This window comes from Copadichromis virginalis, linkage group LG6 (assembly GCF_057382275.1).
Source record: "Copadichromis virginalis isolate Kocher_CV1m ecotype Utaka linkage group LG6, C_Virginalis_male_GT1.1, whole genome shotgun sequence".
Lineage (NCBI taxonomy): Eukaryota > Metazoa > Chordata > Actinopteri > Cichliformes > Cichlidae > Copadichromis > Copadichromis virginalis.
In genome coordinates, this window is record NC_140623.1 from 22,935,996 (window position 1) to 23,080,174 (window position 144,179).

Here is a 144,179-nt window from a genome sequence, read left to right on the forward strand (position 1 = left end):
GGATTTACTGCATGGTTGATGTATCGGTCTGGGTTACACTGTAAAGGCCACCCCAATATTTGCATCAACATATTAACAGCTGTAATGATAAGCCATAGCACATCATCACATCCAATATTATACAGTGATGAAACCATATGATAGAGTGCTTTCAATTCACTTTCTGAGCAACACAAATAAAAACACTGACAGGATTAGAAATTAACATATTGACACTAAAGGTTTACTACAAATGTTCCTTTGTCATAAGTCATATTGTCATTTTCTAGCTCTCACAAAATGTGCTAACCAGAGGTTACTGAACACATCCAGTAAATAACAGAAGATCAAAGTATTTGGGACTTAGTTCCTTAAAAGCATTTGTATCACATAGGAAAACATGTCATTAATGATAATAATTAGGAGGTGTGGCCCAGTAGGGTTTTTTTTCACATAGTGTATTTAATTACCTTAAATCTGTTTCTCTTCCTGTCCCATCTTAAACTGAGATTTCACTGCATCTGTATCAGTGATGGAGGTAAGTAAACAAGGCAAGTAAAAGTATTTATTTTAATCATAAAAAAGTCATTTTTTATGAAGCAATATTTCTGACTAAATGTCTTGAAGTGTCACTTGAAGCTGTATCAGCAGGTAAGGTTTAATATTGTAGCTGTCCTACAGGGACCACACAGTGAGAAAAAGTCAAGCACAACATCTAATAAACATCAAATTTATAAAATCATGTAATGTGTATTTATATCAAAACTCTCAGGGTGTAAGTGTAAGTAGCTATTGTAAATGTTGTGCTGCAGAATTATACAAACTGCAAATACCAGCAAAAGTGGAACAAAAGACACATCCAAATTTGTGCTGTGCTCTTTGTTTTTCATATTATTTTTGCTTCCGCTTACATTCAAACTGGTGTGAATTCCTGCTTCTCTGCCAGTCAGTTCAGTCAGTTCTTGCTACCCAGTCTTATCTTGAGTTTATTATAATGTCAGTGAATTTTATCACTATAGTTTCAAATTCTTGAGCAAAGAAGAGCAAATTTATAAACATCAAAAAGCTTTACCTTTACCTGAGATTTAAATCTGCATGTTGCTGAAGTGAAGTTTCATCTGTTCCTTTCAACTTGCTTCTCCAAGTCTTGCTTCACAAATCTTCCAAACTTTCCCCCATTTAGATCTTGGGAATTGTTTACTCTTACATAAAACCTCTAATTTAGGTATCTTTTGGTTCTCTTTCTTATTAGATGAAAAACAGTACTACCACAAATTTAAAAGCTTTGGCCTATTGTTTAGACCTTTAAAAATTACTTTAAGAATAAATATGGGAATGGTCAGCACCTAGGATGTAGTTTGTTTTAGTTCAACACAAACCCTGGAGAGGCAGCTTTTGACACTTTAACCTTTCACATTGCCTACTCATTGGGAATTGTACCATCATCATTACTGCATTTACACATTCCTTACACTCAACAGAGGATCTTCTAAGGACAGAGCAATTCACATAAGTTAGCCAAAACGTCTAACTGCTTATTTCCCACAGTTCCCACTCTTACTTAACTTTATGATCTGCTCATTTTTCCTCTTGTAAATCCTTTTGAAACAAATGTAATAATAATAACAAGAAAAATGAATAATGTAATTTTTTATGAAAATGAACCCATAGGCTGGGAACAAATTCTTACATAATGGTTGAAGGCATAGTTTTAAACCCACCCTCATTAGTGGACAGGTCACAGTTAATGATATTCTTTCAGTTTTAAGCATATTTTGCCTTGCTGTTAACAGAAACTGTGGCTGAAGTAGTCCGAGAGTAATGTTGTTGATTTAAAAAAAAGTAGCCCTCACTGTTTGTTGAAATATCTACACCTACATTTATAGATACTATTTTAGGATTGCTCTGCACATTCATTTGCCTCTTTTCGAGTATGTGATAATTCCATCCCTGGGGATGATCCGGGCAGGCATACCCTGCAGCCCATAAACATGAGGAACGCCCTCCGAAAGGAGCGATTGAACAAACCATACAGGAAAGGGTTTAGGGATGAGTTGATATACCCTAACCACAGAAAGAGATCCCAGAGGACCACCTCTGTGCTGTATTCAATGAACGGGTCCACGATGTTGACAGTAAAGAAGGGCATCCAGAAGATGAGAAAAACTCCCATGATGATACCTAAAGTTTTTGCTGCCTTTCTCTCCCTCTTCATGGCATTCCTGTGTCTTTTTTTCTTGCTTGAGTCTTTACCCACTCCAGCAGCCATCTGGCTTTCCATGGCACTGATCTGCCTGGCCTGCCGCTTGGCAGCTTTGAAGATCTTCCAGTAGGCTACTAGCATGATTGCCATGGGCAGGTAAAAGGCTACTAAAGAAGCCATGACAGCATAAATGCGACTGACCAAGAACACACATAAATCTTTAGGAATCACCATGTCTACACCAGCAACATGAAGGTCTAGCATAATGGGGCCAAAGGAAATGAGTATGGGGACAAGCCAACATACAGCAATGAGGAGAGCTACCCGCCTGTGGCTCATCTTTAACGAGTAAACTAGAGGGTTACAGACAGCATAGTAACGGTCGAAGGCGATGCAGCTGAGATGAAATATGGAGGCAGTGCAGAGCATAACATCTAGGCTAGAGTGTATCCGACAAAAAAGAGAACCAAAGTACCAGCACCCCTCCACAGTTCGAATCATACTATAAGGCATCACTACAAGGCCAACTAGGCAGTCAGCCACTGCCAGGGACATGACGAAGCAGTTTGTGGGGGACTGCAGCTGCTTGAAGTAAGCAATGGACAAGACCACCAGGAAGTTGCCCACAACTGTGCAGATGATGCCAACCGACAGGAAAGCATACAGGAAAATGCGAGAGACCCGATGCCTCAATAAAGTACACGATTGAAGTTCAAGTTGAAGAGATGTGTTATCATCTCCGAGCCATCCCAAGGTGCTGTTATCCATGGCCTAATCAAACCTGTCAAAACATACAGAGAGAATTGGAAATAATTACTTCGAGGCATTTCATAGCACCACTCTATGGCACATTAACAATGAAAAAGTGGACAAACCACCCAGAATCCTGTTTGTTTCAGGCTGAAATGCAGCTCCGGGGCTACTTTTTATCAGTAAATCTTTGAACAGTGAACTTTGGTTTGCCATATAAATCACAAGAGACCATGGGCCTGAAAAGCTTGTTCTCAGAGCAGGGGGCGTATCTAACACACAATCTCTTTGCTTGCTGTGGCTAACAATACCGGGTGGTCTTCTAATCAACACAGATGTTGTTATAATGATTGAAAGGTTATATTACATTTTATTTACAAAATCACGACTGGACATTAAAAAAAAAAGGCTTAATGCATCAGACAATAGTTTGAATACCTTCAGAGGGAAGTGAATTCTCCAAATTCTCCAAAAGTAGGTGGATTTAGAGTCACTTTTATGAAAACAAAAAAGCAAAATTACAGTATTACAGTGCAACCATGTCTTGTAATCCATGTCGAGGTAGGAGGTATTAAGACATTGTTTGGACTGATATTTATTTCCAATGCTCCCCTCTATCTGGTTCTTGACCAACCCATTTTAAAAATTAAACAAAACACCTTTTTTGAAACCATTTTACACCCATCAACACTGTAAATACTGCAACTTGAATTACTTGTTATATAGAACAAGGCCACTGTGCATTATAAAATTACAAATCATCAGCACTTAAGGAAAAAAAAAAGTTAGTGTCCCGTTTCAGTTGAAATGATGATAACTTTGAACATTAGTCTCTAATTAGTCACAAATTGAGAAAATCTGAACCTGAGTTGCTGAAAAAGTTACTTACTGTGTATTTTAGCATTTGTGATAAAGAATATGATAACTAAAAAAAGAATATAATCACAACTAGAAAATATATTATTTAAATTATTATTAAATTATGACAGAACCAAAAAAGTTAAGAGGTGCAAAACAAAATTAGAAAGCGCTGTTCTTCAGACAGTTGGGACGCAGTTCTTGAATAAGTGCTGAGGTCACAGAGCTTATCTTAATGAGGAGTTCCTGGTCTTTATGCACATTACTGTACAGATTAACACAACAAGTGATACCACACATAACTCAGCTGCTTTAACTTTCAGTAGTAAGTTACTACTACTTAGACCATTTTGATAATGATTTTTTTTAAAGTCTTCTTTTGCTTGCTGCAATTAGTGGGTTAAAAAAAACACTTCTCAACTTTTTATAGTACAATTTTATATACCTTTATGTCCATACTGGTTTTTGCTGTATCAGAAAGTCTGTTTATTTGCACTGTTGACCATTTATTCTGGAAAAGCAGTTTTACTGTAGCACCTACCTCATCAAAGAAATAGAAGGCAGTTCAGCATTCAGCTAAAATGTGTAGGAAGAGTCATGTTCACGGCCCTGCACGCATCATTTGATCTTTTCATTCTCTCATTTTTCTATTTATTGTACTTCCAGCCTATAATCATTTGTGCAACAGCTATATATTTGCATCTGGGTCTGATAATAGTCCTATCTAGCAAAAAATGATCTGTCAGTTGATTTATATTATTCCTGGTGAAGGATTATGTATTTTTATTTTTTATCTTCACATCTTTCTGTCATAATGATCAAACAAAGCACTTGCATTATTTTGCACAATCTTAATTACAAATTATATAGGGGTGAAGCCCCATTTTTCATCTCGAATATAAATGCTTCAACTCACAACATCACAGGGATTCTATCAGAACAAAGAACAACTTGGTTACAGTTTAACTAAGCTTATTTAAAGCTGTAAACATTTCAGTCAGGGTTAGCGCTCACTAAATAAACCGTTTTGTTTATTATAACAATTTCCCTTCACTGGCGCTCATAGAAAAACAGGTTAAAAAAATGACACTCACCTGTGATGAAGAAAAATGATCGTCTGCTCTTGTGTGTGTCATACTGCAGCTCTGTCAGCCTTAGATTTACACCGACGAGAGAGATAGTAGAGGAAGCGGGCTGTAATGAATACATGCAACAATAACCACACTAATTAAATGCCTTGCCTTGCCAACTCCCCTGCTAACACAATTCAAATGAATGTAAAAAAGGAAACCATTTTTTTTTGTTTTAGATTTTTTTTAAAAGATTTTCTGATGTGTGCACAGCGGCACAAAAGACATTATGTGGTTTAGAACAATTAAAAAAAAAAATAGAACATATCTGACACCCAAGTAATACAGTAAAACATAAAAAAACCTCTTTTTTTAAAGTAAGCAATTCCATATGGATAGGTCAAAGCATATTTTAAAGATCTAGAAGTCATTGGCTCCTAGTACAGGAGGTAAATATGTGAATGATATTTTTGTAAAATACCCAAACTATTAAATGGACTTATTTATTTTCGCTTCAGGAAAGACTGCTGTAACTTTATCAGGGGTGACTAGTCTGCAACTGAAAAAACCGAGGTCAGCAAGTTTTCAAAGCAAGTTAGGATCATTCAAAACAATATAAAAGTAATTTTAAGAATCAAATTTGCTATTAGAAACAGTGAAATAATAATTAAAAAACAAAACAAATTCAATTTGATGAAATAATTAGCAAATGATTTATTCAATTATCTGATTTCATACTTTAAATCAGTTTCATATTTGTGAAACTCCATTTGCTACAAACCCTTCAAACATCTCTCATCATCCCTTTCATGCGTTTAAGCGCGCAGTCGACCACAGCCAATCCTGCCGAGCTTGAATACCTTGGGCCTCAGCCAGTGACAGGCGTATTTCATGTGTGGCGGACGTGTTCTAATTAAACATGGGGGAATTTTTAATGAAGGGTGCAATAAAAGGCAGATTGCCTCAATAATTAGTGTTTTGTTTTTTTTTACCAGTCATTCATATGTGTAATGCAAGTGTTCTTTGTAGGCGGGGTAGACTACCACACATCTGTTCTTTTGTTTGTGAGAGTAAAGTGAGGAGACAGTGATTCCAGTGCTTTGTTTCTTGTACTCGACTGCAAATAAAATGACCCTTCTTATTTGGTTACGCATTTCATTATCAATACTGTAATATTTAATAATGAGACAACATTTTTATTATTTGATCATTTAAATTTGTCCTAATTTATATAATCACCATTTCAAATTGTACAAATTTAAATTCGAAGAATTGAAAAGTGTGTCTGTGAAGGTTCTCAGTCATCCAGGTCATCGTAGTCAAAGGAGCTTGCAAAGAAAAGCGTCTGGACTTCTTTAAGTTACTTGAAGACGTTTCACGTCTCATCCGAGAAGCTTCTTCAGTTCTAAGGTCAAATGGTGGAGAGTCCCAGATATAAACCTAGTGGGAGTAACCCCCCACAGAGGGACAAAAGGACCCCCTGATGATCCTCTAATCGCCTGAGCCAAGGTGTGAAACTGGGTGTGGGTCCCAATCAGCCAGAGATTCGGGTGAGCTCATTGTGAAACCTGGCCCCACCTTATCATGCGAATTCCTGAGATCAGATGGCCCAGGATGTGAGTGGGCGTTAAGGCGTCTGGGAAGGGATCTCAAAACTGGATTATAGATGGCAGAGAGTTGGTGTCGTAAACCCCCGCCTCTGTTCAAAGATGGTCGCTCACAGTGGACATAGATGGCTTCTTTCACTCCTCTTTCAAACCATCTGTCCTCTCTGTCCAAAATGTGAACATTGGCATCCTCGAAGGAGTGTCCTTTATCCTTAAGATGCAGATGGACTGCTGAGTCTTGTCCTGTGGAGGTTGCTCTTCTGTGTTGTGCCATGCGCTTGTGAAGTGGCTGTTTGGTCTCTCCAACGTAGAGGTCTGGGCATTCTTCACTACACTGTACAGCATACACCACATTGTTAAGTCTGTGTTTTGGAGTTTTGTCTTTCGGGTGAACCAGTTTTTGTCTGAGCGTGTTGCTGGGTCTGAAATGCACCGGGATGTCATGCTTGGAGAAAACCCTCCTGAGTTTTTCTGATACACCGGCTACATAGGGGATGACAATGTTGTTGCGTCTGTCCTTCTTATCCTCCCTCGCTGGTGTCTGGTCTTCTTGATTCTGCAGAGAGCACAAAATCACCTTTTAAGTGAAAGGATAAGACAGGTCCATTTCACCATAGATGCCCTCCAGATCAAGATCAGCCAGACCCTGCAGGAACTGGAAATCCTTCTACCCTCTCCAATCTTAGAAGAGGTTTACAAGTTTGTGGACAAGGCTCAGCGGGCCCAACACTATAAAGGAAAAGAAAGACAATGCAGGAAATTTCACACATTGCTTTCAAAAACACACACTCCTCATCCTGAACCTACACAACCCAGAGAAGAAAACACACCTGAAGACAGTCAGGAGAAATGGGTTAAGAACTTTTCAGACAGAATTCTCACTGAACCTGAAAAGAGAGTATTAGCCAAAGGACTCAGATTTGCCATTTCTCCACAACAGTTGCCCATAGTGGACCTCATCACAGCCACAGAATCTGCCATACGGATTAATAAATTATCACAGACAGAAGCAGAGCAAATCAGGATGAAAGTCTCAGCCACGCTCTCCAGTGCCAAAGTCCCTCCATCCAACCTCACAATACAGGAAAAGAAGGCCGTCGCTTCCCTGAGCAAAGACCACAACATCACTGTTTTACCAGCTGATAAGGGAAGATGCACCGTGGTCCTAAACACTACAGATTACCATACAAAGATCACTACTCTCCTCAGTGACAACAATACCTACGAAGCCTTAAAGCAAGACCCCACAAGCAGCTACAAAAAGAAAGTTATAGCTTGCCTTCAAGACTTTGAAAAGGACAAAATTATTGACCGCCTTACATATCACCGCCTTTACCCAGGGGATGCCATACCCTGCATTTACGGACTTCCTAAAATCCACAAGGAAGCTGTCCCACTCAGACCCATAGTCAGTAGCATAAACTCAGCCACTTATAACATTGCTAAACACCTTGCTACCATCCTTGCTCCTCACGTGGGGAACACCCCACACCACATCAAGAACTCCACCGACTTCACCGACAAGGTCCAGAAACTTACCGTGGATCCAGATGAAACCATGGTGTCCTTTGATGTAGTCTCTCTCTTCACTTGCATACCCACCACGGAGGCCGTGGAGACTGTCAGAAAACGATTACAAGAAGACAGCTCCTTGGAGGACAGGACCAACTTCACACCCGATCAGATTTGCACACTGTTAGACCTCTGCCTCACCACTACATATTTCAAATACAACGAAGGCTTTTACAGACAAAAACATGGCTGTGCCATGGGCTCCCCCGTGTCACCTATTGTAGCCAACCTTTACATGGAGGAAGTGGAAAGGAAGGCTCTTGGCTCTTTCAAAGGAAGAGTACCCAGCCACTGGTACAGATATGTAGACGACACCTGGGTCAAAATCAAGACACAAGAAGTGGAATCCTTCACTGCGCACATTAACGCTGTGGATAAAAACATCAAGTTCACCAGGGAAGACACAAAGGACAACTGTTTGCCTTTCCTGGACTGCGCTGTGCACATTGAGGAGAACGGCAACCTCAACATCGAGGTTTACCGGAAGCCCACACACACGGACCAGTACCTCCGCTTTGACTCCCATCACCCTCTGGAACACAAACTTGGAGTAATTAGGACCCTAGAGCACCGGGCAGAACATGTTCCCTCTAAGCCTGAAGGAAAAAAGAAGGAACACACACATGTAAAGGAAGCACTCAAAACGTGCGGCTATCCTAAATGGGCGTTCTTAAAGTCAGCAAAGAGGCACAGAAAAGAAGACCAGACACCAGCGAGGGAGGATAAGAAGGACAGACGCAACAACATTGTCATCCCCTATGTAGCCGGTGTATCAGAAAAACTCAGGAGTTTTCTCCAAGCATGACATCCCGGTGTATTTCAGACCCAGCAACATGCTCAGACAAAAACTGGTTCACCCGAAAGACAAAACTCCAAAACACAGACTTAACAATGTGGTGTATGCTGTACAGTGCAGCGAGGAATGCCCAGACCTCTACATTGGAGAGACCAAACAGCCACTTCACAAGCGCATGGCACAACATAGAAGAGCCACCTCCACAGGACAAGACTCAGCAGTCCATCTGCATCTTAAGGATAAAGGACACTCCTTCAAGGATGCCAATGTTCACATTTTGGACAGAGAGGACAGATGGTTTGAAAGAAGAGTGAAAGAAGCCATCTATGTCCACTGTGAGCGACCATCTTTGAACAGAGGCGGGGGTTTACGACACCAACTCTCTGCCATCTATAATCCAGTTTTGAGATCCCTTCCCAGACGCCTTAACGCCCACTCACATCCTGGGCCATCTGATCTCAGGAATTCGCATGATAAGGTGGGGCCAGGTTTCACAATGAGCTCACCCAAAACTCTGGCTGATTGGGACCCACACCCAGTTTCACACCTTGGCCCAGGCGATTAGAGGATCATCAGGGGGTCCTTTTGTCCCTCTGTGGGGGGATACTCCCACTAGGTTTATATCTGGGACTCTCCACCATTTGACCTTAGAACTGAAGAAGCTTCTCGGATGAGAGGTGAAACGTCTTCAAGTAATTGAAAAGTGTGTTTATCTTCTTCCATAGTGAATATATTTAAAGAGATTTTTTTTCTTGAGTCAGCTCTCTTTTCTTTTTTGTGAATGATACAGCTACTTTATCAGAAACCTTTATCACAAATGGTCTTCATCAGATTGGTTGTCAAGGAAACATTGTTAAGGAAGGAAAACAGGGAGAAGGGGTCGAACTATGCCAAATTATGCAACAACTGGACTGATAATCAGATGCAACAGATCCTAGGGAGACATGAAGTCAAATCTGAAATTTCTCATTCAAATCATCATCAGTATGAAACACAGGGGATCAGGAAAGCGGGACACTCAGTGTCTATAGCCATCTGTAAAACATAGTGGAGGTTCTGTCATGCATTAGGGTTACATTACATTGGAGATGTTCTTGTTAGAATTAAGATTCACCATGCAAAACCTTCAGAAAAGCATCTGATTGGCAATTTTCTGATTTTCATTTTCATCTGCTTTTCAGCATGACAATGCTGACAATGATGACAGCTGGTGATTTAAGAGCATACATTGTAGGATTATTGCTAGTGGACTGCCCAAAAGATGACGGAGATTAGTAAGCAGGTTTGGTGTTCATAGTTTTGGTATTTTTCTTTCTGAGCAATTTTGTGGTAAATGGAAAACTTTTAAAATCTAAAAGAATAGCTGACTAAGTTTTGCTGCAGCTGCATCCATGTGTGCGGCGGTATTGGTGGTCGAGGTAGTGTGTCTATTAAGGGAATAGTTCTTGAGAGTGTCTTGGTGTGACTGTCTCTCCCTCTCCTTTTTTCCTGTTGGCAAAGTGCTATGAGAGAATCCACTGTTTTCGCCCCACTGCTTGGTACATTTAAGGTGAATATGCTCACCTTGCATATTGTCCTAATCCATCCTTCCATTTCATCTAAAGAATGTGGAGGAGGATTAACAGAAATGTTTGCTTTTCTTCACCCTTACCATATTTCACCGTCCCAGGCTATGCCATGAAGAGAACTGCACAGAGGCAAGAACTTCTTCATCAGTGGCTGGGTTCAAAACTAAAACAATCTCAAAATGTATTTTTGAATGCGAAGAGAAAAGATGTCAGCATATTTACATTTGGCAGGGAAAGTCAAGTTAACATTTCCTTAAACCCCCTGTTGTCATCCTGTATTTCACCAGCCTCAGTGCTCCACAGCTGACAATGCAACACGTTCTCATCCGACAATGGGTTCCAGCATCACTGTTAGTCCTTTTGTGTGTTCTTATCGTGAGAAACATGACAGCGGAAGAGTGTGGGTGAAATACTGGCCAGAATTTGACTTGAGTTGGTTGATATCGTTTAAATGTGGATGTGGAATGGACTTGCACTTACATAGCACCTTCCCAAGGTGCTTTCAACTTAAGGCATTCACACACACATTCATACAGTGCTTTTATCTATACCTTGGAACTTTGAGTAACATTCATACACACACGATGGATGGTTTGGGGACAACTGGAGGGTCAGTATTTTGCTCACAAATACTTTGACTCATGGGCAGGAAGAGCCAACGATTAGATTGGTAGATGACATGCTCCACCATCTTCCCCAAATGAAAAGTTATTTACCAAATAGTTATGGGTCACACAGACCACTGCTGTTTTTGAAAAAGTGGTACTCTTAAGTAATTAAATTACATTTCAGAATTGTGAGAAATGCTGCACTCCTCTGTATACATAATTTGATTTTTGTTTTCTATAAAATCTTTTCAACTTGTGGTCACTGCCTGTTGATATAAGGGCAGTTTAACCTTGTCTTACAGAGCCCCAAAACTCTTGAATTTCAGGGACTAATTCTTGGGTTAATGCAGCCCTCTTCTGGCATGCCATTCTCATTACATATAGACAATGAGAACATAAATCAAATGCAACAATCATTAAATTATACATTATTATTGTTATACGCATTATGTATGCACAAACAACAAAGTCATTACTGTTTAAATAAACTATATATTTTTCCCAAACAGTAAATTGGTGAGTGGATTCCTCCCACGGTCTGCAATCAACAGTTGCTGAGGAACATACAACACATTTATGCATGTAGCTTATTTGTCTGGTTTTTTTTAAAGCAGTTCCTTCAGATAAATGTAAGCATATTTATTTTCATTAGTGATAAAAGGATTTACAATCCTAAATTATTAATCGTTATTATTATTAGTAGTAGTAGTATTACTAGTTTCTCTCAATCCTAATCAAACTTTAAATGGCAACATTATAAAAGTTTCTTGTTTTAAAATGTCCTTAGAAACAGTTTAATGTTTTCATCAACTGTTCTCTCAAATCTCCTCTAAGATTAAGGCCATTTTCTGTGGAGAAATAGCCTAATTTCTTATATTGCACAAATGGTAAGGCAAGACAAATTCACATGTAACAATTTGCTAATTGCACTACTAAAAACATGTGTATCCCAGAAGCTTACCTGTTAAATCTAAGAAAAGACTGCTAGTGTTAGAAGCCTGCTTGTTTTGATGCTTTATAACATTTTTTCATATTGATACTCAATGACTAAAAAGTGAGCATTCAATAAGGAGAGAGTTCATTAGAAGGAACTGAACATGATTTATAAATATACAAAATTCAATTATGCTATTTGGCAATTAGACTCTGATGGCCCATCACAGAAGAATGAAATCCCAGGGGTGACCCCCCAGAGTTTAGATGGTGGTGGTGGTGGTAAAGACAAGATGGAGGCTTGGGTGGAGTGTCTTGTGTGAGACAGTGATGGGAAGGAAGTGGTTTGCATGAAGGAGACTGCAAGAGCGAATGAAAGATGAGCAGGGCGATTAAAGTACGCAGAGTGGAGGCTGACTGAATTGAAGAAAGCAGGCAGCAAGATGATTGGACTACAGTGATGATGTTGGCATTTGTTTTACAGTGGGGGAAAGTGATGTGAAAGAAAAGACTAGCAGCCAAAAAATCTGGGAAAATGGGCTGATCAGTGAATACAGATGTTCTTTACTGAACTTATTATTGAAAAGGGTGGGCAGTGACATGGACAGCCAAGCTTGTCAATTTCATTTGTTAAATTCATACCATAGGTGCATCTACTAAAAATCTTGGATAAGTAAGAATTTTGTTGACCTTAACAACAAGGTCAAAGGTCAAGTTTTCTGATAATCTTTTGAATGCAACATCTCACGAAGTAAATGATATAGGATTTTGAAACTGATTCCAAAGGTGTATCTACTAAAAATCCCAAACTCAAGATCAGAAATGTACTTTTCTGAAAATCACCTATGGTTTTCAGATTTACACCATGGGTAGGGATGGGAATCGAGAACTGATTTTTATAGAGAACCAATCCTTTGGAATATTTAGTCTGATCACTGCTTATGCTTTCCATTTGCACTTGAGCTTTGATCTGCTGATTTCAGTTGCTGTGGCAGAGGAGGAAAGTAGTGGTGTAGAGCGTGAATATGAATATTACTTTTATTTTTTGGCAAAAAAGGAGGAGAGCACAATGATGAAAGGCAAACTGCATGCAGGAGAGAAACAGTTACATTATGCTACCAACACAAGTTTGGCACAGACAGCATGCTAACACTAAGCTAAGCCCCTGCCCAGCAGCCAGACCCTGAATTTCAACAAGTAACAAGCTAATGATCAGCAACCATTTCTATTTCTGTTTATGTTTCTACAGTAGGATCAATGTGATGATTGCTTTGAAGTCTCTTTCTGCTGGTCTTCATCTTTGCTTGGTGCTGTCAGCTTTGTGGTCATACCTAAATACTAAAAGAAAGATAATAAGCTTTTGACATTTGAAATATTTTTAAGCATTTTTGGCAAAATCTTCAAATTTTCAGCATTCAAAATGCATTTTTGCTCGTTAGCAGTAGCGGTTTTAGATACACAGGTGGTTGCCCGGGGCGGCATCGTGGTGGGGGGCAGCATCATGGGCATCGGCAAAAAAAAAAATAATTCTCTGGCTGGCTGGAGCAGCATCTAATAATAATCAACTCGCAAAATAAAACAAAATAAAAACAAACCAACAAACACGAAAACACCAGACATTATGATACAGACTTATAATTTGCACCGATGTTTTTTTGTAATTCTGTACACGAAAAATGAGCGCGAGAGCCTTCGGTGCGCCTGCTTGCTGCTGAAGTCAAAGTAAACTTTATTGTCATCTCCACTACATACAGTCCAGCATATAGAGAGACGAGACAACGAGGCTCCAGTTACAGCAGCGCAAGTAAACAAACAATATATATAAGAAGAGTAAGAAAATAAATATACACTTTAGGACTGGGGGTAAAGGGATCAATAACAATTTAAAATTTATAATTTTCAGTTTGATGATTTAAAGTCTCACACACAACCCGTCGAAAGGGGAGGGAGACCCGCTGCTTCCAAATAGAGCACATTTCATTTATAATGTTGTAAATCCAAGCCCATTATGTATTCATGATTTGAATCCTGGGTTGTGTGAAATCCCAGAAATAAACCCTAGACAAAGTGAATCTGTGAACTAAGGTGTAGGTCTAAATCAAATCAAATCAAATCAAATCACTTTTTATTGTCACATCACATGTGCAGGCACACTGGCACAGCACATGCGAGTGAAATTCTTGTGTGCGAGCCCCACAAGCAACAGAGATGTGCAAACACAACAACACAAACGAGCAAAATACAAGAATGGCCAACCTGAAACTAATAAATATATGTACAATATATAATAGTGTATGCATTTCTGGATGTGTATACTAAATATTTTCCTACGTGTGTGTGTGTGTGTGTGTGTGTGTGTGTGTATACACATTTTTACAAATTAAATAGTAAAAAAATAAAATAAAATAATAATAATAATAATAATAAAATATATAAAATATACAGAGTTGAATATGTGCAAAACAAGTGGCATTTATATACAGTGTGGAGTGCATAATGTTGAAGTTCCAGTAGTGAAGCTGAGGTGTCTATGACGTGTTCAGCAGTCTGATGGCCTGGTGGAAGAAGCTGTCTCTCAGTCTGCTGGTACGGGACCGGATGCTGCAGAACCTCCTTCCTGATGGAAGCAGTCTGAACAGTTTATGGCTGGGGTGACTGGAGTCCTTGATGATCCTCCCCGCTTTCCTCAGGCAGCGCTTCCTGTAGATGTCTTGGAGGGAGGGAAGCTCACCTCCAATTATCCGTTCAGAGCACCGCACTACTCGCTGGAGAGCTTTGCAGTTGTAGGCGGTGCTGTTGCCATACCAGGTGGTGATGCATCCAGTGAGGATGCTCTCAATGGCACAGTGATAGAAGGTCCTGAGGATGCGGGGGCTCATGCCGAATCTTTTCAGTCTCCTGAGAAAGAAGAGGCGCTGCTGGGCCTTCTTCACTGTTTTGTTTGTGTGTACTGACCACGTAAGATCCTCAGCCAGATGTACTCCAAGGAACCGGAAGCTGCTCACTCTCTCCACAGCAGCGCCGTTGATGGTGATGGGGGTGTGTACTTCTCTGCACCTCCGGAAGTCCACTATCAACTCCTTTGTCTTTGCGACGTTGAGGGTGAGATGGTTGTCTTGACACCAGTGGGTCAGGGCGCTGACCTCCTCCCTGTAAGCCGTCTCATCACCGTTGGTGATAAGACCCACCACTGTAGTGTCGTCCGCAAACTTCACAATGATGTTGGAGCTGTTAGTGGCTGTGCAGTCGTAGGTGTAGAGTGAGTACAGGAGAGGGCTCAGTACACACCCCTGTGGAGCACCAGTGTTCAGTGTGATGGGGGATGAGGTGATGCTGCCCAGTCTGACCACCTGGCGTCTGTCAGACAGGAAGCTAAGGATCCAGCTGCAGAGGGAGCTGCTCAGTCCTAGATCCTGCAGTTTCCTGTCCAGCTTCGAGGGAACGATGGTATTGAATGCTGAGCTGTAATCTACAAACAGCATTCTCACATACGTGTCTCTCTTCTCCAGGTGTGACAGGGCAGTGTGTAGTGTCAGGGCTATGGCATCATCAGTGGACCTGTTGTGGCGGTATGCAAACTGTAGAGGGTCCAGTGAGTCGGGTAGTGCAGAGCAGATGAAGTCCCTGACCAGCTTCTCGAAGCATTTGCTTACGATGGGGGTCAGGGCTACAGGTCGCCAGTCGTTCAATGAGGAGATGGTGGAGGATTTGGGTACAGGGACGATGGTGGCCATTTTGAAGCAGGCTGGGACTACAGACAGAGAGAGGGAAAGGTTGAAGATGTGCGTGAACACTCCAGCCAGCTGAGCCGCGCATGACCTGAGGTCTATTAGGTCATGTTGTGGTGATCCTTGAGTTGATGGATGGGTGGTCATACTGGAGTGCAAAATTAAAACCAATGGAAGATGGACAAGAAAAGTTCAAAGCCATCAGGTGCTCAGTTTAGAAAAAAGAAAAAAGAAGAGGAGGAGAAACGAGCAACAGATACAGGTAAGCAGATGTGTCATTGGATAATGGCAGGTCATCCTGAAACAATCAGAATCAGAATACTTTATTAATCCCTAAGGAAATTATGTGCATTACAGTTGCTCCAAGAAGACATGGTAAAAATAGCAACAGTAACAGACTGTTGATTTGTCCTGTTCTCATTGTATGACGAATTATGATGGCTGTTTGGTAGCCGTTTGCATACTATGCATACTCTCTCTCTCTTCACGTGTGTGTGTGTACAACAGTTTCATGTTAATGTACAATCCTTAATATGTTTTGTGTGTGTGTGTGTGTGTTTCAGCTGTTTTACAGAGCAATACGAAAGTAATGTAACAAGTACTATAATAAATAACTTTCTCTTTGAAGTAGTTAAAAAGTAACGTATTGCATTACTTTTATGAGAAGTGTTTTGTACAAAAATAATAATAATATTTTCTTTTGTTCTTTGAGGAACACCGATCTCCAACATGCACAAACATTTCACAAAACAGCATGCAATTAATTTGCACAAATTTAATGTCTTTTGACTTTTGTAATGTCAGAATTGCTAAAATCCTATCAATTCTCCATCTCTAACCAAGTGCATCTACTAGAAGGCTAAGGGGAAGCACTTGCAGTCACCAGTATTTTATATGACATACATAAAGTAAAAGCTCAGGATAATGTCCTGTAAAAATACTTTTTTACAACATCTTTTTAGTTTTGTGTTGACTGTTGGAGTTTAAGAAAAGGAGTGTATGGATATGACCCATTTTCCAGAACAGATAAGACTGTAAGTTGTGGAGCTTGGTGTGTAGTGTGACTTGTAAATAAAAACAATTTTGTACACAACCTATTGAACCCAGTTCTTTTTATTCTTCTACTGGACAGAGAAGACGCAGACTCAAAGTATTTATAATCATTTTATGATTCTTTACTTCTTTACCTCTGCCCTTACTTGATGTGTGTGTGTGTGTGTGTGTGTGTGTGTGTGTGTGTGTGTGTGTGTGTGTGTGTGTGTGTGTGTGTGTGTGTGTGTGTGTGTGTGTGTGTGTGTTGCTTAGTTCCGCTTTTCTGTCTGTACATGTGTTTTCTGTTCTTAATATACTGCATCTGCAGCTCTGCACAAGACTTCCTGTTCTGCACAGTTCCAGTCTGGCTGAGCAATTGGTTTGTGAGTCAAAGCTGGCCTTCCTTTATACAGGCCTTTATTATAAAATACATAAAACAAAATACACAGAAAATAAGCACTAGAAAAGATATATATTCCCTAATAAACCAGAGATTTCACAGCTTTTCATGTACTTCTACCTCTCTCACCATCAGACCTATAAGAGTTCAAGTTTGCTTTGGAAATCATGGATACAGCTAATGAGTGACCATTAGTGTGATCAACATGAAGTCTCCATCCTAAACACAAGCAGAGTCTGAGAGTTACACTTCCACAAGAAGAGCCCATTTACAACTATTGAATTTATTTGGACATTTAGAACAATAAAATAAATGCTACATTACAGTAGAGTGAGAGCAGGTATATCCATTGAGGTTGAGCTGCAGGTGTGATACACAGAGAATTAAAAAACAATATTGTGTAAATGGATTGTTGTCTGCTACTTTGCTCCTTCATTTGAAAGTACATCAAAGCCTGTGGTCCTCTACCTGTAGTAGAGTAGTTTGTAAACAGTAGTTTGCAAGGGAAACACATTTGTACTTGTTTCTTGGTAGCTCCTGTTGTTTTTTCCTGGATTCTGGTAGTAGCTAGGGATACATTCATGACTATGGCTAACAGCCAGTCTTAACAATCCCAGTTTGATCTATAATCTACTATCCTTGGATATCGGCTCTGAAAATAATAGGTCTAGTAATAAGATGACACATCTTTGATAAAGAAGTTCAATACAGCAATCCTTTGTTTGTGTTAGTTGGCTTGACAAAACCTAAGCCCCAGTTAAAGATTTCATACCTGTTCATTGAGGTGTCAAAAGTAGAGACAGTTTGTACTTTAGTAGAAGTACAGATACCAGTGTTAAAGAATGCTGCAATAAAAGTTGAAGTACTGATTCAACTCCTTTACTCAAGTAAAAGTAAAAAAGTACAGGTTGTGAAATATACTTCACACTACTTCCACTACAGTGACAACATTACTACATAAAAGTAGCTTCTTGAAGACAATTTCGACCACCTATTTTTATGCAGAGCCAACTGAACCTTGTGCTATATCAATGTTCACGTGTTTAAAGTTCACATGGTGATTTAGGCTCTTGCTTGACACAGAACACTCTGACTTTAATCTCAAAATAGCTCCTTAACGCATTAATTGTTTTGTAGTACACAAACCTGGTAATTGTCATAATCTTTATTTTGATAAATATAAAGTTCACAAATCTACAAATCACATTCACCACACCACTAATAATTATTATTTGCAGTAGTTTTTCCTTCTTCTGATATTAAAAGGAAAAAATGCAGAGTAAAAGAGATGGCATTTACAAATCACAAGAAGCATATTAAGCCTAAGATTCTAGTACTTGGTTGAATAAATAATGGTTTTATTAATTTCATTATAGAGGCATACAGATCTTTTAATCAATGCACTAATTAATCAATGAAAAGAAGAAAAACAACTTATTTTTATTAAGACAGTAGTATGTAAATATTTTGCTAGACTAGTATGCTGTTTCTCATTTAAAGTCCACCTTCCAAACTATTCACCTGATACTGTATGATTATGACAGAATCAATCACTTGTCTGCTGCATCAAGATCATTTCAGTTCAACTCACATCATTAAATATGCACATCTTCTCTTTCACCATTTAACTCAATAATATGTTTGGATATTAATTCGCATCTTGCAATGCATATTGTAAATTAATATGTATGTTTTTTATAGTTTTTTTTAATGCCACAATAGCAACGAAAACAAGTGCACTAACAAGCTAATGTGTTACTCACAAGTAACTGCCAATACGTTGCCAAAAAGTATTAGATATTTTGCACCATAAATTTGTGTCTGGAAAATACTATAAGATATATATATTAATCTTTTACACTCAGCACACATCTGAGCACCAAATTACTTCATCTTGGTAAATTTCATAATGCTAGCTTCTTATATCTTTTGTTTTTCCTTTGGTCGGCACACCCGGTTTTATAGCACAGTAAAAACTTTTGGTGAAGTCACTGGAGTGAACTTGAGTGGTGCCTACATGTTGATCATGATTTGTGCCACAGTCAACAGTGTTAGCGCCCATATGCCAATTGTAGACTGAAGACTGGTTGATGATGACACTCCTGGAATATTGAAAAAAAAAAAAAAGGTACCTCCATAAAATTCTCTGGACTTATAAACTTGAGTTCTCATCTTGCTTTTATGTGTAACACTGACAGCACAATTATACAACATTATATAGGGTAGTTTACATTAATAAATTCAAACTGCAGAATATGTGGCCAGAAACTTACTTATACTGCCTTCTATGATGCCCAGTGTGGTATTTTGGAGTGCTTGTGTCAGCGCTGTAGTTGCATTAGTTAGTGATGGAACCGAGCTTTGATTTTGGAACACAAGAGTCATGTTGACAACTACTGATCCATTCCTAGAATGACAAAGACAGAAGCAATACTTCTTAAAAGCAGTTGAAGGACAGATATCTAAGAAAAACATAAGTCATGGACAGAAATTTAGCCTTACTTAAAGCTGTTAACCCTGGAGCGTAGGAATGATCCAAAGACATTTTTAACCAGTCTGTTTATCTGAAAGAGAACATTATTGTGAAGTGTTTACAAGTGTTTAATGAAGGTTAAAGGAAGAAATGAAAGTCTCTTAAATCATATATAGTTCCAAGAATATATACATTTTACATTATTATGCTAGCCGACATTTAGGTTTGTTTGTTAGCACATAGTATTGGTGTCTTACCTCATTGGTCACTTTTTGAGCTAAAGCCTGAAAAGCTGATGAACTTGAGTTTGCGAGGTCTGCTGTAAAAGTTTGGCTGAGACTGAATATCAGACCAAGGGCTCCTTGACTTGCAGTAGGAGGATCTGTTGATGCAGTGCTGGTAGTTGTTGTGGGTAATGTTGTCACTGTAGTGGAAGTGGTTGTTGTATTTGGAGACACAGTTGTAGCTGCAGTTGTATTGGAAACCACTGCTGTAGCTGCAGTTGTATTGGAAACCACTGCTGTAGCTGCAGTTGTATTGGAAACCACTGCTGTAGCTGCAGTTGTATTGGAAACCACTGCTGTAGCTGCAGTTGTTGCAGCTGTAGTAATGTTAGAAGCAGTGGTTGGGGTTGTTGTAATATTGAGCTCAGCTGCGGAAGCAAAGAAAGTGGAAACTGTAACTGTACCAGTGATTTATCAATAAAGAATTACTAATTTATTTTAGATAAAGAATTAAATAAGTTTGGTTAAATACTTACTTGCATTAAGACTGCCTGGTATAATGTTCAGGGAAGAAGAGTTAATATTTGCAGCGAGTTCTGTGGTTAAATTGTTTACTGTAGGAACTGAGGCTTTGTCTTGGAATACAAGAGTCATATCGGTAACCACTGATCCTGACCTTTATTGGTAAAGAGAGAAAGAAATACTTTTATGGCAGGAAGTGACTAGTAAATATCTGGAAAAACTACATTATCAAATTTTGGCCTTACCGGAATGATTTAACAAAGGAACGAAGGAAGGATGATCTATAGACACGTTTACATGCAGCATTTACCTGAAAGATAAAATGTAGTTTTATACTTTTACAGCAGATGCACATGCCATTGCCTGTATGAATCTGAGGCTTTCATAAATATCATCTTGCAAATCAAATGGATTTACAAAACTAAACAGGACTTAGAAGATTTAATAACCAAACTAAATATGAATAAATGAATGTAAAGAAGAAGAAGAAGAAGACCAGGGAAAGAGGCATTTCAGTATTTTAACCATTGCCAATTTTCAGTGAGTTTTATGTAGGCCAACAGAATATCAGCACTGTTGCCGTCTTACCTCATTGGTCACTTTTTGAGCTAAAGCCTGAAAAGCTGATGAACTTGAGTTTGCGAGGTCTGCTGTAAAAGTTTGGCTGAGACTGAATATCAGACCAAGGGCTCCTTGACTTGCAGTAGGAGGATCTGTTGATGCAGTGCTGGTAGTTGTTGTGGGTAATGTTGTCACTGTAGTGGAAGTGGTTGTTGTATTTGGAGACACAGTTGTAGCTGCAGTTGTATTGGAAACCACTGCTGTAGCTGCAGTTGTATTGGAAACCACTGCTGTAGCTGCAGTTGTATTGGAAACCACTGCTGTAGCTGCAGTTGTATTGGAAACCACTGCTGTAGCTGCAGTTGTTGCAGCTGTAGTAATGTTAGAAGCAGTGGTTGGAGTTGTTGTAATATTGAGCTCAGCTGCGGAAGCAAAGAAAGTGGAAACTGTAACTGTACCGGTGATTTATCAATAAAGAATTACTAATTTATTTTAGATAAAGAATTAAATAAGTTTGGTTAAATACTTACTTGCATTAAGACTGCCTGGTATAATGTTCAGGGAAGAAGAGTTAATATTTGCAGCGAGTTCTGTGGTTAAATTGTTTACTGTAGGAACTGAGGCTTTGTCTTGGAATACAAGAGTCATATCGGTAACCACTGATCCTGACCTTTATTGGTAAAGAGAGAAAGAAATACTTTTATGGCAGGAAGTGACTAGTAAATATCTGGAAAAACTACATTATCAAATTTTGGCCTTACCGGAATGATTTAACAAAGGAACGAAGGAAGGATGATCCATAGACACGTTTACATGCAGCATTTACCTGAAAGATAAAATGTAGTTTTATACTTTTACAGCAGATGCACATGCCATTGCCTGTATGAATCTGAGGCTTTCATAAATATCATCTTGCAAATCAAATGGATTTACAAAACTAAACAGGACTTAGAAGATTTAATAACCAAACTAAATATGAATAAATGAATGTAAAGAAGAAGAAGAAGAAGACCAGGGAAAGAGGCATTTCAGTATTTTAACCATTGCCAATTTACAGTGAGTTTTATGTAGGCCAACAGAATATCAGCACTGTTGCCGTCTTACCTCATTGGTCACTTTTTGAGCTAAAGCCTGAAAAGCTGATGAACTTGAGTTTGCGAGGTCTGCTGTAAAAGTTTGGCTGAGACTGAATATCAGACCAAGGGCTCCTTGACTTGCAGTAGGAGGATCTGTTGATGCAGTGCTGGTAGTTGTTGTGGGTAATGTTGTCACTGTAGTGGAAGTGGTTGTTGTATTTGGAGACACAGTTGTAGCTGCAGTTGTATTGGAACCCACTGTTGTGGCTGCAGTTGTATTAGAGCCCAAAGTTGTCGCTGCATTTGAGGAAGCATTTGTGCCATTGGCAGTAGCTGAGGCAATAGATATAGTTGGAACAAATGTCAGTTACAATATATTATTTTTACAAATGGAGAATTAAAGAATTTCATGAACATGCCACAGATAGGACTGAATGTATAAACTGGTACATACTGTATTTTATTAAAGAAAACACGTTTCCTCATAGTCATGGATTGATTTAACAGACACTGATTTTCCTGGTGATAGAGGTTAAAGGTGAGGCTCCTCTTCACTTGTGTGGTTAGACTGAGTGTTGATGAGTTTATGCTGACTGCAAATGAGTTTGGGATAAGTGGTGTTGAAGTCATGTTTACCTGTAGTGAAGTTGTGCTGAGTGGGGTGAGAGCATGCTGACTGGTGCTGTTGGTGAGCATTATAGTGAGGTGATTTGGTGTGGTCAGGTTAAGTGGTGTTAAAGGTGTGTTGACTTGTGGTGAGGTTGTAGAGGCTACTGGTAAGGTCATGCTGAATGGTGCCATTGGTGCTAATGGTACTATGGTCACCTTAATTGGTGTAACTGGGTTAACTGCTGTTCAAGTCATGTTGACTTGTAGTGAGGTTGTACTGAGTGCCAATGGGCTTGTGCTGACTGGTGCTATTGATTTGGATGGTGCTGAGGGCATGTTATCTGGTGTGGCTGAGGTTGAGTTTAGGGATGGACCGATCCGATATTACGGTATCGGTCCGATACTGACCTAAATTACTGGATCGGATATCGGAGAGAAATAAAAAATGTAATCCGATCCATTAAATATCACAAAAGCACTTCACAAAACTTGCAACATGGCGTAACTCAGCTCATAACCTTAGCGTGTCGGAGCAGTATGCGTCACGTGATAGAGCGGCTGTGGCGTGCGAGACTTGCTGGCGGTCAGGATTTGGATTCTCGCTACCAAACCGGCATTTCATCTCCGAGAAAGTGATCCCAGAGAGAAGTAAAGCAAGTGTGTAAGTTCATCTCTGGATGTTTGTAAAGCATTCCCACGTTAAGCTTAACAACCGATATATGGAGCGACTGCCTCTTCTCTCTCCCTCCCTCTCCTGTTACTACTTCAATCATGAAACTGATCAATGATCAGCTGATCGGCTTTTCTGTTGCGAGTCCCGTTTCTCTTGTTTATTTATCGCCAACTTTGCACCAGAAAGAGGAAACCAGCGGCTGAACAACAGCAGCACATTTAAGCTTGATAAGCTGTTCTTAGAATTTATTTAAGATTACTTTCTACACCAGGATCCTTTTCTACGTAGTTGACGGCTGGTAACTGTGCAGGGGCGGATCTAGCAAAGTTTAGCCAAGGGGGCCGATAGGGCATTAACAGGGAAAAGGGGGGCCCAAAGAATATGTTTCTTTTTTATTCTCATTTAAAATGTCTAGCTTTTAATAAACAATTATCTGAATCTTACAACCAAAGTTTTAATCAGAGGTAAAATGTATAGAAGTCATTACTGTATATAGTAACTATTAAGTCTAATACATACCCTAGTAAGCTATAGTACCTTTTCCATCTGTGCAGTCTGCAATTCTGTTGAAAAAAGATGCTGAATCTATTTAATTATTGTAGAAAAATAATTGATTTCTGTGCATTTTTTTTTTACATGTGCATTAAATTAAGGTTGATTACGTCGATTATGCATCACGAGCCAGAGGATGGGGGGTAGTTTCCTATTTTTATTTTTTTTTTACTGGGAGTTTGCAACCCTATTAGTTAGGTTGTTTAATATTTCTGCTAAGTACTCTTTAAAATACCAGAATAGGGAGGATGGTGTAGGTTTAAGTTTATTAGCTCAGTATTGCTGAACTATGAAATATTTTGTGTGCAGTGTGTTTTTTACATACAGGTATAACAGAATAGCTTTAGTGTTTTGTTTTTAAAACATGAGTATGAACCTATACAAAATGCAGCAAGATATTAAAAAAACTGTTTTATTGATTAAAAAATAAACTATATTGGATTCCTATCGGTATCAGCAGGTATCCAAATTTATGATATCGGTATAGGTATTGGACATAAAAAAGTGGTATCGTGCCATCTCTAGTTGAGTTCAGTGGAATCAATATCACATTAAATGTTGTTAGCACAGAGGTGATGTTGAGTGGTGGTGAGGCTGGATAAAATGGTTATAAGAGTGAGGCTGTATGATGGTGTTACATGCTTGTGATAATCACATGTAAAAATTCATAGTTATTTCATGGTAATACCTGGTGTGGTACTTGGATTCATTGTTGAAGATGATGTTGTGATTTGTTCTGTTGGTGCTATTGTCACAGCTGGAAATCACAATATTAAATAAGTTATTGCACAGTCTTGTGACTATTTCCTAGTTATCATATATTTGATATCGACATCCAAAATCACAATTTATGACAATAAATGATCAGGAAGGATGAAACAACAAATTACATGAGGACCGACCTTTTGCTGAAATAGATGACGTGTTAACTGAGAGGTTAAAAGTTGGGCTTGCAACAGCTTCTGTCAAAGTTGCAACTGCAGAGCTGATATTTGGTAATGTGCTGACATTATTGAATATCAGCTCAGCATCAACCACAATGGATCCTTGACTGTAAAGGAAAAATGTAGTGATTTTCTATGCTTTCATTTTATTTGTCAATTCTTTATCACTGATTAGCCTTACATCAAGAAGGCAAGAATGAACTTATTAAATCTATTGTTAAAAATAAAAAGTAAATGGTTAGTTGTCTGGATGCATGCTCAATCATCCAGTATAGTAAAAAAGTTGAATCTTTTCATCTGGACATAAGTTTTCATTGGGAGAAATGTTTTGTCACTGTTCCAAGTGAATTCTTCAGTCTCAGTTGATTGCAGGTTTCTGCAGCCATATAAACAGTACCTTTGCACAACAACTGAAACTAGTCAACTTACCTCACAATGGTCTGTGAGGTCAGTTCCTTGATCATTAAATGGTTAGTAGCTAATAAATGTTTAGTTTTAGAAAGTAATCTTAAGCTGTGTTTCTTACCTGAAACTATTGATGACAGTTCGATTAAAGCTAGATCCAAATTTTTTACTATAGACGCCGTTGAGCTAGGAATAAATTGTTTTGAAAGATATATAAATACATATCATAAAAAATGAAATTTCAAATATTTTAAAATCAAGTTCATATAAGTCATATCACAAAGATTTCATACATTTTATGTTTCATGTATACGTTCCCTTGCTCATCATAAAATTCTTAGTTATTTGGAGTAACCAGCTAGAATTGTATTTATTCATATTTTTATATATCTATTGTTTAAGTACATTCAGATCAAAAGAACAAAGACGTTTAGATAAGTAGACTTTTTGGGAAGGTTAAAAAAAATTCCAAGAACTCACCTGTTCAGTCACTTTTGATTCTAACTGTTTAAAGGCTGGTGAGCTTTTGTTTGCAAGTTCTGGTGAAAAGTTTTGCTGCAGCTTAAATCCTAAATTGATTTTAGGTGCTTGTGCTGGCGCGGCAGTTGTAGTTGTGGTTGGAGCTGCAGCTTTAGTTGTAGTGCTAAAAAAGGTGACATTTGAAAGTATGGATGTTCCTTGCGAAGTTAGGTCTGGAGATAATGGCTTGACTGTTGGTGAGGTCATGCTGGGTGTACTGAGTGACGCTGCGGTCATGTTGACTGGTTCTGTGGATGGGTAAAGTAATGTTAAGGTCATATCAACTTGTTCTATGGTTTAATGTTGTTGACAACATGTTCACAGGCAAGGTTGTGTTTATTGTTATTGAGGTAGTGCTAAGTCGCATAGAGGTCATCTTGACGAGACTGGGTTAAGTGGTATTGAGGACAGTTGATCTGTTGTTAAATTGTGTTGAGTGGTGATAAAGTAATGCTGACTGGTGTTGTTGGTGAGAGTGGTGCTGAGGTGATGTTACCTGGTAGGGTTGCATTTAGATGCACTGAGGTCATGCTGACTAGTTTTGTGGGTGGTGCTGATGTCACTATACCCGGTGAAGTATGTGGAATTGTGGTCATGTTGACTTGAGGTGAGGTTGCATTGAGAGACGGTGGTAAGGGTGGTGCTGATGTCACGTTTTTTGGTGAAGTTGCATTGAGTGGCGGAGAGGTCATGATGCCTGGTGTTGTCTGTGAGGGTGTTGCTGACGTCACGTTACCCGATGAAGTTGGGTTAACTGGTAATGAGGCCATGTTCGTGTTGACTGTTGCTGTTGGTGAGGGTGGTGCTGATGTGATGTTTTCTGTTGAGGGACAGCAACTTTTATTACTCCGGTGTTTACAATATCTGCTCATCATGATCTTTGCTTAAAATAAAATAATGACACTGAATACAGAGGCATAATTTAGACACGAATAAAAGCATTTTAGACAAAGGAATATATACTGCAGTTCATTTTCATTTTGATTTTGTTCTAAAGTCCACTACTTAAAATCTTTTTAGTGGATTATGGAACATAATAAATTAACTGTCATTCATATATTGAATGCGCACGATTTGTATTAGATTACCTGAAGATGATGTTGTGGTGGGTTGTAATGAGGTTATGTTTGAGTTTATTGGTGCTGAGGTTCCAAAAACTGTTGGTGGAGTTGTACCTTCTGGTGGTGAGGTTGCACTGCTTGGTACTGATGTAATGTTTACCAGAGATGCGACTGTGTTAAATAAAAGGTAATTATTGTAAAAAGAAAAGGCATTGGTGAGGTTGCATTTCCCATTGACACTGGGTTGATTGGTGGTGAGGTTAAATGAAAAAGAAGTTATAAGGCAGTAAAAGCATGATTAACTGTAGATGAGCTTGTGGTGTTTGATGATTGTAAAGATGAGTTTAGTGGTGGTAGGATTTCGTTTGAGGTTGCATTGCTTGGTACTGATGTTATGTTGATGTCTGATGGGCTTGTGCTAACTGAAAATAGAAGTGTTAGTGGGTTTGGGTTAATAGAATGGGAGTCCCCCATGCCCACATGTTCCTCCACCTCAGCTGTTCAGTATTTTACTCATTGAATACAGTAAAATGCTGACATAGTTGTGCATTAAAAAGAACACTGTCTAGCATGTACATTAGTTTCATTACACTAAAGTTTCTTTAGTTACGTCAAATTGTGGTGGGGGGTGGAGGGATGTCGAACAGAGGAATGGGAGTGAGGGGTGGGGAAATCTTTTAGCCCATTCAGCTCTAGGCTCCTTCAGCTTCTGTTTTTGTTACCTGTTGTTGAATTGTCAGTAGATGCTGCTCCCACTAGTCCTGTAGAATATTAATTGGATTATTATTCTTATCTGAATTTAGGCAAAAAGCAAAATTATACAAATTCAGTCTATACTTTCATATATTTTAAATATAAATTGCTATTAGCATCATCGCTCTATTTGCACTGTCTCAAAATCTCTCACACACACACATACGTGCAAACACATGAAACCACAAATATCAAGAGAGTGAAATGACAGAAAGATACAACCCAAGAAATACCTGCTAATAGGAGGAGGAATGTAAGAGGTTCCATCCTCCCTCTGCCTGGTTCCTGTAAAACACAACCCTCCATAAATATATTTGTAGCTTTTTGTTTGTTTGTTTGTTTGTTTGTTTTGTGTTGTTTAAATTTTCCCAAAGAAGTAAAATTTGCACTTACAAAAATGTATGAACAAAACAAAATGACTTTTTACTTGTTGACTCTGGTTCAGTTTTCTATTCTATGTCTCCGTTTGGCAGTAGTTTTCATTCACTCATAACAGGTGTGGAAAAGAGTTACAAAACTGCTACAATATGAATAAACTAAAATTACAGAGGACATGTTTGAGAAATACTTTTTCTTTTCATCTGAAATATTTATACTTATATATTACTAAGAAATAATCAAATTAAGAACTGTGGTCTCAGGCATATGGTGTGACAGCATGTATAATGAAATTGAATAAATAATAACAAAATATGAATCTTCTCTCGTGTGTTCTGTGATCAAAATTCTTACTATTTGTCATTTTCTGACATTAAAACTATATATATCATGAATTTATAATCATGTAATTCCATCTTTCTAGTCTATCAGACTGTTTGCAATTAGAAGCCATTTAAGTATTTAATAAATATCAGTATGTATTTGTTAAGTTGAGCTTTTTTCTTTACTTGGAATTCTTTGAAATTCCAAAGAGCAAAGGTACAAGAACTTTTTTTTCATATTCACTGTACATTCAGCTGTCAGTGCAGAGTGGCCACACCTTGACAAGCTAAGCAGGGCAATCTATTATTCAAAATACAAAGAACCACTCAATTACACATTCAGCATACAACTTTTTTGGCTTTAAAAGTGAACCAATTCATTGTTGGCCGGCATTTTCTTGTTATTTAACAGTCTAATGTGAAATGAACAATGGCATTCAAAAATGCATTTGATTAATTTGAGAAAAATACCTGAATGTGAACAGGAAAAACTAACATTGTGAGAAACTTTCAGAAAACAGTAATCCAAATTTAGAAATGTGATGATGAAAACTCCCAATTTAATTAAGAATGTATGAATCTACAGCTTATTAATAGACTTCTCAAAGCTTATAAAATCAATTAGAACATACAAAACTTTGACCTTTTTGGTGTAAACTAATTATGCATTCATTGTATTTTTAACATGTATTTGTGAATCAGAATTGACTGTGCAGCAGCATTTTAGTTAGTGATAAAAAAAATTTTATTCTTTCTGAATCTAATTCAAATGACTGTCATATGAAAAATATATTTATAACCAGTAAGAAGTCTGGTCTCAGCCCTATGTTACAGCTTTTACACTCAACACAGTGTTAGTGACATCATGAATAATAAACATACATATATAATAAAAGCCTTCTCTCACGTACTTTATTGTCTGTGAAGGTTTTCAGTCATCCAGGTCATCGTAGTCAAAGGAGCTTGCAAAGAAAAGCGTCTGGACTTCTTTAAGTTGCTTGAAGACGTTTCACCTCTCATCCGAGAAGCTTCTTCAGTTCTAAGGTCAAATGGTGGAGAGTCCCAGATATAAACCTAGTGGGAGTATCCCCCCACAGAGGGACAAAAGGACCCCCTGATGATCCTCTAATCGCCTGGGCCAAGGTGTGAAACTGGGTGTGGGTCCCAATCAGCCAGAGATTCGGGTGAGCTCATTGTGAAACCTGGCCCCACCTTATCATGCGAATTCCTGAGATCAGATGGCCCAGGATGTGAGTGGGCGTTAAGGCGTCTGGGAAGGGATCTCAAAACTGGATTATAGATGGCAGAGAGTTGGTGTCGTAAACCCCCGCCTCTGTTCAAAGATGGTCGCTCACAGTGGACATAGATGGCTTCTTTCACTCCTCTTTCAAACCATCTGTCCTCTCTGTCCAAAATGTGAACATTGGCATCCTTCTGGGACTCTCCACCATTTGACCTTAGAACTGAAGAAGCTTCTCGGATGAGAGGTGAAACGTCTTCAAGCAACTTAAAGAAGTCCAGACGCTTTTCTTTGCAAGCTCCTTTGACCACGTACTTTATTATTAAGACGCTGTCTGCTACTCTAGAACATAAAAAATGACTTAATCTGATTTATTAATAATAATATCATGCAATGTCTAAATGTTTTGTATATTATTGGTTTGATCATATTATGATCATTTAAGTCTTTAATAAATATAAATGTGTGTTTGTTAAATATGTTTTTGTTTAAACAAGGATTAAACACACGCAAAAGTACAAAAACATTTTCTCGTATTTGTTATACAGAGCTGTCAGTGCAGAATGATGACACCTTGACAAGAAATTAGATGTTGGTGGTGTAAATTAATTCCTTATTAATTATAATTTTAAATATTTACTTGTGTTAATATCGGAATTTAAAAAATAAAAAAAAATAAAAATTTCTCTTACCTCTTGGGAGTCTAACTGTGCAGCAGTATTCTTTTAGTCAGTATTAACCGCACCCTGAATGGTAGGCTAACTAGGCAACAGACTCCTTACCAGCTGGAGTCCAAATAAGTAACTGAAGACTTGTGCCTTTGGTTATTTGTAAGTGAAGCAAGAAATTCTTGCTTTTTCAAAGTGTGACATAACTAGCTGGACTTGTTTTGTTCATCATTTTCTAAGCAAAGAGAATGTTGAAAGTCTTAAGGTGCAATCACAATGCCGAGCCCATTCTTTCAGTTTCACACTTTCATACATTTCAAAATCTTGTCATGAGTAGTGCTGCAAGGACTACTGATTAAATTGTATCATTAGTACTTGCAATAAACACTGCTCTGGGTTTGAGTTGTCTTTAAACAAACTATGGTTAAACAACCTGTCAAATTTTTTTTTAAAAGTTCAATCTGTGTCATTTACATAAAATATCAGCAAAACCTAAAGTCACTTTCAGAAAAAGTCTGATCAGTGAAACTAGTGCTTTTAGTATTCTCTCTGAGCAATGACACTTAGTAGCTTTTATCTTTTATTTTTCTATCTTACTTATAAAATTTGTGTTAAAATAAAAAAAAAACCTGTCAAAAAGACTACTTTCTTTCATTCTTTGAGCTTACAAACAATATGCAATTTCCGATATCTACAATAAACCAAATTATTATTCACTGTATAAACCAATGATTGTAGAAAAGAACTTTTCTGCAACCATTGGTACAAACACAAGTATTTGCAAATATAACTGGTTGCTTAACAGTGTGAATTTCTTTTTTTCATCTGTTTATTGTTTTTGTTACAGCTTAGGAATAATGCACTGCCGTTATATTTTGTGGTGTCTGAATTCAGAGATGTGTAACAGTGAACATTTTAAGTCTATATTTTGAGATATTTTGATTACATTTACAATGAAGCTTAATACACACTTGGACCTTGTTTTATCAGTCATACACAAAAAGTTGAAATGCAGAAAGTGTGATCACACGGATTCATCTGAAATCTTAAAACTAAATAAATTATGAATCCATCATAAGCCTCGCACCTAGGTCTGTGTATTTCAGGTGTGTGAAATAAATTAAAATAAAAGTGTAAAGCCTCCATATGTAAACATTTGGATCTTGTCTACCATTCTGCCCTCTGCCCTTTATTATTGGCCATTATTTTAGTACTCATCACTGCCTTTTATTTGAGTAAGTCTCTCATAAGGTTCTCATTTGGAACCTTCCTATTTGCATACATTTTATGCTGGTCTGGTGCGGAGTCATATCAGTTGTTCTGATGCCTGGCTTTCACTGCACATTTGTACTTAGCTGGCTGAACTGCTTTTAGTTCTCTATACACTAACAATTAATTATCTGGTAACTTTTGTCTATATCTTAGTGTTTGTCTCTTTCATGTGTATTATGTATACTCAGTTAACCCTATTTTGTATTCTTTAGTTAATTGAGTGTCTTTCCTTGAGATGTACAATACAGTATGTGGTTTTTAAAGGCATAAGAACTGCTGGATAAGATTTTTACTGCAGTCCTAGTTTTGATTGCCAAGTTTACACCTTAGAAGCAGGATGTTGACAGTATTTCTACTGGAATATTTAGTCTTGGTATTTTTCTAGAATGTGTTGTCGGTACTTTGGGTGTGTGTGTTAACACTAAGAGCAAGTTTGACTACATTACACTGTAATCCCAGTTACTGGCAAAGGCAAAAAGAAAAACAAAAGAACATTTCTGACTGTTCCGGCAGAGTAATTATAAAAACTGCACAGACTAGGCAGAGAAAACAAAATGCAATGCAGAAAAGGATAATAACTAGGGCGACCAACCGTCTTCTTTTCCCCAGACATGTCCTCTTTTCACGGTCTGTCTGGGGCGTCTGGGGGGATTTTCGAGATTGATAAAAATGTCCAGGTTTTCCTATAGGGCTTTGGAGTTGACGTCACGCCGCAATGTGTTGTGGGAGCGTGGCGCCATTTTCCGGGTCCACAAATCAAAACAAACACACTGTGTTGGAACGACGACAACAAGAAACATGCTTAAAAGCAGCTGAAAAGAAAACGGACGGTATAGAGACCGATTGCGTCCAGAGGCGAAGCGGCGGCACTTGCAGAAAATTGCGTGCATTGGAAATGTGGACCTGTATGAAATACGGCCGTGGAGTAGAAACCCTGAAGACCAACCGCTATTGACGTAGCCTGATATACAGGGTGGGCCATTTATATGGATACACCATAAGAATAAAGTTATGTTGAAACCAAGCACACCATTGTTTTTCTTGTGACATTACCAATAAGTTTGATGTGTCACATGGCCCTCTTCCTATTGAAAAAACAAAAGTTGTATCCAAGATGGCCGACTTCTAAATGGCCACCACGGTCACCACCCATCTTGAGGAGTTTGCCCCCTCACATATACTAATGTGCCACAAACAGGACTTTAATATCACCAACCATTCCCATGTTATTACAGTGTATCCATATAAATGGCCCACCCTGTATTTTCGTACCTTGTCTGTGGAGTCAGCGCGTACAAGTCGTCAATCAAACAAAGGTAAGTCAGCTCAAGTACTGCGAGTAAAATGCGTTTGATTTCCCTCCGAACATTCAAATTAGTGCAGCATAAATTCATTCATGAGGGGGAAATTACAGTGAGAACATGTGGAGGCTCTGTAAGAGGGATAACATAGTGAGTTCAGTGCATTGATGTGACATTGTCCTGAAGGATTTAGTCATTCTCTATGGTTAAAGAAATTTATTCATATTTATTATAAATAATTCTAATTATACATCTTGCTTCCACGTTTGTATCCTGTGTCACTAAAAATACATTTTATTTTAATTTTATACATTGCAGAATCTCCTTATCATATTAAGTGATTCATAATTGTCCCTTTATGCTTGTCTGTGTGTGTTTCAGGTACTGCACTCTCAAAGACTGAATGAACCAGCCCAGCATTGCAGCCATGGGTCACTGTGAGCATCACAGGAAAGGTTGAAGCCGCCCACTGCACCTGTAAGGCCGGAGTCGCAGAGACCTGCAGCCATGTCACTGCTCTTCTGTTTAATGTAGAAGCAACAGTGTTGATCGTGGCACAAGGACTGTTACAGATGAACCTGCATACTGGGTTTTGCCTGGCAATATGACCAAGATACAGCCAGAGGTTGGCCATAAGATAGACTTCTCCTCTTCAGCTGCCCCCCAAAAAAGGCTCTCAATCAAAACATAAACAGACCATCCGTACTGAAAGGTAAAAGGAGCCGTCCTCAAAAAAGAAAAATCCCACCTACTACTGTGGAGGAGTTGGCACCACTATTGGATACTTTGCTGGAACACAGTAAAGCTGTGGGTTGTGGGAATGACCCATAATGTTTTATCTAGATTTATGCCTGAAGTGCACTGCCATGTAAATAATTTGCATTTACTGTACTAAAAATGTCTGGAGCACACCAAAAGATATTTGGAGATGGAAGAGAACTGGATATCAGCTCGTCTCACAGCTGCTATCCAGGCTAGACGCCTTCGTTTGGTAACATCCGATACATGAGCTCCCTCATGTTGCTTCCAGGTGGGGAAAGAATGAAAAGACAAACCCTTTTTAAGCTTATTCTCTTGCCGGTCGTGCGATCGAACATTGCAGCGGACCGCACAGCAAGAACGAACCATGGCTGTTGTGTGTGCTTTCGCTCCTTTTTCGCTTGCACTTTGGTTGGACCCAGAAAATGGCGCATCAGGCCAAAATCCTTTCCACGCCCACCCCCGTGACATCACGCTCCAAAGACCTATATTCTGACAGAGGACCCATGTGTGTGACGTCATCCCCAAACTGCTGCTTTGTGAGCGCTTGTTGTACTTTATTGTCTGTGAAGGTTCTCAGTCATCCAGGTCATCGTAGTCAAAGGAGCTTGCAAAGAAAAGCGTCTGGACTTCTTTAAGTTGCTTGAAGACGTTTCACCTCTCATCCGAGAAGCTTCTTCAGTTCTAAGGTCAAATGGTGGAGAGTCCCAGATATAAACCTAGTGGGAGTAACCCCCCACAGAGGGACAAAAGGACCCCCTGATGATCCTCTAATCGCCTGAGCCAAGGTGTGAAGCTGGGTGTGGGTCCCAATCAGCCAGAGTTTTGGGTGAGCTCATTGTGAAACCTGGCCCCACCTTATCATGCGAATTCCTGAGGTCAGATGGCCCAGGATGTGAGTGGGCATTAAGGCGTCTGGGAAGGGATCTCAAAACTGGATTATAGATGGCAGAGAGTTGGTGTCGTAAACCCCCGCCTCTGTTCAAAGATGGTCGCTCACAGTGGACATAGATGGCTTCTTTCACTCCTCTTTCAAACCATCTGTCCTCTCTGTCCAAAATGTGAACATTGGCATCCTTCTGGGACTCTCCACCATTTGACCTTAGAACTGAAGAAACTTCTCGGATGAGAGGTGAAACGTCTTCAAGCAACTTAAAGAAGTCCAGACGCTTTTCTTTGCAAGCTCCTTTGACCACGTACTTTATTATTAAGACGCTTTCTGCTACTCTAGAACATAAAAAATGACTTAATCTGATTTATTAATAATAATATCATGCAATGTCTAAATGTTTTGTATATTATTGGTTTGATCATATTATGATCATTTAAGTCTTTAATAAATATAAATGTGTGTTTGTTAAATATGTTTTTGTTTAAACAAGGATTAAACACACGCAAAAGTACAAAAACATTTTCTCGTATTTGTTATACAGAGCTGTCAGTGCAGAATGATGACACCTTGACAAGAAATTAGATGTTGGTGGTGTAAATTAATTCCTTATTAATTATAATTTTAAATATTTACTTGTGTTAATATCGGAATTTAAAAAATAAAAAAAAATAAAAATTTCTCTTACCTCTTGGGAGTCTAACTGTGCAGCAGTATTCTTTTAGTCAGTATTAACCGCACCCTGAATGGTAGGCTAACTAGGCAACAGACTCCTTACCAGCTGGAGTCCAAATAAGTAACTGAAGACTTGTGCCTTTGGTTATTTGTAAGTGAAGCAAGAAATTCTTGCTTTTTCAAAGTGTGACATAACTAGCTGGACTTGTTTTGTTCATCATTTTCTAAGCAAAGAGAATGTTGAAAGTCTTAAGGTGCAATCACAATGCCGAGCCCATTCTTTCAGTTTCACACTTTCATACATTTCAAAATCTTGTCATGAGTAGTGCTGCAAGGACTACTGATTAAATTGTATCATTAGTACTTGCAATAAACACTGCTCTGGGTTTGAGTTGTCTTTAAACAAACTATGGTTAAACAACCTGTCAAATTTTTTTTTTAAAGTTCAATCTGTCTCATTTACATAAAATATCAGCAAAACCTAAAGTCACTTTCAGAAAAAGTCTGATCAGTGAAACTAGTGCTTTTAGTATTCTCTCTGAGCAATGACACTTAGTAGCTTTTATCTTTTATTTTTCTATCTTACTTATAAAATTTGTGTTAAAATAAAAAAAAACCTGTCAAAAAGACTACTTTCTTTCATTCTTTGAGCTTACAAACAATATGCAATTTCCGATATCTACAATAAACCAAATTATTATTCACTGTATAAACCAATGATTGTAGAAAAGAACTTTTCTGCAATCATTGGTACAAACACAAGTATTTGCAAATATAACTGGTTGCTTAACAGTGTGAATTTCTTTTTTTCATCTGTTTATTGTTTTTGTTACAGCTTAGGAATAATGCACTGCCGTTATATTTTGTGGTGTCTGAATTCAGAGATGTGTAACAGTGAACATTTTAAGTCTATATTTTGAGATATTTTGATTACATTTACAATGAAGCTTAATACACACTTGGACCTTGTTTTATCAGTCATACACAAAAAGTTGAAATGCAGAAAGTGTGATCACACGGATTCATCTGAAATCTTAAAACTAAATAAATTATGAATCCATCATAAGCCTCGCACCTAGGTCTGTGTATTTCAGGTGTGTGAAATAAATTAAAATAAAAGTGTAAAGCCTCCATATGTAAACATTTGGATCTTGTCTACCATTCTGCCCTCTGCCCTTTATTATTGGCCATTATTTTAGTACTCATCACTGCCTTTTATTTGAGTAAGTCTCTCATAAGGTTCTCATTTGGAACCTTCCTATTTGCATACATTTTATGCTGGTCTGGTGCGGAGTCATATCAGTTGTTCTGATGCCTGGCTTTCACTGCACATTTGTACTTAGCTGGCTGAACTGCTTTTAGTTCTCTATACACTAACAATTAATTATCTGGTAACTTTTGTCTATATCTTAGTGTTTGTCTCTTTCATGTGTATTATGTATACTCAGTTAACCCTATTTTGTATTCTTTAGTTAATTGAGTGTCTTTCCTTGAGATGTACAATACAGTATGTGGTTTTTAAAGGCATAAGAACTGCTGGATAAGATTTTTACTGCAGTCCTAGTTTTGATTGCCAAGTTTACACCTTAGAAGCAGGATGTTGACAGTATTTCTACTGGAATATTTAGTCTTGGTATTTTTCTAGAATGTGTTGTCGGTACTTTGGGTGTGTGTGTTAACACTAAGAGCAAGTTTGACTACATTACACTGTAATCCCAGTTACTGGCAAAGGCAAAAAGAAAAACAAAAGAACATTTCTGACTGTTCCGGCAGAGTAATTATAAAAACTGCACAGACTAGGCAGAGAAAACAAAATGCAATGCAGAAAAGGATAATAACTAGGGCGACCAACCGTCTTCTTTTCCCCAGACATGTCCTCTTTTCACGGTCTGTCTGGGGCGTCTGGGGGGATTTTCGAGATTGATAAAAATGTCCAGGTTTTCCTATAGGGCTTTGGAGTTGACGTCACGCCGCAATGTGTTGTGGGAGCGCGGCGCCATTTTCCGGGTCCACAAATCAAAACAAACACACTGTGTTGGAACGACGACAACAAGAAACATGCTTAAAAGCAGCTGAAAAGAAAACGGACGGTATAGAGACCGATTGCGTCCAGAGGCGAAGCGGCGGCACTTGCAGAAAATTGCGTGCATTGGAAATGTGGACCTGTATGAAATACGGCCGTGGAGTAGAAACCCTGAAGACCAACCGCTATTGACGTAGCCTGATATACAGGGTGGGCCATTTATATGGATACACCGTAAGAATAAAGTTATGTTGAAACCAAGCACACCATTGTTTTTCTTGTGACATTACCAATAAGTTTGATGTGTCACATGGCCCTCTTCCTATTGAAAAAACAAAAGTTGTATCCAAGATGGCCGACTTCTAAATGGCCACCACGGTCACCACCCATCTTGAGGAGTTTGCCCCCTCACATATACTAATGTGCCACAAACAGGACTTTAATATCACCAACCATTCCCATGTTATTACAGTGTATCCATATAAATGGCCCACCCTGTATTTTCGTACCTTGTCTGTGGAGTCAGCGCGTACAAGTCGTCAATCAAACAAAGGTAAGTCAGCTCAAGTACTGCGAGTAAAATGCGTTTGATTTCCCTCCGAACATTCAAATTAGTGCAGCATAAATTCATTCATGAGGGGGAAATTACAGTGAGAACATGTGGAGGCTCTGTAAGAGGGATAACATAGTGAGTTCAGTGCATTGATGTGACATTGTCCTGAAGGATTTAGTCATTCTCTATGGTTAAAGAAATTTATTCATATTTATTATAAATAATTCTAATTATACATCTTGCTTCCACGTTTGTATCCTGTGTCACTAAAAATACATTTTATTTTAATTTTATACATTGCAGAATCTCCTTATCATATTAAGTGATTCATAATTGTCCCTTTATGCTTGTCTGTGTGTGTTTCAGGTACTGCACTCTCAAAGACTGAATGAACCAGCCCAGCATTGCAGCCATGGGTCACTGTGAGCATCACAGGAAAGGTTGAAGCCGCCCACTGCACCTGTAAGGCCGGAGTCGCAGAGACCTGCAGCCATGTCACTGCTCTTCTGTTTAATGTAGAAGCAACAGTGTTGATCGTGGCACAAGGACTGTTACAGATGAACCTGCATACTGGGTTTTGCCTGGCAATATGACCAAGATACAGCCAGAGGTTGGCCATAAGATAGACTTCTCCTCTTCAGCTGCCCCCCAAAAAAGGCTCTCAATCAAAACATAAACAGACCATCCGTACTGAAAGGTAAAAGGAGCCGTCCTCAAAAAAGAAAAATCCCACCTACTACTGTGGAGGAGTTGGCACCACTATTGGATACTTTGCTGGAACACAGTAAAGCTGTGGGTTGTGGGAATGACCCATAATGTTTTATCTAGATTTATGCCTGAAGTGCACTGCCATGTAAATAATTTGCATTTACTGTACTAAAAATGTCTGGAGCACACCAAAAGATATTTGGAGATGGAAGAGAACTGGATATCAGCTCGTCTCACAGCTGCTATCCAGGCTAGACGCCTTCGTTTGGTAACATCCGATACATGAGCTCCCTCATGTTGCTTCCAGGTGGGGAAAGAATGAAAAGACAAACCCTTTTTAAGCTTATTCTCTTGCCGGTCGTGCGATCGAACATTGCAGTGGACCGCACAGCAAGAACGAACCATGGCTGTTGTGTGTGCTTTCGCTCCTTTTTCGCTTGCACTTTGGTTGGACCCAGAAAATGGCGCATCAGGCCAAAATCCTTTCCACGCCCACCCCCGTGACATCACGCTCCAAAGACCTATATTCTGACAGAGGACCCATGTGTGTGACGTCATCCCCAAACTGCTGCTTTGTGAGCGCTTGTTGTACTTTATTGTCTGTGAAGGTTCTCAGTCATCCAGGTCATCGTAGTCAAAGGCGCTTGCAAAGAAAAGCGTCTGGACTTCTTTAAGTTGCTTGAAGACGTTTCACCTCTCATCCGAGAAGCTTCTTCAGTTCTAAGGTCAAATGGTGGAGAGTCCCAGATATAAACCTAGTGGGAGTAACCCCCCACAGAGGGACAAAAGGACCGCCTGATGATCCTCTAATCGCCTGAGCCAAGGTGTGAAGCTGGGTGTGGGTCCCAATCAGCCAGAGTTTTGGGTGAGCTCATTGTGAAACCTGGCCCCACCTTATCATGCGAATTCCTGAGGTCAGATGGCCCAGGATGTGAGTGGGCATTAAGGCGTCTGGGAAGGGATCTCAAAACTGGATTATAGATGGCAGAGAGTTGGTGTCGTAAACCCCCGCCTCTGTTCAAAGATGGTCGCTCACAGTGGACATAGATGGCTTCTTTCACTCCTCTTTCAAACCATCTGTCCTCTCTGTCCAAAATGTGAACATTGGCATCCTTCTGGGACTCTCCACCATTTGACCTTAGAACTGAAGAAACTTCTCGGATGAGAGGTGAAACGTCTTCAAGCAACTTAAAGAAGTCCAGACGCTTTTCTTTGCAAGCTCCTTTGACCACGTACTTTATTATTAAGACGCTTTCTGCTACTCTAGAACATAAAAAATGACTTAATCTGATTTATTAATAATAATATCATGCAATGTCTAAATGTTTTGTATATTATTGGTTTGATCATATTATGATCATTTAAGTCTTTAATAAATATAAATGTGTGTTTGTTAAATATGTTTTTGTTTAAACAAGGATTAAACACACGCAAAAGTACAAAAACATTTTCTCGTATTTGTTATACAGAGCTGTCAGTGCAGAATGATGACACCTTGACAAGAAATTAGATGTTGGTGGTGTAAATTAATTCCTTATTAATTATAATTTTAAATATTTACTTGTGTTAATATCGGAATTTAAAAAATAAAAAAAAATAAAAATTTCTCTTACCTCTTGGGAGTCTAACTGTGCAGCAGTATTCTTTTAGTCAGTATTAACCGCACCCTGAATGGTAGGCTAACTAGGCAACAGACTCCTTACCAGCTGGAGTCCAAATAAGTAACTGAAGACTTGTGCCTTTGGTTATTTGTAAGTGAAGCAAGAAATTCTTGCTTTTTCAAAGTGTGACATAACTAGCTGGACTTGTTTTGTTCATCATTTTCTAAGCAAAGAGAATGTTGAAAGTCTTAAGGTGCAATCACAATGCCGAGCCCATTCTTTCAGTTTCACACTTTCATACATTTCAAAATCTTGTCATGAGTAGTGCTGCAAGGACTACTGATTAAATTGTATCATTAGTACTTGCAATAAACACTGCTCTGGGTTTGAGTTGTCTTTAAACAAACTATGGTTAAACAACCTGTCAATTTTTTTTTTAAAAGTTCAATCTGTGTCATTTACATAAAATATCAGCAAAACCTAAAGTCACTTTCAGAAAAAGTCTGATCAGTGAAACTAGTGCTTTTAGTATTCTCTCTGAGCAATGACACTTAGTAGCTTTTATCTTTTATTTTTCTATCTTACTTATAAAATTTGTGTTAAAATTAAAAAAAACCTGTCAAAAAGACTACTTTCTTTCATTCTTTGAGCTTACAAACAATATGCAATTTCCGATATCTACAATAAACCAAATTATTATTCACTGTATAAACCAATGATTGTAGAAAAGAACTTTTCTGCAATCATTGGTACAAACACAAGTATTTGCAAATATAACTGGTTGCTTAACAGTGTGAATTTCTTTTTTTCATCTGTTTATTGTTTTTGTTACAGCTTAGGAATAATGCACTGCCGTTATATTTTGTGGTGTCTGAATTCAGAGATGTGTAACAGTGAACATTTTAAGTCTATATTTTGAGATATTTTGATTACATTTACAATGAAGCTTAATACACACTTGGACCTTGTTTTATCAGTCATACACAAAAAGTTGAAATGCAGAAAGTGTGATCACACGGATTCATCTGAAATCTTAAAACTAAATAAATTATGAATCCATCATAAGCCTCGCACCTAGGTCTGTGTATTTCAGGTGTGTGAAATAAATTAAAATAAAAGTGTAAAGCCTCCATATGTAAACATTTGGATCTTGTCTACCATTCTGCCCTCTGCCCTTTATTATTGGCCATTATTTTAGTACTCATCACTGCCTTTTATTTGAGTAAGTCTCTCATAAGGTTCTCATTTGGAACCTTCCTATTTGCATACATTTTATGCTGGTCTGGTGCGGAGTCATATCAGTTGTTCTGATGCCTGGCTTTCACTGCACATTTGTACTTAGCTGGCTGAACTGCTTTTAGTTCTCTATACACTAACAATTAATTATCTGGTAACTTTTGTCTATATCTTAGTGTTTGTCTCTTTCATGTGTATTATGTATACTCAGTTAACCCTATTTTGTATTCTTTAGTTAATTGAGTGTCTTTCCTTGAGATGTACAATACAGTATGTGGTTTTTAAAGGCATAAGAACTGCTGGATAAGATTTTTACTGCAGTCCTAGTTTTGATTGCCAAGTTTACACCTTAGAAACAGGATGTTGACAGTATTTCTACTGGAATATTTAGTCTTGGTATTTTTCTAGAATGTGTTGTCGGTACTTTGGGTGTGTGTGTTAACACTAAGAGCAAGTTTGACTACATTACACTGTAATCCCAGTTACTGGCAAAGGCAAAAAGAAAAACAAAAGAACATTTCTGACTGTTCCGGCAGAGTAATTATAAAAACTGCACAGACTAGGCAGAGAAAACAAAATGCAATGCAGAAAAGGATAATAACTAGGGCGACCAACCGTCTTCTTTTCCCCAGACATGTCCTCTTTTCACGGTCTGTCTGGGGCGTCTGGGGGGATTTTCGAGATTGATAAAAATGTCCAGGTTTTCCTATAGGGCTTTGGAGTTGACGTCACGCCGCAATGTGTTGTGGGAGCGCGGCGCCAATATTCCGGGTCCACAAATCAAAACAAACACACTGTGTTGGAACGACGACAACAAGAAACATGCTTAAAAGCAGCTGAAAAGAAAACGGACGGTATAGAGACCGATTGCGTCCAGAGGCGAAGCGGCGGCACTTGCAGAAAATTGCGTGCATTGGAAATGTGGACCTGTATGAAATACGGCCGTGGAGTAGAAACCCTGAAGACCAACCGCTATTGACGTAGCCTGATATACAGGGTGGGCCATTTATATGGATACACCGTAAGAATAAAGTTATGTTGAAACCAAGCACACCATTGTTTTTCTTGTGACATTACCAATAAGTTTGATGTGTCACATGGCCCTCTTCCTATTGAAAAAACAAAAGTTGTATCCAAGATGGCCGACTTCTAAATGGCCACCACGGTCACCACCCATCTTGAGGAGTTTGCCCCCTCACATATACTAATGTGCCACAAACAGGACTTTAATATCACCAACCATTCCCATGTTATTACAGTGTATCCATATAAATGGCCCACCCTGTATTTTCGTACCTTGTCTGTGGAGTCAGCGCGTACAAGTCGTCAATCAAACAAAGGTAAGTCAGCTCAAGTACTGCGAGTAAAATGCGTTTGATTTCCCTCCGAACATTCAAATTAGTGCAACATAAATTCATTCATGAGGGGGAAATTACAGTGAGAACATGTGGAGGCTCTGTAAGAGGGATAACATAGTGAGTTCAGTGCATTGATGTGACATTGTCCTGAAGGATTTAGTCATTCTCTATGGTTAAAGAAATTTATTCATATTTATTATAAATAATTCTAATTATACATCTTGCTTCCACGTTTGTATCCTGTGTCACTAAAAATACATTTTATTTTAATTTTATACATTGCAGAATCTCCTTATCATATTAAGTGATTCATAATTGTCCCTTTATGCTTGTCTGTGTGTGTTTCAGGTACTGCACTCTCAAAGACTGAATGAACCAGCCCAGCATTGCAGCCATGGGTCACTGTGAGCATCACAGGAAAGGTTGAAGCCGCCCACTGCACCTGTAAGGCCGGAGTCGCAGAGACCTGCAGCCATGTCACTGCTCTTCTGTTTAATGTAGAAGCAACAGTGTTGATCGTGGCACAAGGACTGTTACAGATGAACCTGCATACTGGGTTTTGCCTGGCAATATGACCAAGATACAGCCAGAGGTTGGCCATAAGATAGACTTCTCCTCTTCAGCTGCCCCCCAAAAAAGGCTCTCAATCAAAACATAAACAGACCATCCGTACTGAAAGGTAAAAGGAGCCGTCCTCAAAAAAGAAAAATCCCACCTACTACTGTGGAGGAGTTGGCACCACTATTGGATACTTTGCTGGAACACAGTAAAGCTGTGGGTTGTGGGAATGACCCATAATGTTTTATCTAGATTTATGCCTGAAGTGCACTGCCATGTAAATAATTTGCATTTACTGTACTAAAAATGTCTGGAGCACACCAAAAGATATTTGGAGATGGAAGAGAACTGGATATCAGCTCGTCTCACAGCTGCTATCCAGGCTAGACGCCTTCGTTTGGTAACATCCGATACATGAGCTCCCTCATGTTGCTTCCAGGTGGGGAAAGAATGAAAAGACAAACCCTTTTTAAGCTTATTCTCTTGCCGGTCGTGCGATCGAACATTGCAGCGGACCGCACAGCAAGAACGAACCATGGCTGTTGTGTGTGCCTTCGCTCCTTTTTCGCTTGCACTTTGGTTGGACCCAGAAAATGGCGCATCAGGCCAAAATCCTTTCCACGCCCACCCCCGTGACATCACGCTCCAAAGACCTATATTCTGACAGAGGACCCATGTGTGTGACGTCATCCCCAAACTGCTGCTTTGTGAGCACTTGTTCTGCACTCACAGACAGGACAGGCAGCGCACCTTCATAATTATTTCTATATAGTAAACCTTTTTTTGATTGATTTAAAGATATACTCTGACAAACTGGATTTCTGGCTTTCATCAGTTATACGCCATAACCATCAAAATAATAATTTCAAAAAGAGCCTTAGCATGTTTACTTTTATATATAATGAATTTAAAATAAAAAAAAGGCTATGAAGCAATAATTAGACTCTGACACAAAGGACAAGATCATGACTCAGTTCTACTGGCAAGCTCAAGTGAAGGTCACAACACACACCCAATAGATAACCATTTAGGAAAGAATATAACACACTTGCTTGTCTGATAAGAAAAAAGGGAAACCAGCAGATGCCTTGCTAAACAACAGCAGCACGTTTAAGCTTGGTCAGCTGTTGTTAGAACTTATTTAATATTACTTTCTAGTATCAGCTGATGTTTTCTGGAGCCACAGCTGTAAAAGCTGCTGGTCATGATATTGATTTGGATATGTGATGAGAGGGAAACATGAAGATGAAACCAGGAGATGTCCTTACTGAATGATCAGAGCTGAACAGGTGATGGAAAAACAGGTTTACCTGAAGAACTAGCCCAACACACCGACATTAATATCAAATAGTTTGTTGTCTATGATGTTTATGAGCTTGATTGACCAACCAACCAGTCCTTGGCTGAGCCCCACAGGAAATCTTTGAGCTGCTGTCAAGAGGAAGAGGAGAAATGTCGGACCCAACAATACAGGTAAATTCAAGGCTGCTATAAAAGCAACCAAGGCTTTGGTAACATTTGAGCAGTGCCACAAGCTGATCACATCCATGCTACTTTCTACTGATGCAGTAAATTGTGACAACCAATCACTGAGAATATAACTGACCACACCTTCATAATTATTTCTATATAGTAAACCTTTTTTTGATTGATTTAAAGATATACTCTGACAAACTGGATTTCTGGCTTTCATCAGTTATACGCCATAACCATCAAAATAATAATTTCAAAAAGAGCCTTAGCATGTTTACTTTTATATATAATGAATTTAAAATAAAAAAAAAGGCTATGAAGCAATAATTAGACTCTGACACAAAGGACAAGATCATGACTCAGTTCTACTGGCAAGCTCAAGTGAAGGTCACAACACACACCCAATAGATAACCATTTAGGAAAGAATATAACACACTTGCTTGTCTGATAAGAAAAAAGGGAAACCAGCAGATGCCTTGCTAAACAACAGCAGCACGTTTAAGCTTGGTCAGCTGTTGTTAGAACTTATTTAATATTACTTTCTAGTATCAGCTGATGTTTTCTGGAGCCACAGCTGTAAAAGCTGCTGGTCATGATATTGATTTGGATATGTGATGAGAGGGAAACATGAAGATGAAACCACGAGATGTCCTTACTGAATGATCAGAGCTGAACAGGTGATGGAAAAACAGGTTTACCTTTGAGGTGACATGAATGAGTTGAAGGGAAGTTATGAACTGTTTCTGAGAGACAAATAACACCAGGATCCTTTTCTATTTAGCTGAAAGCTGGTAACTATGCAGGGGCGGCTCTAGCAAAGCTTTGCCAGGGGACCAGGTAGGGCATTAACAGGGAAAGGGGGCACAAAGAAATACTTTTCTTTCTTATTCTCATTTAAAAAGTCTCCACGTACGGTCAATAGACAGCAAAGCTATTGTTTTGAATGACATTACTTTTCATAATATTGACCTTTTATGATTGAGTCTTTGCTTTCTCCTGCAAAAGAGTGAAGACGAAGGGGTAACAAGACATCAGATGTTGTGCAGAGGAATGTCCTTTTTGAAAGTGAGATAGATCAAGCAAGAAAATGTTTGGGAGATTTAGGAAGGAGTTAATGTTAAGTAAATATTAAACTCATTCAAATAAAGACTAAACAAGGATTTTTGTAACATTTCTGTCTGCATCATTTCAGGGAAACAACACAGCTTCCTGTTTCTATGCATACCGTACAATATTATACTGTATACTACGACTTACGGGTAATCCCACTAAATCAGGTTTTCCAACATTCTAGCAAGACAAGTTTAAATCCTCAGGGACTTTCCAACATTACACCTGCAGGTTTCGATGTTTGTTAACTGCTAAAAACTGTAAAAAATTATACACACAAAATGTAAAACTTCCGAACACCTGGGAAGCAGACAGATGTGTGTACAGATCACCCTTATTGAACTTATGCATAAGCTTCCTTATAAATTGTTTTTTCTAAGTTCCTATATATTAGGGAGTTATTTTCACATGAAAGCTAATGTTCTGCATTTATATTGTTTACATCAGCAAAACTCATTAGATGCCCATTAGACATCTTTTGCAGGGTTTATCATAACCTCTGGCCAAATGGCCTTGGGCAAGTTAAAAATACTAGCAAGTCAACAGGACAACAGCTATGTTTCCATCAAATACACTCATCAAGTTCATCTGTGACTTGGCTGAAGCAAAACTTGTTTCCTGAAAATGTGGTTTTTTTTTTTCTTTTCATTAATCTATTTGTAGCTTCAGCATTCCACATAAAATGAAATGTAGCAGGCCCCAAATATTAAGATAGTGGTATTGAAAACAAAACAGCAAGGTGACAGTGCTGGTATTAGGGCCAAATAGTGCACTTGCATTTGCAACCACAAACAGAAAGAGTCAACATGCTAAAAATGATCTTCACTATGAGTCTCTGACAATTTGCTTAAACAAAACACTTTGTTGACAATAATAGTATTAAATATCCTCACCCACATTGTTACCCAGTTTATGAATTTGACTACCATATAACTCAGTTATAACCACTGTTGATACAAGATGATTGCTTGGCTCTTACTTTGGTAATTAATTGGTAATAAATTGCTATTACCATTTAAGAAGACACTTGCCTGTCAGGATATAATAAAACTTATTGGGATGGCAATTCCCTTTTCCAGCAGGAATTAGAACTAGCCCAACACACCGACATTAATATCAAATAGTTTGTTGTCTATGATGTTTATGAGCTTGATTGACCAACCAACCAGTCCTTGGCTGAGCCCCACAGGAAATCTTTGAGCTGCTGTCAAGAGGAAGAGGAGAAATGTCGGACCCAACAATACAGGTAAATTCAAGGCTGCTATAAAAGCAACCAAGGCTTTGGTAACATTTGAGCAGTGCCACAAGCTGATCACATCCATGCTACTTTCTACTGATGCAGTAAATTGTGACAACCAATCACTGAGAATATAACTGACCACACCTTCATAATTATTTCTATATAGTAAACCTTTTTTTGATTGATTTAAAGATATACTCTGACAAACTGGATTTCTGGCTTTCATCAGTTATACGCCATAACCATCAAAATAATAATTTCAAAAAGAGCCTTAGCATGTTTACTTTTATATATAATGAATTTAAAATAAAAAAAAGGCTATGAAGCAATAATTAGACTCTGACACAAAGGACAAGATCATGACTCAGTTCTACTGGCAAGCTCAAGTGAAGGTCACAACACACACCCAATAGATAACCATTTAGGAAAGAATATAACACACTTGCTTGTCTGATAAGAAAAAAGTCTGTCTCTGGTGAGTGGTTTAACCCTTACGTAGTCTGCATGTGAACACAAAAACAAAAAAACACTGGTGACCGCCACTGCAATCCCTCAGCCTCCTAGTAATTTGAAAATCCTCGATGACTTCCTTCTTGAGTTATCACATTCACAAAATTTCCAGAAAACATGACATCTGACCTTGAGGTTTTCAAAAGTATTTCAAATTATTCATAAATATTTATTTGCTTTTCCAGTTGCACAAAGTAACTTAAGCATTTCACATTGGTGTGTGAGGCTATTGCTAATGTCTCTGTTTGCAAGAAGGAAGCAAAACTGGTAAAGACCAAGATCGGTGGCTAAAATAAACTGCAGAGTTTGGTAGATCACTCTCATAATGGAGTGAAATTAGCCCTTGGCTATAATCTGGTATGTTTACATTCATGTAATTTTTTTTACATTTATGTTCATTAACATGCACTGTCCTAAATAAATAAATAAATAAATAAATCATGTGGTTCATTCTTAACAACTTGGAACACAATACTTCTTACAGGAAAATATAATGAAAACACAAGAAATCTTGCCCCTTTCACAGCCATAAAGATTGGACACTTCAGCAGCTGGCTCTGTCTGATTACCCAATCACAGTCATGCTTGAAAGTTGATGTTAAATAAATCCTGCTAATGTGCACACAAACAGACCAGTGTTTGGCTCATGGCAACTCCAGGCCTCGAGGGCCAGTGTCCTGCGGGTTTTAGATGTGTCCTTGATCCAACAAAGCTGATTCAAATTGCTAAATTACCTCCTCAACATGTTTTGTAGTTCTCCAGAGGTCTGGTAATGAACTAGTCATTTGATTCAGGCGTGTTGACCCAGGGTGACATCTAAAACCTGCAGGACACCGGACCTCGAGGCCTGGAGTTGCCCACCCCTGGTTTAGCAGATACTCTGTGATGGTTTTTGTTTCGTTTTCCGTCTTACTTTAGCTTTATGTGCGTACATTAGCTAATTCATTCATTCTGAAAAGGATTTGAATGTAACATAATTTATTGTCATTTCACAAATGGTGGATTGAGCTACGACAATTTTAGGGCTTGGGGCAGGGGGACACCTGTCTGATGTGGTCATTAGTAAAGTATTACATCACTTTAAACTATTTGTTGATCAACTCCAGAGTAAAGTTGCTAAAGTTAAGTAAAGAAAAACTGGAAACAAAAATGCAAAAAAATAAAAGTCTATAATTTTAGTCTTTGTCAGTTTGGTTACATTTGTGAACACAGCCTGCTTGGTGAGTTGTCTACATGACTGTGAGTACGCCGCCTAAATACAGTGTTGTGATTGTTCTGTAATGCAGTCTTTGCTTCATAAATCTTGACCCTGGTAAATAACCCACATATAATAACAATTAAAAAGATTGTAACTGACACTGAAACTAATGAAAACTAAACTGAAATGGACAAACTCATGGTTGAAACTAGCTGTAGTTAAAGTGCACTAAAATATCTCAGATTAAAAACTAATTACAAAACACATTTACCCTATAAATGTTGTTTCTAATGTCTCTGTAAAGCACTTTGAATCACCTTGTTGTTGAATTGTGCTATACAAATAAACTTGCCTTGCCTTGCCTTGCCTATAACGGTGCTCACAAACCGGATTGGTCAACTGAGTGTGAAGTTTCACAATGTGTATTATGTTCCTCATGTTGCAACAAATTCCTTAGAACTCCTTTGCTGACATTCTTTCCACATACTCGACAGCAGTAGAAGTGTGAATGCAACAGATAAGCAAATCAGTTAAAGTGCTCAGGACATGCATGCTGTGCTAAACCAAAAATAAAGTACTTGTGAAGCCTGATAGAGACACGGATCTAATTTTCACTGTATGAAAGAGCCGTTTGGTAGCAGCCATTATTTAAAATTAGCATACAAAATGTATGCTGTAGTGCTGCAGTGAGGCAGCAGCTTTTTTTTTTAGTATACTGCTGAAAGAATTGAGGGAAAACTCGACCGTCTCAATATAACAGGGTCATTTAAACTGATATCAGCTGAATCAGTCCAGTTACAAAGCATAAGCTGCTGTTATTCACTCTCACCTGCTTTGATGAAAATGGAAGTGACAGATAGATATCTGTGAAGTTTGACTTTGAAGTTCATATACTGTGACCGAGTCTTACATTTTTTTGAGACGTGTACAATTGGATTATCGTGGCCCATATAATAATAATAATGATGATAATAATAATAATAATAAGGAAGTTTACTGTTATCCTATCTTTCATCAACAATAACTACTGTTTGTTTTAATTCCCACTTACTTTCAATAACCTGTCTAAATATGAAACCCTGATCATCTGTATGAGTACATATACATTCATCTCCAAATACAAAAATCAATATGCAAACAGAATTGGTGAAAATCTATTTTATTCAGGAAACTCCTATTCAATCTAACGTATATCCATGAAAAATATAAAGAAATCAAAATGATTAAAAAAGTAACCACACTGGCAAACTTCTCAACTTTTTCCATCTAAATCATTTACATACAAAAATGAATTACGGATAAATCTTGAGACAAAACAAATGGAAGTTCCCACTATAGTGTGGATGGCATTAGTTCTTTACTCTACCGAGGTGGAAAGCCTCTATGTGGCCCTCCCCTACCCCTGAACCCTCCCCTGTCTCCACGGAAATTTGGTCGGTTTCTTTCTCGACCTCTGTCTCCCCCTCTTCCAGCATTTGGCCCACCACGCCCCCCTCTGGGTGGTCCGCCACCACGGTCCGACTTAAGTTTAACAGGGGGAGACTTGGGCCGGAGCCTCTCTATTTCTTCAGTGCAGCCAGACAGATGGCAGTTAGGTAAACCAAAATGTGCAGCGTAGGTTTCTGGGTTAAAGTTGGTGTTTGTCAAAGTAGGACCCACTGTCAGCCAGCCTAGAATGAGAGTGGAAAAAACGAAACAATATGTGTAATGACAAACAAGAACGAAAGACAGAGAAATTGAATTGAAAATAAGTAAATAAAATGTTGTTGTCAACTAATTTTAAGTCAACATATTTTCCAAAGAAAAGCACATATCCATCGTACCTGGTCTGATGGTAGAGTCTCTTCCAAACAGGTGCAACCTTCTGCGGCCCAAACAGAAGTGCTCAATGATGTGGAAGATCTCCACAGGCTTCTCTACATTTCCCATCTCAGGCTCTTCAGTGATGATCAAGTCAATGTCTACATTGGCATGGATGAAGTCTCCATCAGAACTCCTACGCACTGTTCCTTTGATTCCCATTAGGCAATGTTCCTGGAAGGATTGTGTTGTTTGTCATCATGCATCATACTATACAATTAATCCCACAATTTACATCAATAATATACCAAATGTGTGTGTGTGTGTGTGTGTGTGTGTGTGTGTGTGTGTGTGTGTGTGTGTGTACAAAATACCTTGGTCCTTTGGAATACTGCTTTTGGATCCAGTGCCTTGGTTTTTCCTGGGTTATTCTTGTTGGTCTTAATCCAGCAGATATCCTCACACCTCCTAAAGCCCCACTTCCTCAAACACTGAAAAAAAAGAAATAAACGGTAGGTATTATGACATCCCAATGTATTGTACAGACTGAACAAGCATTGCATTTAAAGCTGTTTAACTGAAAATAAATAAATAACCTTTACTGTAGGCTAGGTCAATGGGTAACTCGTATATAATGTAACTTCAACTGCAAATCGTTATCTATATAAGAAAGCATATTTCTGGACTTCCTAAAGTTAGGCTCAGTTAATAATAATGGATTGCATTTATATAGCGCTTTTCAAGACCCTCAAAGCACTTTACAATTCCACTATTCATTCACAGACTGGTGGAGGCAAACCACAGTTGTAGCCACAGCTGCCCTGGGGCAGATTGACAGAAGCGAGGCTGCCATATCGCGCCATCGGCCCCTCTGGCCAACACCAGTAGGCGGTAGGTGAAGTGTCTTGCCCAAGGACACAACGACCAAGGCTGTCCGAGCCGGAGCTCGAACCACCAACCTTGCGATTACAAGACAAACTGCCAACTCTTGAGCCATGATCGCCCCTACCAAAGTTACCACAAACTAGCAGTCACACGAAAAAGACAAAAAAAGGAAATTGAAAGAAAAGAGAGCATGTGATCACTATTTAACCAGTGAGGATGAAACTTCGGCTACGTTCACACTGCAGGTCTTAATGCTCAATTCCGATTTTTTGATCGAATCTGATTTTTTTGACTGCTTGTTCACACTACAAATAAAATGTGACAGCAAACGCGCTCTAGTGTCAGGGCTCGCAAAATTTCAAAATCCCTGGTAGCCCTTCAGTCAGGGACTCTTCAGTTTTTTGTAGCCCAAAATAAATTTAAGTAGTCCGAATAAAAAAGAGAGCAATTTTTTTGATTGATGTTTTGTTTCCTGTTTTGTGTCCTTTACAATATTATACATTAAAGTATAATATTGTAAAGGAAACAAAACATTAATCAAAAAATTGTTGAAACACAAATTACAACATTGTATAAAAATTACAATCATCAACTCAAATACTTGGTTCTAATTGAACAGAAATTTCTATGAACTTGTAAGAACTGTGTAGGACATGAATCAGTCTGTGTCAGATCCTGAATTTGAAATTTCCACTGAAGTCACGAGTAAGAGACAAGTGGAACCAAGATCGAGGCCATTTGCTTTTTGAAGTTTGCAAAGACTGCTAAATTGTGCCAGTGGTAGTTCACTAGTTCACTCTTTGCAACATAGTACGCTGTTCTAAACAGATTTTTCAGGTTTATTTTTAGTATGTTATTTGCAATTGGTGTTTGTTCTGGGAAAGATATTGCAGACTGAGCAATAATGCATTTCTTGCATTTCTCATGGGTTCTAATGGGGGCCTTTCTTAAAATGACTGGTCCCAGTAACAAAGGCGCTTGTCGACTCAGAAATCGAGAAAAAACCAACAACACACCCGGCAGAACATTATGTTATTTACACGGGTGCACATAAGTGGTCCGCATGTGCGCATTCGCTGTCAAAATAAAAGACGCGCACCAGATAAGAAGTTGCAACGCGCGTTTGCGTCCATATAAAAAGCACTGTTTTTGTCCGCTAGAGTGGGATTTTCACGGCACATTCTGCACCACATCTCTGTGCGTTCATCATTTGTTTGAAGCCAGCTCACCTCCTGCAACCACTTTTCCGAGAATACGCGCTTCTTTTGCGGTTCGGACTCCTTCTGACATTTCTTTGGAGGTGGAGGAAAACCAAAGTAATTGCTTAAAGGAGCTTCTTCAACATCTTTAAGAGTTCTAAACAAATGTCTGTCCACCTCCAGAAAATCTTATGTACGCAAACGCGCGTTGCAACTTCTTATCTTGTGCGTGTTTTTTATTTTGACAGCGAATGCGCACCTGCGGACCACTTATGTGCAGCCCCGGTTATATAGCTCGTCATATTGCAGCCACAGAAATTCTTTTGTCCATGAAACCATAAAGCTGCACTTTCTTTTTGCCTTATAGTCTGATTTGTCATAACTTTTCCGTTTTGTGGTAAGCTTTTCTTTGGCTGTCACTTCTTCACCCTGACCTGTCTTATTTGGCTCAGCAGAACTAAAATATATATCCTGCTGCTTTTACACACGCACTCACATAAGCTCAGCGATTCTCTGCGTGATCAACCTCTCACATGTTTAAGCTGCGGGAGATTTCACTTGTCATGTTTGCATAGTAAGCTAACGATTGATAAGACGATGTCAGAGAAATTGGTGCGCAAATGATCGTCACTCACCAATCAGTGCTGTCGCTCTCTATACACAGTTCGCGCGATTGCAAAGTGAAAGCAAAAAACAAGCGCAAATTCAAACGCGATTTCAATATGTCACATATTGACAGTGGCTCACCGATGCCAATGACATAATTACCCAGCTACATTTCTGAAAGAATGCAAAAGCATTGACATATATTTTTCCTTCCTACGATAGCCCGACGGGCAGGGCAGAGATAGATTTTGCTAGCCCGACTGGAAAAATCACTAGCCCGACGTCCCGGGGCTAGTGATTTTGCGAGCCCTGAGTGTGAACGCTCAAAGTGTCCCGCATGCACAAAAGAAGATGTCACACACAACGAGCTCTGTTTAGACCCAGATCAAACAGTATTGTTTGACTGATGGCCGTTAATATGAAGACTTGTTTCGGACTTTACGTTTCCCAATTTTGCTTTAAGTTATTTTGTTATTTACACATAATAATTGTCCTTATTGCTGTTTTAGAGGAGCGCTGCTTCAGAGGATAGTTGCAGATTTCTGTCAGAATCTGCAGATTATACAGTACAAATAAAATGTTCATGTTTCTCCAACGTTGTCTTCCAAACAGTTTCACTGGATGGCCAGCAAGCGTTTGCGATGTCTTCTTGGGAGCTGATAATTGGCGTCTGTCTTGTGTCAGTGACGTAAAAGACGGATTTAATGCGACATGACCATTCAAACAGCAGTCGCTTTCTAAAACATCAGATATGTATCGGACTCAGTACCACATACGAAAGTGACCCAGATCGGATTTGTGCCGTTCACACTGTCATACCATGATCGGATATGGGTCGCATAGGGTCAAAAAAGTCGGATTTGATGCGCTTTCGCCTGCAGTGTGAACGTAGCCTAAGAGGAATTTCCTCTTAACTTTGATACTATTCTGTGGCAATTTTATTTTTTTAGAAAGTGCAAATGTTGAGGTTCAAACATTCATTCCAAATCATTTTATGCTTATGTCAACGTGTGAACATATTTTTCTAAGGTCAGGACAGATCAGACTGTAAGTAATCTGTATTTAAAAACTGTAAAGCACATTTATGTCACAAGATTTATGTTGGTATGTGTTATATAATTTATTCTGAGTTTATTGGCAATCTACGATGTCCAGCGATAACTTTCTCGGTCTTTACACTGATGACAGGGAACTGTTCCTTAGATAGAGAACAGCTGGATTGCAATTTAACTGTTCGCCAAGATGGACATTTCTACAGATTAAAGAATTCTAGGAAGCGTTCTGTTATCAACTCAATGAATGAGGAAACGAAACTGAGTCATACAGATTAATAAAACCACAGGATAAGCTTGTTTTCTTTTTTCCAAATACAACATACCATTATAAAGCACCTTGAGGCAACTGTTGTTATGATTTGGTGCTGTACATATACAATTGAATTGAATTGAATTAAATTAAATTCCTTCTCTCTTTCTTCCTGTACCTATCCTTCTAGATGGGAAAACCAACAGACCTCCCCTCATCTCTTGATTAACTCAGATTTTCCCTAAACCTGCTTTCTAGAACAGGGTCATGATATCAATAAATTTTCATTTCTCCAACTGTCCAAGAAAAATAACATCGACATAAACATTTTTAAGTTCAAAGCAAAAGTAGATATATTCTCCCCTAAAACTCATAAGTCAGACTTAGATTAATGTATCTCTATAAAATTATTACATAACCTAATTAATTAAAATTCACTTTCCTGATGTCTAACTCGGGGATAAGAAGCATGCTGAATTAGGTTCTGAGCAACTGAAAATATGTCAATCCTTAATATGGCAAACTGGGAACCAGTAAATCAAATTATTATCTACTAAATTCTGGACAATTGTGGATTTTTTTGGTAGTAGGGTGTGTATTTTTTTTTTGTTGTTTAGCCATAACATTAAAACCACTAACAGGTAAAGTGTCTAAAATTGATCAACCTGTTACAATGAGAAATTTTGGCTCACTCCAGGACTGAATGCTTTTTTTAATGAATAAAAAATTGCGTTACCATCCTGCCCAGGTCCAGTCCTTCACCAGAGCCACACCAGAGAAAGACAAAGGAACGTAGAGCAGATATCTCTTCTATCTCCAGTCTCATGAGCTATAATAGGAGAGTGAAGGGAATGGAAAGAGGAATAAGCGTAAATGAGAAGAACACTCCATGCTGAGTAAGTAACTACTACTTACTTAACTCTTCTTTTCTAGCTCATAGGCTACCTTTGCATTAAAAAAAACCTGCAGGAGATAAAGCCATTCCTTTTTTTCAGTCCTGTCTGGCAGCTTTTGCAATCAGAATTATGACACATTTTAACAGACTTTCACATCAGCAGATAAACAGTGCCATTTGGGATGCTGGCTGTTTTACAGGTCCAAACTGTTTGCTGTCCTTGGAGTCATGTTTCAAACCAACCCCTACCTCACCTTCACACATAAGATAATAACTTCTGTAGCTTATTTATTTTAGTTTTGTAGTGTTTTTTAAAAACAGTAAGAGTTTTCAGTATTTAATTACATGCTAGTCTAAACCAGTAAATGCAAACCAGTCAGAAATAGTATACATACATCATCCCAGGTCCAGAAGCGTTCAGTGTGGCTTATGCCTGATTCTCTGTAGTATTCCTCTAGAGGAGGTTCAAGCAAAATCACATCGAATTTGCACTTCAAATCCTTCAGGTCAAAGTGCTCTGGGTCTGCCTGGAGGTACCTAAACACACAGACAAACGTACCGAACTTGAAATGGCCAGTGACTACTTTACAGTGCATCTGGAACGTATTCACGGTGCTTCGCTTGTTCCATATCTTATTACACACTTTTTACAGCTTTTTCCAAAATTGATTACATTTATTTTTACCTCAAATTCAACAAACAATAAGCCAGTGTCAAAGTAAAGAAAAAAAAGTTTATTTGAAACTCTTGCAAAGTTAATAAAAATGTAAAACAAACAAACAAAAATATAACATGCATATAAGTATATACAGCCTTCACTTAATACTTTGTTAAAACCCGCTTGGCAGCATTTACAGCCTCCAAGTAGGTTTTATTTTATGTATGAAGCTACAAGCTTGGTACATCTCTTTTTGGGCAATTTCTCCCATTTGCTTTCATAGAACTTCTCTCAGGTTGACGTGCGACCAACCTATGAAACGTCCTAGTGGTTCCAAACTTCGATGGAGGCCATTGTGCTCATCGTGATCTTCAACCCTGCAGAAATGTTTATGTACCCTTCACCAGATCCTGTCTCAGATGTCTACAGACAATTTCTTGGACTTCATGGCTTGGTTTGTGCTCTGACATGACCTATCAACTATAGGACCTTATATAGACAGGTGTGCCTTTCCAAAGCATGTTCCATCAACTGAATTTAGAAAAAGTGGACTCCAACCTTGTTGTAGAAACATTTGTAAGATAATCAGTGAAAAGAAGATGCACCGGAGCTCAAATTTGAATGTGTTAGCAAAGGCTGTAAATACTTCTGTAGATGTTATATTTTTGTTGTATTTTATTTTACTATATACATAAGAAAAACTTTTAAAAAATCAAATCAAATTAAGGGATTTTGGGGTGAAAAATTAATTTTATCCCTTTTAAAATAAGGCTGTAACATGACAAAAGGCGGAATAAGTAAAGTACTGTGAACACATTCCAGATGGACTGTAATTCAAGCATAAATTAATTGCACTCATAATCAGATAAACATTAGTATTCATTTAGCATACATGGGAGGGGTGTTGGTAGTGGCGATGAGTTCGTCCTTCAGTCTGATCAACTCTCGAAGTTTAGGGTATTCTTCAAATCGGTCGGCCAAGCCTTTACAACAGGCGACACAGAGGTCAGACTCACATACATGAATATGAAACAATCAAATAGCAAGCACACACTTACCAACATCTCTGATGAAGTTCTGTGGCCTATGCCCAGTGTCCACAAAATGCTGGCAGTAGTCATTGTGAGGATTCAATGACTGGGTACCCTGAGAATGAAAGAAAATTGCCATATAAAGACAAACCACATGTGAACCTGTGTTTTATCATACCTTTAATATGTGCCATTTTAAAATATTTAATATTTTTTTTATAGCACATATTTTTCTTCATCCTGATTGGATGTAGATCATTGACAATCTTGTGCGTTTTGCACTGTCAAAGGCCCCTGAGGTAGCAATCAAAAGGCAGAGGATGATGCTAACCATTGCACAAAAAGTTGGACTTCTGGACATGCTGAAGGAAGGCAGAAATTACCGTATTTTTCGGACCACAAGGCACACCGGATTATAAGATACATTAAGCAAAACAAAACAGTCAGATAAGTCAAACTTTACTCAACTCATTCTTCTTGCTTCCTCTACTTCCGTACCATTGATTCATTAATGTTGACTTCTCTCGCAGCTGCTCTATTCCCATGTTCTGGACCCTGAACATGAACCCCTGAAAACAGGGTTTGATCTTTGGTTTCATTCTATAATACTGGACTTATTTTTCTATGAAGGTTTGAACTTTGAGAGTGTTTAAACAAGAGAGAAAAGTGTGAAAAGTTCACGCCTGTCTGAGAAAAGTGTATAAAGCCTTAAAACATCTATAATAATTGTAAATAATAATTGTAAATAATAAAGCTGACTACTTTGCGGATTTCACTTATTGTGGGTTATTTTTAGAATGTAACTCCCGTGATAAACGAGGGACCACTGTATTACAAAAATATAAAATTTATGGAATGTGATAAAATGTGGAATCATATGTAAATATCAACACTTCACCGAGTTCTTTTGATTCCTCAGAGTCATCCAATGGAAGACAAAACACTGCTCAGTAGACCATTTAACACTTTATTACTTCTAGAAGGGAGATGCGTCCTGCATGACACGCTGCCGCGGATCTCAAAATGGCGGTGTGCTCCTAACAGTTTTATTACAGAAGCTCTCTCATTCTAGTCTAAACAACAGTGTCTCAGTAACTTTCCACTAGAGATGGTGCTCTCTTATCTGCATTTTCCCAGGCAAGCATGAGCGGGAGTCTGCAGCTTTCCACTCCCCAAGGACACATGGTCTAATGCCTTTATTTTTCAGGGCTGTGTCCACTTAATACTACACTATATAACTTTATAACACTTATTAATAAAAAAAGCATAGCAGTATTGAGGCACTGCAAATTATTTAATTCCAACACATATTAGGAACAAACTGTGAAAACATGAATAATCCTGTTCATATATCCCTTGCTTGCCAGAGCTGATTTTTGTTTGTAACAGTGAGACTACTCACTGATTTTATTACACTCTTAAATCCTACTACTTATTCCTGCGTCTTTTGTGATAGTCGACGTAATCATGACTAGTCGACTAATTGTGGCAGCCCTAATTTAAATATAAGAGTACTTAAACAGCATAAATGTTTACAGTGCAAGTAGTATAGTGTTACAATAGAAACTGGCACTGAATGAATAATTTAATTAGTTAGAAAACATTCCACAGACTATCCTCAGTCCAAGTCATATGCTCATGCTGGCAAACAAAACTGACACTTCTGGTTTGGCAACACCTGCCAGAATAAAACTTGTTTATCTTACATATGCTTGGCTGCTGATTACTTAAGAAGCAACTAAAAATGATAGCGTTATAATTCTTCCTTCACTACTTGTTTTTTTCCCTTCTCTTTCAAGTTAACCCGTTGTCACATTGGTTGCACTAAATCTTCTGGGTAAAATCTAGGTTAGCATCACCAAAGCAATTTGAAATGAAAAAAAAATCAGTGCCTTTAATGTATTATACTTTAATGTATAATATTGTAAAGGACACAAAACAGGAAACAAAACATCAATCAAAAAAATTGCTCTCTTTTTTATTCGGACTGCTTAAATTTATTTTGGGGTACCAAAAACTGAAGAGTCCCTGACTGAAGGGCTACCAGGGATTTTTAAATTTTGCAAGCCCTGTTACAGCACAGTGAAGTTTCCTGTTAGAAGCATGGCAGTGGCAGCTTGACAGTCATTTCAATTAGTTTTCTAGATTATTACATTTATTGTTTTTATGTTCAGTCTCAACTGTTACGAAGATGATGTGCAGTTAATAAGTGACACTTCTGGTTTGGCAACACCTGCCAGAATAAAACTTGTTTATCTTACATATGCTTGGCTGCTGATTACTTAAGAAGCAACTAAAAATGATAGCGTTATAATTCTTCCTTCACTACTTGTTTTTTTCCCTTCTCTTTCAAGTTAACCCGTTGTCACATTGGTTGCACTAAATCTTCTGGGTAAAATCTAGGTTAGCATCACCAAAGCAATTTGAAATGAAAAAAAAATCAGTGCCTTTAATGTATTATACTTTAATGTATAATATTGTAAAGGACACAAAACAGGAAACAAAACATCAATCAAAAAAATTGCTCTCTTTTTTATTCGGACTGCTTAAATTTATTTTGGGGTACCAAAAACTGAAGAGTCCCTGACTGAAGGGCTACCAGGGATTTTTAAATTTTGCAAGCCCTGTTACAGCACAGTGAAGTTTCCTGTTAGAAGCATGGCAGTGGCAGCTTGACAGTCATTTCAATTAGTTTTCTAGATTATTACATTTATTGTTTTTATGTTCAGTCTCAACTGTTACGAAGATGATGTGCAGTTAATAAGTGACACTTCTGGTTTGGCAACACCTGCCAGAATAAAACTTGTTTATCTTACATATGCTTGGCTGCTGATTACTTAAGAAGCAACTAAAAATGATAGCGTTATAATTCTTCCTTCACTACTTGTTTTTTTCCCTTCTCTTTCAAGTTAACCCGTTGTCACATTGGTTGCACTAAATCTTCTGGGTAAAATCTAGGTTAGCATCACCAAAGCAATTTGAAATGAAAAAAAAATCAGTGCCTTTAAATTTAAAAATCTTTTACATATCATGTTACACAGGGCTCACAAAATGGCTAGCCCGACATCCCGGGACTAGCGATTTTTCCAGTCGGGCTAGCAAAAATCTATCTCTGCCCCGCCCGTTGGGCTATCGTAGGAAGGAAAAATATATGTCAATGCTTTTGCATTCTTTCGGAAATGTAGCTGGGTAAATTTTAGTTGGGTATATATTTTATAGTTCTGTATATTTTAGTTCTGCTGAGCCAAATAAGACAGGTCAGGGTGAAGAAGTGACAGCCAAAGAAAAGCTTACCACAAAACGGAAAAGTTATGACAAATCAGACTACGAGGCAAAAAGAAATTGCAGCTTTATAGTTTCATGGACAAAAGAATTTCTGTGGCTGCAATATGACGAGCTATATAACCGGGGCTGCACATAAGTGGTCTGCAGGTGCGCATTCGCTGTCAAAATAAAAAACGCGCACAAGATAAGAAGTTGCAACGCGCGTTTGCATACATAAGATTTTCTGGAGGAGGACAGACATTTGTTTAGAACTCTTAAAGATGTCGAAGAAGCTCCTTTAAGCAATTGCTTTGGTGTTCCTCCACCTCCAAAGAAATGTCAGAAGGAGTCCGAACCACAAAAGAAGCGCGTATTCTCGGAAAAGTGGTTGCAGGAGGTGAGCTGGCTTCAAACAAATGATGAACGCACAGAGATGTGGTGCAGAATGTGCCGTGAAAATCTCACTCTAGCGGACAAAAACAGTGCTTTTTATATGGACGCAAACACGCGTTGCAACTTCTTATCTGGTGCGCGTCTTTTATTTTGACAGCGAATGCGCACATGCGGACCACTTATGTGCACCCGTGTAAATAACATAATGTTGTGCCGGGTGTGTTGTTGGTTTTCTCTCGATTTCTGAGTCGACAAGCGCCTTTGTTACTGGGACCAGTCATTTTAAGAAAGGCCCCCATTAGAACCCATGAGAAATGCAAGAAATGCATTATTGCTCAGTCTGCAATATCTTTCCCAGAACAAACACCAATTGCAAATAATATACTAAAAATAAACCTGAAAAACCTGTTTAGAACAGCGTACTATGTTGCAAAGAGTGAACTACCACTGGCACAATTTAGCAGTCTTTGCAAACTTCAAAAAGCAAATGTCCTAGATCTTGGTTCCACTTGTCTCTTACTCGTGACTTCAGTGGAAATTTCAAATTCATGATCTGACACAGACTGATTCATGTCCTACAGTTCTTACAAGTTCATAGAAATTTCTGTTCAATTAGAACCAAGTATTTGGGTTGATGATTGTAATTTTTATACAATGTTGTAATTTGTGTTTCAACAATTTTTTGATTAATGTTTTGTTTCCTTTACAATATTATACTTTAATGTATAATATTGTAAAGGACACAAAACAGGAAACAAAACATCAATCAAAAAAATTGCTCTCTTTTTTATTCGGACTGCTTAAATTTATTTTGGGGTACCAAAAACTGAAGAGTCCCTGACTGAAGGGCTACCAGGGATTTTTAAATTTTGCAAGCCCTGTTACAGCACAGTGAAGTTTCCTGTTAGAAGCATGGCAGTGGCAGCTTGACAGTCATTTCAATTAGTTTTCTAGATTATTACATTTATTGTTTTTATGTTCAGTCTCAACTGTTACGAAGATGATGTGCAGTTAATAAGTGCAATAAATATTTATATTGGAAAAGAAAATCGTGAGAGAATCGTGATCTCAATTCTAAGCAAAAAAAATTGTGATTCTCATTTTATACAAAATCGTGCAGCCCTAGTAAAAACTATAACTTTAATCTCAGCTAAACCGATTTACTCAGGAATAAATAAAACACTGAAAAAAACGAACAATAAAATTTTTAAGTTATCTAAGTGACTTATATATGATGTTTAACCTGAGTAGCAAAAGACAGCGGGGGGTTGAAAACGATTTGCCGGGAGTTTGCTGTTCTCGTCGGCTCTAGTGAGCTTTGAACCCCAGCTAGCTATCGAGCTGGTGGATAACAGACGTCTCCAAAAACGTCAGAGCGCTTTTGCAAATATGTGATGTCTTGATAAACCAAGCAGATATTTGAAGTTTGCACAGCTACATTCTTGCCTGAAAATAAGTTAAAAGTTTATTTTGTGACACAGAAAGAGTAATAATAGTAATATTAAAACTAATTAGCTGCTGCCATTGATGGAATTGGCTGGGCTGCGCTATGAATCCTGGGATAGGCTGGGCCACGAAGGATACACCCAACCCATCCTTCAAATCTGGGGAAATGAAGGACACATTTATCGGCCGCAGTTGCAGAAGTCATCGAATTTGGACAGCCTTCGTCGCATTGCTGTAACGTAACTGGCCTACAAATGCGGCCTCCAAAGGATGCAGCCTCTGAATTTGGACACAGCTATGATACCAGACACTGCTTCTTCTTCTTCTTCTTCGGGGTTTAACGGCAGCTGGCATCCTTGTACATGCAGTGCTGCCATCTTCTGTTTCAGTCCGTTATTACACTCTTAAATCCTATTACTTATTCCTGTGTCTTTTGGGATCTTACAAAGCTTCAAATGATGTGTCGACTATTAAATTAGTCGTCGACGATTTTGCTAGCCGTCATAATCGTGACTTGTCGACTAATCGTGGCAGCCCTATTGTGCAATAAGGTCAGATGCACTCCCTGGAAAAAGGTACACCCTTTTTTCTTGTGAAAATGCGACAAAATGTCATTGCTTGGAAGGAAGAAAAAAAAAACAGACATACGGGCAAGTTTGGCATTTGATGTCAAGGAAAATAATACACTTTGTAAACCATGTGGAACAACTCTCACTGGTAAAAACACAACAAACTTTAACACTTTATATTTTAGTCAACTGAATCAACTTTCAATTCAGTCTACTAGAATTTTGTGATATTTGGTCAACTACAACTAGACCAAAACCAAATCCAAAATTTGCTGTCAAAATTAATAAGATGCCACACTGATACATTTAATCACCTCTGTGATGGCTCTGCTCAGGATATGTGTGTGTGTGTGTGTGTGTGTGTGTGTGTGTGTGTGTGTGTGTGTGTGTGTGTGTGTGTGTGTAAAATGCCCCAAAAAAGACAAATGTAGACAGAGAGCAGTGACTGAGACATCCTGCTGTGTTTTCACATCTGCTGAGTAATCTGTATCTCTAGGAAAGTCAAATTATAGTCCATTCAAAAATTTTCTTTTGCTTAAAGTTGCTGGATACTTTGTGTGGAAACAGGTTCTTAAAGTTGCTGGATACTTTGTGTGGAAACAGGTTTTGCAAGTCCATACAAAAGTGACTGTGAATGCGAAGAAAGAATTTCCCAACCTTAAGAAAAGTACTTGAGTCCTTGTACACCTCTTCATATGGGTTGGTTTCATCTGGTTGCTGCACTTCCAGCTCATCCTAAAACACAAACAGGCCCACATATGCATGTGTGTACAAATGACCAATCAGGTTTACAATTATGACTATGACTAAGACATAGATTATGACTATGTTTAGCAGACGAATGCAGCTGAATGTAATTGCAAAATAAAGCAAGAGAACGGTTAACTATATCGTCAACTATAACAAATACCACCACTGTTTAATATGAAGAAAAAAACTAAGACACAAACGTACAAAAAACATTAAATCAGTTAGATGTTAATCAAAGAGTGAGATGGGACATTGTCAGCCTGCTAAATCTGTCCACACTTTCATATATTTGTTCTAATACATCTGAATCGATGCATTTCGCACTATAATAAAATACAACCCTAATTCCAAAAAAGTTGGGGCACTTTGGGAAATGTAAATAAAAGCAGAATGCAATGATTTGCAAATCTTATAACCCATGTTTTATTTACTGCAGAAACTGAGAAAATGAAATGTACCATTTTAAGAAAAAAAAAATTGCTCATTATGAATTTGATGGCAATAACACTTCCCAAAACCGCTGGAACAAGGCCATGTTTACAGACTTTGGGGCTGGAGCCTATCCCAGCTATCATATTTCGACGGCTCATTGCTGGGCCGACCATTTTGTTTAAATAAAATAGCAAAATGTCTCAATTTAAATATTTTACATGTTTTCTGTATTCTATTCGGTTCTATTGATTTGATTAATTAACACGCACAACATGCAAACTTCTCTGAAATTGTGATTGTAAATCTATACTTCACCTTACAATTCATTAACTTCAGTTATAATCTGTTAAAACCTTTAATGGGTTGTAGTTTTAATAATACTTGAAAGTATTAAATGGAAAAATGAACTAATACTTCCACCTTTTTCATAAGTCATTTGTATTTACGTCATTATAGTCACGCAAAAGAGCAAAGTCAAACTCTGGCTCAAAGACAACATTTACCAGACAAGATTTTAGTAGATTAGTTTTGTCCTCCAATCCAGACCTTTACAAGCCTTTGTGTCCAAGTCACACCACATTTCAAGGCACTCATGTATAGACGCTTGTAGAATAAGAGCCTTTATGTCAACACTAATGATGTCAGTGATAACTTTAACTATATTGTAAGATAGACACTTTTGAACATAGCTTTGCTGTAGGCTACACCACTTTATCACACATCCAACAATCGCCTTTCGCCACCGCAAAGGATTCTGGGAAGTAGCTAGCCGGTCGTCACGGCAAAGCTACGAGAGCGTCTCTCAGCATGGGCCCGAAAAAAGTTCTGTCAGCCGAGGAAGGAGACGATATTAAGAAGTCACTGGAGTTTATGACAGAGGAGATTTCTACTGTCAAACTGCAGCAGAAAGCCATCCTGGACCTGGTCGAGGAAGTTAAGGCTCTCCGCATCCAGAACGCCGAGAAGGATCGGCGGCTGGCGTACCTGGAGAACAGAGTGGCGGATTTGGAGCAGTACACCCGGATGAACGATGTTATCATCACGGGGCTTCGCATCAAACCCCGGTCATACGCCCGGGCGGTCGCCACTGACAATGTAGGAGGGCCAGGAGAGGAAGATGTCAACTCCACGGAGCATCAAGTGGTTACCTTTCTACGGTCCAAAGGTGTGGAAGTGGATTATAACAACAGTGAGGCTTGCCACCCTCTACCCCGAAAAAATGACAGTAACAAACCAGCCATCATTGTGAGATTTGCAAACAGAAAACAGCACTGTTAAAACAAGGAAGGAAACTGAAAGGATCCGATGTCTTCATGAACGAACATCTGATAAAAAGAAATGCGGACATTGCCAGGAAAGCACGTTACTTGAAGAAACAGGGAAAAATTCAAAATACATGGACCACCAACTGCAAAGTATTCATTAAACTCAATGGAACACCGGAACAAGCCAAAGTGTTGGTCATCAGAAATATGGAAGAGCTGGACAAATACTGAGGTCAACTTACTCTGGAGGTATGAATACACATGTGACGTGACACACAACACAACACATGGCACAGTCCAAAAGAACTTCATCTGCATCCGGCAACAATATCAACATGACTCATTGGAATTCTCTTTATGATAATCTGGAACTGAGAACATTTCGATACACAGACCATAATGTTCTAGACTTAGAAAAGGATATAGACCCGGAAAATAATTTCTTCTACAACATTAGCAGTAACTGCTGCTACTTCACTGATGAACAGTTTAAGCACACCATCAACACGGAAAATAAATTATCAATAATCCATTTTAATAGCAGAAGTCTGTATGCCAACTTCAACAATATAAAGGAATATCTAAATGAGTTGACAAATCCATTTGGAATTATTGCCATTTCTGAAACATGGATCAATGCGGAGAAAGGAATGGACTTTGGACTGGAGGGATATGAAGTGAATTTTGTAAATAGAAGGAACAAGAGTGGAGGGGGAGTAGCTGTGTATGTGGATAAAAACCTAAACTACAAGGTGGTAGAAAGTATGACAACTGTAATTGATAATTTACTAGAATGTATAACAATTGAAATTTATAAGGAAAAAGAAAAAAATGTAATAATTAGCTGTATATATAGAACACCTGGCTCTAGTATTCAAGTATTTAATGACTTCATAGAGGAAATATTCTCTAAAACAAATCAAAAAGTTATGTTTATCTGTGGTGATTTTAATATTGACCTGTTGAATCCAAAAAAGCATAAAATGACCGACGAATTCCTAAACACTATGTACAGTTTGAGTTTACATCCTAAAATAACCAGGCCTAGCAGAATTACACCACATTGTGCCACCTTACTTGACAATATTTTCACTAACAATATGGAAAACAACATTGTGAGCGGAATATTAATTAATGACATCAGTGATCACCTACCAGTTTTTGCAGTTTATGACACTAATTATAAGAAAAATCAGCATGAAGAACAACTGAGATACAGACGTGTAAGGACAGAAGAAACTATGACTGCATTTAAGAACGATCTATTAAATCAGGACTGGGACAAGGTGTACAAAGAAGCTGATATTGATATTGCATATGGCATATTTTTAAGAATATTCATGGAGTTGTACGATAAAAACTGTCCAACAATAAAATACAACAGAAAGCACAAATATTCAGATAGACCATGGCTCACTAAGGGTTTACAAAATGCATGTAAAAAGAAAAATACACTCTATAGGGAATACCTAAAACAAAGAACAAAAGAAGCTGAAAATAAATATAAAAAATACAAAAATAAGTTGACCAATATTATACGTGTATGTAGAAAGGAGTATTATAGTAAAATATTGAACAACAATAAACATAATATGAAAGGAATATGGGATGTTTTAAACGGTATCATTAAAAATAATTCTGGACAACAAAGTTATCCACAATACTTTATCGATAATGGCAATATTATGGAAAACACTGCTGATAAGGTCAACATCTTTAATCATTATTTTGTAAATATTGGACCAAAACTGGCAGAACAAATTCCTGAGTCACTGCCATCAGTAGAATGTAGTGAAAACCTGATTGATAGGAACCCTAACTCAATGTTCCTCACATCAGTGGAGGAAAAAGAAATAATTGACATTGTACACATGTGTAAATATAAAACATCCACTGATTGTAATGATATTGACATGAAAATCGTCAAGAAGGTCATTGAAGGAATTGTAGGACCTCTAACATATATTTGCAACTTATCATTTCAGACGGGAAAAGTGCCAAACAAAATGAAAATAGCTAAAGTTGTGCCGCTGTATAAAACCGGGGATAGACGCCACTTCACAAATTACAGGCCTGTTTCTTTACTACCACAATTCTCCAAAATCCTAGAAAACCTGTTTAATAAACGATTAGACAAATTCTTAGATAAATATAAATTACTCTCTGACAGTCAATATGGATTCAGATCAAAAAGATCAACATCTCTGGCATTAATCGAATCAATTGAGGAGATTACGAATGCTATAGATCAGAAACAGTATGCAGCTGGAGTATTTCTGGATCTCAAGAAAGCATTCGACACAATCAATCATGACATATTAATTAATAAACTGGAACGGTATGGGATTAGGGGGGTTGTACTGCAATGGGTGAAAAATTATTTAAGTGACCGGAAACAATTTGTGAAGCTGGGTGTCCATTCCTCATCATGCTTGGACATTGCTTGTGGTGTTCCACAAGGCTCTGTACTGGGTCCAAAATTATTTATTATTTATATAAATGATATTTGTAAGGCATCTGATATATTAAAATTAGTATTATTTGCAGATGACACAAATATTTTTTGTTCTGGGGGGAATCTAAAGGAGCTGCTGGATACAATTATTTCAGAAATGTGCAAAATTAAAAAATGGTTTAACAGGAACAAACTATCGCTAAATCTAAGTAAAACTAAAATTATCTTATTTGGGAATTCCCTTAGAAATGCACAAGTGCAGATTCATGTAGATGGTGTGGAAATTGAAAGAGTACTTGAACATAAGTTTCTTGGTGTGATTATAGATGATAAATTAAACTGGAAGTCTCATATAAATCATATACATAACAAAATTTCAAGAAGTGTCTCAATCTTGAGTAAAGTAAAACACATTCTGGACCACAAATCACTCCACATTCTCTATTGTTCCCTGATTGCACCGTATTTGAATTACTGTGCAGAGGTTTGGGGCAATACTTACAAATGTTCGCTATCATCAATCTTTATATTACAAAAAAGGGCCATAAGGATAATCCATAAAACTGGTTACAGAGATCATACAAATCCACTATTCTTAAAATCAAAAATTCTAAAATTCACAGATCTGGTTCATTTTCTCACAGCACAAATTATATATAAAGCAATAAATAACCTGCTTCCTGACAATATTCTAAAAATGTTTTCTAAAAGGGAACGGGGATACAATTTGAGGGGGGAATTAAATTTAAAACATCCTCGTATCCGTACAACATTAAAAAGTTTTTGCATCTCTGTGTGTGGAGTGAAGCTGTGGAACAGACTAAGTAAAGATATGAAGCAATGTCCAAGCATGGCGCAGTTTAAAAAGCGGTTTAAGGATATGGTTTTTACAGGGTACAGGGAAAAGGTAGAGATTTGATAGGGTGTTCTTGTCTAATATTTTCATGTGTGTGCGCATGCACGGGTTTGTTGGTATGGGTATATATGTATGTGTATATGTATGTATGTATGTATATATATATATATATATATATATATATATATATATATATGTGTGTGTATGTATGTGTGTACATATATATATATATATATATATATATATATATATATATGTGTGTATGTGTGTGTATGTATGTGTGTACATATATATATATATATATATATATATATATATATATAAAATTGTAGGTTGTGTATCCTTCAGGTGTTAATGGGGTTATTGAAAATGTGTATATGTGCGTATGTGTGTATATACGTAGGTATGGATAGATAGAAACATATATGTGTATATATTAAAAAAAAAAAAAAAAAAAAAAATTACACATAACATATAATGTAATTACAAGGAGGTATTTCTGTAGTCTATTGATACTAGATAGTGGAAAAGGGGTGGGATTAAATAAGCTTATGCTTCTTCCTGCTCCTTTTTGAACATGGACGTTATTTGGAGTTGTGGTTGCTCGTTTTCCTTTTGTTTGCTTTGTTCATTTGTCTCTTTTAATTCTATTTTTTTTTTATACTTTTTCAACATGTTCAAAATAAAGATTCAATCAATCAATCAATCATTACTTACTACTGCCTATGGCACAATGTTACAATACTTAACTCCTCCTAACACATTCAGGCTTTTTAATTATGTTTTATTTATATAATACCAAATCTCATAAACTCAACATTTATGTGGTTACACTCACCTTTTGCTCTTCCACATCCTCTTCTGTGTCCTCTCCTTCAGTCTGTGCTTTCCTTTTAGAAGAAGGGGCTGTGCTGTCATATGAAGCCCTGCAACAACAAATACACCTCAATATTTCAACATTTCCTAAGTCCCAAAGGAAGCATTTGGTACTGAACAAATGACAACACAGAGCACACAAGATGGAAAAAAAAAAAAGAATGTGCATGCAGTAAACCCAAAGAGAAAAATGCTTCTGAGCATTTCTGCAGTTTAGTAAACGGACTGGGACTCGTAATGGTTCAGGGCAACTTGGGGGTTCAGTATGTTGCTTAATGATGCTTCAACATGTGGCGTTGAGGAATGATCCGCCGACCTTCTGATGGGTGGATGCTCCTCTCTACCGCCTGAGCCACAGCCACCATCAACAGTACCAACACTACAGCTTACCTGCATGTTTCTCTAGTCTCCTCGATCTCTTTTAGTTCGTCTTTACTGTGTAGGACTGCTCCGATGCTGTCTGCGCTTTCAGCTCCCAGCTGTGGTAACGACAGAACAAGTAAATGTAAAGGCCCTCCTGCTTGTGTTGTGCCAACCATACAGTGCCGACTATGAGGAAACATTTTCTTAATAAAACACCCCTTGGTGTTTTGTACTGCTGGTACATGACTCCATATCGTTATGGATAATTGTAATGGGTCCTCAATGCGCTCAAATCTTTTATTTACACGTACATTGAGTCTGCTCCTCTCGAGGGCGACCACTGTGAATGTTTGAAAGGGATAGGCAAGTTATCGGCACCCATGCATCGATGTGTTGGACGGAAACTATATGAAAACCCACTTTGCATATAACACGCTTAGCTCCACGTTATTAATACAAATCCGTTAGGTTTGTAGATACATTGAGAGGCAGCTTGGGGGCTCGTTGTGTACTTGCCTGTTGAGCTAACAGCTGCCGCCTAAGTTTTTGTCTCTCGCGTATCTCTTGAAGACGACTGTTCATTGCGTCTCATATACTGTGTTCTGACAAACTATTAAGTCCCCTTGGCCGCTGGTGTAAATAAAATATTTTCATATAACACTTATAGCTATCTGTAACAACAGCTAGCAACCGGCTAATGCAGGTTAACCGCTAAAAAAACAAAAGGAAAAGTCGATAGATGCAATTGATTTCTACACCCGCACGCTCAGGCTCAATTTATTGCCCTTCCGCCGGTGGAGTTTGTTCAAAATGAGAGTCAAAGGCACATGTGTATTTGAATTTTGTTATAGCTCGTATACAGTTATGCCTAACTGTATTGGTTAAATCATCAAAGTATGAACAATATTTGGGTCTTAAGAATAGAGCGATTTACCACCTGTCTCGGCCATTGCCGGTGTACGCCGGTATTAAATAAAGAGTGAATGCCTTTGTGATTGAACGGACGCAGCGTGATGATGTCACAATCGCTGACGTCTCATGAGTCGTCTTCCAATCAGAGACGGTTAGTTCTTCTCGCTCTTCAAGCAGCAGCGTACAGATCCCACGAGTGTTCCCGACTAATAATTTAAACACCAATCACAACAGAGAGCGCTCACGTTACCCCAAGACGTACCAACCACTGACATGTAATGTTTTAGCAATTCCAGCTCACCTCACTAGTGATGGGATTTCCGGCTCTTTTTAGAGAGCCGGCTCTTTCGGTTCGGCTCACTAAAAAGAGCCGGCTCTTTCGGCTCCGAACCGGCTCTTCAGGTTGTTTTGTTGCTTTAATTAATTTATTATTAACAATAATATAAAATTATGCACAAAAGGAATTACTAAGGTAAAAACAAGTGGTTTTATTTATATATGTTTATATATAAATATATGCGGTGGCACCTAGAGACAAAACACGTACAAACTCCAAAACACATTTCTAGCATGAACTGAACTTCCAAAGCAGAGATACTAGATCACTTAAATTACACAATTGAAAGCATGTGTGTATTGTTTGTGTATTTATACACAGGCACTCATATATATATTCAAATAATTTAAAAAAAAGTTCATTTACCTGTTATTACCACACACCAAATCCGGTCGTTGGTACTTGCTGGCTTGTGTAGCCACAAGATAACAAAGGCTCAACACTGCGCCCAGCATCCTGGAGCACTTCTGTTGTCTTTTGTACGTGTTTTGAGTTTTTATGTGCTTCTGAGTTTTTATATGCTTCTGAGTTTTTACGTGCTTCGGAGTTTGTACGTGTTTTTACATGTTTTGGAGTTTTTACGTGTTTTGGAGTTTGTACATGTTTTTACGTGTTTTGGAGTTTGTACATGCTTCAGAGTTCGTACGTGATTTGAAGTTTGTATGTGCTTTGTCTCTAGGGGCCACCGTAAATATACTTTTATTTATTCACTCCACATAAAATGTAATAAATAAATCATATAATACAAAAATCAACTATTCACATTTCAAGTTTTAACTATTTAAATTTTCAGCTTTTTCCTTTCACAAATTTAAAGTGAAAAGAACACAAAACACTGCAAACCACAACACAATTAAATATAAATTATAATATGAAAACTAAAAGAACATGCATATTCTCTGTCATATGGACCTGCATGAATAAACTTTCTCAATCCTTTATCATCTGCAACCGAAAATAGTTGTGGATGATTACTATACCTTTCTAATGTTGTTGTCCCTGCCTCTCTTTCTCTCTCTCTGGCTCTGTTCCTGTGCTACTGAGTGTAACTACCGCCCCTCCCCCCTCTGCCCAGCGTAAAGCACAAGGCCCGCGTGCAGAGTGAAGCGGGAAAAAAGTGCGAGAGAGAGGCTGAGAGAAAGAAAAAACAAACAAAAAACCCACGTGACGACTCGCGATAAAAAGTCGGCTCGCGTCGTTCACGTCAAAGAGCCGGCTCTAAGAGCCATTTCGTTCGCGAACGACCCATCACTACACCTCACTGCGATGATTTCGTCGCTGACTTTATTGGTGATACGTTTTCATGCACTGGTTCACTGATAAGTAATTCTTAGCATTTGTTATATTTCACAATCTTTTAACTCGTGTTTTTAAACTCTTGCAGTTACAAAGGATTCAAGTTGCGATAGACAATGGAGCGTATTCATTTTTAAAGGAGAAGATTGTGCAAAATGATAAAAGCAAGTGCTTCAGATAGCTCAACTGCAAGAACGCACCTCAAATTAAGTCCTTACAAATCGGCTCCAAATGACTGAATACTTATAATTCGAGCAATAAAAAATAACAACACCACGGTCTATACCATGCATTTTCATGTTTTATGTTATTGGAGCAAATGCCCTCATGTTTGAGAGCATTTGAATGCTGTGCGTCAGGAGGAGTTGTAGATTGTATTTTATAGAATATTTCTAAACTACTTGGTCGAGTGGGTAATGAGTAGTAAAGGGTACTGAAACATATAACACAATGCCAAAATAAAAGATCTAAAAAAACATTCCTATTTGAAAATATAGGTACACTACAGTTGGTCAAATCAGTCATCTGAGGAAAATTACTTCCATCATGTAGCCCATGTTATTGAATTTTCGTTGGAGGACTGCCTTGCCTATACAAAAAAGAAAAAGGGGTTTCATCGATCCGCAGCGTTCTCACTCTCGTCCCACGGCTGGGCGAGAGGCTGACTGGACGCGTGGAAACCCTTAGCTGATGATAGGATCCGTCATAGCCCTAACATGAATGTGCCATTTTTTGTTTTAAAAGCCGCTCTTTTGGCTGCGATCAGCACTCGCTGTTATGCCAGCAGCGTCCCTTCATTCATCCTGCCGTTCACCGACTGTGCCGGGAGTCGTGGGAAAGACGGCTTCTACCGGGGAGCGATAGACGTCACTGAGTCCGGCACCCGGTGTATGAACTGGACCGAAGTCTCCGGCTTCGACGAACGGTACCCGGGCAAAGGCATAGGCGAGCACAACCACTGTCGCAACCCGGACGGCCGAATCCGACCCTGGTGCTTTTTTAGGAACCACAGAGGCAGAGTAGACTGGGGGTACTGCGACTGTAAACAAGGTAAACACGCAGGCCTAGTAGCAGCAGCTTTATTGTGTTTTATAGGCATTAACAGCCTCGAAATTGTACAACGTGGCTACAAATATTACACCTAGAAGAAGGTGAAATCCCCAGATGAGCAGGATTCAAGACATGCTACAGCAGATAAAAGGCCAACATGAATGGAATGAACATTTTTATAGGGGCTGAGAAGCTGTTGATACATGTGTTTTTACAGTACTGTGCAGCTGAGTCATAGAGCATCCACCCATGGAATCATTAAAGCCTACCATACCTTTGGTTTACCAGGGTGTGAATGTAATTGTTCATATGAAAATATTTGTGTTTTCAGCTCTTCCTTTTTTAAAAATCCATATGCAGCTGTATTACATTACAGTTTTGGTGTCAGTTATTGAACGTTTTAACAATTACATGCCGGTAAGTCAGGTGTTCAGATTCAGTGTGTTTACAATTGCACATGGAAGACAGCCACAGGGTGCTCAGGCACCTATGAATATTTAGGGGCATGAATTTGTGTGAGTGTGCGTTGGCATGGATGTGCACCCAGGCATTCGCTGTAAGCTTCTTACTTTACAATGTAAAGCAATCAGGTTACCCTGATGCATGCTCACACACTGAACGACTATACCTGCAAATAACAAATCTGAAAAACACATTTTGTAATCATCTTATATTTATCTTATTCTTCTTATATCATATTGATCTTATGGGTTATAAATATTTAGGTCATGAATTGCATTGTGGGGCAGCACAGGAAGAACACGTCTCTCCACTTTTGAAGGAACTGGCTGTGCAGATAGATAATATCAAAAGGTGTGACATTTAAAATAAACAATCAGACATATCGTTTGCATTCTTTAATATTTCACTTTTTGACATTACTGTCTTATTTTTTTGTGTGATGTGTGAAACACACATGAAAACATGAAAACATGGCCGGTGATCTATGTGTGTTTTAGAGCTCGCATAGTGTCTCTTTTTCTCTCCTGACTTTGTGCCAGTTTTAGCCCCCCCCCCCCCCCCCCCCCCCCCCCCACTTTAAACTCAGGTGTTCCCCAAAAAGATTCTTTTGCACATTACATACAGTTTTACATCTACTTTTCTCCAACCGTCTTTCCATCTCAGGCTCTGTCCGTCTGCAAGGTGGCCGCTCCAAGCTAGATGGCAGGGTGGAAGTGTACCTTGGGGGAACGTGGGGGTCCATTTGTAGCAACGACTGGGGAGACGAAGATGCTACAGTGGTCTGCAGACAGCTGGGCAAGGGGTGAGAGAGAGCACAAACACGTACACATATGCTTAAATGTGCGGTATTTATTTTATCCCTCCCTCTCACATACGTCTTTAGACAGAGGTGCAGGTTCTGTCACCATCTGCCGTTAAATTCATAACTGCTAACAGAGCTTCATTCAGGCACGCTCCTCTTTTCTGCTCGACGCTTCTTGTTTGACTCTTACATTCCAGCCCTCTATTCCCCAGAGGCACTTAAATACCTCGAGTGTCGTGCCGTTTACGTTGTTTCTCGCATACTCGTCCGTTCTCTGTTTCTGTTTTTCACATGTGCCTCTTACTGTGTCTCGTGGACTTGATTATGAGATGTTGTCATGCTTCTCAAGGGAGCCTGTAGTCAGATTGTATATAACAGCACAGTCCATAGTCAGTTGAGAAACTGTCCTGCTCTCCCTGGAGAACAGAGAAACTCTTTGACTTATTGCACATGCTGTCACTAACACCAGCGCTGGCACACGTTCTGATACGAACACTTGCCCGCGTGTGTTTGTACTCACACAGGAGTCAATGAAAGTCCACAGCAGAAAGGAAGAAGGGCAAATGTCAGGCATATGTCATTTGGAGTGCTTGGTGATGACTTTCACATGCTTAATTATTGAAAGCTGTTGGGTGTAAGGACTACTAACGGCATTGGCCCAGAGCAACAGATTATGCATGTGCAGACAGCTCAAGCTTACTGCTAGCAGGTTAATAAAGCTGCCTGCTTGTAATTTGTAACTCTTGTTATTAAATGAGATTTGGATCAGTGTCAGGTGGCATGATGGTGCTGTGTGGAGCTTGCATGTTTTCCCTGTACCTACTTCCAGGTTATCTGGTTTCCTTTAACATTCAAAAGACATGTTAGGTTAATGACTCCTTCTAAATTGGCCGCAGAGAGGATGTGAGAGTGTAGTAGCCCTGTTATGGACTGTTTCTGGCCAAGTGTGAGTCGGAATAGTCTCCAGTCAACCCATGACCATAATTATGAAAACGGATGGAGGGGTGGATGGGTTAGTGTCAGCTGGAATATTAAAAAGCTTTTCAAATTACTATAACTAACATGTTTCCCTTTTGATGTTCTTCCAGATTTTCAGGTCGCGCTCGAGCAGTTCCTCTGTTCCGTCCAGGCACAGCCAAGCTCCACTGGACGGCAGTCCATTGCCAAGGCAAAGAGCCAGACCTGCTCCAGTGTCCCAAGGCAACCTGGAATGGCGAGGAGTGTTCTCTGGTTGCAGCTGTTACCTGCAACCAGCAGCCAGGTAATTATAGATCTGCCATGGGAGGTTTGTGAGAATAAGTTGAAAGAAATCAAATGATCTTACAAACTACAAATTTCAATAAATATATACTTTAAAAATATACAAATAAAAAAGCAGCATACTGTGTGCTTTTTGCTTGCTCACACTTCAGCAGGTGTGTCCCTTCCCATAAGGCTGGTGGGAGGCCGGTCAAAGTCAGAGGGCAGGGTTGAGGTCCTCCATGCCGGGGAGTGGGGTTCCATCTGCGATGACCAATGGGATGACAGTGACGCAGAGGTGGTGTGTCGACAGCTGGGGCTGAGGTTAAGTCGTATTGACACACACACACACACACACACACACACACACACACACACACACACACACACACACACACACACACACACACACACACGCACGCACAAACACACACAATGATACAAATGTTCATATTCAAATTAGCATAAAGGAAATACACTGCCGGTGTGACAGAAGTGAGAAAAAAATGTGTGGCAGAAAGATACAGAAGGCAGCTGGAGATGAGTTTGTGCGGGTATCCCTCCGTCTTTCTCTCCCTCTGTCTCCAAAAGTATGACAAGTATTCTTTCTATTCAGACACAGAGAAAGAGGAGCAAGCAGTAAAGAACATCTGGGGGTCAGACAGTGAATCAGGCTCATTGTTCCTGCTAGAATTCTAGCACCACAGAGATATGCATATTTAGCAGCGCTATACAGGGAGCAAATACATCGCAATGTTTACATTTGCAGGGATGTGCGTGACAAGCAGTGTCCCGATATTAAAAATGACATATAATGTGCTCACTCTGTAAATCCTCTAAATTAAAGGAGAAAAGGATACGGTATTGTATGCGCTGCATTTTGTACGTCATGTCCAATGAGCACATGTGTTTTGCATTAGTATTACTAGAGCCAAAATGTCTTAGAATTCTGCATCTTTCCTTTTCTTTGTAGTGGCGTTGCAAGGGCATGGGGCCAGGCACATTTTGGCAAGGGTTCAGGCCGCTTGTGGTTGGACGAGGTGCGTTGCACAGGCAATGAGCTCACTCTGGAGCAATGTCCAAAAAGTGCATGGGGAGAACACAACTGTCTGCACTCTGAAGATGCAGGGGTCTCCTGCAATCCTCTTACAGGTAGATCACCAAATAATCATTGTTAGGAGCAAAGACATCAAAGTGGGATACACACAGACATGTTTATATATATAGAAATCAAAGCTTCTCACCTTATACCGGAAACATCAGGAAGTTCCCATGACCCTTAAAGATTTTGCTTTTTGCTTTTGTTGCTCTCTCTTCCCACATTTTTGACGTATCAAGCACAGGTGTAACTGATAACATTAACAACAAGAAGCACTCTGAGAGCGCAAACCTTCACCAAGGCAGCTCAGCCTCTGGATTGTATTTACCTTTACGGGAGTAGAAGAGGTCTGTAGTAAAAACAATTGGCCTGTTTTAGTGCCCTGTGGAAACTCATTTTAATATCCTTGACATAATTTTGATTTTTGTTCCCCCCCCCCCATAAAAAGAAACTTTTTCAGATCCATTGTATATGTATTCCAATTGTTATGTATTTAAAGAATTATAACCTGTTACTGTCAGTTACATGAGAAAGTCATAATAAAATATTGTGATTTTTGTAATCTTACTATATCATTCGCTATATGTGTATATTTTGTCATTACAGCGGCAGTAAGAAACAGTTTTAAAAAGTGCTATATAGCATTATTAACTCTTTGACCTTCATATCTAGTCAGTCTTTTGACCTTGAAGGAGTGGTCAAAGGTCAAATGTGACATGATACTTTAAATTCTTACCAATAAATCCTTAGGCTGACCTTTGGTAAATTACATCTTGGTGCATTTGGTTCAGACAGGATTGACCAGAGCTTTTTTGTTCATTACAACATCAGTAATTACACTCTGAACGTTTACAGTGCAGTTAATAGCTTTGCTGTGCTCCGTTATTTCCTGCAAAACTTAAAAAAACGATAAAAGTAAAATATGTGACTTTTGGAAGAAATCTAGAAGAAATTTATTCACATTCAAAAGGAGATTTCTCTTTCTCTCGACCCGTTTATCCCCAATCACTCTCTCACTTTCTCTCCAGATGGTACTATTAGGTTGGTTGGGGGTGCCGGCAGCCACGAGGGACGTCTAGAAATCTTCTACCGTGGTCAGTGGGGAACGGTGTGTGACGACGGCTGGACAAACTCAAACACGCAAGTGGTGTGCCGACAGCTTGGCTACAGGTAATGTAAAGTATTTCCCACCCGTTCACACACCTTTGTATTTATTCCAAATCATTGCTCATAAATAACTTAAACATGTTTGTTTGATTGCGGATGTGTCTCTGCATGTGCAGGTTCGGAGAGACTCTCTCTCCTGGAGTGCCAGATACTCCAGTTCCACGCTTTGGGGTGGGCTTAGGTCCTATTCTGTTGGATGATGTGAGCTGCACGGGGAAAGAACCTAGTTTATTGCTGTGCAACAGGAGGGAGTGGCTGCACCACGACTGTACACACCAGGAAGATGTTAACATTGCATGCAACCCTGAGCACAATGGAGAGGGTCTTCCAATCAGTAAGAGAATACATTAAAAGGTTATATATGGGAGAGATGCATGGTTTTGTATGTGGTTATGTATACTGCAACTTGTATGTGACTATATATATATGGCACAGTTTTTTTTTGAAGCATAGTGCTAGTTGAAGCTTTAGGCTGGATTATTATAACAACATAGGACATATATTGGGCGTGCAGGCATGCATAATCTCTAAATCTTTCTGGATAATGTTTTAGGAAAAGAGGTTGTTATGCACACATTTACATTCATACTGTTTTTTCAGAAATATAATTCAGGGCTCGTAGTTCATCATAAGAAAGAAGTGTATTTTTACATCCCCTTATGATATTTTAATGCTCTCCAGTTTTACTGATTTTAGTCTATATTAAGACTTTCAGTATTGCTGATCAGTGGATTTTGTTTTTCCCCCTCTCATGTTTGGTTGGCCTTGGCCCAGTAGAGATCGCCTCATTGCATAAATGGGATTCCCCAGGAGTCAATCAAACTGTTGTACTTTCCAAGAAATGAATTTAGTTTCCATTCATCAGCAGAATGTCACTTGTGTGTCAGTCGGACCTATTACAGCTGAAAGATCAACATCAAAGATAATAAATCTGGTCTGTTGGGCATGCACCACGCATTCAAAATTTCCTTAGAATTACACAACAGGCTTTGCTTCATTTCAAATACTGAACAGAAGGTCATTGCCAGTTTTCCATTGTTGCTGTTTACAGAAAAACAAAGTGCAGAAAACACACATAAAGAATTATACTAAATATGGAACTATATTTAGTATAATTCTTTCATTTTACATAAATGTATTTTAAATTGCTGTTACAACAATATTACTTTATATCTGCCAGGCCCACTGATGCCACCATCAGTGGGCCTGGCAGATATAATCTGCATGAGATATTCTGATAGATCCTTTTAGGATTAGTGGGCTAAGCAAATGTAACAAGGGAGACTAATAAATACACAAAATTATTACTCTTAGTAACAAAAATACAAATTATGAAGGACTCTTGTATCCTGGCTTTCCACTTGTAGGCCAACTTTATAATCAGGGAGAAATGGCTGTTTAATTTGGTGGGTTTAGCCAAATGATTAAAACGTCTTTGTAATTTGCCTTTCCTTTCATAAAAACAGATAATGGAAGGGCAAGCTGATCTGAAATCTGTTCCTGACATGTCTGCCGCAACCTGCAGGCAATTAAACCTCATCGTGTGTAGAAAAACAAAGTCAGCCTTTTTCAAGAGACACAGGGAGAGGATGATATAAGCCATGCTAACTCTAGTAAGCACAGCTGTCAGTTGGTTTTTCCAGCCTTAATAACTTGGCATCATGGTAAAGTCATCATGATCAAATGACTCCACTACAGACCCTTTACCTATAAGTCCTGATGGTACAATCACATCTGCCAGGCACCAGTGCACTAGTATGGCCAACCTATCGCATAACACAAGATCTATGTCTATAGCTTCCAGACAGCAATAAAGTTCTGCAAGGGTAAGAGATGCTGGCGGGTAAAGTTTCATACATCTCTGTATGGCTCAGATGTCTCAGGTTTCAGATCATTCTGCAAATGTCGCGTGCACAAGTCTAATAAGTCTAGCCCATGACACAGAAAACACTGTGTTTTTTACATCCTGAGTGAGGGCAGGTTTGAAGTTTGTGTAGAGAGAGCGCATACAAAATGAAATGGCTGCTTAATTTGGTGGGTTTAGATGGCTTACATTGTTTGGCAATAGCCTCAGGGACGCTCTTACCCCACAAAAATGCAACTCAAGAATTCTGTTATTACTGTGGAGCATTTGTATGCGCGTCTGATTACGTGTTTGCGTTTGAGTGTTTACATGTGTGAGCAAAACCCCACTTCATCCCTCGGCATGCCAAAGACAGATCAGGCTGTGTTGTTTTTGGAAAAGGGAAAAAAGTAACTAGCTAGGCAGGATAAACCAGGCACTCAGCCTTTCACTTTAACTCTCTGTTGTGATAGATCATCACATTAAGGCCGTGTCAGAGCAGTAATGTAGCGTGTGTGCATATCTTTACTTTTATTACTCATGCTGAGGGGATATAAATATGGCTCCACATAGTCACATTGAAAAGACCTTCCCTCCTGAACAGAGCTCACTGATGTAAATCATTAAAATCTACACTAAAGCCTTTTATGTTAATGTTGGCACTTGATACAGGTTATGATTAAAACTGGGGTAATCTGAAGAAAATTATATAGGTAATGTTCACTAGTTGATTAAACACAATTCTGTGTGTGTTTGTGTGTGTGTGTGTGTGTTAAGACAGGAAGAACTGTTTGTGTTTCTAAGGATGGACAAACATTTCCTTAATTGCCAACACCAACTAAGATGTAAACATTCCCACAATTAATTCTCCCTCCCCTAAATCTCACCCTTCTAAATGTCCTATGTCCCAAAAGCACAGTCATTAAGAAAATTTTGGTATTTCATTTACTGTAATAGAGCCAGAATCATTTTATACTGAGGTTCCCTGCTTAGGAATGTTTAGACTACGAAGCACAAAAAAATGATATCTCTGAAATGATCTCTTAAAGAAACAAAGAAGGACGCAAAGAAAGAAAATTCCATGAGAAAATCTTTCTTCTTTCGATCTAGGTATGTTGATTCAGTGGCAAAACAAAAAAAATCAGATTTAGCTGAAACTTAGAAAGAATGTAAACTGATCCTGAAAATGTCTACAGACGGGAAAGACATTAGTATACACTTAAATGTGTTTGGTGTGAGTGTGTGCGTTTGTGTGTGCATTTTGGGGCATCTGTATGCTCACAACTATTAGATCAATGTAGAGCTTATACTGATTTGATTAACAGTGTGAGCGAACACTTGAAAGAAAGAACAAGAGAAAGTGTGTGCGTGTGAAAAAATGAGATGAGAGCCAATAAAGATAAAGATAAACAACCACACACACACAACTACACACACACAGACTGTGTTTTCGTGCAAGAACATAGACAGGTGTTCCAGCTACTTTATTTGTAGAGGGCATGTACACACATGCTTCTATTCACTAGACAGATCAGGTTTGTTAGAGGAATGTTTGCTTCTTTGAACATTTCAAGACTCTGGGTGTTAGACATCTTCAATCAACTGAGCCAGCATGTGATCTTCATGCACTGTGTGTGTATGTGTTCTTCAGGTGTACCAGTGAGACTAGTAGGAGGAGAGAGCCCTAGAGAAGGGCGTGTCGAGCTCTATCTGTCCGGTCAGTGGGGGACTGTCTGTGATGATGGATGGACTGATCATGATGCTGAGGTTGTCTGCAGGCAGTTGGGATATAGGTATTTAAGTTGGAATCGGCTAATTTCACACACACACACACACACACACACACACACACACACACACACACACACACACACACACACACACACACACACACACACACACACAGCATTGATTCACTAGCTCATTATGTCCCAACCAATCCTTTGATTGACAGTATGTCAGAAAATAATAAAACTGGTTAAAAAGAAAAAAGTGCAAGCACTTATGGACAGGATCAGCATCACTGAAACAGAGGTACTGTGAAGTGTTTGAGAAAAGCTTAGCTGAAAGTTGTAGAAATGCAATGTGATCTCCTCGTACATTATACTCACTTAAGTGAATCCAGACTGAATCTACTCGGTTTGCAAAATCCATCACCCCATTTCTTCATCTCACAATCCTTACCTGCTTCCATGTTGCCTTCATCACACGTCTGAAATGCTCAAGTTTATTTACAGTTTAAAAAAAAAAAAGCTACAGTGGATTATAAATCATAAAAAATGACTGCGTTTCATTATTTATTAATTTTCTTTCTTTGATTGTAGTTGTTAAGATGTTTTGGTATGAGCTTTTCATGGTGACCTTTCTGTTACCTTTACAAAAATAAACATTCGATTTAAAACACAGGCTAATGATGCAAAAGTCACATTTCAAGTATCGGATATGTTTCCTGGCACTTGTCCAGAGGCCTCCTTTTCATTTTCTTCTGAGACGCCTTTTTGTTTTCAAGAACAATGACAATGAGATGACAAGGGAAAACTTTACTATAACAAACTGTCTTATTTCCTTTCTCATCACTCCTCAGCAAAGATATTCATGAGAAAACACTTGGCCCTCCTTTCCAACTTGAGTGGTTTATAGCCAAAGCAGCTCTTTTTTTTAACTGTTGTTGTACGTTAACCGCGGGTTGCCTCGGAGATACACCAAGCCAGCATGATGTCAGTCTTTAGGCGTTGCTCCAAGCAACTCGGAGGGTCACTTTCTACATACATTGTCTAGGGAGCTATTGAACACACAGATACAACATTAGATGAGTAAGTAAGAGACACAAGGTTCCCAGTGGATAACGAGACCTGTCACCCAACATACTCCAGGGATGCAACATAAGACCTTCTCTTTCTGTTATCTATCAGTCTTAATTAAATTCACAGTTACAGTCTGTACCTACACAAGTTCATCCTACAGGCCAGTGTGTGTTAGTTCTTTGCTAATTTAAGTCAGGGGTGAGATAATGGTGCAAAGTTTTGCTATCCTTTGTCAACCTAGTTTGCGTCACATTCTCAAATGTTAACATCTAAACCAATTTGTTGTCACCGCCTTCACTTACGCACCTAAACAGGTCTATGTAACAACAAATAATGTTCAACTCTTATTTAAAGACATTTGTAAATGGAATTTTGAAAAAAGCCTCATCACTCACGTCAGTCAGTTTGTCTGACTTGTTACAGCTGAAAGATAAACAAAAGACGTCTGTTCTGCATGCGCCGCACATTCAAATTTTCCTTAGAATGTTACACAACAGACTTTGCTCCATGTCAAATACCAACAGAAGGTCATTGTCAGAGTTTTCCATTGTTGCTGCTTGTGCAAAAACAAGTGCAGAGCTCCAGTGCAGTTCCATATTTAGTATAATTCTTTTATTTTACATCAATATATTTTAAATTGCTGTGGCCATAATAGAACTTTATATCTGTCAGGTCCACTGATGGTGGGCACTAACTCTTCTTCGGAACTACCATCAGATCTCCCACGTTATCTAAATATTTTTACTAAGACTTACTTTTTTACTTAATTTGTGCCACAGATCTTTTTTTCCCCTCTGATCATAAAGAACGTGTGTTTCTCAGAATGTGTTACTTTTTGGACAGTTCTGCCTGTTCTTGTGTTTGTTTTCTATAACTGAGAAAGCGATGTAGTGAAATGCGTATACGTCTGTCCTCTCAAGTGGCGTGGCAAAGGCCCGCGTGATGGCATACTTCGGTGAAGGGACGGGGCCCATCCACGTGGACAATGTGAAGTGCACTGGTGAAGAGCTTTCTTTAGCTGATTGTATCAAAGAGGTTCCAGGAACACACAACTGCCGCCACAGCGAGGACGCTGGGGTCATATGCGACTACGGAGCTCCGCAGCCCAGCTACAAAGTGGTGAAAGGTCAGTCAGTTAGTCAGGACCTGGTTTTCACTTTATAACTCTGAAAACAAATAGAGCTTCTATTATTCATCTGGAAACTATACTGTGTTTAGCAAACACGTCCAAAATGTTATACACACCCGAAAACTCAAAAGATATAAATGGCTGAAGAAAGGACCAGCGTAAGAGTTTAAGCAGAAAGTGTGGGACTTCGATGACTGTGTGTATCCAGATGGTAAAATGGAGAGTTTTACAGTATTATTGCTTCATCCTGTCAGTGACACGTCAGGGCAGACGCACAAAATGCTCTCCATTACCTGCACATGTTCTGATGCTACCATTTCTCACATAACCAATGCAGGACTGTATTTTGTCTCGTTTTGCATGTAGTTTTGGACATCACATAGACAAACAGTGAAAGGAATCACTTTATTTATTTATTAATTGAATTCAGGTTCATATTATAGTAGGAAAAGAAGAATTATGCTTCTGACCAGACTAAACATTTAATAAAACCAACACTGGAGCTGAGATGTATGGTTTAGCAATCATCACCCTCCCACAGGCTCTCAAATATACACAACCACTGGTCCCTCTTTTGTCTCTGTCAGATCCTGTGGACTCAATTTGCGGTCTGCGGCTCATACACACTCGCCAGAGGAGAATCATAGGAGGAGAAAACTCTCTGAGGTAAGTTGGCAGGGAGAGCAGGGATTAATACCAGCATGGAAAAATCCTGTCAGAGATCTAGAATAAAGAATAATGGCCACATTTTCAAGCAAACCTTAGATAGAAAACAGCTGATCTGAGGGCTATAGGCAAAGAAAACTGTGTGTGCAGACAAACATCAAGATACATTGTGTGGGGACGCATGTTTTAAAACAAAGCAGGTCCATACACAACACTGTGAAACAGTATTGAGCCACCCCTTATTTCATTTTATTTAACTAAGAAAATGGGAAATCTACCTCTCTTTTTTGGATGTCAGCTGCCTTTTGGTTCTATAATCTATTAAGATGATCCCACCCTTCATTAATGGTGAACTTCCTGCACTTGTCTAGTATTCTTAATTTGTTTAAGAGCACACACCGTGCCAAGATGTGCCACGTTTTCAGCCAATAGTTCTTTGTTTTTTGTAAAAATACAATTTTACCTTTAAGTTATACAAAGTGTGTGTTTATTTGATGTTTCTGTCACAAGCTGCTAGTAAGAAAGTGCCTAAAGATACAATTTAAAGTTCTTTGGCTGTTTTCTTTGTAGGGGTGGCTGGCCATGGCAGGCTGCTATCCGTTTGCGAGGATCTCGAGTAGATGGGAGGTTGGTTTGTGGAGCAACTCTCATTGACACCTGTTGGGTCCTCACTTCGGCACACTGCTTCAAAAGGTCAAAAACACACATCCGCTATTACACAAATACACTGGCTTTTTTCATATCGCACATATTAGACTTTTGAAGTGGAAATGTGGATTGTGCTTACACATATTTTGCTAAGTCTTAAAAGTGTTTTGCATAAAGTAGGATATTTGAATTCATCCCAAAGCAGCTCGACAATGTGTGCGCATGCACAAGACTGATGAAGGGCTGAGAACTGAACATTTGAGCATTATTCAGTGCTGGTTTGGCTGTGGTTATGGTGCAGGTGGCAGGAAGAAAGGCAATTGCTTCAACTCAACTTCATCTGGACTAGAGGCCTCCACATGATGCCACAAACCGAACATCTATCACCTAACGCATACAGTAGAGAAGGCAGTGGAAAAACAAATAGTCCACATTAAATGTTTACACAGTACATGTTGGATTGTCAGGCTTTATTTTACTGATAATATATTTTGGTTGTTACTGGGTTTTAGTTCCAGTGGTGGGGTTTGGTGGGAGAACCACAGCCCCGTAAAGACCCCAGAAGGTCCATGACTATAAATCCAAGTGTTTCCACATTTCAGAGAGGAAGAAGTCTTTCACTAAATCTTTCCCAGTGCCGTTTCCTGAGCCATTTCCAGACCACTTTAGCTGTCAGAGGCTGTATATGCAAGAACTCCTCTCCTCTGTGAAAGTGCTACTTTCAGCTACTTCGAAACGATACACAGGAAGTGCTCCAAATTAACTATACTTTCTTACAGGAGGTAGATTTAGGTAGTAGTGATTACTTGGTGATTAGTTAATCACCAGGGTAAGATTAAACTGACGACTGTTATACTTGCTCAAAAGCTGCATTGTAAGCCTTGTGGAACCTTCGACAGTTATCCTCAAACATAATGCTTTAATTGTTCTTGCGCTGCAAGAGAACGTTTCTCATAGTTTTCGTGTGGCTGCCGTTTTATTGATTCAGAGGGCCAGAGCTACTTAAGAAACAGCCTAAAGGAACTCACCTTTTAACTTGTGAGGTGGGGCTAACATGGAAGACTGATGAATGAGAGCCAAGTTTATCTAATATTAGCATCTCATTATTAGCCTATTCCTTGAACAGTACAGCTTCTTGACGTGTTTTCACTGCAATTTTAAGGCTTATCTGTATTTCATGAAGTCTAAACTGCAGTCACCTGAAGGCACTTTTCATTGTGAAAGTCATCACAGGTGTGAAAGTCTTTTGTGCTGTTTTGTGTTGCGCTCGCTGTTTAACCTTTGCGAGTCTTTGTGCATTTATGGTGTGACCTACAGGCCATAAATGCCCTGCAGGTCTCACCGGTGCCACTGCCACCCAGTTCTGCTATTTAGGACTTCAATAGTGATAGTCAATCAGCTTAATTCCCTGATATCGGTTTTCAATGCCTCAAGCTGTTGGCCTCGGTTATGACAGCTATGAAAAGAAATTTGCTGTATGCGAGCCAGAGGACATAGACCTGTGAAGACTTCCGACTTCACGGTGTCGCCTTTCATCCAGTATACTCCAAAATAGAGTGATACATAAACAAGCACAAAGTTACACACAGCAACAAGCAACGTAATACTATGCGGCCCTTTAGGTCAGAGAAATTAGATGAGCAACTTGGTGTATTCACTTATGTTCGCTCGATTTTGCCTACAAGTACAGATGGCTTAAATATGAAATAAGTGCAGCTGTTCAACCTTTAGTAGCATGACCATGTTGTTTGATTCTCTTAGTATGTTTATGAAAAATGGTCTCATCTTATTGCAGCCAACACATAAACCGATTATTTTCTTGTAGCTGTACAGCTGCAGGTGTGCCAACAATAATATTACACACAGATTTCAGCAGCAGCAGCAATATGTGAAAAATCCATCATAATCTGGAGATTTTGCCTTAAGCGCAGGAAGCCTGGTTGCTCGTGCCACTTCATTTACTTTTTTAATGTAAATAGTCAATGTGAGCTGTATTTGTGACTGTGTGCTTGTGAAGATTTACGTAGTCAAAAGGCTCGTCAGCAGTGTCTCTGCTCTGCCAGGGACCCGGTAGCATTCCCAGGTCAGGCGATCTTTCCGGAAAGACTGCACCATATGTAACGAGACACGGAGACTTGGCTCCTTCTTTAACTCTTCTTCATTTACCCGTTTCTTTGCACTCTGGTGCACCTTTCTATGTCCCTCCCTTTCCATTTCAAAGACACCAGACACCAAAGAATTAATTGAATGTGTGAAAAACGCTGGTATGTCATGCTATGAGTCAGATAATCACAGCTTTGCACAGATGGAGTGACAGATTTGCTGTCACTCTTGTCTTTAGTCATACTCTGTTTGTTTAGACCAGGGGTAGGCAACTCCAGGTCTCGAGTGCTGGTGTCCTGCAGGTTTTAGATCGCACCCTGGGTTAACACACCTGAATCAAATGATTAGTTCATTACCAGGCCTCTGGAAAACTTCAAGAAATGCTGGAGAGTCATTTAGCCCTTTAAATCAGCTGTGATGGATCATGGACACATCTAAAACCTCCAGGACACCGGCACTCGAGGCTTGGAGTTGCCTGCCCCTGGTCTAAACAAACAGAGTATGACTAAAGACAAGAGTGACAGCAAATCTGTCACTCCATCTGTGCAAAGCTGTGATTATGAGATAGATGAGATTTTTGCGTGAATATTTTGTGCTGGATTGTTCCTCCCAACATTTAAACATACTTTTCAGATGTTTTGTGAATGTTGCTGAGAGAATAGCATTGTGTATTTGTACTGAAACCTGAAAGTCAGAGCCAGTCACTTTAGAGGATTGTACAGCTTTGTGAGCTTTGTGCATGCATGCATTTTACGCTCTTTCTACCATAACTCATAAAACTACTGTGTCTATATATAGATATATATATATATATATATATATATATATATATATATATATATATATATATATATATATATATATATATATATATATATATATATATAGATAGATAGATGATATATATATATATATATATATATATATATATATATATATATATATATATATGTGTGTGTGTGTGTGTGTGTGTGTGTGTGTAGATAGATAGGTAGATATACATATACATACATAATATGTATATATACATATATATCTACAATTCTCTGCAGGTATGGAAACAGCACCAAGCAGTATAAAGTTAGAGTGGGAGATTACCACTCCCTCGTCCCTGAGGAATATGAAGAGGAGTATGGTGTCGATCAAATTGTGCTCCATCCAAGCTACCACACCCATAGCAATGATTACGACCTGGCCCTGGTTCAGCTGTCACAGGGGGCAGTGGACAAGATGCCGGGAGAGTGTGTGTCATTCAGCCGTCATGTCCTTCCCGCCTGCCTGCCCATGAGGAAAGAGCGAGTGCTCAAACAAGCCAGCAACTGTCACATTACCGGCTGGGGCGACACAGGTGAGGGTGTGTATGTGTATTTGAGTGTTGAGTGGATAACCTGGGGTGCATAACCTGAAGTCACAAAACATTATGCAACGTTATGCAAAATACCCTTTAATCTTCATTCATAAATCTTTAACGCCACAGGGCCACAGTATTGTAGTGATTCCAAGAGGTCAAATGCACTGCAACTTAAAATAACACCAGCAAATACAAAAACGCTGCAACAGCACACAAAACACAACAGAAGTTGAATAAATCACAATAGTAGAAAAAAAATCTCTTAAACCACAACAGGGTTTTTCTGGGGAGGCGATATCATGATGGACCAGCTGCGGAAGTGACAAAAACCAAATGATGAGATTTTCAGACCAAGTTTGAAACACTCAAAAAAGCGGAGGATTCATCTGTGGGAGATATGAGGGAGGAAAAAGATGGAGGCAATGTGTGTTTTAATCACATGCTTCATTTCATATTGTAGATATGTGTTTGCTGTTAGCTTGCCACTTTTTGAGCTGGTCCATCACGTTATTGTCTCCCTCTCCATTTTGTTTTATGGTTTTGTTATTTATTTCTATAAAACACAACAAAAACCAAGCAAATATTTATTCTATTTGCTTGTGTTTTCTTACATTGCAGTGCTTTTCACCTCTCAAGGCCAACATAGATTTCACAAGAATCTCACATTTGCACGTTTTCAGTTCCATGTTAATTGTTAACTGAAAATAGTTTGTCACAATTACTTCTGCTGTCAAAAAAACGTATTTAAAAACTAACAGAGACCTCCAGATGCCCCTCAGTGTTAAAAAAAACAAACTCTCAGCAGTAAGGCGATAAAGGGAAACAAGTGCACCCAAAGGGTTGTTTCTGTATTCAGTTAAGGGTGATTCTCCAAAGAGCAGAAAAATTCTATTCTCAATTGAATGTGTTTTTAAAGGTCACCTGCAAAGCCAGATGAAGTAAAGACGAGTCCGTCATCAGTGCTGTAAATTGTACTTGTTTGACTTCATTTTCTGTCTCTGTCCATACACCTGACCATATGCGCACATGCACATCTGTTAGTGATTTTTAAATTACACGCTGATGTCATTAATCACAGTGAGTCAAAAGAACACAGGACACGGTCAAGCTAGAACACACACTCCCTAAGATCCGAGCGTGTTTCACACATGGATTCTAAGTAGTGGACTGTACATGTGATAGAACATTGATGTTTGTGGAAAAGAGCGTTTTTATTAGCTTATTTAAGTGAGGCAATGCAGGCTATTCAGAGGGTGTGAGGACACACAGAAAGAAACCACTCACAACTCCAGAGCTCTGAGCTGCAGAGCTCGGGGTGGCTGTAGCTCAGGTGGTAGAGCAGGTTCATCGGAGTATGAATGTGTGTGAATGTCAGTTAGAAAGCACCTAGGAAAAATGTGCTTGTGCGAATGAGTGTGAATGGGTGAAGCGCTTTGAGTGCTCAGAAGAATAGAAAAGCGGTATATAAGAACCAGTCCATTAGTTTGGTTGTTTGTCCCAGCGACACAATTGTAGAAATCCACGGGTTGCTGTGGTCGCAGTTCTTTTTGCTTCAATGCAAAAATGGGTTGCTGCTTGTTGTTTGGCCTTTAGGAGGCTATGTATGCTGTAATAGGTGTAAAAAGGCTGTTTTTTTTTTTTTTTTAAAGAGACGCAGCGTGGGAACCGTGTGGAATAAAGAAAGCCACAAAGCTCGAAACTGACTTGTCTCCCAGTTCCCCTTCATACTGGCCAGTCAAGTTTCAGAAATTTAAACTTGACTGGCAAAAGTGATACTCGTGTGAAACACTGCTTCATAACCACAAGGATTAAAGGCTGTCTGGCACTGTGAGCTAAATGTTTAAAATCAGCATGCTACCATGTGATAATATTACTCAACGGAGTAAACATTTAACAGCTCAACATCATGTTGAGCCATGCTAACTTTATATTTACGTTTTGCACTAACCACATGCAGTCATGTGTTCTAGGTCATGTTTTGTATCTAAGTTGAGGGATAAACAGAAATTCTTGATGATGGCACTAAATGAGAATTCACTGTGAATAATTGTCATAAACACATCGTTTTTGTATGTTTGCCTCACTTTCCTTGAAATCCAATCATGATCGCACACACAATCTACCCAAATTTAATCTCACAACCCACACATCATACAGCATGTAGCAGCTGCTGTCAGTCAGAGTTAAATGCTGGATCTGTGTCTGAGAGCCATGAGATGCTGATGTTGCCGAAGATGCAGAAGAAAGTGCAGTTTTTCCTCCTGCTGCCCATTGAAACCTTGTTCTCTTTCTTTGGAGCATAAATTCAGGCGCACCTTTGAAACCTGCTGTTCTCTGCTCTCTCCTTTTCCAGGCCGTTCATACTCCAAGACCTTGCAGCAGGCTCCTCTGTCTCTGTTTCCACGCCGCCATTGCCAGGAGCATTTTCACACAGCCTTCACAAGCCGCATGCTCTGTGCCGGCAGCATCCACTCAGAAAGGCGTGTGGACAGTTGCCGTGGAGACAGTGGAGGTCCATTGGTGTGTGAGCGCCCAGGAGGGGGTTGGGTTGTTTACGGGGTCACATCCTGGGGTCAGGCCTGCAGGACACAGCAGTCCCCTGGTGTCTACACCAAAGTCTCCGCATTTAGCTCCTGGATACGCAAAGTAATTGGACGCGATGAAAAAAAGAAGTAATAAACTGAAAACAACGGTCTAAATCAAGAGGATTCATTTTCAGCCAGCTACTTGCATAAAAGGATATTTCAGTTATGAATACTTAATGTCATTCTTAATAATCCTGTGAGGTATATCACAATCTGACCTTTAGTGACATAAAGACAATGTTGGACTTTATTGTATTTTGTTTTTTGTCAAGGGAAATTATTCTTTAGCACTTATTTGACTAATTTATCATTTTTATGAGGTTTTCATTTCAAATGGTATATCCTGTAAGCTAAGCATCTCTTTGTTTATGTAGCATCACATGCAGCCCTTGATTATTGTTTTTTAAACTGTTTTCTGTGCTCACTTTCGTTATGAAGTTATATCTTGTAACTTATGTCATGAAATATGCTATTAAAACGTTGAAAAGGGACCACTGTGTTAGAACAAGCATACTGTAAATGTGCATGTACTCATGCTGAAACAGTATGTAATAGCACAATATTGCATACTTGCACTACGAAATCCTTTTTGGTACTTAATGCATGACATCTAGTGCTTCTGTGTTAAGTATTTTAGTCATATTGTCAAAGTGAAATATGATTTTTAACCTCATTTCATTCTTGTTTATGTAACGTTTTTGTGTGATTTCAGGTCTTGGTAATTCTCAGGCTTTTGCAATTGCTATCCAGTCAGTATTTGTCCTTGACTTAGCACTATGTGATGTATGCAGAAAAAGGAAGGGGCGTAAGTCCTTCTGATTTAAAGCACAAGCATTTTTGAAGTGTTGATCTATCACAGTGACTCAAAGGTCTTGGTCAGATAATTGAGGGTTGTCATGCTTCTAACAACAGTGAAAGGAGACAATCTGTTACACTTGAAAAAAGAAAAAAACACCCACTGCCTCCTTATTGTTAAATGATAAATGACCATGTTTTTTGTCTCAACATTTCTGGGTAAGCACAAATTTTGATAAAATTTATATTAAAAAAAAATCTGAGTTTGTGTTTTTAATTTAGATGCCAACATATGTGCAGTGTTCATATTTTATTTTTGAAGTAAAAAAAACCCCCAACGCATTCACTTTTACATTTTATACGACATGTCCTGTCTTTCCACCACATCTCATAGGTCACAGCTGCTGGAACAACAGAGCTCTTTCAGGGTTGTTTTGTTTTTACTGCAAAGTGTCAAAGCAAGCATCCCCTTGTCAGATGATGTGTATGCACACCCAATGGAAAACAATGCCACTGGTATGTCGCAAAGTGTTTGCGGGAACTGTACTCCTGATTTATGAGAAAAGGTGTACAAGTTGCTGTGAATGCAAAACCAGCATTTCGTGTTTCTTTATGTTCTCCAAATGTATTAAAAGGTTACTTGAGGTTACTCAAGTATCTCATCATACTTTTTCAGCATGAGTAAATGCAACTTTGCTTTCACATGAGACAGTATACACTATCAAACTGTAGTGGTGGGGTTTTGGTTTTTGTATCTAATCCTGCTTTCTCATGTATCCAGAAGTATACGCCTCCCTCACGAATTAGTATCTCGACAGATTCCTACTTTCAACATACAACAAGAACACTCGTATTTTAAAATAAAAAAAAATTTGGCAAAGTTTTGGCAAATTTTTAAGATCTACAAACAAAGAATACTACACTCCTGTAAGTTCATGCTCACTTCTGTGCCTAAAGGCACATTGCAAGAAATGGTAAAATATACTTAATTTATCCCAAAAGATTGGGATTAAACGTTAACATTATTTTAAATTTGCTGTCACCTGTTGATCAGCAGGGAAAGAGGTGCAGTTTTCAGAGCTCTAAGTCTGACAGCCCCCTCTTGTGGTCATTATTTGACATTGCAAAGTTATAAAACTAGTCTTGTGTTGAATTTGGAAATGCTTTAATTCTTCATGTCAAGATGCTGAAAAACATTCCTCAGTGTTTTGGTCCATATTGACATGGTCATGCATCACAGAGTTGCTGCAGATTTGTTGGCTGCACATTCATGATAAGTATCTAATGTTCCACCACATCCCAAATGTGACTATCAAGACCATTTGAGTACAGTGAACTCATTGGCATGTTCAACAAACCAGTTTAAGATCATCTGAGCTTTGTGGCATTGTTGGTTATCCTGCTGGAAGCAGCAATCAGTAGATGTATACACTGTGGTCATACCCCCACATCACCATGCTGCACCACCAATAGAAGGTAGGATGAATTTATACTTTCTTGTCTGCTCCAAATTCTGACCCTAACGTTGAATGTTGCAGCAGATACCAAGACTCGTTAGATCCTTTTTCCAATTTTCTGTTATCCAAGTGAACCCATATGAACTGTAGCCTCACTTTTCTGTTTTTATCTAGCAAGAGTGGTGTGGTCTTCTGCCATCGTTTCAAGGTTCAACATGTTGATGCTCTTCTGCGTGCCTTACTTGTAAAAATGTTGTTATTTGAGCTGCTACTCAGTAATGACCTCGAGCATCAACTATTACTTCATATTTTCTGAAATATTCTCTGTAAACCTTAGAAATGTTTACTGGGAAAATCCACGCTAATCAGCAGTTTCTGAAATACTTTGACGAGCCTGATCTGGCACCATCAACCATACCATGTTCAAAGTCACTTAAATCCCCCCTCCCCAATTGTGATGCTTGAGTGAAACTTCAGCAGGTTGTCTTGACTTGTTTCCGTGCAAGAATGCATGCCATATTGCCATGTGATTGGCGGCTCTGATGTTTGTTTAAAGGAGCAGCTAAACACTGGTCCCTTATACAGTGGATAATGAGTGTAAACACACACACATTGTAAGAATCAAAGGTTTAAACAGCTCTCAAAATGTCATTCAACAACATTTATGGTTTCGTGGCTTGGATGTTATGGGCTTGGATGATATTCAAGCCCTAACCCCCCCTTTGCTATTTCATTTATATTTATATTCCACCAAGATACTATGTCACAACTAAAAGTCACTGACTCAAAACTTCCTTCCAAGTGGACTAAAGATTAAGGATTCAGGTCTCTCCTTTAATTTTCATTCATCTGTTATAGCCTGTATATGTTGTATATTAATATTTGCAAAAAACAAAATAATAAAATAAAATCAGTAACATCAAAAGTAAAATATTGATCTCATAACAATAAAAAAATAAAAAGTGTTAGCCAGTATGCAAAGTATTGTTGTATTGATTAAATGTTCTCTGATACAATACCAGATGCACTGCATACTTTCATCATGTCATTTTCACTTACCTTAGAAGAGTAGAAACAGCATAGTGTAAGTTCACAAATGTGGCTTCAGGTATGATCCCGCATTTAGGTAATACAATAATATAATACTCGTTAAAAAATATCAGCTGTCAGTCATATCCATTTCTTTAATTTTGGTTTTTGTGTTTGACATTTAGGGATTTTGCATTCAAACTGAAGCTAAAGAACAGAGGCCACTGCTTTTAAAAAGGGGAAGAAAAAGTCAAGTTGAGACTTAACTGAGACACCGACAAAACAAAAACTGCCTGCAGTTAGCATAGCTACTTTAACTGTCATAGCCACTAGGCTGACTTCCACCCACAAACTTGTATCTCCTCAGAGCTAAAATCATCAGCACTCATTCTTTGCTTAATGGACACAATGTTCCCCTGGATGTCTTGTCACAGTAAAATAATGAGCAGGCAATTCTTTTTGCTTCAGTGACTCATGTACAGTCCAAACTTTCCCACTAAAGCCACAAGTGACATCTCTACGGGTTAACAAAGCTACCAGATCTACCAAAAACTAGCTGTACTTAAAAAAAGAAAGAAAAATCACAAAAAATGAGAACCTAGCATGGAAAGTAACAGTTTTTCTCTCACCCTGAGTCTATGCATGTGTCCTCCTTGCTTTCTTTCTTTCATTAAAACAGAAAACTTAAAAAAAAAAAAAAAAAAAAGGTAAAAAGAGACCTCAAAGCATGTGTTTTTGTATTGGAGATACATAGAGCAGAACATAGTGCAAACTCACGTCTATGAGAACCACGCACAGCTGACCAGCGCTGTTCTGGCAACATAATTTAAAGTGATAATAAAATAAAAATTATTGATCACTGAATTTACTGCAGGTGTGCACGAGAATTCACCGGAACAGGGTTTGGGCATCAAAGACTTTCCAAATTCTCTTTGTCCCCCACAGTTTGCGTCACTGTTGTCATGTGGTTCTTTCCTTTAGTCCCATTTTTTCAGAGCTGTCTATTCACCTGACAGATCCATCCACCCACCCATCTACCCATCCATCCAAGAGTTCTGTATCAGCTCACAAAGTTTCTTTGCGCTTTCATTACTTCTGGTCCCTTCAGCAGGGTCACAGCTCTTCGGTGAACCAAGGCGCTCCGTCCTCGCTTTCACCTCAGGGTGCACTAAAAGGCCACAGACAGTGCATCTGAAGGTTAGGTGCTCCTGGTCGCTTTCCTGGTCCCTGACCCCAAGACTTTTAACCATGGCTCATGGATGCAAAGGTTATCTAACCTTCAGGAAGCAGCAAAGAGAGAGGGAGGGGATTCAGAGGGAAATGCAGAGACGAGGGAAAGAAATGGGATAAAGTAATTTAATTGCACTTTGTTGATTTATTGATCTAAATGCTAACCGAGTTAATAGAACGGGAGCATGATGTGAATGCTGTCAGTGGACTAGAAAACTTATGTCATGTGGCTGACTGCCTTTGACTCATAAACCGTGAGAAAATCCAGCACATTCAAGTGTGCCAAAAAAAGAGAACAACAACATTATGAAGCTTCGTGTATCTTCTATGCTTTGAATATCTATTGGATTGATTTGGGGTTTTTCCAGCAGGGCAACGTCACAAATTGTGACACACACTCAGCATTTTTATTGCACTGCATTGTTCATTACCAGGGTGGAAAGTAACAAAGTACAAATACTTTGTTACTGTACTTAAGTGCAATTTTTTGGTATCTGTATTTAACTTGAGAAGTTTTTTTTGTCAACTTATTCCTCTTGCTCCCTACATTTTAAACAAATATCTGTACTTTCAACTCATTACCCATTACTTTTGCTTTAACGCTGTTGGGGGTAGTTATTGTTTTATCACTGCGAGTACTCAAGTACTTTTTTACTTGAGTAAAGAACTTGAATCAGTACTTCAACTTTTAGTAGAGTATTTTTAACAGTAGTATCTATACTTCTACATAAGTACAGAATGTCTGTACTTTTCCCAGCCATCCATGAAAAGAGAACTTATTAAATTTAACAGCGGTAGAAGTTAGCAGGAAGTTAGCTCGCTAGTTTTCACCTAAACATGATATATCATGTTCTGACTGAGGGGTTTCTGAAAAAATTAAAACGTACAGCTCTGCTATCACAGAGAACATAAATGAAGACTAAACTGCAGTGACGCTTTGTAGGGTTACTGAAGTTGGGCTAGCTGGTATACAATGATGTACTACACGATCGCTAGCGACATAGCTATGTTAGCATAACATAAAAACAGTGAAGCTGGAGGATGAACACTAACTTTTTTCCACAAGTTAACGTGGAAAAATGAATGAATAGCATGTAGTAAAAACCGAGAGAGGCCGACAGTGATCACTGACTGTTTTTAGGGGCTTGTTGAGATTAAATAGAACAAGATGCAAAGCATTAAACCATGTTAAAAACACAACAGCCTTAGTAGTTTAGGCCTGGAAGCAGGTTTCATGTCATCACTTAGAGACCGGATTATACTGAGCATCTGATAGTTGTTTTAACTACATTCTGCAGGCCATTTTAAATCCAGTTTTGTTTGATCGATATTTAATATTCACAATTATTCAACTTTATTGTATTTATACTGATGCCAGGTTAATTTTTATCTTGTTATTATTTTTTTTGGTCATGTTGTGTTCCGTTTTATTGATCTTATTTAAGCTTGTTGTCATATTTGTGTATACCTTAGGTATAACTGCTGTACTCAAGGTGTTTGCCACCTTTGAGATGAAAAAAGTATGTCTTTTGTTAAACGGGGGTTGTGACAACATTTTCCCCCAAAATATATTACAACTGGTTATATAAGTTTGTGCTGAGTTCTGTCTTGTTGAAATCATTGAAGACTGTTGATTGCTTTCAGCACTATCACCTCTAAACATACTCGAAAGCCATGAGGTAAAACTCATTTTACATGTTGGGGGTAAATTGAAAGAAATGTGTAAAACTGCTCATTGGCAAGACTGCCCTGCAATTATAAACTCAATTACTTTGGTGTTGTATAAATGGGCACGAGGGAAGTTTTTATCAGAAGAAAAGGGTGTAAAACATTTGATAATACATCTGAAAACTCAAAATTTATGCCCTACTTGCCATCCAGTGACCAGATCGGAGTTTTTGCCTTGCTAATTCTGGCCTCCAGAACTTGTGTTTGCCTAAAAATTCCCTGTTTAAAACTGGGCTGGTGTGGATATTTATATTCAATATTTACATATTATTCTGACTCAGGTTTATACTCAAGTTTTCGTATCATCATTAAGTTGTAAATGATGAGCAGAGGACAAACAAAACTGTGACTGGCAGACTAAATGTACAACCATGTTATAACAATTTAGTTTTAGTTTGTTTGATTAACCCCAACATTAACATTTCTGCCAACACAGAGTCCAGTGAACCATTGTCTTGAATAGTTTTCAAAACATGGAAGCTCAATAAAGTTAACCCATTTTAGCCTTGGGCATTTTAAGTGTGCAGTGTTTTCAACTGTAAAATTAAAATTAAATCAATAAAAAAAACTATAAAACTTGAATTGCTGCTGTATATTTCACTGCTCAGTTTAATACACTATTAATTCGTTCAGACTCTTTAACTAACATATATTGTGTAGTCTGGTGAGATGAGCAATCTGCTGACCTTCTGCAACTCCTCTCTCAGCCAAGAGGGAAGAGGCTGTCCGAGCCGGTGCAGCAGCTTTGACAGCTCCACGTTGTGTTCTCTGTAGTACCTGGAGAGATATGCCCGTGCCTGAAGAGAGTAGCACGATGAGAGACGATGAAAGAATGAAAATAGAGAAGACCAAGAGAAGGGGGAGTAAGGGAGACAAAGAGGCAGCAACACAAATAGGAACAGTTGGTCCATCAGGATTCGATACGTTGTAGATTGGAAAGACAACACAGGAAAATAAAGAAATAGGAAGGAAAGCAGAAAAGGTATTGGGTGAAAAGAGGAAAAGAAGCACAAGAGGAGGAAAAGGGGTTGAAAAGGAGGGATATGTAGAGGCATTTTGGGAAGAGACAAACAATAAAAGCGAGACAGGGGGAGAGATATATATAGAGAGAGATTAATGATGAGCCACACACCAAGATCAGTTTATTTCTCCTCTGTAGGACTTTAGGGCCACTAAGTGCCAAGTGGTACCAACAGAGCTAAAAAATGAAGTTATAAAGGGAAGAAAATTACATGAAGGATGCATGAGATCCATTATTTCTCTCGCCCCCTGTGTGAATTCCTCATCTCTCTACTTCTCTTGTCTCCCCAGTGCTACCTCCACCTCCTCCCTCCCCATCCCTGCTTTGCCCTCTACCTCCGTCCCCCTGGTGGAAACTCAGAAACAGTTTAATTATAGGCGACAGTGAGGCGCAGCCATTAGCCATGTGTGAGTACATGTGGGAAGACAAATTGCATCTATGTGTTTGTCTTCACGTGAGAGCAAATGTGTGATTCATTGTCTGCAGGTCTGGTCTCCTCTGTGGAATCAGTAGCCAGGACAAAGATTTATGGATTGGATTTTCTCCTTCCACCTTCATCCCACTCTCTCTCTCTCTCTCTCTCTCTCTCTCTCTCTCTCTCTCTCTCTCTCTCTCTCTCTCTCTCTCACACACACACACACAGAGGTTGTGTCACTATCGAGACCTCATGATTAGGTTGTAAGTTTCTGGCTAGATCTGATTGGGTGACAGTTTCCATCCAATGCTGAGTCCTGTGGGAAATTTTGCCACAATGATAGAGGGGATTGTGGGCTGTCACTGTCAATCAGTCTGGCAGCAATTTTTTTCTTTTTTGTACATCTTTTTCAAACATTTCATTCAGGGAGTATGTAAGTACTTTCATGAGCATAATATGTTCTAATTAAAGTAAAAACCATCTTACCTCTGGCTCCATAGAGGGGTACTTCCTTCCTTTGCTTTTCCCCAAACATTTAGTCTTTCCTCCATCCAGGAGCTGGCACCAAAAGCCCTTCTGAGGGTCAAAGCTGTGACAATAGGAAAAAAAAAATTTAATACTTAACAAAAATAAACCTCAGTGCTGCTGTCAAGGCCATCCTATTTAGAAGTGCTCCATTTTTTAGAAGCTACAGCTGAAAAAGAGGACACATCTTATTCGCACAAACTAAACATCTTTTCTGTCATCATCATCTATGTTATGCCCACTCTCTCTTCACCTTTCCTGCTCTCTCGTCGTCTTAACGGAGTCACGCAGTAGGAAGAAGTACAGTTTATTGATTGGTTAATACAGTAATCCTCTTCTGCGGTGGAAAAAGAAATACGGGAATATGCATAGGCTATAGCCTGTTTATTCACTGGAACGGTTTCTGTTTTCTACGTAAAAAAAGAAAAGGCCCTGGAGCACGCAAGTTAGAACCATTAAATGGTATGTTTGTTTAATCCACTTTAACCAATCCATATTTATGGCATTGCATTTAAGATGTCATGTGTCTTATATTCAGCAGCAAACAGCTAATACTTGCTCATTGTGACAGAAACAACTGCAAGGACAACTGCAAGACGTTCCTGACTGCCATGAATAAGAGGTAAATGATCAGGCACAGAGTGGCTAATTGCAATCTGATAGAAGAGGTAGTGTCACAGGTAAATGAATGTGCTGCTTTTGGCCACTTTGTGACCTCAGTATCATTTCTCCACCCTGTGTTACATTTTCCTTGTGAGTTTTGTTGAAATTAGAACACTGAGAAAAAAAAGAGCATTGCACCCCCTCCCTATTTTTTAATACAAGAAGATAGTGGGTGACCTTCACAGCAAAGTGCCTTTGTGAATTACTGTACTCTGCTGGAGGGATTGGACTACTTTTGCAAAACTCATTCCCCAATAGATTTTGATGGTGGTGGTGGAGCGTGCTCTCTGAGGCGTCAGGCAAAGATCTTCAACTGGGTTGACATCATGCCATAACGTACGATCCATCAAACCATTCAGGGACCCCTCGTGCTCTGGACAGGAGTATAATCACTATGAAAGAAACCAATTTCCACCAGAATAGGAAAAAAATGACTCATCAAATACACAGAAAAACTTGAATATTGATCTGCAGTGACTCTTTCCTGTAAGGGGCATGTAGATACAAATTATGCTGATAATAGCATAACAACGCCATCAGAACCCTTGACTGTATGGCTCAAAGATTCTGATATTTTCGATAGTTTGGCACGTGTCAATATCTGGGCATGTACACCACTGATGGCAACCTATCTCAGAAGTAGGTAGATTTCATATTAATCTACCTGATGTCTAATCTTATAGCTCTTCAAATAATAATAAAAACATTAGTAAAACATCCAATTTTGAGAATGTGGCCATTTACCGATAAGGAACTTATATCTTGAGATTCAAATAACATTAAAACCAGCCAATCCAACATGATAACCCCCGCAAAACTGTCCAGCAGAAGATCATGTAACACAATAAAACCCAATGTGTTGTCCTAGCCTCCACACTTCATATAGACCTGCCCCACAATGCACAGGACACATGGGATCAGCTGCCAAAGGATTCCTGTGTCCATAACCTGACCAGTCAGAACTATATATTTTTTAAAACAATACTAGATCGTTTTAGTTTCATGGAAGATTTTTGTCGATTACAGTAGCACAAATAAAGAGATAAAAGAGGTGAAAAGGAGATAAATTTAAAACAAGATGCATATTATTGTTAACTGCTTTTGACAGACGGAGGATCAGGGCTAATGTGGATATGATTGAAAGATGCAAATATTTTCTTTATTTCCATGCATCAGCGGGTATAGAAGTATAAAAAAAAAGAGTTAAGTGGTTCTTCTTCAGTTTTCCTCTGACAGGACAGGAGGAAGAAATGAAAGGGGGATTAAATAAATAGGCTCCAGCGTTGAGGATCTGTCAGACTGCTGCCATGTCAAAAGAATGAGAAGGAGAAAAGAAAGATTAGGCTTTTGTGTAAGTCGGTCTTCAGCCAAAACACAACCTCGCAAGCGCACACGCAGCTTCCTTATTATTCTGTCAAAATGCATCTCTTTACAAATTATTTGTATGCATGTGGGTGTGTGATCCAAGACAGATGCACTCTGTCCCAATCTGAGCTACAAATTCTAGATGTCCCTGTCTGTAGACTCGAGGGCTTGCAAGCAGATTGCATTCTGATGAGTGGTGCTTGAGAAATAAACAGTTTAACGCTCCTCCAAAACATAAAGGTCAAATGCAACATCTCTAATGGAGAATGAGTTGAAACAGGAGCATCCACAGGCGGAAGCTAATTCTCTTAAGTTATGTACATTAAGACTCATTTTTGTCCACGCGCCACATACAGCTAAATTTGAGCTCAAGTGGGCTGGAGCAGTTGTACTACTATATAATAATTTAACAAAAATCAATTATTTAATGAATAATCTATTTTGAAAAACAGGCACTATATGATAGTGGACTGTCCAGGATGCACCCTGCCTCTAGGCCTGTGAGAGCTGGGATAGGCCCCAGCCCCTCTGTAATCCTCAACTGGTTAAGTGAAAGAAGCTGTATGGAAGTGTGGATGGATGGATGTTACTGAACAGCCAACATGTCTTGAAAAGTGCCACTCTATTATCATTACAAAGCAACACAACAAGGACCCTCTTTGGCTATGGCAAACCATCTGCAACATCTTTGCCACAATAATAAGTCAGCTCTCACAACTGCTCTCTTGATCATTTCTTAATGTTTTTCTGCACAATCATTCCAGCTGCAAACAAACAAACAAACAAAACAGTAAGAAGTCCAAAAGAAATGATGCTTTTTTTCTCTGCGATTTTCACACTTTTAAAAACCATCTAGTGGGCCAGATTGCATCCAGCCAGCCTGTGTTGTTATCCCAGTTCGATTGACATATTTTAGGCAGCTCAACCAACATATTAGATGTACTCGTCTCTGAAAACATTTGATATGCAGTGTATTATATCGATCTGCGTGATTAAAAATGAACCTGGGGTCATTTTAGTGACTACACGTGAAAAGAAATTTGAGCACATACGTGTAACATGCTGTATTTGAGGTTGCAAACAGCATGCATTGGCTACACAATTGAAACCATCTTTCTGACTTGCTTGGTGCACATGCCTTTTTTATCTGCTGTGAAAGACTGCAATGGATGTGTTCATTATTTATCTTGGTAACTGGCACTGTTGTCGTTGCTATTTTAGTTCTTTTGGATTGACACTGTGCAGCAGACTTACCCTTTTTTTTTATTCAGGCAGCTGAAACACAAAATACTCAAGCAGCAGATACAGTATGTGAGGACAGCTACTGTCCTGTGTTTAAAGAAGGTGGAAGCTTCACCAGCTGAATAGCTTTTACCAAAAATATGCATTAATTATTCCCTTCTTTCTTGCACAAATACATCTAGAAATGTGGTACACAGTGATTATGTAATTCTTACATACTTGTTCAGAAATATACATACACAATACTTTCATGTCTAATGTCTAATTGCATTACTTCCAAAATGCAAGTAATGCAATTAGACATTAATATACCCAATGATGGGGTGTGATATCACTAAGTGTGGCCCAAAGGTAAACATCTAATAGTATTTGCAAATCAGAATATTTCAGACTTCCTCAACAAATTTAAAGCATTAAAAATATTTTGTTATTTGTTAATTTGCCATTGCACTAAAAAAGTATTCACCTCTCTCTTATGCACATAAACTTCTTCTATCATTCTACTGCCATTTTACTCTTTAAGGTTTACATTCTCATTTATATCTTGTGTCCATCTACACATATCCTCATACACCAGGGATGTCAAATTCATTTTGTAACGTGAGCCAATGTATCCCACTTTGATCTTATGCGGGCTGAACCAAAGTCCCCTTTCTGTCCATGAAAAGAAATATAATTTATAAAAATATCTCAGTGTAAAAACCCACCTCTATTTCTTTTCTACACCATAAAGAAATGCTGATGTAGCAAACCAAATACATTTATCAGTTTATCATCTTGGGGCTAAATTGTATGAACTGTGTTAAAATTACAGAAATGAATTCTTGTAGCTCACTGACTTGATTGTCCTGTAATTATAAAATGGCAAGTTTTTGTTAATTCAGCGAAAATTCCGTTTTTTTTCCTGTGGGTACAGTGTAAAAAATTGAAATTTCAATACTAGATAGTGAAAAACATTCATGTTGAGTATCATTTAATTGTTTATCTGTTATTTAATTCTGTTGATATATATGCATAGCCATGGTGGAGGTCTTTATCAACAGGAAAACTCGTGAAAATAGTCCAAAATCGATTCCCTGCTTCACATTTTCCAAAACTGTCCAGTGGTCTGGATTGGAGTCTCTCTAATAAGCACACAAACTCCAAGGTTGACCTTTAATGACTCTTAAGCAACAGGCATATGATGTCACTGTTGTGTTTTTTTCAGAGAATGACACCACTTGGCAGGCTGTCCCCACCGTTCACCAGTAGATGTCAGGCTTCACACAAATTTGGAGTAGGGTCTTGTTATGGGTTTAATTTGTTTAAATATTTCCACCTTACTCCAGCATGCCAGAGATGGAAGACAGTCATGACTGACACTAAGAAAAAACAGAGAGTCAGCGAGATACTGTGGGAGAGACTTACGTAAGGGCCTGGGAGTAGTTGAAATGGGGAGTGACACCAAGGAACTTCTGAACTTCATCCATCACTGCTGCAGGGTCAGTTCTCAGCTGATGGCCATCTATGATCATCAACTACACACAGATGCAATCATGTGCTCAGATCTGAACTCTGACTTTTAACACTTTAAAGCTTGAACCATAGAATAGTTGCCACAAAATTCTATTTTTATTTTTTTAATGTTTATTTATTATTTAATTCTGACAAATAAAAAATGATCATATGTTAATTAGCATATATGAATTTTAAATTGCATCATATTCGCTACATCCAGCAGTTTTTTTCTTTCTTTTTTTTGCAAATGTCTTATGCAATTTATTTAGTTTTGAACTTTTATTTGTTTACTACTCATGCATCAAATATGACACACTAGGCATTTAGGGGTTAAGACCAATTTACTTAAATTTTTTTCATAAGCTGAATCAATAATTTCTCATTTTGTCAAAGCAAAATCTAATCACTAAAATGAAGACACGACTACCATTGTTTCAGCCATGTCTTTTTACGACAATCACAATTCACAGAGAGCTGTTAAGAAGCTAATCTCACTTCTTATTTACTTTTTTCAAGTGCATAGCCCTGTGTCTGTGTCTTTGCATACCTGGTTAGCAGGGTAGTACGTGAGCCACCTCTCTAGGTGTGTAGAGTACAGACCAGGGATGAGACAGCGGTTCTGCAGGGAGCGCAGCTCGGCTGGCGCACCCTTTTTCGCACTGATGACATCATAGAAGGTGAAGCGCAGGGCTGTATGGTCCTCGTGAGCCCTCTGATGCTGGAGAAGGATCACAACTCCCAAATGAGCTTCACAGAATACTCTGGACGATTAATACGTTCACACCTTTTGTGTGAGAGCGTGTTTTCATTGTGGTCAGTGATATAACATTTACGCTGGCACATAGTTGACATTCATATCTCATTAATTAAGCAGGCTTAAGGAAAAGATATCGGGATCTTGTGACATTTCCTGTAATGATATTCATAGATAAATATATCGATAATTAGGCTCATTAACTCTGTGCATGCAAGCGACTCCAAGCACAGTCTTGGATAAAGAACTCAATTTTAAATCAATACAGAGATGCAGCAGATGAAGCAGGCAACTGTAGCAAGTTTTTTTTAAAAATAAGTGAGCAGGCAAAAGCATCTAATGTATTCTGTGTGTGTTTGTGCACAGTACTTACCTGATACCAGCTGTAGGCCCTGTCAGAAGGGTTGATGAGCAGGGTGATGATCTTGGCCTTGGGTAGCAGGGCAGCAGCTCGCCGTGGGGTCTCCTCTGAGGGGAAATAGTTGGCGCTCTTCTCAAATAGGAAGTCTGTGCTAACATTGGAGGGCACGGGGAAAAACTCCATGTACCTGAGGCAGTAGACACAGGGAAAATTAAGTAGTCATATAAACATATGCACACACTCAAGACGTACCCCTCATGCACAAGCATTAATCATCACTGCAAACTCACCCAGCCGCATTTAAGCAGTTTTTTTTTCAAAGTCACTTCTAAAGTCACAAAGTTACAGCCTTTACAGCTCAGACAATGATCCTGAAATAAACACGATATATTTTAAACTGTGTTTAATGAAGAATTTTCACAGTCAGGTCTTTATGGATGACAGCACCAGCTGTGTCTCTGTCAGCTAAGCAGCCCATTTATGGGTCAATTTAGGCAGCCATATGTCTGTTGGCTTATGTTTGCAGACTTAAAAAGATCATTTGGAAGACGCTGCTAAACTGCTTAATGGATCACTCGAGTCTGCAAGACATAGGACAATCCATAACAACTTCACAAAAAGGCTTGCAATCTTTCATTTCACCTTAAGCACTGACTAATAAAAGGCAAAGACAACAAACAGAGGTTAGGCTGTGTGTGTGTGTGTGTGTGTGTGTGTGTGTGTGTGTGTGTGTGTGTGTGTGTGTGTGTGTGTGTGTGTGTGTGTGTGTGTGTGTGTGTGTTTGTGCTTGTTCTTACCAGTCAATTCCTTTGTGGTAGTTGTTGGTATTGAAGAACTGGACCTCCTCATAAGTCTTTGGACTTGGGAAATTGCTGGAGATGGAGGGATGCATGAGTAGGAAGAGATAAAGTGCTGTCGTTCCTGGAAGAAAGGGCATAATTCATAACTGGCTTGTTAATTCAGCTCAGGAGAGAGTAGTCAGTGTGTGTGTGAGTGTGTGTGTTCATCAGTGTGTGTGAGAGCTGTCATCCACTGATCCATACTGGATGAGTTTTCCCTCCGCAAGATTTATATCTTGCTGAGAACTGATTATGTGAATGTGTGTGTGTGTGTGTGTAGTGATCATAGGCCTTCCCATCAAATGATTTAAAACCATTTGACACCAATCAGCACTGGGGCTCTGGTCGTGCCCTCTGTCTCGCCCTGAGCAGCTCTTTTCACCCAGTCCCCCTCACACTATCTCATGCACAATCCTGCTATTTTTCCTTCAAGTCTTTTTTCCTGTTTGTTCCAACATCTCTGACTTACCCTCTAACAAAATGAGGATGTAGAGGGTTGTAATTATTGTTGTTTGGTTGCTAATGTTGCTATAATGACCCCCTCCTCCCATTTGGGAGATTATCACCTGGTTAATGAGCGGCTAGAACCTCCTAACCTTTCACACCAAACAGCAGCAATTAGAGGACTTAACTCAGGACTTGTGTAATGTATACACACTACCTTGTTTTTAAGTCTTTGAAGGACCCCCAGTGAAAGAAAAAGGAAAAAAGGGAGAGGTTCTCTATCTGTGCATCTAAAGTAGATCACATGTGGGTGGAAGAAAGGTGGTAAGAGCCTCCTCCTTTGTCTGCCTCTGACAGGACCACAAGAGCGAGGGGGGATTAAATGAATAGGCTCTGATGTGGTAGTTCCAGACACCTGGGCACACAGAAGCAGTCTCTTTGTTGTTTGTGCATGTCTGATTGTGGGCTTTTTTTCTGCATCTTTACCTGTTTTCTGTGGTCCTATTACCATGAACTTGGGTAATCTGTCACAGGTTTTTTCTTTAGACCAGATGTCTTTATGTCGCTTGTCATCACACGGGTTCTACATCACAGAAAAAAAGGGATTAGAGGTTAAAGCAATCATGCACATATTATACACAGAAACACAAACATGCCCCTGAAAATCCATACCACAGAGGATTTGCAGCACAAAAAGGAGGAGATAAGCATTTGTTTTTGTTTTATGCATACTGCTCATAAGTCACTACAAATTTGTGTAAGCTTATATACTGTACACTCTCAAACAGTACTATTAAAAGCATCATATTTGAAGAAAAAACCTTGATATTTGTAATATTTAAACAAAAATCATGATCATACGCAAGCAAAAACAATTACAATCAACCAAAGCAAATACCACCTAAGTAGTGTTTTCTGACCATGACATTACTAATCTAATTTCAGATCATTTGTACATCTGAATATTTCAGGATTTCTTTTTCTTTGTCCTCCAGAATATGTTTTAATCTTAGTAATAAGAACATCTTATTACTCCCAACAGCACCGATAAAACCGTACAAATGCAAGGAGCAATACAAGTCCATACCTGTAGGAAAATACCATAGCAAACACACCTGCCAGAGTGGGTTTCTTTGTTCAGGAAAGAGCTGAAAGTATTTGTGTGCAAGCTGGAGCGGCGGGAGGGTGTGAAGCTTCAGGTTCGTCCATGAGCGAAGGAAGGAGGCCAGGTGGACAAATGTGTAGAGCCCCAGTCGATCATTGCCGTAGTTAGATAGGTGGGTCATGAATATACTTATCTGGAAAGGACACAGGCAGAGAAGGTGGTGGTGGAGAGGGAAAGGATGTAAATAGAGAGTGGGAAATATGTACTTATTATATTTTGTAAAATTGAGATAAAGTCAAAAAACCATTTCCCAAGTTCCCCATGTTTGTTGATGTTGGTGCAGTGGAAAGCAAACAGATTATTTCTCAGAGTGCGATGGCTTTAAATTCCCTAACAGAGCAGCTGTCCAGCAAGTATAAATATTTGCTATCACTTTGCAAAGTGACACAGTCACTTTTGTTATGTAAGATTGTACATTAACTTTTAGCACAACGCTGCTTTCAAGTACAAAGAGGCAAACAGATAAAGTGAAACTGATGTATTCACCACTCCTAGATAAAGCTGAGGAGGCAGCACAATGCTCCTCGTAGCCACCGAGTGATCGGAAAGATGCACCTACACATGGGGGAGTGTTTCAGATTGTGTTCACAACAGTGAATGTCTGTGAGGAAGAAGGTAAGACTCAGAGGGAGCGAAGGAGCGATAGTGTGCTGGTCCGGGCTATCTGTCCACGGCTCAGTGCTTTTATAGGCTGATCAAAGAGACAAGCTAAGATAGCTGCTACAGACAAATGCACGCGAGTCAGTGTGCGCACATAAACTCACACACACATGCTTCTTTTGTGATTGCACAGAGCTTGAGAATGTGTCCGGATGAAACGGTAACATCAGCCATTAAGGTATGAATTATTTGTTGAATGTGAGCTTGTGTGTCAGTATGGATGAATAAATGTGTCTGTGTAGAACACACACACACACACACACACACACACACACACACACACACACACACACACACACACACACACACACACACACACAGCCATGTATCTATGATTTCTTTAGACCACATTGATTTCTTGGAGACTAACAATAACTATGATATAACCATAGCTATAAAGTGTTGCCTTAATTAAAACCTCTCTTTACCCCGACCATAACCCGAACCTTACTACAACCTCAAAACAACCTCGCCTTTAAAATACATCACATTACAGAGTTACATTGCATTATCCACTTTCATTCCCTGGGGAGTTACCCGGACCCTACCAGTACCATTTTCCTTGCCTCCCCTTTATGTTAATATTGACCTTATGGTTTTTTTTGTTCCTAAAATGAAAGTAGTTCGTGCACATGCACAAACATACAACGACTCATTCAAGCACAGAGAGTGAATTTCCTGATGACAGAGGACTGTTGTTGCTCATCTCTAACGGCGAAGGTTGCTGTAGATACAGAGCGACACAGTGTCGGGGGTTTGATGGATCAGCGTCCGGCTGACCTGGAAAGCTGCTCAGAATACTGATCGCCTCTGAACATTGATGTGAGTGTGTTAGCATGAGAGACACAGTGGAAAGGAGACAAGGGGAACAGATGAATTGTGGGATACTTGTGTGAGAATGCAATGGTATCCACGTCAGACAAATTTTTCTTTCCTTTTTTTTGGTGCACGCGAGTGTCTATGTGTGTGTGCCGCCGCAAATGTTTATGCATTTGTGCATTCCAACGCAATTGAGTGCATCCGCCGGTGTCTTCTTATCTTGTGCTCACTGTAAGCAGCCAGCAGTGCACCACCCAGGCTTGCCTGCTTCATATCAATCTACTTGATGTTAGAGCAACAATGTGGAACCACTGTCAAGGCATCACCGAGCACTCAGCCAGGAACAACAACAGAAAGGCACTCCACTAAAAACTGTTTGCTAGCTCATCCTCTCCAATGAATTGTAATGTGAAAACCTCAAAACCCTTTTCCTTGGAAGATGAACCAAACAAACAAAAAAAAAACAACATAGCTGAAGCACTACTCTTAGAATAGTGTAAAATTAAATCCAACCATGTCTCACTGGAAACAGCCCCACTTGGGATTGAGAATGAATATTGTGGCTCAGTATTTAGGGTGGAGCGTGTGGGTTGCGAATATAAATGAAGAGGATTTGGAGTGGCATAAATTGAGTGCAGGCAAATCCTACCTGTGTAAATAAGAATGATTTCAAAATCTCATTTTTTGTGTTGTTTTGTGCTTTTTTTTTAAAGCAAGGCAAGATGATCAAAAAGTGATTTATGTTCCTTTCACACCACTCAATAGCCTATGATGGCTGTAACGGGACAGGCTGTGCTGTGTGTGTGTGTGTGTGTGTGTGTGTGTGTGTGTGTGTGTGTGTGTGGCGTATGTGCAGGTGTATATGCATGAAAGACAAAGAGAGCAAGAGAGAGAATCCCAGTGTTACTGAACATGGAAATTATTCATTATTGAGCTTAAGCACTGGCTGCCAAATTAAACAAAGGGGGAAAGGAAAGATGATTTGTGTTTGTAATTGGAGAGCTGCAGAAAAAGAGAAAAAGTACAGAGAGGGCTAACAAAGGAAGGAGACAGCAGGAGTAACCTTGGCAGGTGAGTCTGAATTAAAAAACAACAAAAAAAAAGCCACTTGAGAGAATGTTAATCTCCCAACACAGCAAAACCTCCAAACCCTTTCGGTGGAAGGGCTCGCTCTGGCTAAGAATTCAATTACCAGAACCATATAAACCTTTTCTTGTTGAATATTGGATACTTTTCCTGAGTACTGGATAGCTTTGAGCCCCATATGTGCGTTTAATAAAGAATACTATCCTAATAATTTAACAGCAGAATTGGGCTTGAATCGTACTCGGCGCTAGACTGGAAGAGAAGTATAAAACTCCAACTCCTCGGTCTCCCTCTTTTAATCTTTGTCCCCTGTCTTTTTCCCCTCATTCCCCCCACGTACATTCATTTCCTTCCTCTTCTCCCATCCATTTAATGTCTTCCTCTCACTTTCTCATCTGCCTAAAGAAGTCACTTTTTCATCATCTTTTTTTCCCCCTCCTCTCTCCAATCTCATGCTGACCTAGATGATCTGATGAGGCGTGTCAGTCCAACATGGAGTGATGTTCTTCAAACCCCATGCACACATGAACACGCGGGCACAGAAACACTCACGTACAAACATAAATACCATGTCCTAGAAGATTATGGGTCATGTATTTTAGGTTTGTAACATGCGCCAATCTTCTTGAACATTATTGCATTTTGGAAGAAATTACTTGTTTTACTGATCTATCTATCTTTGTATCTACGTTGTATCTATTTATGAGAATATATATATATTTATTAGGGGTGCAACGATACACAAAATTCAGGGTTCGGTTTGGTTCGATACTTTGGTGTCAAGGTTCGATATTTTTTCAATACAAAAAAATGTTCACGCTTTTTTAATTTGTCATTTATTAAAATTATAAATATATATTTTAACTCAAAAGTACAGTTTTTAAATTTAATGTTGCTGAAACAACAAAGGGATAAAATAATAAATCTATCTGATTGAGGAATCACTCATCTTTGGAAAAGAGAGTTTATTACAGAGAAATGGCTCTTTCCAAAATAAAAGCTATACTATACGCTTCTTCTGGGCTATATTCTCAGCAGCATATTAAACATATCAGGTCCCCATAAGGAGAATCATGTGCTAATGGCTGTCTAAACGACTCGGGTAAAGTTTGTAGCATGCGTGCTTGTTGTTTTTGTCTGCTTCCACTTGTCTTTGCACTAGGATGATGTCGGCATAAATGTGCAGTCATATTCGTTGTGTTCCCACTAGTGCTGTCAGCGTTAATCTGAAATGACGTTAACGCCACAACACGGCAAATCTCCGTTAACGAGCTACCGTGGATCGCCCCGTGCATGGGGCTGGACGGCGTCAACATGTTAACAAGCAAACTGCGCTAACAGCAGTAGTTCCCACCAATTGAGCATTGCGTGGCACATTCGACATACTGTTTTACTTTTGTCCATGACACGCTTACTTTCAGGGTCAAACTTCACATGAAGACCAAAATAGTTCCAAAGGCCAGATCTGAATGAGGGTGAGGGAGGTTCAATTTTCCATGTTGCAACAAGCTTAGCTTCTGTCTTGCTAGCTTGCGCTGCGCTCAGTGGATCTGCGCTGGACAGTGCAGCCTAGGCGGAGTAGTCGAGTGCAGATCCACTGAGCGCACAGACAGCATCGTCAGAAGAAAAGTTGATAAAATAAATTAAAAAATTTTATATAAGCCAAAAGGGGAAAGGTGTTAAAGATGGGGCTGTGTTGTCTACTATATATATATATATATATATATATATATATATATATATAGACAAGACAGTACAATACAATATGTAGACTGTCATGGATTTTGTAAGTGCGTTACGTGCAGTATTACAACACTGACCATCCTCAAACCTAATCAGACATTTAAATCACCCTCACACAGCTGGACATTTAAAAGAAGCTAACGAGTGATAGCTGAAGCTATCCAGAGCTCAGAGCCAGCCACAAGCCAGAAGCCATAGTATGAGCGAAGGATCAAAGCTAAAGGAAATTTATAAGGAGAGAAGAAGAGAAAAGGGCTGATGGCCTGCTATCTGGTGAACTCATAAAAAACTGCTGGGAAATGATGTAAGAACCAGTTATCTGTTATGTGATATAAATCTATTTGTTTGGAAGTGTAAAGATGTCAGGTAAAGGTAGGTGTACAGCACCTCTTTTCAGTTATTTCAGTACAAGAAGAGCCGATAAGTTATTGCAGTTTGAGGGAAATTGTAAAGTTTAATATTTGATTTTATTGTAAAAATAATATTTTGCATTGAATGAAAGTTGTTTTGTTTTGTTAGTTTGTTTGTAAAAGCTGTCATGTTATAGTTCTTAGAAGAAAATCTGAATTGGCAGGTCACAAAAAACAGAAATCACAATGGCCAGAAAAACTGCAATCGGTGCATCTCGATGACAGAGCTGTGGAAGGATGAGATTTTGATGAGTCACACAATGGAATAATTTAATGTTTTGGGGAGTAAAACTGACACTGGGCTGGCTCAGCCCCATCTTTAAAACCTTTCCCCTTTTGGCTTAATCCCCTCATTAATATGCACACCAATAAACAAAGTCAGATTTCCAAAATGGATATGAAAAAACGCAAGGGAGAGACTGTGGGCCCCAAAAAATAGACCCTTCAGGCAAATATGGCTGAAACTGCAGAAAACAGTCATGTGCATGCTACAGGCCCTTTTCAGGCTGTCACCACCATCACTGCCGACAATAGTGGTGGCAGGCAGCACAAAGAGCAGGATGAGGAGAAAGAGAGAGATAAAGGTGACAGAGAAGGAAGTGTAAAACTTTAAGCAAGCTATAATAATGGCTGGCTGCCTGACTAAACAGTCTGTCATTCAAGGCCCCTTGATGAGACTGGTGGTGACCACAGCAGCTGAAGTTTATAAATTCATGCAGAGAAAGCGACACAGACTCAAATTCTGCAGATTTAACTCTGCCTTGTTTTGTCTAAGTTGCTGGTTTTGTGAAAGTTACTTTTTCTGCAGCTCTGAAATGTTGTCTTATTGGAAGAATGTCACAGTTTTGTTCACCGCCATTCCTCAACATTAACGTTAAGCCAGCTGGCAGCATTTCTTGTTTTGTTCATTCATTTATTTGCGTACTGGGCGAGTAGCGTTTGTTTGAGATGTGGAATAAAATGTGTTTCTGAGCCATCGCTTGTTAGGACGATTATAGAAAATATACTGAATCGACATCTCTGCTTTCTTTCACTTATTAAACAACAATTTCTCTATTCTTTGGAGTATATTGATATATCAAAAAACTACATATACTTTCAACAATAGGATATAATCCCTTATTATTTAAATAATAATAATAAATATCCCTTATTATTTAAATAATAAGGGATTATGGGAGTTTACACTTTACTCATGTTAATTTTGTGATCTGTCATGTGTCACACGAATTCTTTGTCTCTCAAACACACTTTCTTTAGGAATTTTTCAAGACGTTCACGTTGCACACTTTGTCTGGAAAACATCTCTGATCTGATCATGACACCTTAATTATTTATCATAATGTACAATTTTAACAATGTCACTTTTAAAAATACATTTATCCCATTTCCTCTTTCTTAATTTTACTTGATTACTTAAAGCTTCACCAACCTCATGAATTCTGCACAAAGACAGGAGTGCCAGTCTTAAAATGTTTCACTGTGTTTGTTGTGCTACTGTTCATGTGTTTAGCTGCTAGTGAGGTTAAGATGTGTGCCATGTGAAGTTGTGTGTCAACTATCCTGCATAGTACTAAACAACACCCCCCCCCCCCCCCCCCCCCCCCCACACACACACACACACACACTAAATAAAATTTTGGTATCAAAAGGCAACGTCAGAACACAGCAATGGTGTTCGCAGAGAAAATACAGCAATAGACACATTTGTAAAAGATCAGTGGTCGCTAATTAAAAATGTTACGTTTTTATCTAACAGTTAACTTCATATTAAGTTTAGTAAACAGAAAATAATAAGATCAGTACCTCTTTTGTGAACACACTTTCCAACAGAAGCTTCTCAAACAGCAGAAACCTTCCAGCGTAGAAGTGCCTTGAAAAACTGTGTAAAACTTCACCTAAGTTCTCCATAGGTCTACTGATGATTTATGCAGCCTTAATTGCTTCTGTTTACTCATGCTCTCCCAGACCCACTCCATTATTTTGAATATATATATGTGTATATGTGTGTGTGTCTGTGTGTTATTCTCCCCTCAACCATTTCCAAACCAGCACAACCAATCTCTGGTGCTTTTATTCTCCTAAATGTGTAGCTGTAGTAGCCTGTTTCCCATTACAGACCACTTAGTTCCACATACATTCCTCCCTGATTGAACTGTTATTGCTACTAAACAGAAGCCTAAATCCCTACCCCCAGTTCTTCCTCCTTCTTCGCCATCATCCTCTCTCTTCTTATTGCTCTCGCAGTGGCTCTCTCTATTCCCGTCTCACAGGCCATCTCACTGTCTCTGCCTCATCAGTGGATAATTGAAAGCTGAACATCAATACAGCAAATGATTTCAATTCAATTTATTCTGCCCGCTCGAGTCAACATCTACTGGCCCCGTCCATACTGGCATCTTTCACAGGTTTATTCTCACTTTGTAATTTCTCTCCCTGTTTGGACTGTGGCTCATTTTGTGTGAGCATGTGTGTGTTTGAGGGGCTTGATGTGTTGACGAGATGCCAAAGCCTTCAGTTGCAATCAGCAGGAAAAAGGGAAGGTGGAAAGGAGTGGAAATGAGACAAAAAGGAAAACGAGTGGAAAGATTCACATGTGTGAGCACAGTCAACATGCAAATGTTGAAAATTAGAAAAAGAGAAAAAAAAAACAAAAAGATAAGATGAAGAGAGAAGGGAGGCCTCGAGACAGCCTGACAGGAGTAGAAGGAAGAAGCATGTGAGGGTGAGAAGTGGGTAAAACAGAGGGCTAGGAGGGAGGGAGATTGTGCTGATATTTGGTGTTTGGCTAATAAGCTTAGTGGCAGAGCTAAGCGCTAAATGTCAGCCCTGATATATGTCTATAGCTCTGCTTATGCCAGCTCGACACACATTTATACAAGAAAGAAAGACACACACACACACACACACGTACTACAGTAAGATGCCTTGGATGCACAAACATTGCAACGGTGTGTGTGTGTGTGTGTGTGTGTGTGTGTGTGTGTGTGTGTGTGTGTGTGTGTGTGTGTGTGTGTGTGTGTGAGAGAGAGAGAGACCCTATATGTGCATCACTTCCTCCCTGTATGTGTCTGGATTCTCAAGTGACACAAGATGCCGTGACCTGAAAATTAAATCTCAATCTGTCTGCCACCTTCTCACCCTGCTCCCCTTTTTCTCTCCCTCCCATCTTTCTCGACATCTCTCTGGCCATTTATTGGGGAATGAATTGTGGCCTATTGGCTGTTTGCAGAGTCCAATCAATTGCTGAGTGTACTGTTTACTGTATATGAGAGTTGAGCTCAGTAAACGTTAATGCAGACTGGATTGACGCAAAAGTATCCAGACCCTACAAACACACACGCACGCACATGTGTGCTTTTGATTGTTGCCAGGAGTGAACGGCTACAAAAGGTCAGTTAAAGTCACTGCACAGAAAGTGTCAATGTTACCAATGTGCAGATCATCGAACAATAGGAAACCCTCGGGGACTAAAGCAGAAAGCTAGAGAACGCTATTGATTACATGGGCAAAGTGCACACACTAATTACGTTTTTACGTCTGCAAAATGGAAACATAGCAGCGAGAAAGCGAAAATGATTTATCAGTCTGTATGTGTATGGACTGTGTGTGTGCAGATGTATTCATGGCAGATAGCTCCCACTTAGAGCGAAAATTGCTTTTTTTTTTCTTGATATAACAAGAGGAGAGTTTCATCTCCCTTTTTAAACTAATTAAGAAAGTGAAAGAGAGGACAAAAGATAGTAAAAGATAGTGGAAATAGAGGGGGGGTTGGGAGGGTGTATTTAGCTTGTGTGTGTGTGTGTGTGTGTGTGTGTGTGTGTGTGTGTGTGTGTGTGCGTGTGTGTGTGTACAAGAGAGGGACAAAGAGGACAGAGTGTTTTCGGATTATGCTGAGTTCACATTATTTATTTTACTTCAATGTGTCCCTGAATATGCTGGAGGTTGGTTTATTTGTGTTATATATTCATTAAGAATTAATGCTACACAATTGTATTAATGTATACTGCTATTAAAGCATGACATTAATACATTTTTAATGAGGATTGTCAGAATTTACATGACAAAAATTAGGGCCTAAATCTGGAGCATGTCAGTTTGACGACATGCTCGGCCTTACTGCGTCAAACAGCGCTGCACTCCTGTGTTTACTAGGGAATTGTGTAAGTAGTCCAGTATTTTCATAGTAATTTTCTACTCTTAGTGAGCACCCAAAGTGTTTTTTTACTACATTCACAGACATGAAGACTTGAGGAAGCGAACCTCCAATCTTCCAACCCACTCACTCCTGTGCCACAATAATAGAAAGCAGTTGCATGTTGGAGTCGTCAAAATGTTCCATCATCATGGAGGCAATTAAAAAAATATGATTAAATCCATGATGTTTTTCATTTTCAGGTGGCACATTCTCAGTAAAGCTACTTTCAGCTGCTCCCTTGTCACAAGGCGTGACCACATGGTTTGATTTGGTAGAGGATGCCCATCAGCAAGCAAATGCGGAAGGGATTTGCTCCTCTGGCAAGAATCAAGCCAGCAACCTTTCACTTGTCAGGCAAATATGTAAACCATTACACAGCAGAGCAAGGCTGTCATAGCTAACTGAATCAAAACTAAAAACTTACACTAGATGTGAAAAATACTTTTGATCACCTAAAATAGAAATAGAAATAGGAGAAATTGAAACATTTTTGTGAACTTGTAAAACTATCTAAAAAAAAAAAAAAAGGATCTGTCATTTGTTAAGTATTTGTTAGTTTGGTAAAATTTTATCACAACTTGCCTGATGAGGCTTTGATGGATGAGATTATTGAGACTCGCGATGTCGATGAAGCCTGTGAGTCAACTGCTTTTTAATGTTCTGTGTTTACATTGACCCCAGTCACCCAGCACATGGACTCTTCACCCTCCTTCCCTCTGGGAGGTGCTACAGGAGCCTCCGGACTAAGACCACCAGGTACCGGAACAGCTTCTTCCCCACAGCTGTCAGACTCCTGAACTCTGCCTCCTGACATCTGACATCTGACCCACGTTAACACACGGACTGGACATACACACACCCACAATGGACAACTGTACCCTCAGACACACAATAATAACATGGACTGAACCACCACTCACAACCACTAGCACTTTATATAGCCTCTGTAGAAATTACCCACATATCTCACTTATCTTAACTGCACTACTGTATAATTCTGTATAAATAATCATTCTGTAAAATACGATCATTTTTAATTCTACAACTGTTTATAACGTGCATAGTTCACATTTCTGTATAGCTGTATATCTCATATTTCTGTATAGTTTTTTTATCTCATATTTCTGTATAGTTTTTTTATCTCATATTTCTTTATAGTTTTTCATATTTATATCCTGTTCATAGCCTGTACATCAAATCAAATCAAATCAAAATTTATTTATATAGCACATATTAAAACAATAGTGACCATAGTGCTTCACAGTCAGTAAAAGCATGAGACAGTTAAAACAAACAATAAAAGAGGACAACAAACAATAGGTAACAACACAACAAGCTAGACCAGCCAACTAGACAGAATCAAAAGCCAAAGTAAAAAAAATAAGTTTTAAGACGTGATTTAAAAGACTAGATCGACTCGGCAGTACGACTATGAACAGGGAGGTTATTCCAGAGTCTAGGTGCCACGGATGCAAAGGCCCGGTCACCTCTCGGCTTCATTCGAGTCCTAGGTTGTGCTAGGAGCCTGTGGACGATCTATGAAACTGTACATAGCTTGTACTCACTACAGCCTGTACATACTTATAGTTATAGCATATTCATAACGTACTTCATACCGTGTACATTATAACATACCATAATAGAGCCATTTCTGTAATATACTTACATATCTATATTATTGTTATATATATTTGTAATATATCTATATCATGGCTAAAGCACTTCTGGATGGGTGCAAACTGCATTTCGTTGCCCTGTACCTGTGACATGTGCAGTGACAATAAAGTTGAATTCTATTCTATTCTATTGTAATACCTGCACTGATTGTTCTAAATCTTGCCTCTGACATATGCCCTCCATTCAATAATAATTAAAAAGAGTAAAACTAACACTGAAACTAATAAAAACAAGCACCAGGTACTTTCTTGGCATCATCATAGATTCCTAAGCAGTTCAATTTCACAGATATCAGGGAAAAGTCGAATTTATAAGCTGGAGCCAGCCCATATATCACTCAGCTGATGTTGGCTTATCACAGACATACTCGTGCCACTGTTTGCATTATCCAGCATTTACCGCTATCCTTTTCTTTTGACAGAAAGCAATGCAATAAAAGATGCTCAGGGGGATGTCAACACATAGTTTGTCCAGTACAGCAGTCCCAACTCTATAGTCTGCAGTATTTACAGCAGTATGTCTGCACCACGTAGAAGAGTAGCATCACAACTGGGCATGACAGAAACAATAGAGCCAAATTGAGGTGTGGATGCAGGTGAGGAGTGATGTCTTCACAGAACAGAAAAGATTTCTCAGCATCAAACCCAAAAGTCCTGAATCAATTGGGCTCCAATTTAAGCCATGGCATGAATTAGACAGGCTCTTGCTAAATAGCATGTAATTAACATGACTGATGTGACATGTTCAAAGTGGCCATACTTTTAGAGCCACAGGTGACCCTTTCTGCTGCTACACTTTTCCTGCTAACTCAGTGTATTAATACAATCTGTCTCACTCATCGTAACAATACATAACAAGCAGCGCCCCTAATCACGATGCTGGTTAGACAGAAAAAATTGTGCTCCCTCTAGTATTTGTTCCGTGCCAACCACCTAGTTTTGTCTATTATTAGAAAGCTATTGTTGCTGCAAGGGGAAATGTAAAACACTTCATGTTTGCTGGAGACTTACCTGATTCAAAGCAATTATAAAAATTATGTAGAACTCAATACATACTGATTCCTATTAAGTGTCATTTGAGAGCAGAGCAGCAATTATTGCAATGGAAACGTCGTGCATTATTTCCTTTTAAAACACTTCAGACTTTGTGCTTAAAAGAAGAAAACGGGAAGCACTGAGGAAAAACAGAGAAAATGAGACAAAAAGAAGGAAAGAAAAGAAAAGAAGAAAGAAAACCTGAGCAAGAAAAAAGAAAGACAGACGGAGACAAAGCGGTGCAGAGACAGAAAAAAAAGAGGCAGATTGGGTTGTTGTACGGAGCCGCACTTGACTCTCTGATGTTCGGTGAGTTCTGACAGCTCCTCTAGTTCAGCGCTCCCCTACCTGACACTTCAGTAGAGCCTACTGCTGGTCTATGAGCGTCACTGTGTGCGTCTGTGCACGTGCACGCTCGTGTGGCTTGAGACAGAGGCGGAGAGAGAAAGAGATTGTTTGGGGACAATTCCTGTGAATTTCTCTTGTGTGAGTGCGTGCACTCGTGAGGATGTGCACATGGATGAGTATCTTAACTGCCACCAAAACCTAATTTTGTTCCTTAATTCAAAGCAAAATCGAGTTGAGCTGACATACACAGCAGGGGTAAGTGAGAGGGGGAGGATGCGTGCGCGGAGTGTGCGTGCATGCACGCCCGTGTGTGTGTGTGTGTGTGTGAGACAGCAACCCCCCTGTGGTGAGACCTAATTTAAAGTGGGGAGATGAACACAGCTCCACAGTGAGAAGCAGCCCCTGACAGGAACAGAGACAGACAGACACACACAGCAAAAATAAAACAGAATGAACCAGACAGAGAGGAAGCTACCTTTAGAGCGAGAGCAGGAAGCCCTGTTGGTTCTATAAGGTGAAAAAAAAAACCTAACTAAAGTGCTGTCTTTCCCTCCCTATATCCATTTGCATGAGAAGTTGTGTGTTTGATTGTGGGCGTGTTTTCTCTGACTCACTGGGTTGAGCAGCACGGTGAGAAACAGCTCTCCCCCACGGATGCTTTTGTCCAGTTCTTTTGGTCCTCCGGGGTATTCCTTATAGTAGATGGTGTGAGTAAACAAGCCACACGTTTGGCGAGGCAGCACCTACACACAAAAACACAGACACAGACATATGATATATTTTCATTTTAAGTCAAAAGTGCGAATAAATAAGACAAATATCATTATCCAGCACTAATTCATGGCAATAATAATGACATTGGGACATCTCTAGCCTTGTTAGACTCCTGGGCTCACTCGTTCAGTATTCCCAGCTCCTTTTTCAGTGGTTTTTATGTTGAGAACTGGATGTATGTGTAAGTCAGTTTACTGGCAAAATAAAGAAACTCTGACACTACTTGGGTCATTCTGTTAATTATATAACTAACACTGCACCATGAAAACATGGCACAACAATGCTGGTCAAAAAAAAATAAATGCATTTTTGTGCTAAATACATATTTTCGGAGGGTACTTGCCCAAATCAATGTATAGAAAACTTCCAGGTTTGCATGCAAATCTTGGGTGGAGATGTTGTGTGAACCTTTTCTCAATGAAGTTTTGGATACCTTTAGTGCAGCATTTAGGCTATATTGATGTTAAAAAAAACTACAAAATGTTGAATTCACTCTGACCACTATAATAATGACTAATGGGTGAATTTGGGCTTACAGTTTTCACAGAGCATCAGAAAAAAGTGACAGCAAAATAGTTCTGATTTTTTGTAGAGACTAAAGTAGCCTTGAGCCTCTGGCTTCAAGCACAGATGAGGAGCAAGCTACAGACATCTGGTGACCTGGTTTTCATTTTCAGACTTGTAATCTTCATATGACATCTCGTTAAGCAGTTTATCCAATATCAAACCGTAAAGCACTTTATATATATATTTTTGTAATATGGTGTGATCTCAATATTCCTGTGATCACACCTTGTTAAAGTGAGGGAATTCCCATTTAAGAGGCATATGAAACCAACGTGATGCAATGATTTGAAATCGAAAAGCTACAACAGCTGGTCCTATGTGAGCTTCTTTTTTAAACTACAGATCACTCATCCGTTTCAAATGCAACATACAAACAAACCAGGTACAAAGATGGCGTAAAAAATAACAGCAATGACTCGGATGACGGATGTAAAGATTAAATGATGATAAGATTAAATGTGCAGCTGTGTGTCTGTGTGGCGTTATCCAAACAGAAAATGCAGACATCTGAGCAGGTCATTCTGATGTGTCACACAGCATATGGCATTGTTAACTGCGTACATCTGCAGATGGCTCAAGTCACAGTCTTGCGCAGTTCAACAGACCTTATTCACAACTAGCGCTTTGACTTGGCGTAGGATTAAAAGGAAAGGCGTAATTACTAATGGTTTTATTCAATTCAGGTGTTCCACTTCCAGGCCCTTTGGTATTGTCCGTGCTGGCTAACTGGAACGTAGCCATAATAGAGCCATTATTATTATTATTATTATTATTAGGTTCTTAGCTCTACCTTTACTTTCCTCGTAATGACAAGTCAACATGCTGACTGTGAAAAAGGTTTATCAGAGCCCAATTAATGGTGTCAAAAGAAACACCACCCCCTGCATCAAGTGCGCTTGAGCTGTGTGTCCTAAAGTGCTATCCAGCCGAGATGTCTTCACCAAAGCAACAGAGACCTTGTTTTCATGCAGGTGTGCAGCACAAGGCATTGGTGATTAGTTAAATCTTCCTCAGGCACTGTTCAGTTTTTTTCACCTCACCTGCACCTGTTTGGTATTTTGGTAACTTGCTGTTTACTGAAGCAGGAGGAGATGATAACAGATTACTTTTAACCCCACCTCAAGCAGGTGCACTGTGCACCTTTGGCCATAAAAATACATAATAAAAACACCCCACACCCTGTACAAACTGTGTAGCTAGGAACCTACATACAAAAACTGGTCCAAAACGTCAGAAAACTGAACTGAGTAAAGACTGTTTTTTTCACCCCCAAAAGAAGTACTAGAAGTTAGACTGTTCATGCAAACAAACATTATTTCTGTTAATTTAAATGATTTTCCTGCGGAGATATGGAACAATGGGGGAAAATGAGAGGTTGCCAGATCGAGGGTTTTAATGGTTGATAAACTAAATGTCTTTTAATTAGTCCATTAAATGATTAAATGAAGAGAAGAGAAGAGAAGAGAAGAGAAGAGAAGAGAAGACAAGACAAGACAAGACAAGACAAGACAAGAGAAAGGGTCTTTCAAAATAAGTGCATTAACTTCTTGTGAAGCACTTCTCTGTGTGAAATAGAGAGTAAAAGGCTGGAAGCACAGATATTGGTTTATCTATAAAACACTGCAGAGTCAAAAAGAGAAAGAGGGAGAGAGAGAAAGAGAGATGGAACCAGAGAGAGTGAGAGAGAAGGCCACCAGAGCCACAGACACTCAGCACTATTTCACCAAACCAATTATCCACAGAGCTATAGCTCAAAATGATATAGTACATTTTAAAAAGAAATGCACACACACACACACACACACACAAGTATGCATGTTTGCACATCTGCACGCGCATGCATACACACAAATACGCAGACACAGACGCAGCACAGCCCCATATCTCAGTGTGATTTGTTCTGATACTGTGGGTCCAGTGGGTGGCTCTCAATCTGCTGACAGAGACACACGCGCACGCCGATTTTACAGCCTTAAGACAACTTCCTGTCCTCCTCGGAACAAACAAAGATGGAGCGAGAGGCAGAGGAGAAAGAGATTAATCGACAGAAATTGCGGGAAAAATTGGAAGTGAAAAATGTGAAAGGTAAAGACAACGGGAAGGATGTGAGTGATGTCCCAGAATAGCAAGACAATAGGTCGGGAAGCGAGATGAAGCATCAGAATCTTAAAGTTCATCAGCTAATTTATGGTGAGCTCATTCGAAACTTCATTTTTAACTCGCGTGGAGGTGCACATTTATACACACATGAACCACCACACAAGCTGCCTCTCAGAAAAACTGTTCTGCCTCCGTGAGCTATGCTCTGATTTTGTTTTGTTTTTTCTGGCCTCCCTTTGCTATTTAGTCAGTGTAGCGTGCAATGTCTTGGAGCGAGAGATGGGCCTTTTCAACACACTGGTTACACTTTAAACACAGTTTGATGTCACCACAGTAATGTCGCCTAAGTAGCTGTCGTGTAGCTTTCAGTCACATCACTTGATCTTAATAAAGATCTTGATGAAGCTCGTGTGACACGGGTGCATGGGTGGCGTGTCGGGGCAGCGGTTTGAGCCCAGGCTGGAGCCTTTCTGTGAGGAGCTTTGATGTTCCTCCAGTACAGTAGGTTACCTCCGGGTACTCCAGCATCCTCCCACACTCCCAAAGACATGCATGTTAGGCAAACTGGCTGATTGGATGGACGTGAGGTATGGCCATGGAAGTGCTTTAAATGCACAGAATAGTCTTCTGTGGATAAAAGACTTGTAGTCTGCAGTGCTTTGAGTGGGGTGTAGGGCTAGAAAAGCGCTATGTAAATGCAAGTACTTTACATTATGAAAAAAAGCTTCAGAACAGCTAATAAATTCACCTCGAGGCGAGATTAATTTTTTAAACTGTGTTTTTCCAAAAACCAAAAGCTGGGCAAGTTCATCAAAATGAACATTTTAAGACATCCAATAATACTACTTCCTTTAAACACAGTGTTAATGAGGTTAAATTGAGCTTTTTTTAATATATTATACGATTAATGTGCATTGTTTTGAAGGCTTCTATAGGAGTGATTTAGTCACAGCATGTTTGGGTTACCTCGTAGATCACCAGTGGCAGATTATTCTGATTCACAGACCTGCGTTTAGTGTAGGATGCCGGAGGCAATGTCACCACATGTTTTTTTTTAAATACCATTTCCTCCAACATGTAAATGCAGAGTCTGTACTTAGCAGTGACGGGCGAGTCCATCGGTCCGCGGTCTGATTTTGTGGAAGCAACACGATCAGGAAATCAGTCCCTTCATTTCCTGCCTGAGCTCAGCTGAATATATCTAATTTGCATATGTCCTTGCCCACTGTCAATGTGGATGAATATTTCCAACTGAGAAAACACAAAACAAGTTTGTTTCACTATTCAAAAGTGTGTCATTACAGCCTTCACTTAGGTTTGAAAGACAAAAGGAACAAGTGTTTCAAAGGCAACGCTTGGACAGCGATATCACTCCTGTCAGCTGTAAGCACGGAAATCTCTTTGTTTTGTTTCTGAGCATCTGAAATTGTTTCAGTTTTTCTGTCAGCAGCTTTTCAAGTTCTTCTGACATAAAACACAAACAATTTTATTTGTGGCTTTTCTTCTTTTCCATCTTTCTTTGCGATGTGTTGTTTCGTAAAATTGTTTAACAGGTATGTATCCGCTTTTTCCCCCCTCATGTTTTGCTTTTCTCTTTATTGAATTCATTGATTCATAAGTTTTCATAAATCCTTACTATTGATCACGCACAATAACTTATTATAGCCTGTCAAAAAGTGAGCGTGCCATTGTAATGAGAGGAAGTAGGATTACGTCGATGTCTTTTATGATGCTGTCATGAGAAAATAAAAGTAGACTTCAGGGACTGATTAGAAAATTGACATAGCTGTCTGTTCAAATTGTTTGTTCGAGACCCTTATATGACAGAACAACACGGACCGGTAATTTTGGTGTCAGATGTGATTGGTTCTTTTGTCAATAGGGGAACTGTTGTGCACACTGACAAAGAGCCTGACTGACAAGTGAATGAAGAAAAGAGGGGGAGGCAGGGGGAGGGATGAAGGCAATTTGCTTAGGTGAAATGGGTGACAAAAGTTTTATTCTATTGTCGTCTCAAATGGCGACTGATGAATTATTTATTGGAGCATAAAAGTGCTAAAAATGCTCTCATTACCAAACCTTTTTAGTCTGCGGTACATCCTGCACATATAGAAAATAAACCTAAAGAAAAGCCCAGCCCGTCGACTGCACTGGGAAGCCATTAAATGTTAAATTAACGTGAAGCTGAGCATGCGGTGAGACAAGGTCAAAGAATTCATATCACATACACCTCTGCGTACACAGAGAGGTTACACACCATGCACAGCATCATTGATTTTTTGTTTAGGGGGCCGCAAGAAACAATCATCACGCAATTTACTATTCAGCAAAGACTTATTTAAACACAGACGGGAGTCGTGCGGGTTTTTTCAAAGCAGGATAAAAGAACAGAGCCACAAAGCAAAACATTCAAACAGATTTAAGCTTTTTTTAAGTTCAGCTGCTCCACAAATTTAGAATCTGTTGTTTTAATTCCAGTCAGAGATCTAATATTTATTTCTTTATTTTTTTTCATCTGCAGGGAAGGACACTTGTTAATGTGCCTTGAGTGCTAGAGTCAGTCCCACAGAATAACATCTTCAGAGAAGAGTCATCATTTTATCTGGCCAACCTGACTCACCAGCTTTTGTCAGAATATGCTAGAGGTGGGCAGATCAATCGAAATATTGATAGTACCGACACCAATACTGGTATTGGATCTATGCTAGCACGATATGATCGATACTTTGTTGTAACTCTAACTGAATTGTGTTAAATTAATTACTTTTTGAAAGATGAAAACTATACCTCTAATGTGCTCTATGAAAAATATCTGAACCTTTTTGTGTTGACTGTCACATCTGTTTTATTTATAGACTATTACACGAACCAAATTCCTTTAGAGACGGGCACATTTACATTTACAGTTTAAAAAATACACGAAAAACTGAAAGATGTGTTTGATTTGTTTTGTTGTACTTTTGTTGAAATTAAAAATCACAGTAATTTAGTGGTCATTAAAATATGTTCAGAATTTCCAAATTGATGATGATTCATCGCAAAAGTTATGACACACTGATCTCCTCTAGATAACTTGCCTTTATAAGTTAAAAGTATCGTTATTGGCCATCCTGGCCCTATGTTTACTTAGTATCGGATCGATACCAAAATCGGCAGCGTCACACAGCACTAGAAAATGCACATCTATGCATGGTCTGCCAGGCCAAAGTGTTTTATTAAAAACATGTCTGCACACAGCACCAGCTCTGACTTCTATCAAAGAGGAACCCGCCACAACACAGAGCTGCGCAACAACAAGCTTAATGACTACTACTTCTAGCCTGAGAGAAGATGAAAATAGCAAAAAAAAAAGAAAAAAAAGAAAGAAACAGCAGGGAAAATATAAAATAATGAAATAATCAGAAATATGTTTTCAGGAAAAAAAAACATGTTTTGAAATGAGATATTTGACAGCCTGTTTTTTGGAGCGGGGGGGTTGGCATTTAGCTGCACACAAAACGAGGCATGTTCAGCTATAAATATCTAACAGGTAGATGGGAAGAGCCTAATTGGTTTTCATGCATTTGCAGCAATATGTCAATTAATCAATGTGTATTTATCCACATGAGCAAGGAGGGATGCATTTGCATGTATGTGCTGAATGTGAAGCTGATCGCCTGCGTCATCTCCTCACCATTATGCTGTTGTGGATGAAGCCCTTACGGTAGCGGGCAGGTTTGAGGTGGGGGTACTCTTCAGTGCTGGTGACCCGAATGTTCCACACACGTTTCCAAGCCTCATATAGCTGCAGGTGGACCGGGTAGACACCCGAGTGGTGAGGGGCCACAGCGTAGCCCATATCCACCGGGATGTTGTGGTTCTGGAGAGAGGAGACGTGCAAAGACACGAAAAATGAGGTTTATACACATAAACAAAGAAATAATGGCATGCTTGCAGCTCCCAAACAAAGGACTTTGTAGCACATAAACAGCCTGACCTTGCAGATGAAGCACGTGCCTTGTACCGTGTTTGTTATGATGCTGGCCTTCGGGTTGGAAATTAAAAAAAAATATAGTTTGTACGAGCATGTGTGTGTGAGGGTGGATGGTTGCCGGGTGCATCCCGAAGACTGATGGTGTTGTCCTTTGCTCTGACACACACCTACACACACTGTCAAAGCTAAGCATCGGCGGCCAAAGGGGATGAAGGAGTGAAGTGTGCATGTGTGTGTGTGTGTACAGCAGAGGCTAGTGATCAGACTTTATGTTCACGCTCACCTTCAACAGCATGAACCAACCCCTCCTCGTTGTCTCGCGTGTGTGACAACGAATTCCAGCACGGTCATACAAATCATTTTTTGCTCGCTCACACAAACACAAACACATACACACAGGTACTAACAAAGCAGACAAAATAAAGCAGTGCAGAGCAACAAAAAGCACTCAACCTTGAGGGCTTCAGATTAACCAGGAGACATTAAATAGGACTCAGGTGTCTTTTAAAATAAGTGCATCATTCCCAGCAGGGATATTACATTTTATTTGTCTGTCGGAAGCAAAATTGTTCCTTCGCTGCTGCGCCCCAACCAAGTCTCAGTCTGTTAAAACATGCCCATATGCAACTAATTTGTTTAGCAGGAAGTGTAATCTCCCCAAACATTTGTAAATATATCATCAAACATAAAATAGCACAGTTTACATGGCATATGTTATCGTGTTTGATGTCAAATCGCAATATGAAAAAGGCACCAAAACGTCCAATACACTTTTTAATGACTCCAATTTATTAAATCCAGACACACCTATATTATTGCATGATTTTAAGCATGAAAACAATTCAAACTGGTGACTTATAAAAATGTAATTCCCCGCAAAGTTGGCATAAAAAGGGAAATTATCTATAGGGACTGAAAGTGGCTGTAAAAATGTTTACATGTGCTCTAAAGTTGAGCAATTTATCACGGGAATAATCTTTCGGCACTGACTCGCTTTTGAATCCAGCCTCATGTGGCCACGCAAGGAACTGCAGTTTTGCAATGGCTTCATTTTCAGCCCCACACGTCAACATAGATGCCCTTGAAAAAAGTGCAGTCTTGGGAAATTCGTATGATCAAGGACCCACAAGACGAAAACCACACTGACAGAGACGGTGAAAGAAATATGTGTGCGTGCTTGCCCATCCATCTCACCAGAGCAAACTCTTTGTTGAGGACCATCTGCTCCAGCAGTGAGGACTCATTGTGGAAGAGGTGAGGCTGCATGTGGCTCCACATGTGGGGGAACCACCAGAACTCATCTACATACTTCAGTAGCAGATCGTCTCCCTCGTCCTCCTCTGCTGTGCCTACGCTCACAAAAACGCACAAACAGAACAGGGCAAAAGGAGAAATAAAGCATTAAGCACCTTACAACAACAGGCAGATTCAGATTACGTCCAAATGAGTGCTATCCATAGCTTCCTGCTGGTGCAGGGTTAGATAAGAATCACTATGCAACCCAATTGTCTTAAGGTTGTGTTACTAAATATGGTAGTCCGATACCATGGAGATGATGCCATAGCAATAACAGATGCGATGGAGACGTGTTCTAGTCTGCATCAGATTTCTTCTAATTATAATCATGTTCGGCCTCACCTCGATTTTTCTTTTCCAGTGAATCCCACACCTTCATTCTCTTACTGCAGATTTAGACAATTTAAGTAGAAAATCAATAAGCACTGTCCTTGGAGCCAGAAGGCAGCGGAGGATCCAATGCAGTATGTCATAACCTCATAAATGTGTTAAATGTGTTACTGTGCAACTTTAAATCTAAAGCTATTAAATAACATATATTGGTTTTAGTGATGATGTGATAACATATGCACACTATAATTATAATTAGAACCATGTGGGTCACGTTATTCCTGTATGTAAAGGATGGATGTAGCTACCCTGTTCTGTTGGTTAGTCCCATCCTAAAGCCTGTCACCATCCTGATGCTTTGCAAACAGGTGTGACCTGTCATACGTGGATCGAACTAAGAAACTGAGGTGCATTCGTCATATGCCAGCTACTTGAAAATTATACGGTAGCTATTCCCAAATGCATATTCTGATTGTTGGTCTCTAACTATGGCCATAATTTCGAAAATTACAGTTTTTCTAAATCGCTTTGGTGCAACTCTCACACCAGAAACGTCATTCTCACTGTTCTTAACGCAGTTCCCAAATCAGTAACGCATTTCCCCACCGACATCAGGCTTTCTCATTATTTTTATGCACACTGCTGTAATTTTACACGAGCTTCACTGATATTCGTATTTCAACGCTAAAAGTATTTGTTAGTGTGTCGAAGCAGTTCTCATTTGAATGCCACAGCTTGTTAAAACCGTGTGTACTTTTGTGTGTCAGTACCCTTCATCTCTCACTTTCCTGAATACTGTCCAGTATTGCATTAGTGTTCTCAATCAAATCACTTCAAACTTATTTCAAATATTTTTGAAAGAGCAAGGCCAGCAACACACTGTCAGTGCTCGTAAAAATAAACACATGTTCTCAATAGCCACAGCTACATGCCATGTCACTGCTAATTAGACACAAGGATATACTATACAAATACACCCACTGGTCACTTTATTAGTTACACCTTGCTAGTACTGGGTTGGACCCTCTATTGCCTTAAGAATAGTTTGTGTCATAGATTCAGGAAAGCGCTGGAAATATTCCTCAGAGATTTTTCTTCGTGCTGACACGACAGCAACTGCGTGATGCTGTCAGCTGCTTATTCAAATTTCCCCTTCCACTACATCCCAAAGGTGTTCTGGAGCACTGAGATCCACATTCAGTTGTCTTTCTTCCATATTGTGATGCTCAGTTTGAACTTCAGCAGGCTGTCTTGACCATGTCTACATGGCTAAATGCTTTGAGTTACTGACATATGATTGGTTGATTAGATATTTGCATTAGCGAGTAGTTCAACAGGCGTACCTAATAAAGTGTTTGCTAAATGTAAGTAGTGTGATTTTAGTGGACTACACAGTACTTGGTGGTATGTTCTGAGACTGTTTTCTGTGTTCTGATGCATATAGTTACACATGCATCATTTTGCATTCATTTGAAGTTTCAAATAAATCCTTCACATTTCTTCTTTGTGACTGAACACTTGTTACTCCACATTATGCCTACATTTTTGCAGTATTCTTTATAAAGTCACTAAGGCTTATCATAAAAATACCAAACTATTTGGTGTCCAAGTCCTAAAATGGTGATGAAAGGGTTTGTATTCATTGGTTCATTGCAGCTGCTAACTGTACCAAAACAGTGTAGTTTATACTTCTCTGCAATAAGTTTCCCTTTCTTAGAGTCACCTTAGTGGAATATTAATTAAACTATAAAGATGTATTTGTGTCATGTTGATTCATGTATGGAAAAACTGCCTTTCAACAGGAGAAAACCTCCAGCGGAAACAGGCTCAGGGAGGAGCGGCCATCTGCCGCGACTGGTTGGGTGGGGAGAGGAATAGTTGGTGTGGAGCACCCACAATTTCATTGTACATGTACAACGACAATAAAGGCTATGCTATTCTATTTTATTTGATTCTCTTAAGTATGTACACATCATTTTTTGTATTCATCATATTTAAATTATTTTGCAAAGGTTAGATAGAAAAACATGAGAAAACCCACCTGTGTGGTAGAACTTCCCAGAGAAGCCCAGATTAAAGGTAAAGTTGGAGATCTGAGAACGAAGCTGCTTCTGAGTATCAAGGAGAGCCTGTAAACACAGACAGACAGTCAGACAGACAGATAGACAGATGCAAAATAAAAGCAATATGTTTATTTCTCCCCAGCGAGTCTACACATACAAATTGGTTTTAGATCTTGTGTTTCTGTGATGTATATTTAAGTGAGCACTTGTTCCTTCGACAGCTGCCAGGATGGCCGTATGCTCATGTCAGTATGGCTGCTCAATGGAAGCAGTCACCAATGTGCTCTTGCACTGTGTCTCATTATTAGAGTCTCCTCTTTTGTTTTCTACATGCACAAGTCTTCCGTTCCCGTACTTAAAGTTTCTGCAATCTCTAGTTTCAGTGCTCGAATCAGGATTTTCCTCACTTATTTAATGACTTCATTAGTTTACTGGCCTTTAAACAAAGACTCTGTAATGAGTGTTAACTAAAGAGAGTCGCACACTCTGCACACACACACACACACACACCGACAGTAATGCAAGTTAATGAAGGTCAGTGCATTAGTAGCCTCTGGAGGGTGGACTAATACCCCCACCCCAATACACACACACACACACACACACACACACACACACACACACACACACACACACACACACACACACACACACAATCTCCTCCCTTCTGATCACTGTTTCCATCCATCCCTAACATTACCAAGTGAAACCCTGAATATCCCTGCTGCCTCTCTCTGTCTCCCTTTCTCCTTCTATTTTTCCATCTTCCCACTTGTGAGAACCTGCAGCTGCCTCTCTGCCCCCCTTCCCCATTTGTCTTCCACCCCTCCCACCCTTCTCTCAAACTCCATCTCTCCCTCGCTTGCTCCGTGAAAATGTCACATTCTCAGGAGACAGGGCTGCTCTAATTTGAAAGGAAGGATAAAGCACCATGGAGGAAAGAGCGCTCACTCTCCCTTTCTATAGCCCTCTACCCCTGCTCCCTCCCCCGCGCTCTCACACTCTTCTTGCTATCGTTGCACTTCCTCGCCATTTGCACCCGCAAATATTTTGTTTATACTTAAAACTCTTGTAATTCTCTTTATATCTCAGTCTGCTGGGTCTTTCCGTTGGGCTATAAGCTCCACGTCTCCACTACCAATCTTTGTCATGCCGCTTTTAATCGATCCCCAGGAACCCTCCGTGATTTACGAGACCTGAGCACAGCTGAACTGAGAGCAAGGAATTGGTTCCAGGCAGTCTTCCCCACTCCCGCGCTCCGTTTTCCCCTCTCTTATTTCCTCCCGAGTGTGTCTCTCAAACCAACAAATACACAGACACATGCGTGGAGTGTCTTCATTAACTCTAATCTAATGGTGCTGAAGATGGCTGCATGCTGACAGATGTGCACAACTCCCTAATCTGATCCCCTGTCTACTCTGCTATGACACCCTCTATATCTTACGCACACATGCACACGCGAGCCAACGTGTGGATAGAAAGACTTAAGAATTAAATTAAGTTTGTAGCTGAGTGCTTTGCATGGTAACTCAATCTACACTGCCTGATGCACTTGGTCAAAATGTATTATTAACGCGTGTGTAGATAACTGTGAGACTCGGCGTAGGTGTGTGTCCAAGTGTGCGGTATATTAGTTTGAACGTCTCATTTGTATTCTGTTACCAAACATCCACAGAGGAAACAGAAGAGTCACAAAGAAAATGTTTGCTGCTTTTAGCATGTTTGGCTATGAAAGTCAGCATCATGGCATCTCTGTTTCATCGTATGGATTTTTGGGACTTTATCCCTCTGCTCTGGAGGCCTGAAGGGGTCATGTCTGGTAAGATAGAGACTGAAGCGTGATGACCCGACTGTCTTCCAGTCCTCGTCTTGTGTTTTACTTCTGTAGAGACCTCAAAGACAGTTTTGTGTGCAGATACTTCAGGATCTCACGGTTTTCTCTTATCTAGAGGGAAGTAAAAAGGAACCTATCTGTGGAAGGATAAACTTTAGAGCTGGATAATCACTAACACCAGTGCTCATCGCTCTTCTCCTTTGCTTTTGAAACCCTTTACATGCAGGTCTTCTGAAAGATTAGACCCGCATAAGGGTAAACCTGTGTCTCACTAAATATTTTCCTCCCATTTCTGACTCGACACATACTTTTACTGTGTCGCAGCATAATTGTGAACAGAATGTGTTTTTAAACTCTTTTTTTGATGTTCCATTTTTTGGGGATTCTAATTTGAGTCCTCCTGAAAAGGATTATTCTGACATGAAGCGCTGTGAAAGGGACAATGTGATGTTGACAAATTGTTGCATCAAAGAAGCTGCTATTCAGGAGCCAACTCTCACATTGTAAACATCAGAGAAGCAACTGACAGGGTGATGTTTTTTTCTTTTTTTCTTTTCAAAACTCTCGGCAATTACAAAAAAACCTTTACCAGCAACAAATAACTGAGACAGGGTTCTCAACCGTGCGTCAGTTCTCGAGTGGCTTTCCAAATCCATTCAAAAGCTAGATTTTGGTGGGAAATTAATAAAGAAAGCTGAAAAGAAACAAAGAAGACAGAGTGTTTTGTTAATGCCTCGGTGATAGCAAAGCAAAACAAAAAACAGCAGACACTAATCAGAAAAAAACCAACCAAAAAAAAAGAACTCAGTGCGCTCGGTGAACGATTGCTGTTTACTGCTTTCAAATTAGACCCAGCTTCTCAGAGTTTATGAACCACTAAAGTATGTGCAGGTATGAGCAGGGAGAAGCGTGGGTACATGGTGAGCAATAAATAAAATAATAATAATAAAGGGAGTTCACTTCCTTCCTTTAATTCTGCCTCTCAGAGGGACAGAGACGTCTCCTTGTGCTGGTTTTCTTAGCGGAGCTGAAAAAAACAGAGCCCGAGTGTCTGCTGGATCCTGAGAATAGTTTTGAAATTGGCCAAAAGTGATTCTCTCTGGTAGGCAAAGTGAGAGTTGGGAGGCAGGACTATGCAGGGCGCGAGAGATCCTTCCAATCCGAGCGATGAAGGTAAACACACACACTGGGATTAGCGGTCAAGCAATAGCCCTAATTTCTGTGCCCAATCCCACTGCTTCCTAACACTGCTAGTGTCAGAAGCGATGCCAGTTGTTTCTGTGTATGTGCGAGCGGTAGTGTGCGTCGGCGCGTGTACTTTCATGTGTGTGTGGAGGAAGAGTTGCCAGCTAGATGTTGGAGTTCAAACAGATGGTAAACAGGCATCTGGACAGCTGGCACTCACTGCCTTTCAAAAACCCTTTACAGCAACCACCTCTTCACCATATCCCCATTCTGTCATTCTTGCATTTGCACTGCTTCTTTTTCTCCCGTTCCTTTCCCTTTCCACAGCTCTAAGGCTCACTGGGATATCTAAAATAATAAGAGCAATTATAAAATAACTTATTTTAAGTCGAATTTTTTTTAACACACAAGTAAATTCGAAGGCGAGAGAAACAACAAACAAGAGAGGAACACTTATCGAGTTTTAATTCCTCTGCGAAAACGAAGCGGGTCAAAGTTCTTGATTCATCTACATGAGTGCTTTGTGCCTACACTGTATGTGCGTGTAATGTTAACACTAGACCAGCAGATTTAACTGGGTCAGGCATCTCTATTTGATGAGCAGAAAGAAAACCGCACTAGTTAATGCCAGCCTTCCCTTCGCTCACTCTTCCCGTCCCTATTCCACTTCCACGCTCACTTGTCAGATTCAAGTCAGTGTAGCCTATTATATTGAAGCATTTTTACTAAATCATCTATTCACTTGCATTTACGTTTCCAAGGTACTTGTGATTGTTTTGGCATCGCCATACTCACGCTAAATTCTACTTGGCAGCCCCTCAAGGAGTTTGAGTTTCAGTGATTGCAGTGACTGCAAAACCTGCCTCATTTTGTGGGAGAAAATAATGGCCCGCGGCCACATTCTTAGAGTTTAATTGGAGTAAAACTAGAGCACTGACAACAACTGTTAATTAAACCAAATGAGTTATAAAGATATATATGCATATATGTTTTTTTTAATAGGTAAATGCTTTCTTTGCAGTACTCTTTACAACACTGGTGACTGTCTTAAAAAATAATTAAATAAAGACAATTTAATCTTGCAAATTCATTTCCCTAATAGCATATCTGCAAAAGTTCTCTGCAGGGTTGGCTGTGATCATTTCTCTCGCCCTGATCGGGGGGATGAGTGAGAGCAGATGTCAGGATGCATCATGCTGGAAGCGTTATCCCGCTCTCCTCTGGCATCCTCTATATAATTTCTTTTTCTTCTTTCCCACCTGCAATGTTGTCATTTACCTAAAGGGTACGTGCTTTAAATGATTGTAGCACAGACAAAAACAAAGAGCTTTGTGTGCCTGTTGTAACAAAAGACCCTAATCAATCCTCTTTCTCGAATCTCCTTGGCTCTGCACTGATTTTTTTGTTGTTGTTTAATTTTTCATCCACTGTTTATGTCTTTTTTAATTCATTAGTTACGTAACAGCATTTGGCAAACTGGCAAACGGATATGGAAAGAGCTTAGTTTGATTGACTTAAGTTGCAAATGTGCATCATACTTAATTGGGTCTAAAGATTAACTAGAAATTGGATTGCACAATAAATTAGAGACAACTAAGCCAAAAACCTTCACTGAAATCTGTATATTGCTCATTTTGTGTAATGCCATTTTTGTTTTCAATTTAAGGTTAAATCAAAGCGATTATAAGGATATTTTAAAATAAAAGACTTTAGCTCATTTATTTATTTGAAACTGGCGTGCTGCACATTGTTTTCGGCCCTGTGTCAGGGAACGCTGCAAAAACCGGGCCTTCTATTCAATCTTACAGACAAGATGGTACTTTACGGTTTATTAGGCCACATGAAAGTGGCAACTATTTGACTCGCTAAATTGAAAAAAAAATCATGAAAATGGCAAAAAAGAATTGCCTGGTTCTGTTTCCGTAAACACAATTTAATCTTATTTACTCAACTATTTGTTTCTTACAAGTGCAAGATGTGGACTGGGGGTACATAAAACATGGCAAACTGTGGGCAGTTTCCTAAGATATGATGACATTTCTAGCGCTGGACAATTGAATATATACGCATAAGAATATGAGGGGAGAGTTTATACAACACAGAAAAGTTCTGTGTTGGCATGAGGCAACCGTGCAAATCACAACAATCCAAAACAATCTTTTTCAGATGACTGCAGCCCCGTGTTCTGAAAGAGTGTGCATGTCATGGCATCTGAATCCACAAGCAAGATGCATGTTTACACTAGTGTTTCTTCTAAACTTGATGATGCCACTACAGAAAACACCTTGGAGAGGAAGAGAACGAGAAGGGAGTCGAGAGAGAGGCTTAGAGAGGAATACAGATAGGCCAGAGATAGTGATCAATGACTCAGGCGAGGAGGAAGGTGTGTGGAGGAGGAGGAGGTGGAAGGGTGGAAAGGTGGAGGTGATAAAGAGAGATCTGAAGATGAGGATCTGACACCTCCCTCAGGACCACTCTGAGGCGGAGGAGAGGAGAAAACCTACACGCATGAATTAAAAAACACAACCACTGGCACAAGTATCATTGATGGGAGCTTTTGACTGGCATCATTCCTCATTTTGAGAAATGTCATCCGTGGGGTGCCTCCCTGTGAATCATTTTAATAGAGGAAATACAGCTATGTGTGTAAGTCTGTGTGCAGACAGAAAGGGAGGGGGGTGTAGGTATTGTTTGTCACCAGATGAACTCGTGGGGTGAGACTAATGACGAGTGCAGAGAGAAGGAGGGTGGCATTTTAATTGGTCTCTCTCTCTCTGTCTCACTCCAGTCTCCTCTCGGAGAGAACATGAGACTGAATGCTGGCTCTGCAGAGGTAAAAAGGGATTTCGAGCACTGCTCCTGCAAACATCTTGTTCCACTAATTGATCGATAACATTCCGTGTTACATACTTTGCTGCGATGTTGAACATAAGCTGCCTTCAAAGCACCGGGGAGGATTGTATTTGTCCTTCAAAAGTAGTTATTGTGGTATCTTTCATTTATTTTTTCATATCATCTGTCAGATGTCACATGGTTGAATGAAACCATTATGAAATATGAAAAAAAAAATGCTTGGACAGACCTTCGAGCCGCTTGATTACGGGAGATAAAAACGCCCTTTAATATCATCACAGTCATCAGTCGGTCACTTCTGACCCAAATTGAATCAACAACAATTTACATATTTTACTCCATAAAGCTATCTCCATCAGACCTTGGCAGACAGCTCGCTTTTGTGATTAAAATGATTTTGCCGAATTCTGCTAGTTTTCATCTTTTTCAGCTGTCACCTTCACACAAAGCCAGATGTATATTACGCACAGGGTCATCTAATATGAGTCATCCCTTTCAACAGCTTTTCAGTGACATCCTGCTCGAAGGGACGGGCTTGTTTTTAAGAGCCCATCTGAAATCTAAGCAACAGCTTTTACTACTCTGTCTCTGCACCGTGACAGACGTAACAGAAAACAGGGGAAATGAATGGGTGGATCACATCATTATGAATGTTAAAGCCCTAACATCACCTAATATTGCCTCCAAAAAAACGGCTTCAACACATAAGAGCAGGTTTGCCTCTGTCAGTCGGGATTGTTCTGGCTCATTCTGCAGATGCTCTGTCGATTTTTGCTGGCTGGCTCAACACCTTTGTGTTTTTTCTTTTTTGTCATTTTTTAACTGGACCACTTTTTGCAGTGTGCACTTTACCCCCGCTGGGGTAGGCCGCTGCTGCTGAATGTCAACACCCAAGGTTTCCCAGCAAAAACACGGCATTGTGACGACGTGATTAAAGTTATTCGCTTATTTGTCAGTGGTTTTAATGTTGTGGCTGCTGGTGCATGTGGTAAGTTGCCTTACTCATACTGTAATCTGACAACTTCACCCGAGGCTGTCCATCTCTGAGGGGACAGCTGCTACAAATCATCATATTCCTGCTCCCTTACTTCCTCCCTTCTGATTTCTCATTTCCCTTCAGCATTTTGTTTCTCTGAAAATGCAAAGTTAGCTTCTAGCTCTTCCCTTGGGCGCAGCGCTCTAACTTTCTCTACCTCCCCCCTCCCGCCCTCAAACTATTTTCCTTTTTGATCTTTTCCTTGAGCTTTCCTGTCTGCAATTGCCAACTATCCTGAAGTATAGAGAGACGAGTCGAAATATGGAGGTAATGTGTTTCAAATGGCATCCCTCCCTTTTTTTTCCTGATCCTATCTCTCTCTATCTATCCATCTCCTCCTCTCCATCGCTTACTCTGTGCGCATCTCCCTGCCCTTCTGTTATGGCACTGGTTCATCCTCGTGTATATTTATGCTACAAAGCTGAAGAGTCAGGCAGACTTAAAATGAAAACTCCAACTAGGGAGCATTTGTGTGTTCATTTTGTGAACGCGCAAATGCGCTCAGCAATGTGTGCGAGAGTGTGCCCGCGTCGCTGCGTGGAGGTACATGTGTGTGACCGTGTGTGAATATGCACTCTTTTATCCTTTTTGGATAGAAGCATCTTTTTTATATTCAAGGGTGGAATTCCTCTCCACTTCGCCACACACTGCATTCCTGCTTTTTCAGCCCTCTCCATTCCTCTCATCTCCGGCCCAAATTTCCGCCACGGACAGGTGCCTCATTTTTTTGTCAGTGCCTGACAGGACAGGTGAAAGTGACATTCTAATCTAAAGCAGTAATTCAGGAAGCAACCAACCACACACACACACACATTTCTATATCACGTATATATATCCTGTGACTGCAGGGGGATGAGCAAACTCTTCTCTTCTTAGCTCATGCACGTAACCACATAACAGCAAAAATCTCACCTTCCTTAGAGTCCTCCCCCGACACGCACACACAAACACCTCCGACAGTCGCACGGACCGACACACTGCTATACATGAAAACCCCCCAAAACACAATTTATTTTGCTTGAACCTCTCGGAGCGAGAACGCACTGGGAGAATGTGACCAATGATTTCAAACAAAATTCCTCCTGCTGGGGAGATTTATCCACCCTCCAGCAAACATGAAATACTTTTTCTCTCATAAATATTACATTCACTCAACATTTTAAGTCTTTGGAAATATTTTACTTTGCCACGCATACATCACTTAGGTTCACGGCTCTTTATCTGCATATATATATATATATGTGTGTGTGTGCGTGTGTGTATGTGTGTGTTTGTTCATGCAAGCGTGTGTTTTGAAACAATAGCTGTCCTGAGAGGCAGGCTGCATGGCTGACTCTCCTTTAGTTTTCCTAAGAGGAGGAACGTGGGAAATAGGAATAAATGCCATTCATCTTTTGACTGGCTCATTCACTACCTCTCTTTCTCTCTCTCCCCCTCTCTCTCTTACCCCTCCTGTTTCCCCCTTTCACACCACATCTTTGTTCCTTTAAATGGCCCCTTTTGGCTAAATCTCCATTTGAGAATACCCTCTCGTTGTACCCCAACAAATATGCACTTGATACAACAAACACACAGGGGCCTTACACACATACAAAAGCTCCTCCAAATATCTCCTCAGAGCACTCATGCCCGAGCTAAAAAAAAAAAATCCTCTAAAATACTCTCCTGGAACAATCTTCTGCTGAGGTGACTTACAGTGCAATCGGAAAAACCTCCTTATCTCCACCGCTGCACTGCCATCAATTACTGTTTTTAGAAGTTGATACCAGAATGAAAAATCTAATCCAACTCAACTGACCCGACATGAATTCATCCTCCTTATCCCTATCTTTCTCTCTCTAATTCACATTATCTCACACACACACACGCATGCCCCAGCACCATCATACCTTCACATCCTTGGCATTCATGCGTGTCCCTTCTTTCCCCACAAAAATGTCATCTATATCCACCAGTATGTGCCGGTCCAGACCCAAAGTAAGCTTCCTGTCTGTGAGGTAGGAAATGGCATCCACCAGGATGAGTCTGTGGAGCCAGTAGGCCAGTCCCTGGCCAAAAAGCACTCTCCTCACCCCATCGTATAGTCCCATGTCCTGTACCACTGTGGCCTGGAGGCCTTGACTGAACCCAGGCCCTGAATTATCACCGCTGCCTGCGCCTCCACCCTCCTTAGCCCGTGCGTGCAGCACCGCCTGGTATGTGGAGTGATTAGAGGAGAATGAAGTCCAGTCTTCACCGGGTAAAGGTCCTCGATCTGTCCCGGGTTTGGTAAGGTGCAGAAGAGGTGAACTAGAGACCACACAACAGTCCCAAAGCGCCTGGTTGGTCCTAAGCACCAGTGGTAGTCCTCGCAGTTTGAGAGTAGATGGGGAGTTTTCCGTGGAGCGATAGAAACCGATGATGCCCACTCTATACTCAGTACAGTACTGATGCAACAGCTGTCTGTTCCACGTGTCTGCATTTGCATACTTTAACAGATTCTCATAAATGATGAGCGAAAATCGTCCACGGCCCTTTTCTGTAAGTGGCGGAAGGTCGCCCTTTCCTGAAGCAATCTCCATCCGGAACTGGAAATGTGCCGACTCCAGTATAGCTACAATGTCTTGGCCAAGCTGGGAGTACTGGGACTCCACCAGTACCAAAACTACTTGGTCAGTGTAGACATGTGTGTGAGGAGGGTTGGGAGGATAGGGGTACGGGAGCTGACGATACGGGGACATGGAGAGCGGCTGGGAGCAGGCGGGCTCAGGGGATTGTCCGAGCTGCATGGAAGGGGAGGAGTTCGTAAAGAGAAAATAGGCAGAGAGGAGCAGGGAGACGAGACAGCAGGAGGCCAATAAGAGCAAGAGCCTTCGTAAATGGCGGCGGAATCGGACGGCCACAGTCATTGCAACCTGTTGAGGGGTCGTGTGCAGGAAGAAGTGACGTCTTTTGTAGTTTGTTGAAGTCTAGCGAGCAAGTCCAGGAGACAGAGCGTTTCTGGAAACCCGAGCGATTGACTAGGCGTGAGACAGGAGCAAACCCACAAAGCCACTCAGGTGTGTGTCATGTCACCATGGCAGTCGGATAAGGGAGCTGTGCCGGATGTCAGGGAACAAAGGTCTTGATTGAAGCAAAGTAGCCAAGGTGCTCGACTCCCAGTCCTCGTAGTGGAATCACGTGCGCAGATGGAGGTGGGCGATGATTAATATCTGCAGGGAAAGGGGACAAGGAGAAAAGAAGAAAGAGTGAATTTGCCGGGCAAGGTTGAATAGTATGCATTAGTTCTCTGCGTGCCTGCTTGCGGGTGTGTGTGTACCTTGGTTGTGCCACCCTGGGGAATGTGAGGGCACAGCTGGTAACTACTGTGCTGATTGAAAACAACTCGCATCCTTAGGGCTTAGCCAACCTCTGGCACACACACACACACACAAATAACATCACAGTTAAAAAAGCACAGACACAACACAAAAGTCAATCCCCGCGAATAAACAACAGCTGGTTGTGTGTTAATATGGCTGTGCAGGGAGGTGGATATGGGCTCAACTAATCACTCCTATAAAGTTCCACTGAGAATACATCTAATTGCGCCAAACTCTGTGCACCTCTGTCCCATTTCTGAGCCTAATCATCTGAAATACCACAAAATTAGAGTCTGAATCCTTTAGCCAGGAGCACTAATCTGGGGGGAGTCCATGACAGTACAGAGGAAATGAAGAGCGGGAGAAAAGCGTAAGAATAAGAGAGACAGAGAAAAAGAGCGGAGAGGGGAAAAAAATGCAATGAATTATAGAAAGAGACAAAAAAGACCAGGATTAGCATCTTAATGTATTTGCCGGGAGCCAGGGAGAGAAAAAGATCCCACAGCATCTCTTACTCTTTCTCCCCCCCATCCTCCAATCCAAGTTCTGTCATTTTGCACCCTTCTTCTTCTCTCCTTCTGTCTCTTTGAATATCAATAGTCTTTCCTCATGTTCTCCACCCTTCTGTCTTCCTTGCTTTTAGTGAACACGAGAAACAAGAAGGTCGCAGAGGAAGGGGGCTTTAAATATAACACCAGAAAATGAAACAGGGATGATGTGAAAATGTATTCTTTTTATCTCTACGCCAACATGAAGAAGATAGTTGTATGATTTACTTGAAAAAAATATATGTCATCCTAACTGGGACTTGAATTAGGAGTAGTAGCTCTGATAAATGTGTTCAAAAGTTACACCCGCGTGAAAAATGCGGAGGATACTCTTAGAAACAGAGCGTAAGAGGCGGATAAAGAAGCGCCTATGACTTAGGGACAGGTGAGTTTCTCAACAGCACGGTTGAGCTGATTGAACCTGTTACTCTATGCATGCATGTGCCCCACTGTTGGAACCACAGGAGGGCGCTGGAATTGGATTAACATGGACAGTTGGACGGCTCATGTGGAAGTTTTCGCCCCTTTTTTAATAACTTAATGCGCTGTTGTCGTTAGTAAGAAAAACAATAGGAAACAGCTCTTGCTTTGCACATTTTGTCAATTTTAATATGAAACAAAAAGTTTGTGCAGCTTCGAATTTTTCAAAACTGCAGTTTTTAGCTAAAAAAAAAGAAGGGAATTTTGGTGTTTGTCACAAAATAACTGTTGATGGTTTATAACTGATGATATTTTTATCTGCGACCTTTCTTTAAAATCCGAAAGACAAAAAAGAAGCTTTAGATTAACAGTGTAGTTCTTCTACCTATATTAGGAAGGCTGAAGAGGGTGGGAGAAAAAACACAAATTTAGTCTTCCGTCTGTTGGACCCACGGAGACAACAATACCTCTTAAAAAAAAGCAGGTGGCACGCACCACAGATTCAGGCAGCTTGAATGAAAAAAGGCTAACTCAAACTTAACAGCAGGCAATAAAAGAGTTTTCCAATCCGCTTTCTCACGCTGGACTTTATCTAAAGAACCGATTCGCCCACTTACCTTTAACCGACCACGAGGCACCGCCGTGCGGGGAGAGGGGAGTGGTGAGTGTGCAACGCTGCTTCGGATGAGTCCAGAGCTCCGGTGTCGGTGGCGCACCACTCCCGTGTGTTTCGGATGCTGAGGCTTTGTGCCATCTCTCTCTCTCTCCTTCTCTCCCTCTCTCTCCCTCTCTCCCCTCCACTAGAGCAGTAGGGGCGGCCAGCCGGAATGATCCGCTCTCCTCCCCTCTTTCATCATTCTTCGCTCTCTCTTACTCTCCCTCCCCCTGCTGTCTCCTCTCTCGGTGCGAGCTATGCTCACTTGTCCCTTTATCTCATCTTATTAAGGTGGAGAATAGCTGGTAGATATCCGTAGACGCAAGAGGTGCCCGTAAACGACTGGCTGCCGCGCGTAAACGCCGCGGTTTAAGAGCGCCTACACGAGTGGAGGTGAGCTAGGGGAGGGAGAGAGAGAAAGAGAGAGAGGGAGGTGGGAGATAGAAAAGGAAGGAGGGGTGGGTTGGGGCTCGGTTTGATTGACACAAACAGCCTTTTTCTCGGGCATCAGCGATCACGGACCCGGTAAAAGCTCAACGGCCCTTTAGTTGGTGTTAGTTGGATGAGGGATGTCACACACCGATACGCACCGGTGCAAGTTAATGGCGCGCTTTTACCGACTCTCTCTCGCTCTCATCGGACAAGTTATAGTGCTCAAGGATGAAAGAATAAGAAGAAAGGAGTAACGCTTTAGACTGCAGCCAGGTTCGCGTCACAAAGAATATGACCAGTGCCGGGAAATGTCTTATAATCACTATTCAAAGCACCCTGACTCATGCATATTTGCCCACATGTGATTCAGCCTCAACGTGACTGATTTTGTACATGTCCATCAAACAGTCACAGCTTTTCAACCATGAGGGGTATTGGTGGGGTGGGGAGTGTTCGTGTTTCTTTCTTTCTTTTTTAATCTTTTTTTTAAGTTGTTCCCTTTTTACATTCTAGTAGTTCATCAATCTCTTTAACCTAATTGTAGCGACACACTCTAGCTCACACAAGTCTCCATGGAGCTGGTGGGCCCCTCATTCACATCACAATGGAGCTTGTTGTAGTAGTGTGTGTTCGACAGAGAGCATACGGCATAAAGATAATGTATCAGCTTTAGAGAGAGAGGAGAGCCTCACCGGAAACTTTATGCAAAGAACTTTAAGGTGCACATAGTAGCGCGGTGGAAAACACATCCAACACACAACTGTTAACATGTGAGTTCTCATACACTTTGAGAATTTTTTTCCCCACTCTTGGGTCATACTCTGAGTCGATAGTTCCACAATTCGTGGCTCCCACTTTAGCCATAATAACTGAGTGGTGATGGTGAGTAACAGAGCCTGAATGAAATACCGCATAACAGCCAAAATATCATGCCCTACAGAATGGAATCCAGAGATAATGAAGGTTTGGATTGGAGTGTGATTGTGTTTGTATGTAAATTAGTGTCAGTGGGTGAAGTGTAATTAGAGAGGCTGTTCACCCATTTCCTCCACATTACAAGTGAAGAAGCGGCCCTTGCTATGGTGCTAGTTGGAGACAATAAGCCAGAAATGAAAACCAGACAGCTGTGTGCAGGGTGCAAGCGGGACTGCGCTAACCCTAAAGGTAATTACAGAC

The 144,179-nt window shown here is 39.5% G+C and overlaps 5 protein-coding genes across 7 annotated transcripts; 1 reads left to right on the top strand and 4 right to left on the bottom strand.

The window, feature by feature from the left end:
• Nucleotides 1-1,873: 1,873 nt before the first annotated feature.
• LOC146707778 (5-hydroxytryptamine receptor 4) lies at nt 1,874-2,950 on the bottom strand. Its single transcript, XM_085460889.1, has one exon. It carries the CDS (start codon nt 2,948-2,950, stop codon nt 1,874-1,876), a length of 1,077 nt encoding a protein of 358 aa, XP_085317015.1.
• A 15,017-nt stretch (nt 2,951-17,967) lies between these two features.
• On the bottom strand, nt 17,968-30,209 carry LOC146707779 (uncharacterized). Its single transcript, XM_085459286.1, has 19 exons — nt 30,110-30,209; nt 27,710-27,761; nt 27,446-27,484; nt 26,751-26,894; nt 26,159-26,482; nt 25,624-25,910; nt 25,265-25,329; nt 24,697-24,845; nt 24,483-24,551; nt 21,989-22,293; nt 21,646-21,710; nt 21,415-21,554; nt 20,912-21,306; nt 20,569-20,633; nt 20,338-20,477; nt 19,835-20,229; nt 19,607-19,668; nt 19,378-19,511; nt 17,968-19,206 (listed from the first exon to the last, which is right to left on the bottom strand). The coding sequence occupies exons 2-19, from the start codon at nt 27,741-27,743 to the stop codon at nt 19,118-19,120; spliced, it is 2,901 nt and encodes a 966-aa protein (XP_085315412.1). The 5' UTR covers nt 27,744-27,761; nt 30,110-30,209; the 3' UTR covers nt 17,968-19,117.
• A 19,484-nt stretch (nt 30,210-49,693) lies between these two features.
• mettl14 (methyltransferase 14, N6-adenosine-methyltransferase non-catalytic subunit) lies at nt 49,694-70,332 on the bottom strand. The gene is made up of 11 exons (XM_085459287.1): nt 70,115-70,332; nt 69,626-69,714; nt 69,198-69,285; nt 63,259-63,336; nt 56,957-57,044; nt 56,791-56,881; nt 55,636-55,777; nt 55,082-55,174; nt 50,725-50,841; nt 50,374-50,584; nt 49,694-50,220 (listed from the first exon to the last, which is right to left on the bottom strand). The coding sequence occupies exons 1-11, from the start codon at nt 70,178-70,180 to the stop codon at nt 49,913-49,915; spliced, it is 1,371 nt and encodes a 456-aa protein (XP_085315413.1). The 5' UTR covers nt 70,181-70,332; the 3' UTR covers nt 49,694-49,912.
• A 2,269-nt stretch (nt 70,333-72,601) lies between these two features.
• On the top strand, nt 72,602-91,582 carry prss12 (serine protease 12). 2 transcript variants are annotated; one of them, XM_085459291.1, is made up of 13 exons: nt 72,602-73,193; nt 74,319-74,457; nt 75,546-75,718; nt 75,870-76,020; nt 76,670-76,848; nt 77,824-77,965; nt 78,079-78,296; nt 81,457-81,598; nt 83,530-83,735; nt 84,326-84,404; nt 84,975-85,097; nt 88,208-88,503; nt 90,860-91,582. In XM_085459291.1, the coding sequence occupies exons 1-13, from the start codon at nt 72,860-72,862 to the stop codon at nt 91,180-91,182; spliced, it is 2,505 nt and encodes an 834-aa protein (XP_085315417.1). In that variant the 5' UTR covers nt 72,602-72,859; the 3' UTR covers nt 91,183-91,582. The 2 variants fall into 2 exon arrangements, with proteins under 2 accessions (XP_085315417.1, XP_085315418.1); XM_085459292.1 differs by having other exon boundaries at nt 75,873-76,020.
• Nucleotides 91,583-94,507: 2,925 nt separating this feature from the next.
• Nucleotides 94,508-142,943, bottom strand: ndst3 (N-deacetylase/N-sulfotransferase (heparan glucosaminyl) 3). Of its 2 annotated transcripts, none has more exons than XM_085459288.1 (15): nt 142,534-142,943; nt 139,497-140,798; nt 130,678-130,765; nt 128,205-128,359; nt 126,711-126,896; nt 120,211-120,339; nt 107,572-107,754; nt 106,943-107,039; nt 105,971-106,094; nt 105,186-105,360; nt 104,606-104,776; nt 103,969-104,078; nt 99,253-99,355; nt 98,017-98,127; nt 94,508-95,644 (listed from the first exon to the last, which is right to left on the bottom strand). In XM_085459288.1, exons 2-15 carry the CDS (start codon nt 140,493-140,495, stop codon nt 95,615-95,617), a joined length of 2,661 nt encoding a protein of 886 aa, XP_085315414.1. In that variant the 5' UTR covers nt 140,496-140,798; nt 142,534-142,943; the 3' UTR covers nt 94,508-95,614. The 2 variants fall into 2 exon arrangements, with proteins under 2 accessions (XP_085315414.1, XP_085315416.1); XM_085459290.1 differs by having other exon boundaries at nt 94,508-95,649.
• Between the last annotated feature and the right edge of the window lie 1,236 nt (nt 142,944-144,179).

What these genes read in the sequence shown, in the direction of transcription:
- LOC146707778 (XM_085460889.1), bottom strand. Translation starts at nt 2,950, where the DNA reads ATGGATAACAGCACCTTGGGATGGCTCGGAGATGATAACACATCTCTT.
- LOC146707779 (XM_085459286.1), bottom strand. Translation starts at nt 27,743, where the DNA reads ATGGAACCTCTTACATTCCTCCTCCTATTAGCAG. An exon ending in ATTCCTCCTCCTATTAGCAG is followed by an intron (nt 27,485 to 27,709) that starts GTATTTCTTGGG and finishes AATATTCTACAG; the next exon opens with GACTAGTGGGAGCAGCATCT. An exon ending in GTCATCTATTTCAGCAAAAG is followed by an intron (nt 24,552 to 24,696) that starts GTCGGTCCTCAT and finishes TGTGATTTCCAG; the next exon opens with CTGTGACAATAGCACCAACA.
- mettl14 (XM_085459287.1), bottom strand. Translation starts at nt 70,180, where the DNA reads ATGAACAGTCGTCTTCAAGAGATACGCGAGAGACAAAAACTTAGGCGG. An exon ending in AGGATGTGGAAGAGCAAAAG is followed by an intron (nt 63,337 to 69,197) that starts GTGAGTGTAACC and finishes TTTGTGTTTTAG; the next exon opens with GATGAGCTGGAAGTGCAGCA. An exon ending in GACTGGACCTGGGCAGGATG is followed by an intron (nt 50,842 to 55,081) that starts GTAACGCAATTT and finishes CTTTTTTTTCAG; the next exon opens with TGTTTGAGGAAGTGGGGCTT.
- prss12 (XM_085459291.1), top strand. Translation starts at nt 72,860, where the DNA reads ATGAATGTGCCATTTTTTGTTTTAAAAGCCGCTCTTTTGGCTGCGATC. An exon ending in GTACTGCGACTGTAAACAAG is followed by an intron (nt 73,194 to 74,318) that starts GTAAACACGCAG and finishes TTTCCATCTCAG; the next exon opens with GCTCTGTCCGTCTGCAAGGT. An exon ending in TGCAGGCAGTTGGGATATAG is followed by an intron (nt 81,599 to 83,529) that starts GTATTTAAGTTG and finishes TGTCCTCTCAAG; the next exon opens with TGGCGTGGCAAAGGCCCGCG.
- ndst3 (XM_085459288.1), bottom strand. Translation starts at nt 140,495, where the DNA reads ATGACTGTGGCCGTCCGATTCCGCCGCCATTTACGAAGGCTCTTGCTC. An exon ending in TCAACAAAGAGTTTGCTCTG is followed by an intron (nt 126,897 to 128,204) that starts GTGAGATGGATG and finishes TCCTCTCTCCAG; the next exon opens with AACCACAACATCCCGGTGGA. An exon ending in GGGCCTACAGCTGGTATCAG is followed by an intron (nt 104,777 to 105,185) that starts GTAAGTACTGTG and finishes ATCCTTCTCCAG; the next exon opens with CATCAGAGGGCTCACGAGGA.